The 119,156-nt window shown below is 39.4% G+C and overlaps 1 protein-coding gene across 7 annotated transcripts; it reads left to right on the forward strand.

The window, feature by feature from the left end:
* Positions 1-8,878: 8,878 nt before the first annotated feature.
* SFMBT1 (Scm like with four mbt domains 1) lies at positions 8,879-116,740 on the forward strand. Of its 7 annotated transcripts, XM_081160305.1 has the most exons (22): positions 9,477-9,628; positions 65,412-65,569; positions 71,722-71,768; positions 74,279-74,373; positions 82,158-82,398; positions 84,708-84,796; positions 87,912-88,158; positions 88,829-88,923; positions 89,883-89,984; positions 91,614-91,764; positions 93,787-93,869; positions 97,915-98,041; positions 101,758-101,871; positions 104,098-104,140; positions 105,649-105,713; positions 107,839-107,978; positions 108,792-108,901; positions 109,440-109,615; positions 113,412-113,590; positions 113,772-114,017; positions 114,900-115,028; positions 115,872-116,740. In XM_081160305.1, the coding sequence occupies exons 5-22, from the start codon at positions 82,194-82,196 to the stop codon at positions 116,010-116,012; spliced, it is 2,442 nt and encodes an 813-aa protein (XP_081016431.1). In that variant the 5' UTR covers positions 9,477-9,628; positions 65,412-65,569; positions 71,722-71,768; positions 74,279-74,373; positions 82,158-82,193; the 3' UTR covers positions 116,013-116,740. The 7 variants fall into 7 exon arrangements, with proteins under 7 accessions (XP_081016429.1, XP_081016426.1, XP_081016428.1 ...); XM_081160303.1 differs by lacking the exons at positions 9,477-9,628; positions 71,722-71,768 and adding an exon at positions 8,879-8,967; XM_081160300.1 differs by lacking the exon at positions 71,722-71,768 and having other exon boundaries at positions 9,372-9,628; positions 65,412-65,581.
* The last annotated feature ends 2,416 nt before the right edge of the window (positions 116,741-119,156 follow it).

Below are 119,156 nucleotides of genomic sequence, written 5' to 3' on the forward strand. Positions count from 1 at the left end.
CATCAAGCAAACCTTAAATGTCCTTGTCAACATCTTATAGAGTCCCACCAATGTCCTAACAGCTATTGTATGTAAGCTACTCCTTAATAAAAAAGGAAAAATGCAGCCCGGGGAGAGGCAGGGGGCGGGGCGGGGGCATGGGACAGGCGGGGACTGTGGTCCCCCATCATGGCAAGCAGGCAGGGTGTGGAAAGAGGACTCTGAGCACCAGAGGGATGCAGGCTGCGCTTGTGGGGGAAACTGGGAGGGTCTGTGGCCATACATCCTTTGGGCTTGCCTTTCCAACTCCCTTCCTAAGGAAGGCCTGATGGTCAGTCCCCTTCATGAGCCTCCCACCCCTGGCCCTCCAGGAGGGCCATGATGGCCTCGGAGAATGTTCTGTGCCTGAGCTGGCGCCGCTCCCTACTCCTCCTGGCTCCCGAGCTGCAAGCAGCTAGAGACGGGAGCCCTTTGCCCACCTTGGTGTCCCGGTTCCAGACGCTAGTCCCTCAGCCCAAACCAACCTCAGCGCCAACCCAGCTTAGAACCCCAGCCTCGGAATTGGCCTCTCTGGGGTGAAGCCTCAGTGGCTGCTTCTTTCCTTTTTTTTCTTTTTGTTAATTCTTACCCAAGGATATCTTTTTCCATTGGTTTCTAGAGAGAGTGGAAGGGACGGTGGGAAGGGAGAGAGGGCGGGGGGGGGGAGAAGGGAGAGAGAGAAACACCAATGTGAGAGAGACACATCTGTTGGTTGCCTGCAGCACTCGCCCCAACCAGGGCCTGGGGATTGAATCTGCACCCCAGGCTCTTGACTGGGAATCAAACCTGTGATCCTTCAGTGCTCGGGCCAACGCCCTAACCACTGGGCTGCCAGCCAGGGCAGTGACTGCTTCTTTTCAGTGCGGTGTTCAGAGCAGGTGGCTAGAGGCCACAGGAAATGGGGGCTAAATGCCCCATTGAAGGCATACACATTAAATAAAAGTGTGTGTGTGTATCCATATATTTACATATACAATTGTGTGTGTATGTATATTTATGTATATATATACTTTTTAATGCTTATGACTGTTGGTGGGGCATTTATTATATGCACCCATGTATATTAATTACATTTTATTATACACTATATTTTCATTTATATATTACAAATTTCATAGTACATGTACATTTAATATTTCACTTATATATCACATATTTCACATTGCATTTAATTCTATATTATATTTTCATATATCATATGTTATATTATTTATTATGTGTATCATGTTTAATATTTAAAATATTATGTATGCTATTAAGAGGAATGAAAACACATGTTCACAGAAAGACTTACACATGAATTCTCATTGCAGCGTTATTCATAATAGCCTCACAGTGGAAACAACAACGCAAATGCCCATCAGCAAGGAAATGGATACACAACTGTGATACATCGTGTGATGAAATACTAGTGAGTAAGGAAAAGAAGAGAGCTACTGCCACAACATGGGGGGTCTCAAAATCATGCTGTATGAGAAAAGACAGGCAAAAAAGAGAGCCTACTGTAGAATTCCATTTATATAAAATTCTAGAAAATGCCAACTAACTTGTAGTGACAAAGAGCAGGTCAGTGGCTCGCGGGGGGGGGGGGCATAAGGAGGGATGGATTGCCAAGAGACATGAGGAACTTCTGGTGGTGATGAAAATACTTGTTCTCTTTAATGTAGTGATGGTTTCGAGGTATATTTATATGTCAAAGCTAATCAAATTGTATAGTTTAAACATATGTAATTTACTGTATCTCATTTATAGTTCAGTAATGTAAAGAAGAAGCCTTTTCAATATCTCTTTAACAGAATTATTTTATTTATTTTTAAAAATATATCTTTATTGATTTCAGAGAGAGGAAGGGAGAGGGAGAGAGAGAGAGAGAGAAACATCAACGATGAGAGAGTCATTGATCGGCTGCCTCCTGCAGGCCCCCGACTGGGGATCGAGCCCGCAACCCGGGCATGTGCCCTGACCCGGAATCGAACCTCGATCTCCTGGATCCTAGGTCGATGCTCAACTGCTGAGCCACGCCGGCCAGGCAACAATATTATTAATACTTTTAATATTGTAATTTACTTTAACATCATTTAACAATAATCATTTTATATAATATTTTGTGAGGGGCAAAATGATCATACTCCTTTAATAAATAAAATAAAATTTATTTTAAAATAGTCTATCTCATCTTTGCTTCTTCCTTTTAAAATTTCTATATTTTGTGTATGTTTTATAATGCATACAATTTTTTACTAGAATAGTATATATATGTGTATAAAATAATATAACTTAGACATAAATAAACATACTGGAGGACATATGCTCAGAACTTCACTGATACGGGTACAATATTTTGAAGACCAGTGGAATAGAGAGCTGCTGAATCTCCATTTCTTGGGCATTCTGTATGATCAAAATAATATTATTTAACCTGAAATAAAGAAGAGGTTGAACATTAAAGAAAAAAAAGGAATAATCTTCAGATACATGTAACAATGTGGATGAATTTCAAAAACAGACACAACAGAGTATTACTCTATGACTAATTTTTTAAAATCAGACAAAATTAATCTACAGAGATAAAAGTCAGATTAGTGGTTGCCTGTGGGTGAGGAAGTCGCTGGGAGAGGGTGGGAAGAACTTTCTGGGCTGATGGAACACTTTGTATCTTTTTTATATTTTGTTTTATTTTGTTAATCTCATATTTCTTTCCATTGCTTTTCAGAGAGAGTGGAAGGGAGGGGAGGAGGGAAGGAAGGAGAGAGAGAGAAACATGGATGAGTCTCTACACATCGACCAGAGTGAACGCAAAACCCATATGTGCCCTTGACTGGGAATAGAATCCACGACCCTTCGGTGCATGGGCCAACGCTCTAACCACTGAACACACCGGCCAGGCCAACGCTTTGTATCTTGATTGTGGTGGTGGTTACCCCTGTCAGCACTCAGAGAACTGTACAGTTATAAAATAGGTGCATTTTATTGAATGCAAATTACACCTTAAAAAAAACAGATCATTGTAAAAAACCTCACTGTGCTAGTCAAGCCAAGCACCATGTGGCTGCATTTGACCATGGGCTACCAGTTTGTGTCCTCACATCAGTCACTGTAGACTTCGTTGTTCTCATATGATGTTTTAATTGAGATACTATTTGCATACCATAAAATTCACCCTTTTAGAAAGTGTACAATTCTGTGGTTTTTAGTACATCACGATGTTGTGCAATCATCACCACATCTAATTTTAGAACATTTCACCACCCCAGAGAGAACCCCCAGCCCTGTTTCCCCTGCACTGCTGAGTTCCATATCCTTGGTCACCTGCTTGGTGCCTGTGAGCTCTTGCTGGGAGAGAAGGTGAAGGTACAAAAAGATTTAAGAAAAGTGCATGGCCCAATAATATAAAATTGAGAATGTTGTGCCCATTAATTTATTTTTTTCCTCCATGAATGGGGAAAAGAGTGCTGTGGAGGTAGAGAGAGCTTCCTGGGAATGAATGGGGCATGGCCCTGGGCTGGTGGCACTTGAGAGTGGAAAATGGGTCAGAGGGGGCCTTGCCTTTCCCAAGGTAAGTGGCTGGGGGAAAACAAGCTAAGTGACTCGAGTAGATCCACAAGGAAGTGGAGGGATCTCGGAAGGCCCCCTGGAGTAGGTGGCTTTGGGACTAGGCCAATTACTTCTCATAATTTTGTTGTGCTTTACAGTTTGCAAAGAGTGTTTCTAAACATTACGTCCTTGGATTTTCAAAACTTGGCAGATAGGTAGCTTCACCTCCATTTTACAGAGATGAGGAAACTGAGGCTCAGAGAGGGAAAGGGTCCTATAAAGGTGTCACAAAGAAGCCATGATTGGCCCAGCCAGTGTGGGTAAGTGGTTGAGTATCGACCTATGAACCAGGAGGTCATGGTTTGATTCCTGGTCAAGGCACATGCCTGGGCTTCGGGCTCGATCCCCAGTGTGGGAGGGGGGGCATGCAGGAGACAGTCCATCAATGACGCTCTCTCATCATCAATGTTTCTGTCTCTCTCTCCCTCTCCCATCCTCTCTAATCTGGACTTGACCCTCAGCTGTCTGCCACTTCGCCCAGTGCTTTTTTCCTTACTACATGGCACAAGAGAGAGAGGATGCCTGGTGGGAGATTTGCAGGAGCCAAGACATGGCGGTGGAGCAGGGCAGGTGTTTGGGAGACATATGGCAGCGGCCTGTGCCATCAGGGCAGCCCAGTGGACCAGCCTCAGTGGAGAGTGGCATTGGGTGAGCGGTGACTCTTTGGTGGTGATCACTTGGATAATCAGCCACGGGGAGTTATTGTGTAACTTGCCTCACTTGGACTGATTGAGGGGAGCTGGGACACTCAACTCAGTGGTAGGGAGGGACATTGATTGACGACAGGGCCTGGAAGTCTGCAGAACTTAAGATCTTCTTGTTTTGAAAACAGCCCCGTGCCCTGGCTGAGGGCTCTACCGGTCCCCAAGGGTCCAGGCCTGACCCTCATGTTCTCCTTCAGAACAAGGCCCTGAGCTTACTCCCACCTGCAGAGAGCAGACCTGCTTGCAAATAGCAGACAAGGCTTCAGGGGAGAGGGGGTTCATATGGGATGGTCAAGCACTGACCCCTTCCTCAGTGAGGAGAGGGGTCCTAACCCCAGGGAGACAGTAGGAAGTGGAGACAGAGATGAGAATGGGCAGGGTGGCCCATGGGTATGCCAACTTCTGGTCCTGGATGCTGCCAGCTGACCTCTCAGGGAAAGGACCGGCTTCATGGTAAATGAGACGGGCACATCACTGCCCTCAGGGGGACTGATGTCTGTCTGTGGGGTTAGATGAGGTGACAAAAGACAAATAAATTATAAATACAATTGTGAAAGAAAAAACTAGGCGAGGGAGATGGGGAGGGAACTTTCTCTGAGGAGACCACATTGTTAAACAGATGCTGAAACAATGAGAAGGTACCCACTATATGAAGGTGGGTGCAGAAGGTGGGATGGAGAGTGTGCTAGGCAGTGGGAACAGTGCGTGCAAGGGCCCTGAGGTGGGATGGGCCTTGGTGTACTTATGGGATGGGAAGGAGAGAGGTACAGTTGAACCACAGTAAACAAGGCAGGTGAGTGGTAATAGGTGAGTTTGGAGGGTGAGCAGAGCCAGGCTCACAGGCCAGGGTAAGTTCTCCAGATTTATTCAAAATGCAACAGGGAGCCATGGCAGGCTTTCAAGCAGGGGTGTCCCATGACCAGAAGTCAGTTTTGTCCATGCTCCTCTGGGGGCTGCCTCTTCTGTGAATCACTCCCACCTCAAATTTGCAAGTAGCAGAGTGGCCAAGGAGCTGGCATACCTGGTTTGTGGCCCAGCTCTGTCTCTCACTGAGGGTGACCTGGAAGCACTGTTTGTTCTTTGTCCACAGGAAATGCCGTAACTTAACCTGAGGGATGTTGCAAGCGCTAAAGGAGATTTCACACTTGTGCACACACACCCACCCACACCGAGCCCAGCACGAGGCAGACTCTCAAAGGGTAGTTTCCCACTGTTCCCTGTGGTTCTCTGCTCTTCCTCTCCCTCAAGGGTCACAAAGGTGAGCAGTGGAGAGAGGCTGGAGTCAACAAGAGAACTGGCTTCTGTCTGGATTTTAAAATATTTGAAACCCTGGCTGGGTGGCCCAGTTGGTTGGAGCACAGTCCTATACACCAAAAGGTTGTGGGTTCGATTCCCAGGCAGAATATGTACAGGAGGTAACCAATTGATGTTCCTCACATCGATGTCTCTCTCTCTCCTCCTTTCTCTCTCTCTTAAAAATCAATTAAAACATATCCTCAGGTGAGGATTAAAATAAATAAATAAAAATGTTCATAATAGCACAATTTATAATAGCTAAGATCTGGAAACAGTCCAAGTGCCCATCAGTAGATGAGTGGATAAAAAAGATGTACATTTACACCATGGAATACTATGCAGCTGTAAAAAAGGATCTCTTACCCTTTGGGACAGCATGGAGGGACCTAGAGAGTATTATGCTAAGTGAAATAAGCCAGTCAGAGAAAGATAAGTACCACATGATCTCACTTATATGTGGAATATAATGAACAAAATAAAGTGACGAACAAAATAGATCCAGAGATATTGAAGCATGCCACAGACTGACCTATTTCTGGGTGATAGGTCACCCCAGCAACTGGTGATGCTGGGGTGGGGGAAGAGATTAACCAGAAAACTAATATGCATATATGCGTAACCCATGGACAGACAATAGTGTGGTGAAGGCCTGGGGGGGGGGGCAGAAGCAAGGTGGAGGTGGTCAATGGGAGAAAAAAGGGGACATCTGTAATACTTTCAACAATAAAGATATATTTTAAAAAATATATCTTTGGGTTAGGATATGAATAAATAAATAAATAAATAAATAAATAAATAAAATATTTGAATAAATTGAAAGATAGCACATGTCCTGGTTGGGAAAATGAGATATTATAGAAGATTTGATCTGTTTAAATCAATTCATACATTTAATGCAACTTCATGTAAAATTTCAATTTTTTTGGAACTAAAAATATCAGTAAAAACATCTGACACTTACTGAGCACTTACTATGTACTAGGTATTGAGCTTGTGAGGCAGGTGTTATTCCCATTTAAAATGTTTTCATTGGCTTTAGAGAAAGAGGAAGGGAGAGGGAGAGAGAGAGAGAAATATTGATGAGAGAACCAGCGATTGCTGCCTCTTTCAGGCCCCCTCCTGGGGATGGAGCCCACATGCCAGGGCATGCACCCTGACCGGGAATTGAACCGGTGACTTCGGTGCAAGGAAAGACACTCAACCAACTGAGCCACACCAGCCAGGGCCTTATTTCTATTTTTATAGACTAAGATCCTAAGGCCTAGAGAGGAGATAAGTAACCTGTGCCATGTCACAGGGCCGTTAAGTGTTGAACATGGATGGTCCCATCCCCAAACCCAGCACTCTTAACCTCTGATTGCCAAGAACGTGTACACACTCATAAACCGGTGTGAATTTCAAGTGATATGCTAAATAAAAGAAGACTGACTCCATGAGGGGGAATCTGGACATGTTTGTGCCTATTTTAAAGCACCAATATTTAGATCCATATGGTATCTACTCAAACTGAGGTTTATGAAAGGAAATGGAGACTTCACAAACAGATCGAGCAACATCAAAAGCCTATCATAAAAGCAGATTTTACTAAACGAAGGATAAGGGAAGAATTATTTAATAAATGATGACTGACTGCATAAGCAATAAAAACTGGTGATGCTGGGGGTGAGTTAAACCCATATTTTACTTCACACAGCAAAATAAACTTGGGACGGATAATCATCAAAGAATTAAATGTAAAATGAAATTGTAGAAAACTAGCAGAAAATAAACTGTTAGATGGGTGGAAGAAAGCTCACTTTGTCGGTATTGAATCAACAACAAAAAAATCACAAAGGACTAGAATTACAGATTGAACACTAACACAGAACAAAAATGAACAACAGGCTGGGCAATATTTGCATCATCGATGATACAAGAATAATAACTGTAATATAAAAAATTTTTCGTCAAAGTTAAAAGAGGTTCAAGTCTCCAACAGATGAATGAATATGAACAGGTCATTCACAGAAAGGGGAATACAGATAGTAAATTCATGGAAGAACATTCATTTTTAAGGTCATCTAAGAAATGCTAAAGTAACTACCAATAGACACTACTAAATTATAAGGAAAACGAGATGGTACCCAATGTTTACAAATGGATATTAAGCTCCTTACACTTGCTCTTGGGAGGCAGCAGAATGAGTGGGGCAGCTCTTCGGTAAAGTCCTTTGGCACTGAGAAGCAAGACCACTCTCCCGCTTCTTAGCCTTTCCCCTGGATAGTTGGCTGCCAGGAATTTATCCCAAGTGCAGAATTAAAGCATGTATTAGGCAACAATTGTAAAGAACCCAAAAATACCTTATTAGGAGACTGACTGAATGGATGAGCATACCTGCACACCTTAGAAATTAATCATATGAACAAAAGAAAAATGTTAGTGAGAACAGCAAACACGAATGAGACTGTGTGGTTGCAACAATGTAAACACGTGTATTTGGATGGGAGGTTTTATAAGTAAAAAGTTGCATAAGTAGTAGTATTACAGATACTTTATTCTTTTTACAATTTTCTTTCTCTCTGTCATATTATCTTTTCAGTGGTGGTAAAGTAAAATAAAAAATCTGGACTTAGAGCAAGTTTGTAAACTGGGGTAATATTTCCCAGCGCGGGGGTGAGGTCAGTGGGAAGTGGCTTGAGCTAGCGTCTGGCACCCAAGACGTCCTTCTTGAGGTGGGCGTCTCCTCTTTCCCGAAAGGCAAAAGCCTTCAGCACCCTTTCCGAGACTTCTCTTCCCCCGCTCCTGGGTCCCCATGGCGCGGGTGCTCCCTTCTGGAGGGAACTTTCCAGAGCAGGTGGGGATCGGTATGTCCGACAGGCACACTTGCTGTCGCTGGGTAAGGGGCGAGCTTGGGGGACAACCGCCCGTGGGCACCTCCGGTTTCGGGCCAGTCTGAGCTTCTGTCCCGACCCTGGGTCCTCGGCTCTCCTGCCCAATTTCAGCAGCCGTGCCCCTGGCCGAGGCCCCGAACGGCAGGAAAACTCGCATTTACAGGGCGCCTCCTGCGGAAGCCTGGAGACATCGGGTGCGCCGCGGACCCGAGTCTGACTTCGCAGATCAGGGCACTTGGGTGCCCTTTCAAGTCTCAAAGGACGCGCCAGAGCCCAGACGTGGGCTAAGCGGGCGGCCGCAGCCCTCTCCAGCGGCGACACGTGCCCATCTGGGATCGGGCCACCGCTCAGAACGTTCCTTTGCTAATGCCATCTTGCCGGAGGCGGTCACGTGTGGACGACGGCAGTGAGCTTCGCCCCGGCCCAGACGCCAGGACGGACCCGGGGACGCCAGTGGGTTTTCAGGGCTCCGTCCACAGCCCGAGGTGAGGCGCGGGGGACCTTCCATAGTGGGTTGGAGCATGGATATGGTGGGCGCTGGATCCCTGGGGGCGCGTCTCCCCGTCGGGGCCGGTTCGCGCAGGGCCGCAGCGCTGTCGGGGACCGGAGGCGCCGCTGCGAGCCCTGCGCCACGGCCTTGGGGGTGTCCGCGGCAAGTTGTGGGCTGGTGACACGAGGGGCGGGGTTGGCGGACGGCGCTGGACCCCCAGCACCACAGTCCGTGGACTCCTCGCATCCCGCGCGGCCCCAGCTGGGCGAAACCACTCGCGGGCGGATTCGGGAAGGCCGGGCTGGGGGGCGCCACGCGCGCGGCGCGAGGGGCGCGGGCTGCCGGGAGGAGCGCGGATGGGGGGGGGGGGCGCGGGCGCATGCGCCCTGCACCCGTGCCATATTGGAATGAGTCGGAGCGCGGAGCGCCGCCGCCGCCTCCGCCGGAGCGCGGGTGGAGGGGGGCGGGGAGAGCTGCCGGCCGCCCCGCTCCGCCGAGCCCAGCAGGAAGGAGGGCGCGAGCGGGCGAGCGCGGGCGTTGTGAGCGGAAAAAGCACCCGGGCTGGGGAACGAGAAGAAGGAAAGAAAGAAAGAAAACGAGCGCGAGAGGGGTAAAAGCGAGCGATTGAGGAGCGCGCGCGCGAAAACTCCCGGCAGGTAAAAAAGCGGGGCTGCCGGCTGGGCCTTCCCGCGCGGCGGCCTGAAGGGGCGGCGGCGGCGCTGGGGCGGGGGACCGCACGGAGCTCCGCTCGACGCGGCCGCGCAACTTTGCCAACGAAACCGCCCGCAGGCGGAGGCCGGCGGGCGCGCGGGCTGAGGCGCCAACGGGCGGCGGCGGCACGTTGGGGGCGGGGGCGGTCGGGGGGAGCGCGGCGATCGCGCGCGGCCTCGCGCGCCCCCGCGGCCCTGCGCGCCGACCGGCCGGGCCGCCGGAGCGCGCCTGGGCGCCTCGCCGCGGCGGGGAGCGGCGGCGGCGGTTGGCAGCTCCGCGCGGGCAGTTAGGCGCGCGGCGGCCCCCGGGGTGTGAAAGGAAAGTGTCCGGGCGGCGGCACCGGCGGGCGCCCAAGTTCCCGGCGCGCTGGGCCCGGCGCGCGCCCCTCCCCGCGCGTCCCGCTCTCCCGCCCGCCGAGCCCCCGCGGACCCGCCCCCCGGGCTCGCTCCGGGGCCGGGGCGCGAACCCGCAGCCGAGGCCGGGGGCGCGCCGGTCCGAACTTCGGAGGGCCGAGGCGGCGGCGGCGCGGCTGCGGAGCGCCCGGAGGCCGTCGCAACCGGTTGCTTCGGGCGGGCGTGGTGGAGCGAACCGGGCCTTCCCCGGCCGCGCGGGAGCGGGCAGTGGGCTCGCCGGGGCCCGGGCGCCGACCTGCCACTCGGGGCTCCGTGACCGTTTCGATTTCTGTTCTTGAAGTCTCGTTTTGGAGACTGAAAAGGAGGCTGTGGAGAGGCGAGCGGTGTCCCGAGAAGCAAGGCCTGCTGTGTGGGGAGCAGGAACGCCTTCTGAGAACAGAAATAAATTCCCGCGGAAAGGATGTAGGTTATGTTAAGTTTTTCGCAAGATGTCAGCTGTCCGCTGGGGTGTAAAACTAAACGGTAAAGCACAGGTCGCCTACCGGTCTTGTAAGGTGCTAGGAGTGGGGTAGGGCACTCCCGTCCGAGTCAGGGCTTTTATTTAGTGGGGGTTATTCCCGGGGGGGGGGGGGGCGGGCACCTAAAGCAGTGCTGGTGAACGGCCCCAAGCCATGTTTCGTGAGCCCTACTTACCAGTGATGTAGTTTGAGAACCAAGTAACCATCGGAGAGATTTGAAAGGAAATAAGGTGCATTTTGTCAGTCCCTGCATTGCCTTGAACTGCATTTTTAAGGTGTCATACTTTGCATCGGAAGTAAAATGCCTGAAAATGTACTTGTTCCATTTGCCAACCGTCTTCAGAGGAGGAAGACGAGTGCGTCTCCGTGTGTGTACTTTGGGGCCCTTTGGCCCCGTGTTTTGAGGGATATGTTAAATCCTCCAGGCCACAGGTAGATTCAGTTCAGATTTGTTTACAGCGTCCGAGAAGTAACGGCGTGCTGGAAACGGGAGTGGCCCGAAGTCAGGAAACAGTTCTGTTGCTGTCGTTGTCATGGAGTGGCTGCCTTATCTTGGGTAGTCTCCTACCCTTTATAGATACGGTTTTCCTTATTTGCAGAATTAGAGGATGAATAGGTCATATTTTTGTGTGCTTTCAGTTGTAAAACTCAGCTACTTTTTAAAATGAAAGATTAAAAAAAAAATCAGTCTATATTTTGAAAGGTTCTACATAAAAGTGTTCACACACAGTATGCATCTTTATTAAAATACATTTGGGAAAAAAATCTTTGTAGCTATATCTAGGATGATTTTATGTCACTATTTGAACAATTTCAATGTATTATTATTATTTTTTAATCTCCACCCAAGGATATTTTTTCCATTGCTTTTTCAGAGAGAGTGGAAGGGGAGGAGAGACAGAGAGAGAGAGAGAGAGAGAGGGGAAGGAAGGAAGAAACATCAGTGTGAGAGAGACACATGGGTTGGTTGCCTCGGGAACTGGCCCCAAATGGCTGAGGATCCAGCCTGCAACCGAGGTCCCTGCCTTGGCTGGAATCAAACCTGTGCTCCTTCAGTCTGAGGGTGACGCTCTAACCACTGAGCCAGACAAGCTGGGGCTATTTCAGTGTATTTTTAAAATTATTTAAATTTTTTTATTGAGGCCTAATTTACAATAAGATCGTTAAGAGTACAGTTCACTGACTTTTTACATATGATGACCATACTCAAATCAAGGTAGAAAACATTTTCAGCCTCCCAAAGGGCTCCCTTTACATTTCCTCCCATTCATTAAACCCTTCCGGCCTCCCCAAGGCAACCACCACTGACTTCTATCACCACTGATGAGTTTTGCTTCAAAACAGGACCCTTTTGAGAGTGAAAGGGGGTGATATTAATAATTAAGCTGAAGGACAACATGTAAACCTGGAGTTAGGGTAATTTTGCCATGAATCTCAATGCTTTTATAACACTCCTATCGGTTTTTACTATCTAGAATGTCTAAAAATTCTGCCCTTGGAGACTTTTTACTTAGAAGGTCACTTTTTAGCTGAAGCAATACTTTGCATGTTTGGATCTGTGGTTCTTGGGAGTCCTTATGGTCACAGGCCCGGTATTAATCTATTACTTCCCATTTTTGGAATACAAATATATTTGTAGAAAGTAGGTTTGAATCATGAACTTTCTCAGCAAGTCAGAGTTTAAGGTGTCAGTAGATGAATCAGTTCCTTAAAGCCAGGAATTTGCTGAGAAAATTGAATGAAAATTGATTTTTTAAAAGTTTAGTGAATTATATTAACAACCTTTTAAGTGACAGCAATTAACTTGATTTATATATGCAGGATATTTGCCTGGTTTATCAAATTATTAAAACTAGAAAACAAAAACAAAAGGTAACTAAAAATTATGTCAGGTGTGAATTTTTTTTTAATTTCTCCATGATAAAGATACCATTTTTTTAGACTTGTAGGAAGTTGGTTTTTACATTCTCCGTTGAAGCAAGTGCTTCAACAATCTGTTTATCCTTCCCAAATGCCGTTTAGTACATTCTTGTGCCTTTTCTTGTTTCTGCTGCTAAAGGAGAGGAGTTAGAGGTTAAAAGTGTGTTTTTTACTGTGAGGACACCTGTGTAATAGAAAGTCGGGAACGGTGTAAGGCCTTTGGTAGGGATGAATGGGGCATAGGCCACAAAGGTCAAAGAGTCTCTTGTGAAATAAGTGTTTTCCTGCAACTAAGCAAGCCAGTTGGCTAAAAACTAAGCTGGATTTGGTCACTCTGCCCCAAGATTCATAGCTTCATTAGCCAGGAGAGTATTTGATTATTGAGTTATTGATGCACCTTTTTTGTGTGTGGCTCTTTTTAGATTTCTTATCTTTTGCATTGTCAGGTATTTAATTTGAAACTTATTAAAATTTTAAGAATGCAACTACAAAGACATACAATGAGAAACAGGAAATACATGTAAAAGAATTTTCTCATAGGGAATATAGTCAATAATATTGTAATAACTAGGTACCAGGTGGGTACTGGAAAATATGGGGAGAACACATTGTCAAGTATATGATCATCTAACCACTATTCTGTACACCTGCAATTAATACAAAAGAATATTGAATGTAAACCCTAACTGAAAAATAAAATTTCAAGTTCTTTTTTAAAAAGAATTTCTCTTGATGTTTGTTTCCCTGTAAACTCTGATTTTTCTCTTTAAATAGACTTTGCCTAACCATAATCTTCTGGCTTCTGTAGGGTACTCTTGCTTTCACAGTGATAGCTAGACTGGGCTTAGCTGTAGGATGATAGTGTCGAAGCAGATATTGTTTGACTCAAAAGTCGATAGAGAAAGTGAACTGGCCACACCTCATTGGCTTTTTTTTTTTTTTTTTTTTGGTAATGTTTATTGATTTCAGAGAGAGGAAAGAAGAGGGAGAGAGAGAGTGCAACATCAGTGATGAGAGAGAGTCATTTATCGGCTGTCTCCTGCATGCCCCCTACTGGGATGCAGCCCAAACCCGGGCATGTGCCTTGACCTGAAATCGAACCGTGACCTCCTGGTTCATAGGTTGGCTCTCAACCACTGAGCCACAGCGGCCAGGCACTTCATTGGCTTTTTAATGATGACTTCATGTTATGTTCACATTAAAGAAATGAATACAATCCAAAAAAGCAGAAGACCATGATGTACGCAGGTAATTTGAATGCTAAATGTTTTTATGTTAAAAATTTTCTTATAATATCCTGAAACTTTACTCTCTGGAATTATTTGGCAGTTAGCCAATATTTCAGAATAAGTGAAAATAAAAGAACATTTAATGAGTAAATGGTACCTCTTTGTTATGGAAGGACATTTTTCTCTCAGTAAATAGCATTTGTTATCTAATTGTGATGTTTTGTAATTGAAAAAAAATATTTCTCATTATACACAGTTATTAAGTTGGATGAAAGTCTCTGGGGATTTTGGTTACCAGGGAGATTTGGACCATTAGACTTCGGGAGTGGGATTTTGATACGACTGACTGACTGCTGCTCTAAGTGGTACTAGCTTCATTGGAAAATGATTTAAAATAGAAAGGATGTGGTCAGGTTGTTGCAAGTTCATTTTTAAACTTTACAAAAGTGGGAGAGAGGATAAGAACAAAGACAAATTATTAATAGAAGAATCACGACTTCACTGCAGAAGGTTTAACAAGCTTGATTGTAAAACTCCGCGTGTAACTCAGGTGCCTGAAGATTTGCATGTTATTGCCGCCTGGTCTCTCTTATTCAAGGAGATGTTTATAACCTACTCACCTCTCTCTACCTTTAGATGACTACTCCAAGGACATCATTGAAAAACAAAAAATGTGGTCTATATATGTGCTAAGTGACGTTAAGTCCCTCTTGAACTTTGTGGTTTGATAGTTGAGTAACAGAACCAAGCCCTTCTCTGTGCGAGGAGAGGCTGTATGGTGCCATTTCTAACGCGGTGCACAGTGCTGCATGTAGATTCCTTTTGAAGTTTCTGCTTAATCTAGAGAAAGGCTAATGACTAGACCGATTTGAGGTGGATAGGGCAGTTGAGAGTAGCTGCTTGGTCTGGGAAAGTTCTGGTCTGAGGAGACATTTGGAGAGAGTCTCGGATGAGAGATGGAAGATGGTTTGTTGTCACTTGCAAGTGCAGGGCAGTCACGTATTTGGAATGACAACATGAGGTGGGATGAGAAATTTAGCAGTTACTGAAATATCTCAAAGAGTTTTTCCTCATGAGAATCAGTTTGAAGTATTAATCAATAGTCAACAATATTATGATAAGTTTACACAGTGACAGATGATGATTAGAATTAGTGGGGTGATTACATTGTAAGGTATAAAAATGTTGAATCACTATATTGTACACCTGAAACTAATATAACCAATATAAGATTGTGTACCAGCTACATTTAAATAATAATACATTTTTAAAAAGAAAAACAAAGTGTTAACAAGTACTTTGACTTCCAAATTATTATTATTATTTTTACCCTGAATATTTTCTTAAAAGTGTTTGAGATCGCTGTCATGTAATATATGCTGAGTGGTAAGGCCACTGGTTTTTCATTTCTTTTCACATTAATTTGCTACCTGGACTAGGATCCTTTCTTATCTCTGAGTTTTTGCTAGTGTCCTTTCTTATGGATCAATTTCTATAAAACATTAGCTTTCCACATTAAAAACAGTATATGGTAATTTGGAATCATAATGATATGAAACCATTTTGGCTCGTTTTTACTCATGTCATTATAAAATAACCTTGGAGTGATTAGATGATAATAACACAACACACTTAATGTAATACCTGTCTAGAACATAGTAAATAATGAAGTAACTTTTCATTACTTAAAAAAATTTTAATTTTTTTAGTTGTGGTAAAATATATATAACACAAAATTTACCATTATAAATTGTACAATTCAGTGGCATTAGTACATTCACAGTGTTATGCAATTATCACCACTATTTATTTGCAGAACGTTGTCACCTTCCCAAACTGAAATTTGTACCCATGGATGATAATTCCCCATTCCCTTCTGCCCCCAGCCCTTGGACACCACACTGTTCTACTTTTTGGACTACTGAATTTACTACTGACTACCTCGTGTAAGTGGAATCATACAGTATCTGTCCTTTTGTGAGTGGCTTATTTCATTTAGCATAATGACCTCCTTGCTGGTCATCCATATTGCAGCACGTTTGTCAGAATTTCTTTTTGAGAAAATACATTTTTAAAATGATTTCTACAGCTGGTAAAAGAAAGGTCACAGAACCCTGTGCACTAGTTCACCTCCCTTGGAAGAGCTCTCTAGGTATCCAGCAGAGCTGTGAGGACCAGGTACCCTTTCCTTAGATGTGGTTCCGGCACAGTTACTGGAATGAAAGGGAGAGATGGAAGCAGACTATGACAACATGTGGAAGACAGGAAAAGTGTAAAAGCAAAGGTTGCATCGTTCTAAGATTTCATCTGGATAGGGACAGAGAGCCTTGTGGTTTTAGCGCACCATCTTACTGTGTAGGCACTGATGGTCACAATGTTGGCCTGAGTCAAATCATTCTACCCAGAACAGTTAACCAAAAAAGTTTGTGTGTTCAGAGTTGTAAATAAGCCTTTAGCTATCTGAGAGGCAAGATTATTCAATGACTCATTCCCCAGCTGTTTTGGTTAGTAGAGGTTTTGCCGTATTTTACTCTCATTTCTATATCAATGGAAAACTAGTGAGTATTTAAAGAGGCTAAATAACCTACATAATAATAATAACATATAATGAATGCTTTATATTTTAGATTTATTACATTACTTTAACTCTGTATTTGTAAGATGTTCAGTCATGGAGAGAAAGCAGGTTGACAAAATTAAGAATTATGAGCTGAGTAGTTAATCACTTTCAGAATGGCTTACGGGGTGTAAGTTTTTTCTTTCATTATTGTTTTCATTCTTTATTTCTAATCCCTGTATTAGCATAGTAAACATGGGGTGAGTTTCCTGAATACTGTGTGTTAGCAGGGGAAGGGCAGACACCTTAGAGCGCCTCTTGATCACCCCCCATTCCTTCTTGACAAGGGTACTTTTGACTGTCTTGAAACCCTTGAAGAAGTGACAGTGTCATGAAGACTGATTTCGTGTGTGTGTGTGTGTGTGTGTGATAAATTAGTACTTAGTTCTTTTTACTATTATTATTAATCATTTTTAATCCTCACGCAAAAACAATGGAAAAACAATGTTTTTGCATTGTTTTTTAGAGAGAGCAGAAGGGGGAGAGAGAAACATTGATGTGAAAGAGAGTCATCAATTGGTTGCCTCCCAAACGTGCCCCAACAGGGGCTGGAGATTGAGCCTGCAACCGAGGTACATGGGATCCTTGGCAGGAATTGAACCTAGAATTGAACCCGGGACCCTTTAGTCCTCAGGCCAACCCTCTAACCACTGATCAAAACCAGCTAAGGCACTACTTAGTTCTTAAGAAAATCAGAGTGGTTAGTTGTTTCCCAGAGTTAGTAAGGCTTTTTTGAAAGTGTGTTTGTTAGGCAAGTTTTTGTCCCTGGGGTACTAGTGAGCACCTTTTTTACACCATTCTGTCCTGTGTATCATTATACTCCCGAATTGACAGTTAAATATTTTGTAAAACCTAGTTTGTATACCAGAGGCAATTTGTTAATTTGTAAAATATGAATTGGAATTTCTAAGTAAATTGTTAAAAGAGACATCCTTTCCTTTTTTAAAAAAGAAATTAATAGGTAGACATTCTTTCCAGTAATATGTTTTCCTTTTGGTTAGTTGTCATTTTTATTATTGAGCAAAATGGGCAGAAGTAGTTGGTCAAGGAGCTAAAGCTAGAAATTTGAAAAACTTTGGGTGTTTAGTTGTTATGGTCATTTATGATACCTGAATCTCTTGACCTCTTACTGTAATTAATGTTTATTATTTTTGTTTTGTTTCCCTATAAGTAACACTGTATACAAATTAGGAAATAAACTTAGATCTGTCCCTATGCTTAACTGCACCTGGTTTTTCTTAAGGGCACATAGTGGCTCCTGGGTGAACTGAGAGAAGCTTTAAAGGACTGTTGCCAGACCCCCATTGCCAGTAGTGGCTGTGACAAGGGAAACAGAGGGCTCGTGGGCTCTTCTGGCCTCCCGTTTTTGAGTGGGCCTCCCTTCTCTGCAGTGAGTGCTTGAGGAGGGCTCAGTGACTCCTATAGCCAGACCCAGGACCTTAAGGCACAACAGGGTTCTGAAGACATGCCCCCCCCCCCATTGACCTTTACCCTGACTTTGGCTTCCTAGTAACTATAGTTGAAAGGAGCTCTTTCCAGAATAGCTCTACCAGTGAAATCTTGGGTTCTGGTGCCGTATTCTTCTACAGCCTCCTGGAGGGGCTTCTCTACTCTCTGTCCCGTCTTTGACCTCCTTGTGACCTCCTTTTTCTCTCAGAGTTTCAGCCCCTTCACGCCTGGACCCATTGTCTCATCTTTCATTTGCTTCCTGGCCAATACTCTTTACTCCGGCCCCCTTGCGTTTCTGAGGCCTCTGCTCTGTAGAATACCACCCCCAGCCGGTCCAGCCTGTGCCCTCTCTGCTCCTGGGTACAGACTACCCCAGATTCAGGGTCTCCTCTTGAAGTGGCCTTCAGTGGCTCCACACGGTTCTGTCTTGAGGAAGACCCTTTCTTTTTGCTTTCTATGACCTTTTCAAACCCTCCCTTGTTTCTTTCTTTACATCTCTCTGTAAAGAAGTCTCATCCACGTTTAGACTTCACGTAGCTCTCCTACACCTTTCTGCTGAGCTTCAGATGCCTATGTTCCCTGCTGTCAGGACCTCTCCAATTTGGATGCCCCACTGGCCCAAACAGAATCCCTCATTCTACCCTAAAGTTTCTCTTCCTCCAGGAGGACTGTCTCCCTTAGTGTCTTTCTTTACATTCCTCCTCAGTGATGGTGTTTGTTTTGTCCCCTGGCAGCTTTCCTGTGGAACTTGGAATCTTAATCATGAGTTATCACCCTCTGACTTTAGAACGTGCAGTTCTGACTCTTTGGCTTTCAAATATTTTTAAAGCTATGGAACTCTTTGTTCAAATGAAATCTTTCTAGGAAGCCCCAAATAAATAAAACTAGAGTTCTCCTGGTAGAAGAGGAATGAAGGACCTGTTCTCCTAGGTAGGCCACCTTGGGTTGTAGCCTTCCCCTTGAGTTCTGTACATTGGATCTCCCTGGAGTTGCTGTCTGTGGTGCCCCATGGGCACTCTGCATATTTGAAAACTGGTGGCTATTCTGCACCCCACCCTTTTCCCATTGGTTTTCTTTGGAAATTTTTATTTTTAGTGTGACTGATAAACATAAAATCAGTGCCAGCGATGAATCTTGGCAAGAAAAAAAGAAAGCCACTTTGGAAAATGAAACTAGGTATTAAAAAGAGCCAGCTCTGCTGTGGCCGGGTGGTTCAGTTGGTTGGACTGTCCTCCCATACACCAAAAGGTGGTGAGTTTGGTTCCTCGTCAGGTCACATACCTGGGTTGCTGGTCCCAGTCTGGGCGTGTAAGGGGAGGCCAATGATATGTCTGTCTTTCTGTCTATCTGTCTCTCCCTTCTCTCAGACGAGAAGAAAAGAAAAAAAAGAGCCAGCTCTATTAAATGCTTCAGAAGTGCTCAAGGGTTTCTTTCAAAATTTATGTGTCTCTGCTGACTCCTCCTCTAATGCTGCATTTCTACAACATGGACATTCAATTACAGATGACAAAAGTTGTAAAATGTAATAAACTTCCTGTTAACTTGTATATAACACTAAAAGTGAAAATATTTTTGTTGTTGAAGAGAATCCTAAAAAAAGGGATGGAAATGGAATTATGAATTTTTAGAAACTTAAGTTACATTTGGGTTTTCTGACCCTGCATCCGGTGAGCTATAACATGAACATTCAAGATAAACTTAGTTTAGTTTTATTGTTTTTGTTTTTCTTATTTACCAGTATTGCAGGTTTGATCAACCCATAATATAACTAAAATGCTAGATATTTGCTGTGAAAAAAACAACACCTTGTTCGGTTGCCTTCAGTTGCCCCCATCTCTCCTCTTTAGTTTACGTAACACACTAGGACCACATAGGTTTTTCTAAACAAACTTGCTTTTATCACAAAAAAGCCTACTACCAGCAGGGTAAAGTCCAAACTTCTCAGGAAGATGCACAGGATGCTTGGAATGCTTCTCCACAGTCACCTGTCAAGCTCATCTCCCTCTCACACTTGCCCTCACTCCAGCCATGCCAAGACCACACTCTTCTGTAAATCCTAAGTGTCCTTCCATCAGTGCAGTGCTCCCAGAATGTCAATCTGGCATGTACCACTTTCATACTTTTTGCCATATTTGATTACAATATTTTAATATTTTTAAAATTAAAAAATATTAATTAAAAAATTTGACTTTTAAACCTAAACTTTATAAAGTATTATTACATTTTAAAAATAAGGATAATGAAATATAAGTAATAATAAATCTAATCAGTTTAGGCTATGATTTTTTTGACTTGGACCCCAAAGCAAAAGCAGCAAAAGCAAAAATAAACAAGTCAGACTCCATCAAATTAAACAGCTTCTGTATAGCAAAGGAAACAATCAAAAGAATGAAAAGGGTACCTGCTGGCCCTGGCCTCTGTGGCTTGGTTGGTTGGCGTCGTCCGGCACACCAAAAGGTGGTGGGTTTGATCACCAGTCTGTGGATGTTTCTCTCTCTCATCGATATTTCGTTTCTCTCTTTCTCCCTCTCCCTCCTTCCCCTCTCCCTTTCCCTCTCTTTCCCCCTCTCCCTCTCCCTCCCCTTTCCTCTCTCTAAAAAAAAAAAAAAAAAAAAAAAAGGCAACCTGCTAAATGAGAAAAAATATTTGCAAGTCATGTATCTGATAAGGGGCTAATATCCAAAATATAGTATTCTTACAACTCAGGAGCAAAAAAACAAATAATCTGATTTAAAAATGGGCAGAAGATCTGCATAGACATTTTCCAAAGAAGACATACAGATGGCCATAGGTACATGAAAAGATGCTCAAGATCACTAATCATCAGGGAAGTGCAAATCGACCCTGTTAGAATGACTATTATCAAAAAGACAAGAAATCAAGTACTGGCGAGGCTGTGGAGAAAAGGGAATCTTTGTGCAGTGTTGGTGGGAATGTAAATTGGTACAGCCACTATGGAAAACAGTATGGAGGTTCCTCAAAAAATTAAAAATGGAACTACCATATGATCCAACAATTCTACTTTTGAGTATTTATCTGAAGGAAATGGAAATACTAACTTGAAAAGATATCTGTACCCCCATGTTCATTGCAGCATTATTTTCAATAGCCAAAATATGGAAACAACCTAAGAGTTCACCCATGGATGGAAGGGTAAAGAAATTGTGGTATATATCTGCAATGGAATATTATTCAGCCATAGAAAAGAGTGAAATCTTGCCATTTGTGACAATCTGGATGGACCTTGAGGGCATTCTGCTAAGTGAAGTAAGTCAGATAGGGAAAGATAGGAGACTCTAAAATGAAAAAATAAGCTCATAGATACAAAGAATACATTTGTGAGTTGCCAGAGGTGGGGAAGGGGGTAGGGAGTAATAAATAAGTGATTTGTTTTCATTTTTAGTTTACATAAATAGAATTTTTAAATAATAAAAATAAAAATAATGAAATAAAACTAATACATTTAATCAGTTTATTAAAATACATTTCTTCTGTAAGGTTCTCAGCAAAGTCCTTTGTACTTAAAAATTTTTAAATATGTACCCGATAATAGGTGATATTAAAGAATTAATTTTCTTTAATTGTGATAATGACATTGTGATTATATAGGAGAATGCCCTTATTCTTGGGAGATGCAGGTTGAAGAGTTTTGAGGTGAGGTATGATGAGGTCTTCAACACTTTCAAATGGCTCATAAAGTATATTCAGGGGTGGGCAAAAGTAGGTTTATAGTTGTGAGTACACAAAACACAGTTTATGCTTGTATTATTCTTTGTTAATTACTGTATTATTTATTTGTATTACACTGTAAACCTCTTTTGCCCACTCTTGTATATATGTATGTGCATATATAGAAAGTTAAAGCAAATAAGGAAAATTTTAATAATTTTTGAATCTGGTGGAGAGTATTTGGAATATTTTCAGAATCTCTGTATTTGAAGTTTGTTTTGAAGTTTTAATATGTTTGAAGTTCTAACCCCAGCTCACAATGGGTAACACACATGCTCACACACACACAGCACACACGAATAGAGTCACAGACCAACTTGTTAAAGTGGCATTTAGATTATTGTATTTCAGTGTTGTAGGAAAATCAGATAATTGAGGTTTTTAATAAGCCTTATTTAAGCAATACCTGTGAAGTTGCAGTTGCAAGTTTTATATGTTAACTTTTTATGCCCCATTCCACCTTAATAATCTTACATACTTTATTTTTTAAAAATTTTGTATTGATTTTTAGAGAGAGGGGAAGGGAGAGGGAGGGAGGGAGGGAGAGAGAAACATTGATGTGAGAGCAAAACATCAGTCGACTGCCTCCTGTACACCTCTTCCCAGGGATTGAGCCCACAACCGCAACGGGCATGTGCCCTGAACTGGGAACCTTTTGATGCATGGGACAACGCTCAGCCAACTGAGCCACACTGGCCAAGGCTTACATAAATACTTTAAAATGGTCTTTTAAATACTTTAAAAGAGTCCCCTAAATTTTCTTGTGCCCCACCAGTGGTGAGGGTGTATGCCTAGGGGAATGCACTAAGGAAATCCCTGCCTGTACCGTAAGACTCAGGTATTCTGTGAAGTCTTGCTTCCGGGACTCCCCCAGGCTGGATTAACAATCCTTTGCCCTAGGCGCCTACAGCATTCTACATATTCCACTCTTATAAATATTACAGTTGTAATTATTTGTTCAGTGTTTCTCATCTCTGCCAGCTTGTGAGACCCTGTTTTATTCCTCATCACTATTTTGCACTTAACTTCGCGAGAATGGATAGTAGATAAATGAAGGCACAGAAGCAATACTGCAGCTCCACCATTTATAACACTGTTTCTACTTGAAAATGTATCGTGTTCTAAACCAGGAACTATTATACTTAATCAGATCCCTCTTGCTATTCTCAGGCTTAAAGCCTGCCATTGGCTTTCCATAGTAATTAAAATAAAATCCAAACTCCTTATGTGTCCTGTAATGCACTTTGTGATTTGTTCCAGGCCCACCTTCTCTGCCTGCTTCCCACAGTCTAGCCACTTGTTTTTTTCTGTCCTCGAAGTACACTGTTTGTTATACCTACTTCCTTTCATCAGAGAGGGTTCAGTTCAGTTCAATGATGAAGCCTTCCCTAGACATACTCACCTCCACTCCCCAGGCGCTTTATTTTCTCATTACTGTTTGGTTTTCTTCATGGCACTTATCACTATATGAAATTATCTTACTTTTAGTTCACTTTAATATTTTAACTTTTAAATTTTAATTTATTATAGAATGCTTCAAACCACACAGTAGAGAATCTTAAAACCTACTCTCAGGATATTTTTCCTAATTTTTCCTTGCGGGAAAACTAGACAGTGCACGAATGCATTGCTCCTTGTGTTTACTGCTGTAAACTCCATGAAGACAGGAACCAGATCTGTCTTTTCAGCAGGGCATCCCTGGTACTGAAGACAGTGCGTTGCAAATACATATATGTTAAATGGAGGTATGAGTAAACAGTCAACTTGTAAGTGATCTGAGAAATATCATTTTTCTAACTAGAAATTTTTGTACAGTGTTATAGTAGTTCTGAATGTTCAGAAAATATTTTTCTGAGAAATCAGTATTTTGTCACATTTTGCTGCATGGAGTGTGTATTTTGATTAATGTTTTAGGTTGGCAGAATTCCTTTCCTCAACTTCATTTTCTTTATCATATTAACTTATAACATCACTTTTTTAAGATAACTGCGTACCTTTACATCTTTGACAAATGCATTCCCATTAGTAAAAATCAAATTGAAGGGCGTAATCATTTGCTTTACTTTTCATGGTAGTAGTTACAAAGTGACAATCAGCAGTCTGGTTCTATGTGGGCTTGGGGTGAGGCAACTTCACTTCCTTTTTCCTGGTGTCACCGATGAGAGCCTGTTGTGCGTAGGTGCATGAGCCCCGGGTTGAACTTCAGAATCAAAACCAGTGGATCCACTGTTACTGAATCAGTGCTCTTACATGGTGGGAACACTGATGATGGCTGTACCTGGATGAGGTCTTGGGGTCCCTGAGACCAGGGGAGGCATCTGCAGAGGTGGAAGAGAGTTGGATAGTCTTAGGCTTTGCCTACTGTGGGCCAATCCTGCTTGGAAATGGGGAAGTTTTCTAAAATTTGAAGTTTGGGGGGAGAACCCTCTCTTTTTTTACTGAACTGATTTTTGGCTGGGGAGAGCTTAGGAAATTTTGACTCTTAAGTAATTCTTAAGTTCTTTGTTTAAAAACAAAAAAATATATAAAACTTTATTTAAAATACGAATAGTATATAATATTAACATAGGATATGTAATTGAACTTTAGTTGAGGGCTTAATATATTCAAATCTTTTAAACTTTGATTACAACAGAGCAAACATTTAAGGGATTTTTGCATCTTGGTTTGAGGAGCAGGTGTAACTTTTCTTTTAGCATTATGGCAAGAAATTGAAAATTACTGTTTTTGAAAAAAGGTAGGATGGACCTCTCCATATCCCACCTGTCCACCCACCCATGGTTTGCTGAATTCGAATTTTGCCACTAAGAATTTAGAGATAGTTAAGAAAGATGAGATTGCTTTTAGTAGGCATCACTTTTTCTTTTGTTGCTTTATTTTACTACAATCACAGACTTAAGTACTCCTTTAAAAATTTTTTTAAACAGGGATACATGTACACAGTAAAATATTTCTTAAATAATGAAAAAGAATGTACTCCTTTACTGAGACCTTCAGTCCCACAGTCCCATCTGTAGGCCATTGCTATTCCTAGTTTCTTTTGTATTTTTCCAGAAAAGTTGTATTTGTATAAAAACATATATTTCCCTATCTACTTTAAAAAATTAATTGGTAGTGCTCTTTTCATTTAAAATATCTTGGATGTATCCAAGTACAGATAGATCTTCCTCATTCTTTTCATGGTTGCCTAGTAGTCTATTATATATATATGTATAAAATATATGATGTATACCACAATTTATTCAGTCGGTTCCCTGTTTGTATACATTCTAGGTTATTTTCAGTTTTTTAATACTACAAATAGTATCAAGGACTGAATTTGCTTGGATTAAGACAAGCTTTCTAATACTTAAAGTGGTTTGTTTTTTGAGTTAGTGTATTTGTAAAGGTAGATAGTTCTACAACCACTCCCTGCCCCCCAAATGCAGAAGAGTAATGAATTGCATGCAGTAGAGAAGAGTGAGCTGAAGGTGAAGTAATGCAGAGGTTTTCCACCTGCCCTGTTATTCTTTCCCTGCCCCTGTTGCAGAAGGGGTAGTGAGGCAGACTTCCCAGCCAAGTCTTGGGAGACTGAAGCATCTGAGGATGTTTGTAGACTCCTGAGATGTGATCATGCTTCTAAAGCCCAAGGCCTGAGTGCATGCTGCTTGTTATACATTTATTTATTTTTAAGATTTTATTTATTTATTTATTTATTTTTTAAGAGAGAGAGAGGGGAAAGGAGAGGGAGAGAAAGAGAAACATCCATCGGCATGCCCCCTGCTGGGGATCCAGCCGCAACCTGGGCATGTGCCCTGCCCGGGATCGACTGCCCACTTCTCAGTGTGTGGGATGATGCTCAGCCAACTGAGCCACACTGGCCAGGGCTGCTTATTTAAATTTAGATTAATTTTTTTTTTTTTTGTATTTTGGTTTTGAGAAACTTGCAGCAGCATGGATTGACTAACAGATTATATTGATTTCTGGAAAATTTTCTGTATTTTTTTGTTCATTGGCAGAAATACAGCTAAATTTTAAAAAAATAGTTGATTTTTATCTGAGCTACTTGGTATGGAATTTTTAACACAATGCTGTGGTTTCAGTGAGTATTTCTGAAGACACTGAATTTGGAACTTTGAGGCATTGTGTAGTTGAACCCTAGCGTATTGTATATCTTGGTAGTTGAAGTTCTTAGTTATTACCCTTTATTGGAAGAACTTCAGAACACTTCTCAGAGCATATTTTCATACCTTCATCCGTTTCTCCTTTGTGTTCTGCCATTGCCTATAAAATGTTTTCCTCAAAAATATGTGACGATTTATGGTTGTATAATGTGCGTGTGTGTGTAGGTATATTCCTAACCCATGGCTGTTGCTTGCTCAAAGGGTATGCACACTGAGCCAGGGGCGGGTGGTCTGTAAGCACTAGTGCACTTTCCTGCAGGGGTTCTCAGCTCCTGAATGCTTGACTGAATGTTCCTGAGTCAGGTGTGTTTGCTCTGCTGTAGCCTTCTTTCTGCCCTTTATTTTGTGTTCTAGTGAGTAGTTTTGACCCCTGAAAGCTTGGACTTGTGACAAAGAAACAGTATCACATTGTATGTCAAAAAGTAAGTTTTATGGATCAGTAATGTGCCTTCAAGAAGTGATCTGAGAGCCTGGCCGGACGTGGCTCAGTGGTTGAGCATCGACCTAGTGATCCAGGAGATCAGGGTTTGATTCCCCATCAGGGCACATGCCTTGGTTGCCGGCTCGATCCCCAGTCTGGGGGTGTGCAAGAGGCAGCTGATCAATGACTTTCTCATCATTGATGTTTCTCTCTCTCCCTGAAATCAATAAAAATACATTAAAAAAAAAAAGTGATCTGAGAAAAAGAAGTACAGTAATCCCCCCTTATCTGTGGGTTTGCTTCCTGCTGTTTCAGTTACCTATGGTCACCCATGATCTGAAAATATTAAATGGAAAATTCCAGAAATAATGTATAAATTTTAAATTGTGCATTGTTCTGAGTGGTGGGATGAAATCTCACACCATCTCACTCTGTCCTGCCTGGGAAGTGATTCATCCCTTTGTCCAGGGTATCCATGCAGTGTAAGCTGCCCACCCAGTAGTCACTTAGTAGCTTTCTCTGTTTTCAGATAAACTGTCACGATATCACAGTGCTGATGTTCAGATAACCCTTATTTTGGCCCCCAAAGTAACCCTTAATAATGTTCAGGTAACCTTTAATAAAGGCTCCAGAGTGCAGGAGTGGTGATGTAGCAATTTGGATATACCGAAGAGAAGCTGTAAATGCTTCCTGTAAGCGAAGTTCTGTGAGTAGGGTTCGGTACTCTCCGCAGTTAAGGCATTCACTAGGGGTCTTGGAATGTATCCCTCATGTATAAAGGGGGGACTTCCGGATAGAAAACAGCAGTCAGTCAGGGTTATTCAAGATCTGGGTGTTGTTAAAGGCTTTGTAAATAACAGGACAACCTTATAAGTTGAACCATCCAATGTTTAAAGAAAAGTGGAAGAAACAATGGCTTGAAGGTCTGTTTTAACCGGAGGGTTTGAAGAAGGCTGAAGAGCAAGCAAACTGCCTAAGGATGACGCCTCATACATTTACACAGGGACTTTGCTTTCATGACCTCTCAGATTCCCCCCTCCATTCTTATTGAAAAAGGCACTCCTGGTCGGCTAGTATACCTGAGGGCCAGTCAGAAGTACTGGCCTCGGAGCAGATGGCAGGCACTGCATTTCCTTCTCCCTGAAAATCACAGCACCCCTCCCTATGCCTTAAAAAGTTGTATATTTTTTTCTCATTAGTGAATTGGAGGTACCAAGGTCTGATACCATAGAAATTCATTTAGCAAATGCTAAATAAGTGTGAAGTGAAGCACTGGTGCTAGGGGTTTAGTGAATGCAAAGTTTCTTAAGTTCCCTGCCCGGGATATGCTTATAGTACTGGGATAAGATATGCTACAGAATAGCTTGTTGAAAAGGTGCAAAGTGCCTACTATGGAAGATATTTTGACAGCAGTGTGGGAAGGGGCTAACATTTTTGTAGGGTATTGTATCGAGCAGTAATTTTTGTGGAATAATTTTTGTGGAAGTAAATGATCTGTGAATACGTATTCATGTATTATATTGTTAGTTGAAGACTTTCTAATAAGCTAAATATTTGTTTTTTTTTTAATATGTCTTTATTGATTTCAGAAAGAAGAAGGGAGTAGGGGAGAGAGATAGAAACATCAACGAAGAGAAAGTTGTCATTGATTGGCTGCCTCCTGCACGCCCCGGACTGGGGATCGAGCCTGCAACCTGGGCTTGTGCCCTGACCAGGAATCCAACCGTGATCTCCTGGATCCTAGGTCAATGCTCAACCGCTGAACCATGCCCAGCTGGGCTAAATATTTGTTTTTAATGGAGAAAGGCTCAGCATAAAATAAAGGTCCCTCAAAGTTTTCTTTTCAGATCCCTTTCCAAGCTTTTATATTTAATGGTGCTTCCTTCTAAAGCTACTTTGGTTAGGTTCCTGCCAACTCTTCCTCTTTGAGAGTGGTAGAGATAGCAGAGAACCAGCCACAGATATATGGGCTATTATATCTGAAACTGTAGGTAGGTCCACAGGGACCCTCCTGGAACTGGAGTGAGCAGCAGTCAGAACATGGGGGTGGAGGGGAAAGTGTTAACCTGTGGCTGAGCTTGCAGCCTGGCAAGAATTATAGTATATACTAAATGGGCCCCAACCTTTTACTTCATATTACCTGTTCAGCTCCACTATTTGCTCTTTAATTGCTAAGAGAAGTTATTATGCTGAGTGCTTATTATATGTGAGTCATTTGCTATTTTGATTTATGGTTCTGTGTTTTTGTGAATCTTCCCTTTCCGATACAGATTAACCTTAAACTTTTTTATTAATTTTTAAAATAAGCTACTTTGGTAGAATGGTAGGAAAGGAACCAGAAAATTGAGTTCACCTGGCTGTGTGGCTCAGTGGTTGAGCATCGACCCATGAACCAGGAGGTCACGGTTTGATTCCCAGCAGGACACATGCCTGGGTTGCAGGCTCGATCCCCAGTGGGGGGCGTGCAGGAGGCAGTCAACCAATGATTCTCTCTCATCATTGATGCTTCTCTCTCTTCCTCTCCCTTCCTCTCTCTGAAATCAATAAAAACATATTAAAAAAGAAAGAAGTTGAGTTCACATTAGCTTACTGGAGAATTTTGGTGGGGTAGTAGGGTTTAGAAGAAAAGAAGTGCCCTTTATTAAAGCTTATGACTTTCCTGTTTATACTTTTAAGTTGTTTGAGATGTAAATATTACCTTGGCAATTTGCTTTTTAATGTAGTGATGTATATAGTGTTAGTGGTCAGAAAGTTATTTCTCTTTTAAGTAATTTTAAAACTTTACACTTCCTCAAAAGTGATGAATTGCATTTGTGGGGGTAGAAATTTTTCTAAAGGACTGCACATGCATCACCTTTGCAACCATCCACTTGGGGGACAATCTTAGCCCTGCAGAGCGCAGCCCAGTACCTTGGATAAGCAGGGTTCCCAGGTGCTGGCAATAGTTGTTATAGAATTCCTGTACCAAAGTTGATGGTTTTTTCCCCCTTTGATTCTTACCCAGTTTCACTTTAATTTATGTACAATTCTTAACTATGGTATTTTCCAACCTTCTGTTGATCAGGGACCATCAACTGGGAGGGAGATGGGTAGAGCAAAGCCCAGCATTACCTCTGGGCTGTACATAAGGGCTCTTTTGAGAGGAAAACTTAAACTGTGTTTTAAGACTCTTGGTCTTATGAAGATTAGGAAGTAAAATTGTATTTTAGAAATACTTCCATCAACTGTTAAAACATTTTGATGCCTGTAGAAGGGATGAGCTTTATTTCTGGGCTTTATTACCTTGGTCCAAAAATGAGAGTGGGACTTCCAGATTCTTTCTAGTTCCACAATTCCTAATAACTTTATAGAAAATTTACATGTGATTTTCCTCTTAAAAATAGAGTTAATAAGGTAATACTATATCTCTAATTTGATTAATTAAATGAAAACTGAATTTATAGGTACATATTGTTTCTTTAATATTTTTACTAAAATATTAAAAAATTTATAACTGGCATTTTATACACTAGTTTTTCCCTGCATTGATTATTGCAGAATGTTAATTTACATTTATTACATTTTCTTTGGCTAAAGCCATTATATTCTCACTTGGTAGGAGTCCTTTAGAAATTTCTATTAATGTGAGTCCCAGGAAGATTCAGGGACCAGCCCCTGACTTTTTAAGGATCCTTTGGGAGTTCAAAATAAATATTCAGAATTTGCTCAGCATCCTCACTGTCACCACTTTGGTCCAAGCTATGATCCAGTCTCAGGTTATTGCAGTAGCCTCCTGATTCCCCTTCTGCTGCCCTGGCCCCCACCAGCCTCCCTTTGACACGGAGCGATCCTCTTAACAGGTAAGTTAGATGATGTCACTCCTCTACTCAGAATCTGCTGCTCTAGCTAAAGTCTTTATTGTATCCACAAGGCCTCCATGGCCTAGCCTCCCCAACTCTCAGACTTCCTCTTAATCTGCTCTGGCCACATAGGACTCCTGCTATTCTGAAATATGTCAAGGGGGCTTCCTCCTTAGCACCTTTGCACGTGCTATTCCCTCTGCCTGGAAGGCTCTTCCTGTAGATGTGTGCATGACTAGCTCCCTCACTTCCTTGGGGTCCTTTCCCAGAAATCACCTCAGTGACGTGTGTATCTAAAATTTCAACCCTCTTCCAACATTTCAAATCCCTGCCCCTGCTTCGTTTTTTTTCTCCTTAGCATTTATTACCTCACACTACATATTTCATTTATTCTGTGTATTGTCTCTCTTCTCCACTAGAACATAAGCTCTTCAAGGATGGGGCTTTTTGTCTGTGCTGTTTACTACTAAATCACTAGCACCTAGAACAGGGTCTGGCCTATAGCAGGTGCTCAGTAAAAAAAATTGCTGAGTGAATGGATGAATGAACTTTTTATAGCATGGCTCCCCATCCTGGTCTGTGAATTATAGAAATCCTGAATTTGGTGGGCTATCTACCAGTCATTGTCTAGTCAAGAAACCACTCCAGGTGCTTCAATCAAAAGGGGATATAATTTTAGGAATTGGATACAAAAGGAAAGGCTGGAGGAGCTAAGGGGGAAGGCCAGAGCCCTCAAGCCCCCATTTTCACCACAGAGGAGGTTGTACTCCTGCCAGTGCTGCTGCTAATGGGAGCACAACTGACAAGGGGGGTTTGGGGATGTAGATTTCAGGCCTGATGAGTTAGGGAGAGTGTAGAGAAGGGCAGGTGTGGGGCAAACTACCAACATACACTATCCAGCATGGGTGGTATTTATTCAGCTCATGTGTGGAGATAAACTTAGATGCAGGACAAACTGAAGGGAGTAGTTTGGGCTGTGATGCCAAATTAATAGCACAGAGTAAGATACTAGATTGCGAGTGAAACATTAGAAAGCTAAGAATTAGATCCCAGTTTAGCCTAGTCATATCCATGTGTTGAACAACAAAACTGAACTCGGCTCTAGAAATGGAACATGACAGGAAACATATCTTCACCGTGGCCATGATCTCTTTGTGTGATTAAGTGCTCATTTCCGTGACTTCAGTACATCTGTGTTTAGGCCCAGTTGTGTCCCACATTAGATCTTTGTCACCTAAAGGGTCATGCTGGCCTCCCCTAATCTGATTACAGAGTTATTACTCAGAGCCCGGCTTTCATTTGCAAGTCTGAGATGTGACAGGCTTGTGTTTGTGTCACCTCTAGGTGCTACTCCCTTCACCACTGAAATCACGCCTTGCTCCCATCCCCCAGGACATTGCCAGGATCCTGTTGCTCCTTTCCTCCCTTTCCTCCTCTCACCTTGTAAGCAAGGACACCAGCGTCTGAATATACTTTCTCCCTAACTATATTCATGTTCGGTGTTTGTCAATATTTATGATGGGAATCCAACACTGATAAGCTTATTCTTTTTTCTGTTAGGGATAGTAACATTTTTAATCTCTCAAGATGGAGAGGGAGAAAGTAGCGGAAATGGTAGGAATTGGTGGGACCTTTGTTCCCCTTGCTCTTTTCCTCACTTCCTTAGGTCCAGGGAAACTACCTCCTCTGCCCACACCTCCCCAAAAAAGAAAGACAAAATGAAATTCTATGCAATAATTACATCTACAGATTTAGATTCTACCATAATTAATTTTTTTACAAAATTCACATCCTTGTTTTCCCTCAAAACCTGAAATTCTAAGGGATTTGAATGATTAAAATTTTCTGAGTAATATATAATGTTTTTGATGAATTAAACAATTTATGTTCAAGTATCAGCTTATTTCTTCATCAGGTTTGGATTTTTGTATTGCTAATTATTTTTGTTTAAGGATGGTCTGTGCTACTTGTAAACATAAATAAATGGACCTTTCATGTGCGAGTTTGAATTCATCTCATCATGTTTATGGATTCACTTGTAGGTATATAATTCGTTTTCAAAAATTGTACCACCTGTCCAGCGTGGCTCAGCTGTTGAGCATTGACCTATGTATGATCCAGGAGATCTCTGTTCGATTCCCGGTCAGGGCACATGCCCGGGTTGCCGGCTCGATCCCCAGTCGGGGGTGTGCAAGAGGCAGCCAATCAGTGGCTCTCTCATTATTGATGTTTCTTTCTGTATGTCTCCCTCTCCCTGACTCTCTTTGAAATCAATAAAGATATATATATATTTTAAAAATTGTATGTAGCTGCAGTTCCTTAATTTCCTAATAGGATTAAAAATTATTTTCTTCGAAGCCAAACTAAAATAAACTATTACTTTTGTTTTGCGACAGACCACAGTATTTCAATAGCAAAAAAGTTAACAACTGCCAGAGCAGCTTAAGAGTCTTCTGTTCTTTGTGCCTCCTCATAATTGAGGGCTTAGTATTTGCCATAATATTTTATTTGATGCTATAGAGAAGGAATCCATGAGAGGAGGAACTGTATTGGGCACGGATGCTGACCTCTGGTATATTTGCATTTTGTCTTCTGTAAGTCCCTTTCTGAATTTGAAGTGCCACTTTAAAGAGAAATATCACCTCATCAAAATTCTAGGAGAAAAATAGTGTTTAAGCAAATAACGTTTATTTTCTCCTTCTACCTGTTTCCACTACTTTCCCCTTTTAAATGATTTATTCCTCCTAAAGTTGATCTGTTTTTGAGCTGTGGGTATTGGAGGCACATAGAAGGTGCTGGGCTGATTGCACTGGGGCTGGAAGGCTGTGACACAGAGCTGGTAGGAGGACAGCCCTGCTTTCCTGTGTCCCCAGGTGCTCCCAAGGAGCTGATGTCTTATGAAAGCACCTTTAGAAATTATCAGTTGATTTACATTAAATCTCCAAATAGCAACAGAGTATACTTGAGCCAGGAAAATATCTGTGACTCAGATATTTATTTGCTTTTAACTTCTTAGAGGCATTTACTTTTATTTATTTAACTTCTTATTATTGGAAATTTTAAACGTACTTAAATGAAGAGATACTAATATAATGTGTCCCCATATACCAGTCACCCTCCATTAATATTTTGCTATTTTAGAGGCATTTTCTAATGAATTTAGGCATGAAACACTTGCATTTTATATTTTCCTCCCCTAGGCATTATGTTTGAAGCAGATTTTTCTCCTAATTTACATTGACAAATTTAGGTTTGCACTAGGAACTCCTGAGACTAGTTATAGAGAAGCAATAACTAAATTTGATCTTTCAATGGAAAGGCAATGAGTGTAAAATGAACAGCTTGCTGCTAGAGCTATAGTTTATGAATAGGTTGTTATATATAGAATATTACTGTTAGGCTCAGCTTAGCCAGTGGGGAACCTTTACTTTTACTTACAGTATGGAAAGATCTATATTATGAAACTTTGGTGGAAACCTAGATATAGGTTGGAAATATTTTCTTTTCTCCCTCTCTTTTTTCTCCATTCTTCACTTGTGTTTCTTCTTTCTGCCATTCATTCTACAAGTATTTATTGACAGTGCACATACAACCTAAAGAAGATGGAAACTTATATTGTGGTAAAGTAGGGAGATAATAAAGCAGTAAGGAAATAAATAGACTTTCGTATTTGTGACAAGTATTTGGCAGCTAGCCTGAGTGATGTTAGAGAATCAGATGGGAGTGTGCTCAATAGGGTGAATAGAAAAAACCTTTATGTGCTGGTGATTTTAGGACTAAGATGTGAGGGTGAGAAGCAGCTGTGTTAAGAGCACTTTGAGGAAAGGAATAGCACTTGCAAAGGCCCTGCAGTAGAAGATAGTCTGTGGTAAATTAGGAACCTATAGAGGGAGTATGAATGGAAGGAAGATGGGATGGTAAGTAGGAACCAGATCTTGCAGGGCCTTGTAGATCCTGGTAAGAAATTTGGTGTTTATTATTTAGGAGGCTACTGAAAGCCTTTATGTAGGATTGTGACAGGGTGTGCTTTGCCTTTTTAAAAGATATCTGTCTGCTGTGTGGAGAATGAACTTCCAAGGTAAATGGGAGGCAGTTTGGAGGCTACTGAGATAGTCCTGGTGGATTGGATTAGGATGATGGCAGTGAAAACGGAGAGAAGTGATTTCAAGATACATGGTAACAGTGGACTCAATAGAGTTTGCTAATGGATGGGGCAAAGGTGAGGGAACCATCAGTGATGGTTTCTAAGTTTTTGGCTTGGTTGGTTACGCAGTGCTTGAGATGGGGAAGCCTGGGCAGAGTTGGGTTTGAAGCATATTGAGTCCGTTTTGGTTGCCTGTGCAACATTAAAATGGAGACTCCAACTGAGTATGTGTCTGGAGCTCAGGGAGTAAGCCTCATAAGATTCATGTATTTATAGCCACGCATCTACATGACATCACCTCGGAAGAGAATGTGAAATGTATATGGGGAAAAAAGCAGAGAATTTAGCACCCAATCTTAGGAATGCCAAGATGAAGAGTTCATGTTACTCTGGAGGAGCCAGCAAAGGAGACCGAGAAGGATTGGCTAGAGGGGAAGAACTAAAACCAGGAGAGTTAAGAATTTCTTAAACAAGGTACGAAAAGCACTATCTGAAAAGGAAAGGTTGATAAATATGACTGCATTAAAATTAAAACCATTATCAACAGACACCATAAAGAGAATGAAAAAATTAGCCACAGAGTAGGAGAATAAACTTTAATCACATGTAACTATCAGAATATATAAAGAGCTCTTTCAAATCAATAAGTAAAAAAGATAGTAGAAAAATGACTTGAGCAGGCACTTATCAAAAGAGGAAATCCAGTGGTCAATAAACATAAAAGGTGTTTAACCTCGCTTTAATTGGGGAAATTCAAATTAGAACACTGTTAGATACTGTTACACAGAGATTTGCAAAAATTTCAAAATCTTTCTGTAGGAAGTGAGTATGTGGAGCATGGGAGCTCTATTCATTGTGTGAGATGGTACAACCACTTTGGGAAAATTAGACATTGTTTTAAAAGTCGGATATATGCTCATTCTGACCTCAGCTAGATTGACAGGGCTGTGGCCTGAGACTGGCATTGCGATGAACAGGGCTGTGATTGTAAGGTTACTTGAGTTTAGAGTGGCCCTTGGTGCCTGATACTAAGCAAAGTGCTCCTACTTTGGAGTTAGGAGTATGAACTTAAAGTTCTAGTAATTTTTCTTCCTTTGTCCTTTAATTTATTAATGACTCTGTTCTGGATTTTAGAAAGCCAATATTTTTTTTAAAAAAATTCTTTTCTTTGATAGCTAAAAGGGTGCCAAAAACACAGCAGTTTAAATAAAAGAATAAAATATTATATTGTTTTTGATTAAATAAGTCTTCCCCACTCCATACTTGCCGTGTGAGGCGGAACATTGAAAAAACACACAATTGTAGTCTTAATTTTTTTCTTATTTTCAAAAGAGCTTTATTGAGATATGGTTTTCATATTATAAAATTCACCTACTTACAGTATACAATTCAGTGGTTTTTAGTATATTTACAGAGTTGTGCAGCCATCATCATCATCTTAATTTTAGCACATTTTCATTATTCCAAAAAGAAACTTTGCACCTATTAGCAGTTACTCCCCATTCTTCCTTCCCCTGCCTCCACTAATCCACTTTATGTCTCTGGTTCACCTATTCTGGCCATTTTGTGTAAATGAATATATATGGTCTTTTGTGATTTGCTGCTGCTTTTTTATTTTTATTTTTTGGTCAATCCTCACCCAAGGATATTGTTTTCCATTGATATTTTTAGAGAGTGTGGAAGGGAGGGAGGGGGGAGGGAAAGAGAGAGAAACTTTGATGTGGGAGAGACACATGGCTTGGTTGCCTCCCACACGTGCCCCAGCCAGGGCTGGGATGGAGCCCGCAACCAAGGCTGTGTGCTTGATGGAATAGAGTCCGAGACCCTTCTGTTTGTGGGCTGATGCTCTAACCACTGAGTCAAACCGGCTAGGGCTGCTTCTTCAACTCAGTATAAAGCTTTTGAGATTCGTCCATGTTGTAGCATGTATCAGTGTTTCATTTTTATTACTAGATAATATTCTACTGTGTGGATATATCACATTTTATTCATTATTTGATGGAAATTTTGTTTCATGTTTTGACTGTGATAAATAATGCTGTTACGGACATTCACGTACCAGTTTTTGTGTGTAATATTTTCATTTCTCTTAGTTGCACATACTTAGGAGTGGAACTTTGTATTTAACTTTTTGAAAAAACTGGAAAACTGCTTTCCAAAGTGGTTGCACCGTGCATTCCGAGCAGCAGTGTATGAGGCCTTTAGTTTGTCCACATTTTCTTTTTTTTATTTTTCAATAACAGTTGATGTTCAGTATCATTTTATATTAGCTTGAGATCAGTTTGCCCACATTTTGCTCCCTTTCTCTCTTATTATAGCCATTCTTGTGGCTTTAATTGAGGAAATAAAAATTAAAACACAGTGAGATTCCATTACACATTCATCGCATATACAGATATTTATAGGCAGTGAGTATGTGGCAGTCAATTATTTTTTATTTGAGTCAGATGATGTTGGCTTTTTAAATGACTTTTGTTGAGGTGAAGTTGCTTTATGCTTGGGGGGCATTCTACAGGTTCATGATTTCTCTCTCCTCTGTTGAAGTTTATGCTATTCACTCCATCAACACTCATTAGGGGCCTGTCCCTCCTGAAGAGTCCCATCCTGAGAGCCTAAGACACTCCTGTGTCATAGGGATTAGGACATTTGATTTTGTGATGTGAGAGTCAGGAGTTTTGTAAAAACGCTATAAAATTATGAGGTAGACGAGATGTGCTGTTGTTCCCCAGAGCTTTTTACAAAGGCATTCCTGTTACCAGTGACAGCTCTCAGATGCATTTCTTACTTATTGTTAGCAGATTAGGTGGTGATTTAAAAAGCTTTTTAAGAAACGGTCTGTCTTATTTCCTGAATTGAGGCTTTAGAATGTACAGTAAAATGTCTAAGAGAAAATAATAGAAGATGAGGAAATCCATTTTGGGAAAAGCTTACATGTAAAGATTTTGTTTGTGAATTGTAGCTTGGTAGGATGGAGAAATAATGTATATGAATTTGGCTGTCATTTACTAGTTGTATACCTTGGTAAGTTAAATAACTTCTTTAACCCTCATTTCCTGACCTTTATTTACAATGGGAGTATTTCAGAGGGTGGTGGAATGGATGAGGTTATCCTATTGCAGAATGCCTGGCATAACGAACAATTCAGGTGTCACTTCTCTTCTTCCCTGACGTCAACACATTAAAAAAATTCTTTTCATAAGTTAGCCATGTTCCTTCTTGAAGTAATTAAAGCTACTAATTAACTGATTATTATCTAAGAGTAACAAAATTGTGAGAGCATTTTGGGGAAAGAAAAAACAAGCGTAAACATAGTAATATGTTAGTTACAATCATTTTCTGGAATGTGACATAATTGATGCAATTTTAAATCATTCTTAATTCGTATGAGTTACTCTGTTTTTTATTAATTATAGGTTCTTCTATTACTTCAAGGCGTAAGTAATTAAAAATTCCTCACAGGAGCTTTTTAGGAGTCCTGATTATATGTATTCTAAAACAAAATGTACGTTTTTACAGTAGTAATTTGTAAGAATGTTTCTGATAAAAGCAGGGGAAATGACCATAGATTCAACATTTTGTTTTCCATCCTATTGAAAATCATTAATATGTCCTTACCTGAAAAAACTGCTTTTTAATATGTGGTAAGATGTCATCAGGCTGTGCTTTGTAACACATGAGGTTTGTATCCTGAATCAGTGACTTTAGTAAGTATAAGTATCTCTTATATTTCAAATGAACATAAAAATCCATAGGAATCTGTTGTTCAGAATTTCTTTCTTTCTTTCTTTTTTTTTTTTAGTGTTCACCCCAGAGCACTTTTTTCCGTTGCTTTTCAGAGTGGAAGGGAGAGAGGGGAAGAGAGAGGAACATCGGTGTGAGAGAAACATGTTGGTTGGTTGCCTCCTGAATGCTCGCCTGTTGGGGTGGGGATCATGATGCCTGCAGCCGATGCCCTTGACCGGAATTGAACCCGAGACCCTTCAGTCTGCAGGCTGACGCTCTAACCACTGAGCCAAACTGGCTATTGCAAGAATTCTTTTATTTGGTGGCATAGTTCTTGCTTTCTGTTCAGTATTAAGAAATTCAGAACCAGTAGTGGATAGAAAGGTGAATTTAGCAGGATGTTTGCCTCTAGTCAGCTTTGAACAACTCAGCTATATATACCACTAACAGTTGTACTCATGTCATACTCCACACATTCTAGGTTTATATATTGCTTATGGTTCCCTCTCTAGAAGAGTTTATTCTTCAGGTGAAGGATTGAAAAATGGCTACTTTTATTATTTTGAATACAGACTAATGCATAGGTTGTAACTTAGCAAGTTTTTTGACTGGGTTGGGTATCTCCATTTAAGACTCAGCACTGGAATCAGATGGAAAAAAATTTTTCATTTAACCAGTGAGTGTTTTTGCCAACATTATAATCAAATCCTATAGCACTACAATTGCTATAGCAAGTTTCTAGATAATTGTGATTGGTCTTTCAGATGTTTTACTTATAAAAACAAGGTTTAGGATTTGGGGAAGGTAGTATGAAATATTTGTAATTTTTTATAGCACAACAATCTTTGTATTTTTGTATTTCTCAAATCTTTTCCATTTGTTAATCTCTTTAGCACTCAGTTTTGAGAGATGCTAGCTTTTCAACTGTAAAGCAGGTGGAATATGCTTTAATCAGTGTATGTTAATTTGTCATATTTATAGCTGAACTCTATTTGTTGGTCATGGAATTGAGCCTGCAAAAACTAAAATGTGTCTGTCATTTTTCTTTAAGTCTAGCACCTTAAATAATGTGCATTATGGGCCTTAAGCTTTGAGGTTTATTGATCAGTATTTTCCTAATTACAAAAAAAGGGGGAGTTATAAGGACTGCAGGACATTGCTGCCCTCCTTTTTTTTAAATTTAAAAAAAATGTATCTTTATTGATTTCAGATAAGAGGAAAGGAGAGGGAGAGAGATAGAAACATCAGTGATGAGAGAGTCATTGATCGACTGCCTCCTGCACACCCCCGACTGGGGATCAAGCCGGCAACCTGGGCATGTGCCGTAACCGGAAATCGAACCCTGATCACCTGGATCCTAGGTAGCCGCTCAACTGCTGAGCCACGCCCAGCCCGCTGCTCTCTTTAGAGTGGCCTTTAACTCATACTCATTTGTTGCCCAGCTGCCTGAATATATACACTTATTTCTTCATTGCATTCACTCTGTCTCCTCATTCTCTTCTCAGCCACCATATCACAGCCTCTGCTTCTACCACACAGCTGGAGAGTCTCCCAGAAGTTGCCAGTGATCTTTGCGTTGGCAAATCCAGTGCCATTTCTCAGCCTTCATTCTCCTTCCTTTCATATTTGGCTTTGTTGATGGTACACTCTTTGTGAGGAAACTTGCTTGGTTTCCTACCTCTGGCTTTCCTCTCTATTTAATGTATACACAGTGTCTCTTGTAGTAGCTGACAAAAAGTGTTCATTCCTTTCCCCCTTTTTTCTTACTTCCTGTTCTGCATTCTCTTTTTTTTCTCCTTGGGTTTTTCTGATATGTAGCTACCTGCACTGTGCTGGTTGACTTGTAAATCTACATTTCAGCCTGTCTTATACTTTGTCGTCTGACAGCAGCCTGGTTTTCAGCTGCTTCCGGGACTTTCTCTTCACCTGAATGGCCCACTCTTAACCCCAGAATCCACAGAGGTAGCAGTGGAATGCATGAGTCTGACACGCCCCCAACCCCAAAACTCAGTTCTTCTTCACAATTATTTGGCCTTTACATGATGGAATTTGGAGTCATTTCTGATTTTTCTGTTACTTCCTACCTTGCAGTGTCTCTTAGGTTCAGTCTTTCCACACCATTCTGATGGCCGTGTCTCTGCCTTTCAACCAAGCCTTCGGGATAAGGGCTAGTCGAGCAACTTCCTGCTGGTCTGCCTCTAGTCCTAACTGTCCTTTACCTGTGTGTGTCAGCTGACAAACTTTAAGATGTAGTACTTCTCAAATCTTTTCTGTTGTGTAGCATATAACTTTTGTGTAATCTTGCCTTTTGTGTAGCATATAACTTCTGCATTCTATATACACTCTTTCGTGTGGCCTTGTTATCCTGCACACCAGCAGACTGATCTCTCCTGTCACCTTACATGCAAGCGTAGCCCCGCACACACGTGTGCATGTGCGCGCACACATACACACAGCTGATGTCTGCCTAGCTGCCTTTTGCATGCTGCTTGCCCTGCTTGGAATGTCTTTCACTCTTTCTGTTACCTTTCCAAAGTTCTGTCCATCCTTCAAGATGAAGTTCATGCTTTGCCTTTGGCGAAGCTCTTTGCAGCTATCTTGACCCACAGTTAATGCGCCCCTCTCTTCCTTGCATTTCAGAAATATCCCCAGTGGTTCTATCCCTACCCGGAAAACCCTTTAGGGCAAGACTGAGCTTTGCATCATGCTCAGCCATCACTAGGGTAGGGCCAGGAAAAAAGGAGGTTCTCAGTAGAGGAAACATTGTAAACATACAGGTTTCTAATAGCATTGGTGAATATTGACAGACAGTTCTAAAGATATAAAATAGATGTTTTTAAGGTTTGTGGCCTTTCCGTAGGGTGGTTTTCTCTTTTACGTGGTGGTGTTTTGTTGATATGATATGACAGTATTGTGGAATTTAATTCAGTGGGAGAGGCTTTGGGCGAATCACTTTATTTAAACATCTTGTTTTGTAAGTTAAGTTCTAAATATATACAGAGAGGCTCATTTGCCACTTTCTTAGTTAGCTACTGTAAAACAAATATGATGCTATAAATACAATGTCATTAGACATAACTATATTTTGGTTGTACAAATGTGGTCTTACTTTGAAACATGGCTCCACTTATCCCCTTGTTAATTTTTTCATCTACATCTTGTAAAGAAAATTTCTTGTATAAATTCCTTTCCCAAAAGCATCTCTGGAATATAAAGGGCTTACCAACTCTACAGAGGGTTAAATCAGGCCCCAGGAGCTGCTTCTCCTGGCTGGGCAGCAGTGTCCAGTCAGTGCCCAGTTGCTCCCTCCTCGTGTCTGTCTCCTTGTGCCCTCCCCTGGGCTTGGCCAGTAGGAGCTGCCTGTATTCCCTGCACTCCAGGGTGTAGGAGCGACTAAGCCAGACCCCTTTAGCCAGTGCTTGCTTGTTTGGTGAGAGTGAGAGAATCTCTCCACTTGAGTCCAGAGGTTTCTTTTGTTCTCCTCTTGTACTTGAAGACAGTCTACCTTGTTACTTTTGTCTCTTTTTCTACTAGTTTGAGGGAAGGGTAATGTTTTATCTTTGTAGCTGTTACCTAGGAGAGCACAGTATAGGAACCTAGTTCACTGTGTAAGTGACTTGTGTTTAAAAGCCAAACTTTTCTCCTCTGTGGTCTCTCAAATTCTCAGCAGGTTAACAGTGTTGTTCTTCAAAACTGGGGGTTCTTAAACCTTTTGGTATTCATATACCCCTTTGGTAAACTAGTGAAGCTAGTGGACCTGTTCTCAGATTAATGGCTTTAACTAAATAAAATACATAGTATTGCCCTGAGCAGGTGGCTCAGTTCATTGGTCCCATACACCAAGAGGCTGTGGGTTTGATTCCCGGTCAAGACACATACCTAGGTTGTGGGTTCAGTCTCCATTGGTTGCATATGGGAGGCAATCAATTGATGTTTCTCTCTCACATCGATGTTTCTCTATCTCCCCCTCTCTCTAAAAAATCAATAAAACATATCCTTGGGTGAGGATTACAAAAAAGAAAAGTACATAGGATTAAAAAGGAAATCAGTTATATATATATATATATATATATATATATATATATATATACCATCTGTAATGTGATATGAAAATATCTGTTCTGTGGTCACAAAGATATTGCTAATGTTGCTGTGATTTGTTGCCTACACTCATATTTGAAGGAAGTCTTAAATTTCAATTTGAGCTTAGTGAAAGCAAATGTAAAAACTCATTCAAATTCACAGACCCCCAAGTTCTCTTTGTGGCCTCTAGGACTCCAGGTCAAGGACCTTGCTTTAAACAGCAGAAATAAGAAAAACTGCTTAAGGTAGAAAGACATCTTGAGAAATTTATCTCATTTAGCACTGTTGCTGATTTTTATTTTTTTAAATTTTTATTAATTTTTTTAAACAAAGCTTTTTTTTTTTTTTTTTTTTTGGTATCTTTATTTCAGAGAGAGGAAAGGAGAGGGAGAGAGAGAGATAGAAACATCAATGACGAGAGAGTCATTGATCGGCTGCAGCCCGCAACCCGGGCATGTGCCCTGACTAGGAATCGAACCCTGATCACCTGGATCCTAGGTCGATGCTCAACCGCTGAGCCACGCCCGGCCGGGCCTGTTGCTGATTTTTAGTAAATGAGTTTGGGATAGGAGAGTGGACAAGATCATTGTTAATTGCTGAGGATGCTGATGGACAAAAACTTAGGGTTAAATGATTTCTGTTTTACACTGAAAACATTTTGGCAAGTGTGTGAGTAGTAGAATAATTTCTTGAGTGCACACCTTTCAAACGTGTGTGCTGTCTTTCTTACTCATGCTTAGAAATGATGGAGAGAACACTTAGTGGGAAAATTCATGAAATTTGGAGTCAGAGAGACTTGAATTCTGAGTAAGTTTCTTAATCTTGCTTGAGCCTTGATTCCCTTCCTTATAAAATAATAATACTTGCTTCAGAGAAAATGAAATGAGAGCATGTCCAAGTGCTTGGAGCTCCAGACCAAGCAGGTGTCTCTGTGATGGGAGAAGCTTCGCCTTGCCTTGCCTTGCCTAAGTCCAGGGTCTCATTTTCTTATCTGTAAAGCAAGGGTATCAGAGTAAAGGATCTTTAACATCCCTTTAACCTGAAAAGCGTTTGAGATTAAGAAACCTACTTCTTAGGCTTATTAAGTAGATGCAAGCTGTAAGTAGATTGCTTGGAAATGGGAGAGAACCAGCTTTGAGTGTTTATAATATGATGGGAATTCTCAAGCATGCCATCTTATTTCATCCTCAGAGCCACTCTGTAAAAAAGATGGTTTTTCCACTTTTATAGATAAGAATATTGAGATCCCCCAGAAGGACGAAAAATCCTCCAAGTTTATGTGATGAACTAGAGTTTGAAGTCTAGGTCACTACGTATAAAGCCGGTTTTTTTGTTTCACACTACTTCCCTAGTGATCAAATGCAAGACTCCTTTAGTACTCTTCCTACAAAGAGAATACTCTTGTTGGAAAGAATACATATGTATGTATTAAACACCTTGCTCACCTGCTGTTTCGAGTCAGAACTTGCTATGCGGCTGGCTACTTTGGTCAGCAAGGTGTTTAAAATTACTTAAATTAATGTAAGGGCCCGTGCACCCTTTTTACTTCTGTGATTATAACAATTAATGATGATGCTACTGCTTTGTTGTAACCTCTGAGAAGACTGATCTATTGCTATAATTTTATTTTATGGTTTACTTTTTAGTATGACAAAATTCAAACATACCCAGAAACAGAAAATCTTGTTACTTGGTTTCCACAATTATCACCATGTAGCTGGTTTGTTTTATCTATTGTCATCTTTGACACACATACAGTAGTTCTCCTCACCCCCACCTTCACAATTTTGTTTTCTGCAGTTTCAGTTACCCATGACCAACCACAGTCCAAAAATATTAAATGGAAAATTCCAGAAATAAACAGTTTGTAAGTTTTAAATTGCCTGCTTCATCCTGCCCAAGACATGAATCATTCCTTTGTTCAGTATATCCATGCTTGTTTGCTACCACCCGTCAGTCATTTAGTAGCAACCTCAGTTATCAGATCGACTGTTGCGGTATTGGTATCGTAGTGCTTTTGTGGTCCAGTTACCCTTATTTTACTTAATAATGGCCCCAGAATAGAAGATTAGTGATGTTGGCAATTTGGATATGCCAAAGAGGAGCTGTAAAGTGCTTTCGTAAATGAGAAGGTGAGTGCAGTACAGTAAAATATTTTGAGAGACAGACCACATTCACATAACTGTTATTACGGTATATTGTTATAATTGTTTAATTATTACTTATTGTTGTTACTCTCTTATTGTACCTAATTTATAAATTAAAGTTTATCATAGGTATGTATATATAGGGAAAAAAACAGTATATGTAGGGTTTGTTACCACCCACGATTTCAGGCATCCCCTGGGAGTCTTGGAACAGATCCCCTGTAGATCAAGGGGACAACTATATATTGCAGTCTCAGCCTTATCTTTTCATATCATAGTACTTTGTAATGAGTATATAGTAATTGCTTGCTTTTTTTTTTTTTTTACAGTTTTGATTTATATTGCTATTGTCTCTTATGCTGCTTTTTTGTTGTGAAATGCTTTCTGTTCTTGATCTTAAGTGTAAATCATAGGAGTTATAAAGTTGACATAAGTTCTCTTGACCTTTTACTGTTTTTCAACAATAGTTTTTTAATTGGTTTTAGAGAGAGAGGGAAAGGGAGGGGGGAGAGAGAGAAACATCGATGGGCTGCCTCCTGGATGCCCCCTACTGGGGACCAAGCCTGCAACCTGCGCATGTGCCCTGACCAGAATTGAACTAGTGACCAAACTGGCCAGGGCGTACTTTGTTTTTTCTTCTTCATTTTTTTTAATCTTAGTTGTTAACCTTGTTTTCAGAATTCTTCCCAAACGGGATTATTTTTTTTTTAATATATGTTTTTGGCTGTCAGTGCATCTGTTTTAAACACTAATCTAATGTCACAATAACTTTATAGTGTTTTGTAAGATGATGTACCTCCTAATAGGAGCTATATGTAGCAGACACTTAGAATGGTCAGGGCTAGTGAATGGATGGGGCCAGAGGTGGAAAAGATTTGTATACCAATTGATCAGCCTAGAATTAGCCCTTGAAGGTACAGAAACTTAGTGCGGGCACATAAAGATCATGTGTTTTATAAGTAACTGCCATGAATGTAGCAGGCATTTAAAGTGCAACAGAATAGCTAGTCTGTGCCGGATGTATAATAGGTCAGATTTTAAATTAATCTGTTTTAAAATAGGCTTTTATGTGTAATATATTAGATGTAATAACTATGCTACAAATAAAAAATATCACCCAAGAAACCTATAATTAAACATATGTCTATTAGCATATGGATCGAAGTGCAAAAACACAGGTTCTTAGGGGTTTTTAGTTGGAGTTTATAAATGTTAAGGCATTTGTTCAGAAAAAAGTTTTTTTTTTGGTCTCTTTACTCTCCATGTTTATGTGATACTTTTAAAATTCTTTATTCTTTTAAACTGGTGAAGCGTAAGATTTTCAGAGTTGGGTACTTTTCGATAATTATTTTAGTTTTTGGCACTCTTTTTTCCTTAATCCCCACCCTAGGATATGTTTATTGATTTTAGAAAGAGATGGAGAGAGAGGGAGAGAAAGAAACATTGGTGTGAGAGAAAAACATCAACTGGTTGCCTCCCTTACGTGCTCTCACTGGGGATCAAACCTGCAACCTTTTTGGTGCATGGAACTATGCTCCGAGCAACTGTGCCACCTAGCCAGGGCAGTTTTTTGCACTCTTTTCAATTAAAGGATGCTTATAAGACGTATTGAGAGTTGAGACTCCAAATTCTATCTGAATAGATGACAGAACTACCCCCAGCTTATTTCATTCAGCAGACATAAATTTAATGATTACTGCTGTCAGATACTGTCCAAATCATAGAGAAAGACTACTGCAGGGCCAGTCCCTGAGGTGCAGGTAGGCCAGAGTGCCCTTTCTGAAGGTTCCATGAAACGCTTTGCTAATCTTGTAGAGGAAGAATTTTATTCTGCTTGGGAATGTGTGTTTAGTTATTTTCCCCTTCATGTTACAGGGTGCGCTGGTCTACTTGTGATTTTCCTTAGTTTCTCCTTCTGAAAGCGGCTCTGCCTTTATGAAATGATTGGTAGATTTCCCTCCCCTCTCCCCCTCTCCCCTTCTCCCTCCCTCCCCCTCTCTATCTGAAACTGGAAATTTAAAAATCATAAACCAAATTGCAGCCAACTGAGATCACTTGAGAAATAGGCTCCTTTCCTTCTCTGGCCTTCGTCATTTCCATCTAGCTCTCCACTTCTTAAGTTATAACCTCAGTATGCTTACAAAATCTTGCCAGGAGACCCAGACTCAGACTAATCTTCACCCCAAATGAGATACACATATATAAATTGCTTAAGTGTGGCAGTAACTTATGAGTGCAGCCTCAAGGTCAGTCTTATGATTATTTTCGACCCTGGTAATACGTTTCCCAATAAGTGGATCCTTGCTGTTTTCCCCAGTTACAATGGTTAAGTTGGTGCTTTGAACTCCTGAACACCAATGGCCAGAGTCTGTCCTAGAAACTTAATTTCCCCAATATTTGTTCTAAGTCTTTATATATGCCACCAGCCTGTTTGTTTATTATATGGCATTATCTTGACCTGCATAGATTTTCCTTTCTTATGCAAACAAATCTCTGAGCTTTAGAGTTAGGTTCTTATTCCTTCTTTTCTTCCTTTCAAACATTTATTGAGTCTCTTTTTGGACCAGGATCTAGAGAGAGAAAATAACCAAGTCTCTGACTTTAAGAGTATCTGTGGGTATCAACATCAAAATTATTTTTTCTGGTTTTATGGAGATATAACTGACATATTACATTGTATTAGTCCAAGGTGTACAACAGACTGATTTGATATATATAAATTGCAAAATGATGACCACAGTAAGTTTAAGTAACACCTATCACCTCACGTAGTTACATATTTTTTCTTGTGATGAGAACTTTTAAGATTTGCTCTCTTGCCCTGGCCGGTGTGGCTCAGTTGGCTAAGTGATGTCCAGTGCACCGAGGGGTTGCTGGTTCGATTCCAATCAGGACACATGCCTGGGTTGGGGACTCGATCCCTGGTCAGGGTGCCTACTGGAGGCTGCCAGCCAGTGTTTCTCTCCCAACCCTCCCAAAAAATAAATTTTAAAAAATTAAAAAGATTTACTCTCTTAGCAACTTTCAAATATACAGTGTAGTATTAACTATAGTCACCATGCTGTACATTATATTCCAAGAACATATAACTGGAAGTTTCTAACTTTTTACCATCTTCATCTGTTTCCTCCAACCTCCACCCCATGCCTCTGGCAATCTGTTCTCTGTATCTGTGAGTTCAGTGTTTTTATAATCCACATATAAGTGGGATGATACAGTATTTGTCTTTCTCTGACTTACTTCACTTAGCATAATACCCTCAAGGTTCATCCGTATTGTTGCAAGCGGAAGGATTTCCTTTTTTATGGCTGAGTATTATTCCATTGAGTATGTGTGAGTATATTTTCTTTATTTTTTCACCCCTCAGTGGACACTTAGGTTGTTTTCATGTCTTGGCTATTGTAAGTAATGCTGAAATTAACTTGGGGGTGCAAGTATCTTTTCGAGGTAGTGATTTTGTTTTCTTCAGATAAATATTGGTTCAGAAGTGGAATTACTATATCATATGGTAGTTCTATTTTTAATTTTTTGAGGAACCTTTATACTGTTTTCCATAGTGGCAGCACCAATTTACATTCCCACCAACAGTGCAGAATGGTTCCCTTTTCTCCATATATACTTGTTATCTCTTGTCTTTTAGATAATAGTCATTCTAACAGTTGTAAGGTGTATCTCTTTGTGGTATTGATTTGCATTTCCCTGATGATTAGTGATGTTGAGCACCTTTTCATGTACCAATTGGCTATTTGTGTGTCTTCTTTGGGAAAATGTCTGTTTAGTTCTGTGATTGGTGAAATTTAAATAAACATTGGGAAAGGAACAGTTCTTTGTTCCATCAAGCCTGATTATCAAGATCTTAGTGTCAAAGTCTAATTAACTGAGCAAACTTAGCTTTGAAATATTTTGCCTGGTCACATAAGTAGTAGAATGTGTAAAGTTAAATCAAGTCATTTTAAGGTTTTAATTTGTTCTTCTGTTTTCTGCTGGAATTCAGATAAACTGAAATGTGTTTCAGAGGAAGACTGGCTTGGGGAGGGAGCACAGGGCCCATTTTGGGAAGAACTGTTAGCTCTCTCAGCTGTGCAAAGGGCTCTTGAGTGAGTGAAGGCACAGACTCGTTCTGAGTGGCAGCACCAGTGGGTAGCAGCCATCCTGACTTGGGGGTGGTTTAAGGATGGACTTTGGGGTGGAGCTGCTCAGAAGTAGGGTAGATTGTCCAAGAAGGTATTCATGGGAGTTTTCTGTCACTGTATCATTGATGGTGTTTGAATGCAGAGTGGACTACTGCCTGCCCAGGAATGGGTGGGGAACTTGCTAGAGAAGCACCATAGGTTCATGGAAAGATGTTATTTGTGGAAATGTTGGGGCCTGAGGATGGTGTATAACCAAAAAACTGCAAGAACCATTGGACTAGATGTGACCTGTTAAAGTTCCTTCTAACTTTTGGATTCATCAATCTCAGTTATTTAGTGAAACGAAAGATTTTTAAAAAACCATCCAGGCAGTTGGCTTAATATATGTCAGAGTAAAGGGCTAGCTATAGTTCCTGATAGCACTAAGCAAGTGTTTGTAAATGAGACAATGTTGTGAGTATAAAGTGTTTAAGTATTTGGGGGGGTGGGAATGAGCAAAAGGAAAAATGTTTATAGTTTGAACTTCATCACTCATCATTTGAGTAAAGGGGGAAATTATTTTATTCTTTTCATACTTTACCCCACTCCGTCAGTGTCTCTTCAAAATTACAGGGTTGACTGGGCAAGCCCCACTGTAGTAATGTTTATTTATTAGGTTTATTTATTTGTTTTTCAAAGTATGCTAATATCTAAATTCCCAACGCCAAAATTCCATGATGTAGAAGTTGTCATCGTAGGATTTGTTGAACTTGGAAACACTTTCCTTCCCTTCTTTCTTGATGAGACTTTTTTTCAGTAAGTTGGCTCTTTGATATCTAACTGGCAATCTGAGTGAATTTGACATTTTGTTAAAGATTCTATCAAGAGTAGTACTCTGGTTTTTGCATGGCTTATTGATTTTTTTTTTTTTTTTCTTAAAAGGCTGCTTTGAGAGGAATCTGAACTAAGCTTATGACTTTTTCATAGTTGGATTTGACATTAAGGCTCTTCAACCATTGGGTTGTGGTTTCCAAGTCAGCGAGCGCCGACTGAATGCCCCCGTCATCTGACCGTAGGCCATGAAATTACAAACTTGATGTGGCAAAGCTTGTGATAATTTTCAAATTATCGTTTTGGAGGAATTTAATGTGAACTTAAACAACTGAACCAAATTCTCTTTCATACTTTAATAGGGATAACACTGTATTTATAGTCTCAGATCCTGTGAGGAAATACTGAGGAAAAACCTGTTGATGCAGAGTGTGTGCTTTATCTTTAAGATGAAGTTTTTCCTGAGAGAGTGGCTGTGTTTTGACCAGCTAGCTCATTTATTTTCTGAACAGTTTAAATACAATTAAAATAACCTTGTTTTCTCTACCCCCGCACTCCCCCTTCCTAAAAAACAACTAGCCTTTCGAACGTAAGCTGGACATTTTCTCCCTCTGAGAGATTAATAACCAGTTATTTGGCTCAAGGCTGTTTTTTCTTAATTTGAAAATAACAAAGCTTTGAATTCTTGTTAACTTACTTTGATGACTTCATTTTTGTCCCAAGACCGAAAAGTTATATATTTTGTAAAATGATTTTTTAAATAAAACATCAGAATTAGTGTAATATAATATTATTAAGGATGGAAAATTATGTAGATAATTTTGTATTACATGCTAGAAAGTGGAATTGACTGGTAAGTGCTGATCTTAGAAAACTGGCAACCTTTGTAGTATTGTATTTAAGTTTACTTAAATAATTAATGGTAACAAAAAAACATTGTATTTAGGGAAAGAATAGAAAAGAGGAGAGGACATCGGGTTTCTTTTGTTTAAAAAGTGTAGAGATTTAACCAAAAAGTTATATATATATTTAAGATAGGCACTTATGGCTTTCAGAGGATGTTCACTGTAAAAATTAGTAAATGTGGGTATTGAAATCTACGAAAGCAAATAATAAGCTGCAACTAAGTTCAATACTGACCCCAAGAAAGGCTGCTACGCACCGGCTGAGCTCTAGAATAACAGGTTAAATGCCTTGTTCTGCCAATTATGGTTTTGGTTTTACATCTTGCATATGCATTTAATTAGATTTATAATTAGCATAATTTAGGCTTTTTTGCTCTTATTCCTATTTAACTTTTTGAGCTAAATTATTTACAGATTTAACATGTGTTGCAGCATGTTTCTAGTAATAACCAGAAGTTTATTCCTTTTCTGGAAGCTCTTACTTTAAAACCTCCTGAAGGGCTTTTGCTTTTTTAAATCTAAATAGTGTATACTTGTTCCATACACCATTGTTAATTGTTCAGCATGTTTCTTAGGTCGTGGATGTAACCTGATGGCCCAGTGTTTTGCAGCAGCTTGTCGACATCATGCTGTTTCCCCAAGGATGCCCCAAAGGGCAGCAACATTGTCTTGGAGCTGGCAGGAGTTCCTGAGGGGCTGGTTTTTATCTGAGCATGCTGTATAGGTGCATGTAGTGATTCTGAGGGATGGTAGCCTATCCAAAGGTCTTTGGCGTTTACAACTGATAATCTGCTTATTTTAGGGCCTTAAATTCTTTTAAAAATTGCATAGCACATGTGATTATAGCCTAGGAGTCTTTAAAGTCTGACATAAAGCTTTTAAAAATATCTGTGTGCTTAATATAACAAAACAAAGCAGGAGAACCCCAAAGCATCCAGCCTTAAAATCACCCCCTTTGTTGAAGCCTTTGAGGAGAAAGAGAGGAGGTTAAACTTTTGTGAACGATTGGATAAGAGGCAGCTCCCAGGGATCTGGGCACATTAATCGCTATGCTTGCCCTCCAGTCACTTCTCTCTGCCCCTGGGGTGAAGCAGAAGCCTCTCATTCCTCTGATGCAAAGGCTTTGTTTCTGTGCTTTCCTTCAGAATCTCAGATTTTTGATGATAGCTGTTTATCACACTGATTTCTTTTTAGCCTCTTGAATGTTCTCTAAATTCAGTGTCATTCCATTCCATTAAAGAATTAATAAACAATTTTTTTTAATTTTAAAAATTGTGTACTGTATCACTTGCTAGGAAGGGTTATAAAGATATTTGGTAAGAATCAAGAGTATTTCAGTTGCTTGTGGGCTGGGAATCATCTTTGAAACAGTAATTATTCTACTAAGAGATGTGTTAGAACAATAATTGCAAATATTCTTTGAGGGCTTACTGTGCTATAAACTTTTACATGCATTAATTGATTGAATAATCAAAGTAACTTTATGGGATAGGTACTGTTGTTAACATCTCTGTTTTACAGATGAGGACACTGAGTCATAAGTTGGTTTTATATACCTTGTCCAAGGCCGCACAGGAAGCAGGCTGTGCCCCTGGGACTCAAACCTAGCAGTCTGGCTCCTGAGGCCACATGCTTTCTTACCAGGACTGCCCAGTTACTTTTTTTTTTAAATCGTCACCTGAGAATATTTTTTCCATTGCTTTTTCAGAGAGAGTGGGAGGGAGGGAGGGAAGGAGGGAGGGAGAGAGAGAAAGAGAGAGAGAGAGAGAGAGGGAGGGGGAGGAGGGGAGAGAGAGAGAGAGAGAGAAAGAGAAACATGGATGTGAGAGAGATACATCAGTTGGTTGCCTCCCACGCATGCCCTGACCAGGGTGGGGGATCAAGCCTGCAACCGAGGTACATGCCCTTGGCTGGAATTGAACCCCACACCCTTCAGTCTGCAGTCCGACCCTCTAACCACTGAGCAAAACTGGCCAGGGCAACCACTTACATTTTTTATTTAAACTTTTGTACTTTTGAAAGTTGTAGTGTCGGTTCAATAGCCTCTAAAATTTATGACCCCTTCCTTAGTTGGGAAGATGTGGTTATGTGGGAACATGAGGGTTGAGACATATTTCTAATACTCTAATGAATATGATTTGTTAGGTACCTGCTGTTTTGTACGGTTCTATATTTTATGCAAATTATTATTTAATCTTTACAACAATCCTTTAGCATTTGTGTATTCCCTAGTTAACAGATAAGGAAACTGAGCTAGTAAGTAGTAGCCTGGGGAATTTAAACTGGTTCTCACTTTCATGGTCTGTTTAGTCGTCATCTCACTATTTGCTATTCCCCAGCAGTTAGTTTTGTTGTTTTTCACTATTTGGAGAAACATTTACCCAACTGATGAACACAGAAGCACAAAGTCAGAGACCTGAGTTGTGTTCTGGGCACCTCTGCTGGTTTCGCTGAGTGATCTTTTCAGGATATTTACTGTGCTGAACTTCGGGTAGAACAAATAAACTCCTTACTCAGATTCAGTTGATTATTTTATTCTCTTCAAGAGAAGTCTGCTTTTAATGAAATATAGTTGGCTTTTATGAGTGCCTTTACTTTATTGCAGCTTTATCAAGATATATTTCATACACCATAAAAGTCACCTACTTGAAGTATTCAGTTCGGTGGTTTTTACTGAGAGTTCTGCAGCTGTCACAACAATCTAGATAATCAACATCCCCCAAAAGGAACCTTGTAATACAGTAATAGTCACTCCCCATTACTCTCTACCCCCAGCCCTTGGCAGCTACACTGATATACCCTTCTTTCTCTATAATTTGCCTCTTCTGGACATCCACATCAATAGAAATGTACAATATGTGGCATTTTGTGTTTGACTTCTTTCACTTGGCATAAGTACTACATTTCTTTTTATAGCCTAATAATACTTCATTGTATTAGATCTATCACATTTTATTGACCCATTAAGCGGTTGGTGGACATGTGGGTTATTTCTACCTTTTGGCTATTAAGAAATAATGTTGCTATGAACATTCATGTACTAGTTTTTGTGTGGACATATGTTTGCATTTCTCTTGGGCCTGTACCAGGGAGTGGAATTGCTGGGTCATATGGTAACTCTGTGTTTAACGTTTTGAGGATCTGCCAGATTGTTTTCCAAAGTGATTGCACCATTTTACATTCCCAGCAACATTGCCTTTATGTTTTATCCCCCTAGAGGAGTAGGGTCACCGGGTAAATATCATAGTTCATGAAGAGCTGTAGGTGTGGGGCACTGACAAGGGGACTGGGGTCGTGGCAAGCAGCATGAGGCTGATGTCTCTCTTCATCTCCTGCTCTGACTCCTTTGTTTGCTTATGTGGCCTCTCCTACCCTGGCCACCATGTTATTCTTAGAACACAGCTCACATGCTCTCGCTGTAGGGCCTGTGTGCTTTTTCCCTCTGCCTTTTCCCCTCCTGCTTTTTCCTTCCATGTCTCTTTCACGTCTTTGTCTAAATGTTACCTGCTCGGTGAAGTCTCCCCACCAGCCCTGAATGACTTCCAGTCCATGCCGTCACCCGTGTCCGGCTCTGTCACCAGCACGTTTAGAGGAAGTGTGCTATACTTTCTATACTTTTTCTCTTTCCCACTAAAATGTAAGCTTCACGAGGGCAGAGGTTTGGGCCAGTTTTGTGTACTGATATCTCTCTCTAATATTTTGGTAGGCCCTGACACATAGTGGGTTTCTGTTAAATATGTGTTGAGAATGAATAAATAACTTTTCATGTCAATGAAAGTGTTTCTCTCTTCTTAAAATGAAAATTTAAATCATAGAAGTACACAAATATATATTAGCATCATAAAAAGTTTACCCAATGCAGATAAAATTTACTTTTCCTCGACTCTCCCTCTTTTGGAGGTAACCCCTGGTGGTGATTTGGATGTGTTCTTCGGGACTGTTTTAAAGGTATCCACATTTTGTGTATGTTTGAGTGGTTCTCTATACACACACATACACACATAAACTACTATTTATACACAAACCTTTCATCACCCCAATCTAAACTCTGTACCCATTAAACTATCTCATTCTTTTTAACTCTCATTTTATGGGTGTGCCCTAGTTATTGATTGATATTGAGGTTTTTAACTTTTCCCTAATACAGACATTGTTCAAGCGTGCATTAAGGGTCTTGGACTTTGTGCACATGGAGGTGTTTCTGTGTGTATGCCCTGGGAGTGAGAACAATTTAATCTCTTTGAAATCGTTATGCTACTTATTTCTTTATTTTCTTTGGGTATTTTTCTGAAATAGATATTGGAAGTGGAATTGCTGGGTTGTAGAGAATGCAAATAAAATTGTTTTTTTAAATATATCTTTATTGATTTCAGAGAGAGGAAAGGAGAGGGAGAAAGAGACAAACATCAATGATGAGAGAGTCATTGATCGAGAGCCCACAGTCTGGGCATGTGCCCTGACTGGGAATCAAACCCTATCGCCTGGAGCAATGCGCAACCGCTGAGCCACGTCCGTCCTGGCAAAATAAATATTTTTGATGAAATAAAGTTTCTCTCTAGAAGGATTGTATCCATTTGTGCTCTTCAACTGGTGATGGGAGTGTCAGTCTCTCCATACTTTCTACCAAATTGGGTGTTACTAATCTTTTATTTTTGCCAATATGATTGAAAAATAGCTCGTAGCTTGCTTTTAAAGTTGTTTTCGCCAGTCAGAAATTTAAATCTTTATGTGGTCAAATGTATCTGTTTTATGGCTTCCTTGCTTAAGGAAGTCTATGCTGCCCGGCCGGGCGTGGCTCAGCGGTTGAGCATCTACCTAGGATCCAGGAGATTGAGGTTCGATTCCCGGTCAGGGCACATGCCCGGGTTGCAGGTTCGATCCCCAATGACTCTCTCATATGTGTTTCTATCTCTCTCTCTCCCTCTGCTGCCCTCTCTTTGAAATCAATAAAGATATATATATATATAAAAATAGGAAGTCTATGCTACCCCAGTTACGTCTATAACAACTATATTCTCATGTTTTCTTTTAGTTTGTTTAGAGTCTTGTTTTTCATGTTTTACTCTTTTAATTCACCTGGAATTTTTTAATGTGGCATGAAGCAAGGATATAATTATTTTTCCTCTCAGAATGGATAGCCAGTTCTTACACACTGTTCATCTGTTCACAATTGATATGCGATTCCATTTTATCACAAACTATACTCATGCAAATGGATCTGCTTCTCAACCTTACTCACTTGCCTTTTCTTAGACCAATACCACACTATTTTCATATTTTAATAGAAAGAAGTAGTCTTATACCATCTTTTACAAAAATGTAGCTGGGTTGTACATTTTCTCTTTTAGATGCATTTTAAAATTAGCTCAACAAAGTGAATAAAATATCTTGTGGGATTTTGATTGGGAAGAAAAACATTTATCAATTTTTAATGTCCATTTAGTATTTACATTGTACACTTATGCCATAGTTTACTTAAAATTTCTCCTTGTTATTCCATAATAACCCTTATAAAATATTGCCTTATAATTTGGCTTTTAAAAAATTAAGATATAATTGACACATAACATTGTGTTGTTCCAAGGTGTACAATATAATGATTTGATTAATTTTTATATTGCAAAATGATTACCACAATAAGTTTATTTAGCATTTATCACCACACATAGTTAAAAATTTTTTTTCTTATGATGAGAACTTTTAAGATTTATTCTCCTAGCAACTTTGAAATATACAATACAATATTGTTAACTGTGGTCACCATGCGATGGGTTACACCCCAGGACTTGTACATTCTGACCCCTTCACCCATTTCATCCATCCCTCACTCCCTGCCTCTGGCAACCACCAATCTGTTCTCTGTATCTATGTGTTTGGGTTTTTTTTTAAGATTCTACGTATAAGTGAGATCACATGGCGTTTGTCTTACTCTTTCTGACTTCACTAAGCATAATGTCCTCAGGGTCCATCCATGTTGTCAAAAATGGCAGGATTTCCCTTTCTGTGGCTGCTTGATATGCGTGTGTGTGCGTGTGTGTGTGCACACTCTACATTTTCTTTATCCATCCACCCGTTGATGACACTTAAGTAGCTTCCATGTCTTGGCTATTGTAAATAATGCTACAGTGAACATGGGGGTGTAGGTATCTTTTTGAGTTAGTGTTTCCATTTTTTTGGTGTAAACACCTAGAAGTAGAATTGCTTACTCATACAGTAGTTCTATTTTTAGCTTTTTAAGGACCCTTCATGCTGATTCACATGGTGGGTGCACCAATTTACATTCCCACCAGCAGTGTGCAGCAATTCTGTTTCTTCCACATCCTCACCAGCATTTGTTATTTCTTTTCATTTTTACAAGAGCCATTCTAACACATGTGAGGGGATATCTCATTGTGGTTTTCATTTGCATTTCTCTGATGATTAGTGATGTTGAGCACCTTTTAAGAAAATTAGGGTGTTCTTGAATTCTGGGTTTCTTTTAAAGTTTTATTGGTTTTATAAATGTATTAGTACTGATTTGTTAAACTGAGTTAGGCATGTCCTGTGTTTGGTTTACACAATCATGAAAAAGTTAAGTTAGGATCAAGGGTCAGAATTAATTTAGATGATATGAGAGGCTAAGATTTGTCAATCCTGGTGTCTAAGATTGATTTTATCTGACTTATTTTTTATTTTTCTAGTTAGACATGTAGCAGTAGGCTAAAAACAGCAGTGACAATCAATAGATTACTACCACTAATAGGTAAGTTATTTGGTATTCTACAGATGGAAGCACAACATTTAATTAAGATAGTGTATCAAGCTCGCTGCTGTGGCTCAGTGGTTGAGCGACAGTCGTCCTGTGCACCAGGTGGTTGCTGGTTCCATTTCCAGTCAGGTTTCGGGCTCCATCCGATAGTGCAGGAGGCAGCTGATCGAAGTTTCTCTCTCATCGATGTTTCTGTCTCTCCTTCTCCCTTTTCTCTCTCTAATCAATAAAAAGTATATTAAAAAAAAAAAGAGGAGAGGAAACAAGATGGCGGCGTAGGTACCAGCTGCACCTGCCGTCTCCCACAACCACATCAAAATTACAACTAAAATACAGAACCACCAGTACTCAGAGCCTCCTGAAATCAGGCTGCACAGAAGCCCTACAACCAGGGAACTGAAGGAGCACCGAGACCGGTAGGAGGGGTGCAGATGCGGGTGGATCGGGGCTGAATCGGGGAGACCCGGGCCCACACCCGGTGCTGCAGGTTAAACCAGGAGGGACATCTTGGCAGCGGAGGTTTCCCGGAAGAGTGAGGGGTCCCAGCCCCACTTCAGGCCCCCAGCCCAGGGCTCCAGGGCAGGGAAGAGATGTCCCCACAACTTCGGGCTGTGACACCAGCAGGGACTATCGCTGAGGGTCGCGGAGGCTGCGGGAGCCCCAGGCTTTCCTTTTAAAGGGCCCCGCACGTACTCACTCAGACGCGTTCCCTCTGAGCCCAGCGCCAGGCAGCAGCCAGAAAGGAACCTGGGACACTTGGGGAGGAACTAACCTGCCTAAAATTGGGGCAAGAGGTTGAGGGGCAGCTTTCTCCCAGGCAGAAGCGCTGGCAGAGGCCATTGTTCCTTTGGCGAGTCCTCCCCACACAGCCGGCAGGCGGGCGCCATATTAGAATCACCAACACCTGACTCACACCTTTGGCCCCGCCCCATGATTCCCACAGCCCCCCCCCCCCCCCCCCCCCCCCCGCAAGCTCATCCAGGCCATTTCCAGGGCTTCTCTATGCAAGTGGCGCCTCTAGCCTCATTCTTGGGACTTTCCTAAAATCTCTCAAACAAGCAGCAGCGTGCCCCATATGGCTTGATAAGTGGCCCCAGGCCTGGCACTAGCGGCAGACTACATTGGTTCATAGCTTGACCTCTCCTGGACACCTCCAAGCCCAGCAAAAGTAGCAGCCTTCTGTGGACTGCTATGTAGCTCATGCTGGGTGGCCCTGGGCAGGGCACAGGCAGAGGCTGGCTTTGCATCTCCCAGGAGGCCCCAGAGACAGTGCACCTGGTGGTCAGACTAGACCATGCTGGATTACAACCCTACCACATCCACGAGTGACACACTTAAGGGATGCACTTGGTGAACACCAAAGCTGTACCAAAGTAAATCCTGCTCCATAGGGGTGTCTCCAGCACAGTGGCTCTTTGGTTGTAGTTGCAGCAGGTCCTCACAGCCGATTGGCCTGGGGGTCAATTCCTCCCAAAGACGCCAACAACAACCAAGGCTCAACTACAACAGGACAGTGCACACAGCCCACACAGGGGAGCACCTAGAAGGCCCAGCTCAGGTGACTGGGGAGGCTGAGCCACTGGACCCTGCAGGACACCTGCTACACAAAGCCACTCTACAAATTCCAGGAGACATAGCAGCTCTACCTAATACGTAGAAACAAATACCAGGAAGCAGCCAAAATGTGGAGGCAAAGAAACATGTCACAAAAGAAAGAACGGAAGAAATCTCTAGAAGAAAAACTAAATGAAATAGATCCAAGCAAGCTAACAGATACAGAGTTCAGAATTTTGTTTGTAAGGATGCCCAACCATATTAGTAAGAGTATGACAAAAATAACTGAGAAAATCGATGACATCATAAAGTACCAATTTGAAATGAAGGCTACACGAACTGAAATGAAGAATAATTTACAGGGAATCAGCAGTAGAGTAGAGGATGCTGAGAATCAAATCAGCAATTTGGAACATGAGGAAACAAAAAACACCCAACCAGAAGAGCAAAAAGAAAAAAGAATCCAGAAATATGAAGATTGTATAAGGAGCCTCTGGGACAACTTCAGGAGGCCCAACATTTGTATTATTGGGGTATGCCAGAAGGAGAAGAAAGAGAGCAAGAAATTGAAAACCTTTTTGAAAAAATAATTACAGAAAACTTCCTTTACCTGGGGAAAGAAATAGACTTACAAGTCCAGGAAGCACAGAGGGTCCCAAACAAGAGGAACCCAAAGAAGCCCACAGCAAGACACATCATAATTAAAATGCCAAAGGTTAAAGACAAAGAGAGAATCTTAAAAGCAGCAAGAGAAAAGCAGTTAGTTACCTACAAGGGAGCACCCATACGACTGTCAGCTGATTTCTCAACAGAAACTTTGCAGGCCAGAAGGGAGTGGCAAGAAATATTCAAAGTGATGAAAAACTTGGAACTGCAACCAAGATTGCTCTACCTGGCAAAGCTATCATTTAGAATTGAAGGTCAGATAAAGAGCTTCACAGATAAGAAAAAGCTAAAGGAGTTCATCACCACCAGACCAGCACTACAGGAAAAGTTGAAGGGTCTTCTTTAAGAGGAAGCTAATGAACAGAACAATCTGACGAACTAAATAGATCCAGAGACATTGATGCAGGCAACAGACGACCGTATTTCAGAAGAAAGAGGGAAGGTGGAGAAAGAGAAAGGTGGAGGGTTGGAAAAGATTAACCAAAGAAGTTATATGCATAACCCATGGACACAGTCAATAATGGGGTGAAGGCCTGGGAAGCGGGTGGGAGCGAGGTGGAGGGGGTCAATTGGGGGAGGGGAATGGGATACCTGTAGTACTTTCAATAAAGATAAGTTTAAAAAAAAAGATAGTCTGTCCATTAGAACATGTACAAGGTCAGGGAGTGATGATTTACTTGTAGAGAATGAAAAGTCAACAGAAATCTATACCTGTGGGGGAACAAAAAATACAGTGACTCTACCGCTAGCATTTCCTGTCAGGGTTAGGGTTACCTATGCAAGTCTGCCAAATATAGAGCATCTGATTTGCTGAATGTTTGCATTTACCAAATTTAACAGTACCCTTGAAATTATTATTGGACTTTCATCTGTTGAGTAGAGGGATAGAACTGTAAATTCAAAGATTTTAATGGGAATTCTCCCTTTGTCTGTTTGTTTGCTTATTTATTTTAATTGATTGGTTGCCCCAGTAAGGGATGAAACCTGCAACCTAGTTATGTGCCCTGACTGGGAATCGAACCCTCAATGTTTTGGTGTGTGGAACAACACTCCAATGAAGCCACCCAGCCGCCAGGGCAGGAATTTTCCTTTTAACTGCCAGGTAAATATTTATTGAATTAAAGTATTTTGTTGCAACCACCATCCATACTGGATACATACATCTTTAGAGCCACACTGACTTATTTGTTATTAAAAGTTATTTGTTAGACATGTCAAATCATTTGGCTGAGGAATCATCCTACAGAAGTCTCACTTGCATTATTGTAACTTTTCACATAATAAATATTCTTACTCATTGTTTCATTTTAACAAAGTTCATTAACATGAAGCCAAGTAGTATAGGCTTAGAGTGTGGATTGCATCTGTGGACTAAAATCAAGATGGAAGGGGAAAGCATCCTGTAGCTGTTTGTTGTTCAGATGGCTTTTAAATCTTTTAAAGGATTGTTAAAAGGTGTAATTATCTCATGGTGGTTTTATTTCACAAAAATGAAATAGTGAATTCAGTTTGATTTTATTCTGCCTTGGTTTTGTTGTGTGTGTGTGTGTGTGTGTGTGTGTGTGATCAAAGCTTGTTTTGTACACTTAGCTTTGCTTTTTAGTTTTATTTATATTTCTTAGAAGTGTTTCAAATTTAATATGGCTCATTATGGCTTCATGTCTTATTAGTACCCCCTATAAATGTCTAGCCACCTATTTAGTTGACTGAAATATTCTAAATAGGATGAGCAAGTTCCAGATCAGTTAGTTCATAAAAACTTATTTAAATAAATAACTCTTGATGTATTCTGGTCACCACAAGAATAATTAATTATACTGCCAAAATCAACAGTAAAATACAGACAATAAAACAATTTAACATGAATAGGAAATAAATGAAATAAAAGGAAATAAATGGAAAGTGAATTAAATATCCATATTCTAAGCTGGATATTTTATGGCTTTTTTCCCCTCATCACTACATAAGAAGACAGCAGACTAGCAATAAAGAGAGAGATCTAACAGATGTTCTACAGCAAAAGGCTTCATCAGTTTATTTCTCATGATCCTATTAACATGATGAGCTGATTGATTGTCCATTTGTTAAAATTAAAATTAAGTGATTTTGTAAGAATAAGCAAAAAAGAAAAAAGAAAACTCATGGACACGGACAACGGTGGTGTGTGATTGTGGGAGGGAAGGAGGTGGGGGAGGAAGAGGGTATGGGGGATAATAGTGATGGAAAGAATTAAGTTGAATTTTAAAAGAAGAATAAAGTTTTTTCTCTGCTTTAAAGAAAAAGAAAAATCACAGTGTTCACTTTTCAGCTACATAAGACTTGCATTTCTCTCAACTCATGTTTTTTAGGCTTTGAAGCTTAATTTGTTATTATGATTTTTGTACTACGTGGTTCTCTGCACAAAATATGCTGGCATATTTCAAGAGTTTATGAATATAAGCAGTGAATGACATCTTCAAAGCATAGTGAACCTACAGGTGTTTATTTAGCACTGGCTTTGTTACATCAAACCCATGGTGAAGTGTTAAGACTTTATACTGTATGTAGAGGTGATATACTAAGTGCCACAGGAACTTGAATAGTTAACATTAACTCCACGTTTACTGTGTAGCCAGCTCTGTGCTAAGTGCTCTTCAGTCCTGTGAGGTAGGGTAGGTACAGTACCGTTATCCCCCTTTCACAAGTGATGACATTGGCACAAATAAGTCATTTGTTAAAAGTCACAGCCAACCAAGTAAACAATGAACACAGGACTTTTAAAAGTTAATATAATGTCCTCCATTTGCTTTTTTCCACTCAGCAATCTAGCAACATTCCCCTGTGTTTTTATGGATCACCTAACTTCTAATGATTGTAGGTATTTCCTGGTGTAGGTGCATCATAGTGTATGTGGCCATCCCATTCCCATTCGGTGGACACAGGTTGTCTGCTTTCTCACTGTTACAGATGATGCTGTGCAAACATCACTGGTTATGAGCCTTCCACACGTGTTCTGTGTTCCTTTTGTTAATTCTCACTTGAGGATATTGTTTCCATTGCTTTTCAGGGAGAGTGGAAGGGAGGGAGAGAGAGCAAGAGAGAAACATCAGTGTGGGAGAGGCACATCGATTGGTTGCTCCCCACATGAGCCCCGACCGGGGCCAGGGATCGAGCCTACAACTGAGTGCATGCCCTTGGCCAGAATAGAACCCAGGACCCTTCAGCCCAGGGGCCGACACTCTAGCCACTGAGCCAAACCAGCTAGAGCTGTGTGACAGATTCTTGATAGTAGAATTATTGCTCAGAGTTTGTCTTTTAAATGTTTATAGGCTAAGTTATTATGCTTAAATTACTCTCCAAAGAGTGGTACCAATCTTTATATACCCCTGGTTCTCCCATTTAGCCACATTATTTTTCTTTTGCAAACATCAGATATTTTTAGCTTAAAAAATTTTTACCAGTCTGAAAGGTGAAAAAATAGTGTGTAATTAAAAATTTTTATTTTCCTTACTACCAATAAGATTGAACACATTTTTATAAATATTAATTCTGATTTTTAAAAATGTGGGTTAATTACATATTTTGCCCATTTTCTTTTCTTGTTGAATTACACAAGCTTGCCCTGGCTGGTGTGGCTCAGTTGGTTAGAGCATCGTCCTGTACACGGAAAGGTTTTGGGTTTAATTCCCGGTGAGAACGCATGCCGAGGCTGGGTGTTCGGTCCCTGGTCAGGGCCTGTTTGGGAAGGCAACCCATTGATATTTTCCTCTCTCACTCTCTCCTTTCCCTTCCTCCCTCCCTTTCTAAAAATCAGTGGGAAAACTGTCTTTGGGTGAGCATTAACAACAACAACAAAATGCTTAAAAAAAGGTCAGTGAGCATGTCCTCAGGTGAGGACTGAAAGAAAAAAAATTACATGAGCTTGTATATGGAAATTTGCCCATTTTATATATTGCTAATATTTTCTCATTTGTCATCTCATTTGTCTCATTTCTCATTTTGTCATCTCATTTGTCTTATTTACTTATTCATTTTTATTGAAGTATAATTGCCATATAACATTAGTTTCAGGTACAACATAATGATTCAGTATTTTACCAATGGTCACCTTAGTAAGTCTAGTTGACATCTGACACCATACATAGTTACAAAATTTTTTTCTTTTGATGAGAACTTTTAAAGTCTCTTATCTTTGAATTTATTTATGGTGTCTGTTGCCGTCTAGGCTTTTATGTTGTCTTTGCTGTTACTCCTTTGTGGTTTCAAACAGATTTGATAATTTACTTTCCCTGCTTAAAAAACCTTCAGTTACTTCCCATTGAGGGGCTGTATAATAGTGTTTGAGGGTGTGGAATGTAGATATTTTGCTGTTTGAAACCTAGTTCTTTTACTAGCTGTGGGACCCTGAGTAGGTCAGGTGCTGTTCTGGGCCTGTTTCCTCATGATGATGCTCACTTTGTGGAATTATTGGGAATATTAATGGGTTAACACGTTTGTTTAGGACAGTGCTGAGCACATTGTACATCCTGAGTAAATATTCTCTGCTGCTATTCCTTCTTTTCCTGTTCAGTTTTGTGCTATTTTCCCTGTTGGTTCCTGTGCTGCAGCCACAAGGGCCTTCCCCTGTCAGTGCCCCCCCACCGTAGAGCCTCGGTGTGTCTTGTTCCCCTGCTGGGAAGAGTCTTTTCCTTCTCTCCCTTTTGCCTGACTGCTGTTTCCCCTTTAGTCTCAGCTTAAATACCTCCCCCCCCGCCCCCCAGGAATGCTGTCAGTGACCTCTCAGTTTAGGTTAGGTCTACCATTATGATTTTTCTTAGCACCCACTGCTATTTCTTCATAGTACTTTAAATAATTATTTTAAATTGTTGGCGTAATTTGTCTGCCCCCTGTTGAAAACAAGCTTCATGAAAGCAGGAACCATGTCTCGCTTTACCTGTATCCTGTAGAATACTGAATGGTTGGTCATGAGCTGGTGTTTGCTAAATGTGGGGAGTTAATGAATTAGTAGGTGGAATGGTAAAATTTGAATGATTTGGGCTTAGAGTATAAAGATAAACTGAGAGAAGAGAACATATTTAGAGGGTTTAAATTTTACTACTAAGTTTCTATTTAGTTGTTCCTATCTGAAAGTGTGGGTTCAGTGCTTATGTTGTATGATATGATTGGGATAAGTAGCAGTTATCTCAAATGCGATATTCATAATTTTAATAGTTAAGACATTCTCTGTGCTCATTATGAAATACAATTTTAAAATCTGAAAAAGATCTCATACCCATTTTACAGATTAAAAATTGACATAATATGGTCTATATAAGATTGATAGTGATCTGTAGAGCTGGAACTAGAACCTGGATATCCCTGTTATCTACCTGAAGCTGTTGTGCTTTGGGTAGCTTATACTTTTTCAAGGAATATATTAAAATTTTTCTTAGTGCTTAAAGTTTTTTCATGAGAATTGATTACTGGGGGCTCTAATACAAATTTAAAATCTTTTTGAGGTATATAGAGTTCCTTGATCCTGTAGAATATCACACCCTGCAGCTGTGGCTGTTGAGACCTATCCCTCTCATAGTTTTCTGTATTGTTGTCCTTATGGTTGGTTAGTTTACATCATTCCTTCCGGTAGAAGCTCCTGGTCCCCCTTTTATTTCCTTTTTATAACCTATTAGGCATATGCAAAGGCAATATCTTAGATTGTTTTACATGTATATAAAGCAAGATTAAATAGATTCATCCATGCTACAACATGGATGAATTTCAGAAACACACTGAGTGAAAGAAGCCAGAAGCAAGAGACCACATATTGTGTGACTCCATTTATGTGAAATGTGCAGCAAAGTCAAAATCTCTAGAAACAGAAAGCAGATTAATGGTTGCCTGAGGCTAGGGAATGGAAGGGGGAGGAACTGCAAGTAAAAATGAAGTTTCTTCTCAGAGTAATGGAAGTATTCTAAAATTAGATTACAGTGATGGTTACAAAACTCTGCAGATTTACTAAAATCTATTGAATTATCCACTTAAAATGGTAAGTTTTGATAGGTGAATTATATTCCAATAAAACTTTTAAAAAAGAATAAATGGGTTCAGAGCTTATTTTGGAGGGGTTCTCTTTTATATGTAGACTAATATAGTTGATTCTTTTTGGTTCTGCATAATATTTTAGATAAATGGAATGGGAAACTAAAAAAGGTAATATACTGTATCGTGAATATTACTCATTAAGTAAGACATCATTAAAAGGTAACCTCCCTGCCCCCTGCCGCTCCCCAGAAATTCATTACAAATTAGAGTTTTTGTGGATAGGAATCATGGTGCTAAGTATTAGAATTTAAGTTTCAAGGGTAGTGATTCATATATATGTTAATTTCTTGTGATTTTTAGATATCAAGATCTCGATAGCATTCTCTCTTCACATACACACACACATACAGAGTCTTCAAAATTAGAAAAGGTATTGATTTTTCCCCTCTAATCTCATCTGTTCTGCCAGTATATTTTTGTTTTATCTGCCCTCACAACCCACTGGAGTCCCACATCTTATGAATGAGTAAACACACTTGAGCTTCAGGCTATTTATGTGTTCTTTTTTTATTTTTAGCACTTTCATTTATTTGGACCCTTGGATGCCCATTGATGGATGCTTGAGACCTGCAAGTAATCTTCAGATCATAGCAGAACTGTAAGGCCTGTCCTTTGTATGGGAAGGAGATAGTCCCTGTGCTGTGGAAATGAACGGGGAGCAGCAGCTTGATGCAGGTATTGGTTTTGGTGAGCAGAATTCATTCTTCAGAGTGCAGAATTATATTACCTTCCTGTGTTACATTGTCTGACTTCTCTAACACTAAAAAGGAAGCTCTTCAAAGGTACGAGTTGTCTTTCTCTGTACCTGGCAGAGAACCTGGTACTAGGGGGTACTCATAATGCTTCCTGGAAAAGTAAATAATTTTTATGAACGGACTTCTTTTTTGAAAAAACAAAATCTTAATTTTTATAATTGCTTTTGAATTCTTTTGAAATAATTACATATTCATAGGGAGTTGCAAAGATAGTCCTGCTAGGTACCATGTACCCATCACCAGTTTCTACCTTTAGTTACATCTCATATAAGTATAGTACAGTGTAAAAGCCAAGAAATTGACATTTGGAAAAAGTATTTAATTCTGTGTCATTTTACCACGTGTAGATTCCTGTAACCACCACCTCAGTTAAGATGCGGAACTACTCCATCACCACAAAGAGCTCCTCTGTTCTATCCCTTCATACTTACACTATCTTCTTTCCCCCAACCTTCCCTAACCCAGGCAACCATTAGTCTGTTCTCCATCTCTGTAATTTTGTCATTTCAGGAATGTTACATGCATAGAACCACATAGTATGTGACTTTTTGAGGTTGGCTTTTTTCACTAAAATAATGCCCTTGACCCCTGGCCTGTGTGGCTCAGTGGTTGGAGGATCTGTGTGTGCACCGAAGGGCCGTGGGTTCGATTCTTTGTCAAGGGCATGTACCTGGGTTGCAGGTTCCATCCCCAGCCCAGTTAGGACGCGTGAGGGAGGGAACCAATCGATGTGTCTCTCTCACATCGATGTTTCTCTGTTTCTCTCTCTCTTTCACTCCCTCCCTCCCTTCCACTCTCTCTAAAATTAATGGAAAAAATGTCCTTGGGTGAGAATTAACAACAAAATTAAAATAATGCCCTTGAGATCCATCGGGATTCTTGCAAATATCAATATTTTGTTCCCTTTTATTGCTGAGCAGTGTTCCATGGATAATACTACAGTTTGGTTAACTATTCATCTGTTGTTGTACATTCTGGTTGCTTCCAGCTTTTGGTTATTAAAAATAAAGCTGCTTGAGCAATAGTATACATAATATTTCATTTTTCTGGGGTAAATTTCTAGGAGCACAATTGTGGGATCATATGTTTAATAAAGAAACTGCCAAACTACTTTCCAGAGTGGTTATACCTTTTTACATTCTCACCAACAATGTATGAGAGAGCTAGGTTCTTCATACTTTCACTGTCATTTGGTATTTCGCTATTTTTTATTTAACTCATTCTGATAGGCATCTAGTATTGACAGCTTATCCTGATCCTTAATTTGCATTTTCCTAATGGCTAGTGATGTTGAATATGTGCTTATTTGACATCCCTGTATCTTCTTTAGTACAGTGTCTTCATGTCTTTGGGTCATTTATTTTGTTTTTCTGCTTTTTTGTTAATCCTTACTCGATATTTTTTCCATTTCTTTTTAGAGAGAACGAAAAGGAGGGAGGGAAGTGGAGCAGTGGAGAGAGAGAGAGAAAGGGAGGGAGGGAGGGAGAGAGCAACATCAATGTAAGAGAGACACATTGCTTGTCTCCTGCAGGAGCCCCAACCATGGCCGGGGATCAAACCCATAACCCAGGTCACGTGCTCTTGAGTGGAAATCTAACCCTAGACCCTTTGGCAGGGCTGTTTGTATGCTTTTTAATTAACAATGTTTTCTTTAACTATTTACGTTTTTAAAAAACAATTGAGGTATTTTTCTTTTTTGCGATATAATTCACATGCCATAAATAATTCACCGGTATAGAGTGTACAGTTCAGTGGCTTTTAGCATATTCACAAAGTTTTGTGACCATCACTACTATTTCTAAAACATTTTCATCACCCCAAAAAGAAACCATTAACAGTCATTTCTTGCTCCATTCAGCCTCTGGCAACCACCATTAATCTACTTTCTGTCTCTGTGGATTTACCTATTTCTGCTTCCTTTTGATTAATGTTTACATGGTCTTTTTCATTCTTGTACTTTCAACCTGCCTATATCATTATATTTGAAGTAAGTTTCTTGTAACAGCACATAATTTTTTTTAAAATTTCAGTCTTACACTTCATATGTTTAGACCTTCTACATTTAATGTAATTATTGATAAGTTAGGGCTCAAGTATGATATTTTTGTTCATTTGTTTTCTGTTTTTCCCCCCCTGCCTTTCTGTAGGTAACTTGAACATTGTTTTAGAATTTCATTTAGATTTGTCTGTAGTGTTTTTGAGTGTATGTCTTTGTATAGCTTTTTAGTGGCTGCTCTAGCTAGTACATTGTACGTACATAACTTGTCAGCCTGCTGGTATCGCCATTTTATTGGTTTGAGTGACGTGTAGAAACTTTACCTACTTTTATATGTCTTTACCTTATAATTGTCATAAATATTTGCTTTGCATATTTTGAGAACCATATCAGATATTAAAATTTTTGTTTCAACTTTCAAACATAATTTAGAAAACTCAAAAGACGAGAAGGAAAAAATATTTTAAAATATCTTTCCATTGTTTTTTACTCCTTCCTGATTTTCCAAGATTCAAGATTCCCTTCTGATGTTCCATTTCTGTTTGTAAAATTTCCTTTAGCCATTTTTTTTAGAGTAGGTCTACTGGTGATAAAGTTTCCCTTCATCAGGACAGTGTCTTGATTTCCCCATTTAAGACTGAAGGATATTTTTGCTGGATATAGAAAAAGTTCTTTTCTTTCATTTCTTGAAAAATGTTGTACCTTGTGGCCTCCATGGTCTCTGATGAGAAATCTGCTGTCATTGGGATCCCTTCTCCCCCACCTCGCTTAATAGAAGTATTGTTTCTCTTGATGCTTTCAAGATATTTTTATTGTCTTTAGTTTTTGGAAGTTTGACTTCAGTATATAGTTGCACAGATTTCCTTTGGTTTATCTTGTTGGGGATTTTCTTAGCTTCTTGCCAAATGTGGAAAATTTTCAGCCTTTATTTCTTCAAATACTTTTTCAGCTTTGTTCTCTTTCTCTTCTTCTGGGACTCCGATGTCTTTTGTTGTTCCAAACCTTCATGAGGCTCTTTTCATTTTTTTTCAGTGTTTTCTCCCTGCTGTTTATTAATTTTTTAAATTATATTTTAATTGACTTTATTGGGCTGACATTGGTTAATAAAATTATATAGGTTTCAAGTGTACAATTCTATAAAACATCATCTGTATATTGTATTGTGTGCTCACCACCCCAAGTCAAGTCTCCTTCCGTCACCATTTATCTCCCCTTTACCCTCTTCAACTTCCCCCACCCCCCTAGCCCTCTGGTAATCTCCACACTGTTGTCTGTGTCTGAGTTGTTTTTTTCTCTTTGCTTAAATCATTCACCTTTCTCACTTAGCCCCCAAAACCCTCCCCTCTGACATCTGCCAGTCTGTTCTCTGTATCCAAGAGTCTGTCTCCATTTTATTAGTTTATTTTGTTCATTAGAATCCACATATAAGTGAAATCATATGGTATTTGTCTTTCTCTGATTGGCTTATTTCAGTTAGCCTAAAACTCCCCAGGTCTATCCATACAGTTGCAAAAGGTAAGATTTCCTTCTTTTTTATGGGCGAGTAGTATTCCATTGTGTAAATATATGACAGCTTTTTTATACACTCACTTATTGATGGGCACTTGGGCTGCTTCCAAATCTTGGCTATGCAAATATTGCTGCAGTGAACATAGGAGTGCATATATTCTTTTTAATTAGTGTTTCGAGTTTCTTTGGATATATGCCCAGAGGTGGAATTGCTGGGTTATAAGGTTGGTTCCATTTTTAATTTTTTGAGGAAACTCCTTACTGCTTTCCACAGTGGCTGTACCAATCTGCATTCCCACCAACAGTGCACGAAGGGTCTCTTTTCTCCACATCCTCACCAACACTTGTTGTTTGTTGATTTGTTGATGATAGCCATTCTGATAGCTGTGAGGTGATATCTCATTTGCATTTGTGATTTTAATTTGCATTTCTCTGATGATCAGTGACGTAGAGCATTTTTTCATATGTCTGTTGTTTTCTCTGTTGTTTAAATTGGGTATTTTTTCTTGCTCTGTCTTTAATGTTAGTGTTTTTCCCCCTCTGTCCTCCCTGTACTGCTGTGGAGCTTACCCATGGATTTTTTTTGTGTGTACTATATTTTCAGTTCAAAACTTTCCATTTTGAGCTGAGGAGGGCTGAGGGATGGGAATAGCCCCAACCCAAAATGCTACAACCCTGCTGTTCTGTTCAAACTGTGGTTCAGTAGCTTATCTTGAATAGATGCTTTTCAGTTTGTTCTGTTCCTTCAGTTAACTTCAGAACTTTGAAATGGTTGATTTTCATTATTTAGCCAGTATTTTTGTTGTTCTTCTGGGAGAGTGGGTTTACTGAGGTACTCACTCTACCATTTATCAGGTTGATTTGTTTTCTTGCTTTAAATGTTATTAACTCATGATACATATGGAGAGAGGGAGAGGGAGAGGGAGAGGGGGAGAGAGAATCCATTGCTGTTATCATTCATGTGATGATCAAATTGCCCCATTCTACAGCAGTGAGAGTTCTTTCACATTGGTTCCTGCGTTCTTTTGATGTGATGTCATATATTTTTTTTATGTCTTAATTTATCTTTATTGTTGAAAATATTACAAATGTCCCCCTTTCCCCCCCCCATTGATCTCCTCCACCCTGCACCCCCTCCTCTCCAGGCCTTCTCCACACTATTGTCTGTTTCCATGGGCTATGCATATATGCATATATGTTCTTAGGTGAATCTCTCTCCACTCCCCACCCACCCTTGCCTTCCCTCTGAGATTTGTCAGACTGTTCCATGCTTCTGTGTCTCTGGATCTATTTTGTTCATTGGTTTATTTTGTTCATAAGATTCTACATATCAGTAAGATCATGTGATACTTGTCTTTCTCTGATTGGCTTATTTCACTTAGCACAATAGTCTCCGGGTCCCACCATGCTGTCTCAAAGGTATAAGGGATCCTTCTTTTTCACAGCTGCATAGTATTCCATGTGTAAATGTCTGAGAACATGCTTGATATGATTGTCATGTATCTTTGATAGTTCTAATCCTAGCTGTATGGCATTGTAAGGTTCCCAGGCACCTAAATATACAATCTGCCATTTCTCTAAGGAGCTTTTTTTTTTTAAAGTGGACATGGTATTTAGAGACCACAGTCTAGTGCTGGGGTGCTCATTGATACTAGGTTGTCATTTCTTCTAGGCGTTACTTATTCCCTAGCCATAGCTAGGAAATACACATTTTTTGAAGAGAAAAGACAATCAGATGGCTTCATCTGATAGGTATAATTTTAGTTTAAAATTACAGGGTTCTTATTTCTTTGATTTTTATGCTTGTGTCTCTTCTTTTGGAAGCATGTTGTTTCATAATGAAGATAATATCATTATTTATTTTAACCCTATAATACTGGTATGATTTTTTTCAAACCAACAATACCAACAGTCCAAATATCAATAAGGTAACAGTGCAGTTTAAGAATTTTTCTGATTTTTGTCTTTAAATATATTGCACTGGGGCTTGTGGTCAGAATATTGTATTTTAATATGACTTACAGGAATCCTGTTTTATTTTTATAGCTTTGCTACCAACAGTTAGGCATATTTGTTTCAGATCATTTTCAATTTTTATTATTTTTTAAAATTTAAATGTTTCTTAATCGTATAAAGTATCTACATAGTTATTAAATGAAAACTTTATAACATCATTCCCACTTTAAACCTGATACCATTCACCCTTTTTATTATTCTTCTTATACTAACTAGTTTTATTATTTATTTCTACTGTTCATTTAAAAATATAAACAAATATGTGTATGTACATATATATTTATTTTCATACCTCTATCATCTTATACAAAAGTAGAGATACAATAAAAACTGCTTTGCAGTTTACAGTTTCACTTAATATATACTGGAGATTATCCAGTATGTAGAAATTGTTCTCATTCCTTTTTGTAACTGTATAGTATTGGACGTATAAACCATAGATTGTTCAGACAGTTTCCTATTGATGGACATTGGGTTGTTTCCAGTCTTGGTATTACAAGTAGTGCTGCAATGAATAGCTTTGTATATATGTCTTTTTGTATTTTTGCCAGCATATCTTTGGAATAGATTCCTAGAAGTGGGATTGCTGGATCAAAAGGTAAATACATCTATCATTTTGCTAGTTTGCAAAGTTTTCTTTCACCAGGGTTGTATCATTATGCTTTACCTGCTTTAACTATAGCCTCACCATAGAGTATATTGTCAAACTTTGGAATTTTTTCCAATGTGGTATTTCAGTGTAGTTTTAATTTGCATTTCTCTTAGAAGTGAGTAGATTTGCATATGTTCCATATGTTTAAGGACCTTTGCATTTCTTTTTGATAAATTCTCTTTTCCTGTATTTTGTTCATTTTTCTATTCGATCATTAACCTTGTTTCTTCCCAGTTTTTTAGTAGTTTTTAATGTATGACAGGTTTTAGTTGCTTAGTTCATTATTTTTATTGTTATTTTTATTTTTAAATTAGCATGCTGTTTCACTGACTAGGGTTGTTGCTAAGGACCATGAATGGCCAGCTCTGCTATATCTTAGTAATGGAAATTGACTTTATACCGGCTCATACTTCTAGGATATTCCCAACGTAGTCCTTGTTTACTTGTTCTATTTCTAATGAAAAATTTCAAATACATAAAAATGAATGGGAAACAATATAAGAACACCCACATAGCTACCATCATTGTCTTATATTTGTTTCCATTTTTTTATTGTGGTAAAATATCCATTATACACAGTTTACCATTTTAACCATTTTTTAAAAAATTGTACTTGTTCAGTACATTCATATTGTTGTGCAACCATTACCATAGTCCATCCCCAGAACATTTTTCATTTTCTCAAACTGAAGCTCTACACTCATTAAGCAGTAACTCCCCCTTTCTCCTCTCCCCACAGTTTTGGAAACCACCATTATTCTTTCTGTCTCTATGAATTTGACTACTCCAGCTACTTCTTATAAGTGGAATCATACAGTATTTGTCTTTTTGCAGGTGGCTTATTTCACTTTGCATAATGTTCTCTAGGTTCATCCATGTTGTATTATGTGTCAGAATTTCTTTCCTTTTTAAAAGACTAAATAATACTCCATTGGATAAATGTATCACATTTTGTTTAATTTCTTCTTCTGTTGGTGGATACTTGGGTTGCTTCCACCTTTTGGTTATTGTGACTATTGCTGCTATGAACATTTGTGTACAATTATCTGTTTGAATCTCTGCTTTCACTTCTTTTGGGTATTATTCCCAGAAGTAGAATTGGTGGATCCTGTGGTAACTGTTTTTTTTTAAATCCTTACTTGGGGATATTTTCTCCATTGCTTTTTTCAGAGTGTGGAAGGGAGAGAGAGAAAAACACTGATATGAGAGAGACACATGGATTGGTTGCCCCCTGCATGCACCCTGACCAGAGCCGGGGATCAAACCTGCAAACCAGGTACATGCCCTTGACTGGGAATCAAACCAATGACCCTTCGGTGTTCAGGCCAACACTCTAACCACTTAGCCACACAAACCAGGGGTATTTTCTGCTTTTTTTTTTTTTATAATAGCCATACTGTGGGTATGAGGTGGTATCTTGTAGTTTTGATTTGGATTTCCCTAATTTCCCTAAATATGTTTTTGTGTGTTGTTTCCATTTTTAAAAAGAAATAAGAGACAACACAGTTTATGCCTCTTTAGTACTTCTCTTCTAATCCTATCTTCTCCTCTCCATCCCTAAAGGTAACACTGTTGAAATTGATGTATTTTCTTCCCATCCTTGTTTTTATACTTACTAATATGCGTGTATTTATAAACGTACTACAAAGTTTTGTTTTAAAGCCTAAATTGTATCTTCTTGTGTTTTTCATTCTGTTTCTGCCATTTTTACTTGGTGTTTTTTTCGAGATTTATCTATGTCAATATTACTTCATTGATTTTTAACTGCTATATAGTAGTACTCCATTGTACGATTGCCATAGTTTATCTTTTCTGCTGATTGCTCTTTCTGTTGCTATTGCAAACAGTGCTGTGGTGAGCATACCTTTATTTGCCTTGTTGTGTTTGCGTGAAGCACAGGCTCCCCTAGGGTGTACTCATTCAGCAGCTGTTTATTGCAAATGTGCTAGTGCCAGGCATTGTTTTGGGCAGCGGGGATACACCAGTGAACAAAACCCTGCTCTTAGGGGGCTTATGTGAATTGTAATGATTGGATTATGGAATGTTTGAATCTTTGCTCACTCAACGAAGATCTGTTGAGTCTGCTATGCCAGAGATATAGGAGTGACCAAAACAAAGTTCTTGTCTTCATAAAGCTTGTTATCTAATGGGGAAGGTAAGAAGATGTGGTATACAGTCAAATAGGAATGAATGCCTTGAAGCAGAGCCTGGGGTTTTCTACTGCGTTTACTGATGGAAGAAGGCCTTTTTGGAGAGGAGACAGCATGCCACACTTCTATGCTGTTGAGATTGATTGACAATCAGTGCACTAGGGGAACCTACCATAAAGCCAATTGGCTTGTTGTGAAGTAAATTGTAAGTTAGGTTTATTGCTAAGTTTATGTTTGTGTACCTTGAGTTTTCTTTAATTGGAGTTCACCTGTTTTTGTTTTGTTTTATTTTGTTTTTAATTCCAGATGCTGAATCTGGTGTAGAAGAAGTGGAATTAAGCTGGGAAGATTATCTAGAAGAGACAGGGGCCACAGCAGTTCCCTATGGATCTTTTAAACATGTGAGCAGTAACTGTATTGCTTTACTGTTTATGTCTGTTTCCTGACATACTAAACCATCATTAGAGAGGTTGGAGTTGTTGTAAGTTGGGGTGCTTGAAAGAACTTGAGTGCTTTTTCCTTTTTTCTCCCTCTGCTACTTACATTAAGAAAACTTGATTTACTCTTAAAATTATTTTTTGGTTTTGTGTATTTTCTGCCACTTAATACAGTCTTTTTGACTGGTCATGAATATTCCTATATTTTTGTCAGAAAACCTTTTTATAAGTTGAAGGTAATGGGGTTTTTTTTGCACTTTATGACATTTTATGACTATTGGTTTGCTCATTGAAAGTAATTTCAATAATACTATTTGCTTTCTCTCACATTGAGCAGAAACAGAGTAATATCATCCAGTGAGTCACATGAGTGGCCTGTACAGCATAATTTTATGCCTTAACTGCCCAGTTTAATGCTTCATCAATGGACAACATATTTACCTGTGTAATGCCTTTAGAATGTAAGAAAATACTCCAAATTTTATTAATAATTTATATTTAGACCTAGTGTTATTAACCTGGTCACCCTTTACTCCCTCTTAAAAGACACAAAATTATTGATTCTAAAACTGCTTATTTCATGTTTGTCTTAGTCTGCTCAGGAGGCTATAACAAAATAACACAGACTGGGTAGTTTAAACAACAGAAGTTTATTTCCTTCCAGTTCTGGAGATTAGAATTCTGAGATTAGGGTGCCAGCATCATCAGTTTCTGGTGAGGACTCTCTTCCTGCTTTGCAGATGTCCACCTTCTTGCTCTGTCCTCACATGGGGAAATATGAGAGAGCAGGCTCTCTGGTATCTCTTCTTATAAGGACACCAATCCTGTTGGATCAGGGCTTTACTCCTATGGCCTCACTTGATCTTTACTGCCTTCATAAAGTTTCTCTCTCAAAATATAGGTACATTGGGAGCTGGGATTTGAACATATATAATTTGGGGAAAGGCAATTCAGTCTATAGCAGTGTCCAACAGGACATAGTTCCTTTGTTCTAGGATTTGCAAAGATACTCAGTATTGTCTACGATTTTGTGAAGTGGGACTGTATTCTTTTAGGTGTCTTTATAAGCTAAAGAGTGCTGCTGTTTTCAGTTCTCATGTAAAAACTCAGCCATAGTAGTTGTCATATTTTTCTGCCATTTGAAGATGATATGCCTGGGTATAGGTATTTTTGGTTTTTATCCTGCTTGCTGTTCTCTGAGCTTCTTGGATCTGTGGTTTGGTATCTTATCATTGATTTTGGGACATCTCAGTGATTATTGCTTTAAATATTTCTTCTGTTCCTTTCTTCTCCTCCTAGTATTCCCATTATGTGTTACACTTGTAATTATACCATAGTTCTTTGATACTGTTTTATATTTTTCATTCCTTTCAATTTTGTTTCTGTTGACTTTTTTTCTAGCTTACTGATTCTTCCTTGGCTGAGCCCAGTTTCTTGATGAACCCAGCAAAACCAGTCTTAATTTCTTTTACAGTGTTTGTGGGTTCTAGCATTTCCTTTTGTTTTTTTCTTGCGTTTCTATTTTTCTGTTTACATTACCCATCTGTTCTTGCATGGTCTCCTTTTTTTCTATTTGAGATTTGCTTTTTTAGTGTAGTAATTTAGCTGTAAATTTCCCTTTTAGCACTGCTTTCACTACCTCTCATAAATTTTGATATGTTGTATTTTTGTTACTTGTCTCAAGGTATTTTCTAATTTCCCGTGTGATTTTTTTCTTGAACCATCAGTTCTCCCTTATCTGTAGTTTCAATGTCCAGTTTTAGTTACCTGCAGTCAACTGTAGTCCAAAAACATCAGTTTAAAAATTCCAGAAGCAAACAAGTTTTATTTGTTTTTATATTATTATTATTATTTTCCATAAGTTTTAACTTGCATGCTGTTCTGAGTAACATGATGAAGTTTTGTGCTGTCCTGAACCATTGCACTCCGCTCCGCCCTGGACATGAGTCATCACTTTGTCCAGCTGTGTACACTCCTGCCTTTCAGTCACTTAGCTGTCTTGGTTATCAATTGATTGTCAGTATCGCAGTGCTTGTGTTCAAGTAATCCTTATTTTACTTAATTATGCCACATTCTTTAATTTATTACAGTATATTGTTATAATTATTCTATTTTAGCATTGTTGTTAATCTCTTACTATGCCTAACTTAGAAATTAAACTTTATTATAGGTATGTATGTACAGAAAAAAGAACATAGATATACAGGGTTTGGCACTGCCTGTGGGTTCAGGCATCCACTGTAGGCCTTGGAATATATCCTTCGTGGATAATGGGGATGGCCCTGTATTGGTTGTTCAGAGTGTGTTTAATCTCCACATATTTGTGAATTTCCTAGTTTTCTGTCTGTTACTATATTTCAGTTTTATTCCATTGTGACCAGAAAAGATGATTTGATTTCAGTCTTTTAGTATTTGAGACTTGTCTTGTGGCCTAACATTCTGGCCTGTCCTAGAGGATGTTGCGTCTGAGAAGAATGTCTGTTCTGCTGTTGCTGAGTGAAGTGTCCTATTAATGTCTGTTAGCTCTCATTGGTGTAGTCTTGTTCAAATCCTCTGCTTCCTTTCTGTCTGGTGGTTCTGTCCATTATTGATTGTAGGGTACCAGTTTAGAGATCAGCATAACCTTGATATCAAACCTAACGTGAATATTTTAGGAAAGGAAAATTACAGAGCAGTGTCACTCATGAAGACTGATGCATAAACATCTGCATACAAAGTGATAGCACACTGAATGTAGCTGTATTTAAAAAGGATAATGCAAGTTGATTTTTCCAGGAATGCAAGAGGATTTAACATTTAAAAATCAACCAGCATAATAATAGTAGCAAAATAAAGGAGAAAAATCATATTATCATCTCAATATATAAAGAAAAATTATTGATAAAATTCCATACCCACCATAATAAAACTTCTAGCAAACCATAGAGGGTATTTTTTTTTTTAACTTTATAAAGATATCTACAAAAAAAAGCTATAGAAAAATTTTATTAATGGTAATATAGCTCATGCTTTCTTTCTAATATGGAATAAGACAAAGATACTGGTTAACACGACTTTTGTTTGATTTTTGTATAGAGGGTCTAGCCATTAAAATTAGGTTAAAAAAACACATAATAAAATGTATAAAGATTAGGAAGGAAGAAAAAATGTCATTTTTGCAGATAAAAATAATTTACAGACATACTAATTAATGAGTAATTTCAGCAAGATTATTAGCTACAAGGTAGCCTCAAAATTCTATTATATTTCTATATACCAGCAACAAACAAAAGTGAAAACTGAAAGATTTGATTTACAATAGATAAAAAAAGTCAAATGGCTAGGAATAAATGTAACAAATATTTGCAAATAAACTTAAAACTATTATTGATATAAATTAAAATGAAGGAATATGCCTTGTTCATGTAATGGAAGACTCACTATGTAAAGATGTCAGTTCTCTAAACAGATCTGCTGCTAACCCAAGATTTACTTCAACCCAAATCAAATACACTCACCCCCCGAAAAAAAATCAAGGTAGAAATTGACAAGCTTATTCTAAAGTTTATGTGAACTATAAAGGAGCAAGGATAGCCGGACAAAGCTAAAAAATAAGATGAGAAGACTTGCTGTACTAGATATCAAAGTTGATTAAGACAGTGAAATGCTACTCTAAGGAGAAACAAATCAGAAACATCTACATCTGTAGGGATGTTGTATAGGGATGATTTATAACAAAGGTGGCAATTTACAGTGGTGAAGAAAGGTAATAGGTCAATTGTATATGCATTTAGAAAGAAATAAAACCTGACCCCTACCAATATCATACACAGAGATTAATTCAAGGTGGACATTAGTCCTAAATATGAAAGTCTTCTAGAAAATAATATAGTATATCTTTATGACCTGTAGGAGTAGGGAAAATTTTGTTTTAAGATACAGAAAAAGCACTCTTTAAAGGAGAAACTTTTTAAAGGAGAAACATTGATAAATCAGTCTGTATTAAAATTATGAATTTCTATTCCTCAACATCGTCAAGAAAGTGAGAAAATATTTGTAATGTAAGTAACTGACAAAGAACTGATACCCAAAATATACATTCAATAAAAAATACTCAATAAAAAAATTAGACAAGAAACTTAGATATTTTCCAAAAGAAGAAATATAAACAGTTAATAAATATAAAAGTTCCCAACTTTATTAATTAGGAAATTAAAATTAAAATCATGAGGTATACTACACACCTTCCAAAATGGTTAAAAATGAAAAAGACAGAAAACACAAAAATGCTGGTTAGAATGTTAGAGCAAAAGGATTTTTGCTACTGGGAGAGTAAATTGGTACGACCACTTTGTAAAGCAGTTTGACTGTCTGTTATAGAAATCTATGTATGTATGCACCAAGAGACATACAAAACTATTCATATTGTCATGTTAGTATTCTTTTTTTTTGGTCAGTCCTCACCTGAGGATATTTTTTCCATTGAGTTTTACAGAGAGTGGAAGGAAGGGAGGAAGGGGGGAGGGGGAGAAAGAGAGAAACATTGATGTGAGAGAGACACATCCATTGGTTGCCTCCTGAATGTGCCCCAAGTGGGGCAGGGATTGAACCTGCAACCCAGGTATGTGCCCTTGACCAGGAATTGAACCCAAGATCCTTCTGTGCAACAGCCAATACTCTAACCTAGGAGTGGGAAACGTCCCACCCTGCCAACGCAATAGCAGGTGAGACTTGAAAATCAATAAGTCTAGGAGCTTTTTTCATAGCTAATTTTTATTATTATTATTTTTTAAAAGTTCTCACCAGAGGATATTTTTTCCCCAATTGTTTTTCAGAGAGAGAAGAAGGGAGAGAGGGGGAGAGAGAGAAAGAGAGGGAGAAGCATCAATGTGAGAGAGACACATCAATTGGTTGCCTTCTGCTTGTGCGTGCCGACTGGGGCCAGGGATTGAGCCTGCCATCAAGATATGTGCCCTTTGCCGAAATCGAACCCGGGACCCTTTAGTCCACAGGCCAACCCTCTAACCACTGATCCAAACTGGCTAGGGTGCATAGCTAATTTTTAAGTTGATAATTTTGTATGGCCTGCAAATGATGTTATTAACATCCAAATGGCCCTTGGCAGAAAAAAGGTTCCCCACCCCTGCTCTAATCACTGTAAGCATACCTGGTAGGGCCATGGCAGTATTCTTTATAGTCTTCCAAAACTGAGAACTACCCAAAATGCTTACTGTTTAGTAGCATTATAAAGGATAAATTGTGGCACATTTATTAAAATGGAATATTATACAGCAACGAAAAATAATAAAATACTGTTACATGGCCCAGCCGGCATGGCTCAGTGGCTGAGCATTGACCTATGATCCCGGAGATGGCTGTTTGATTCCTGGTCAGAGCACATTCCAGGTTGTGAGCTCAATCCCCAGTAGGGGGCGTGCAGGAGGCAGCTGATCAGTGACTTTCATCACTGATGTTTCTCTCTCTCTCTCTCCCTCCCCCTTCCTCTCTCTGAAATCAATAAAGACATATTTTAAAAATAAGTAAAATACTGTTACATGCAATAGCATTTATAAGTCTCATAAGCTATGCTGGGAAAGAGAAACTTCACACAGAAAAACATTCATACTGCATAATTCTAACAGAGTGTGAAAACACAGGCACTGTTAAACCATAGGATAGTGATTACCATTTAGGAGTAAAACAGTGGGAGGAATTTTTACACAGAATGTGGGACTTTCCCTCTTTGGCTCTCTTCTTTCCAAGATTCCTCCTCTTTTCCAGTGGTGGTGGTTACCACATTGTATTTAGTGGTCAGGGTCCATAGTCTCCTACAATGCTTGACAGTTCCTCATGCTTTATTGTCTTTCATGGCCTTGATACTTTTGAAGAGTATATTATTTATCAGTTTTTTTATAGTATATTCCTCGATTTGGGTTATATTTTCCCCATGAATGATTAGCTTGAGTTTATGCAGATTTGGCAAAAACGTCATAAAAATTATTTTGTGCTTTTCTTGTTTTATGATACCAAGGGTATATGCTACTGATGTTTTCACACTGTTGATGTTAACTTTGATCAATTAGTTAGGGTGGTTTCTGCCAGATTTCTTTATTGTAATGTTACTATTTTCCCATTGCATTTAATAAGAATCTTGCAAGGAGAACCATTGAGATTATGTACATTGTCATACTCGTCATAGTCATTTTAGCATTGACCCATGATTCTTACCTGCAATGTTTATTTCTGTGGTGCTTGTCTAAAGGTGATTTTCTGTTTCCATCATTTTCCCCTGTTTTTATGAATTGGCCTTCTACTCTAAGGAAGATCTGTCCCCTCTTCTGTTAATTATTTTTTATTTTAAAAAATATATCTTTATTGATTTCAGAGAGAGGAAGGGAGAGAGAGAGAGAGAGAGAGAGAGAAACATCAATGATGAGAGAGTCATCATTGATCGGCTGCCTCCTGCAAGCCCCTGACTGGGGATCGAGCCCGCAACCCGGGCATGTGCCCCGATGGGGAATCAAACCGCAATCTCCTGGATCCTAGGTCGATGCTCAGTTGCTGAGCCACGCCTGGCCGGGCTGTTAATTATTTCTAACAATACGAACTCATGGGTATCATTGTAAATCTATGGGTTATAATCCACTACTTTTGTTATTTTATTGCTCACATTGTCTCACATGTGACCATTTGGAGATACTTCTTGTTGACTCCCATACCCTTTCCAAATGTCCCCATCATTTTTGGAGCATTCCCATACTTTCTGGCATCACAAGATATTCCAGGCTCCTACTGTGTGTTCCTCAACCCAGAATTGGGATCAGTTATTTCTCTACTGAGCCCTTGTTCTTTTTTATTGGAGGATGCTATTTAGAAAACAACATTTGGAAACTAATTTCACTATTTCTACTGAGTATCATTCTAGTTTCTGTTAATTTACAGAAATACATGTATATTAACACATACGTACATACATACGTACACATGCATCTATACTTCTTTCTGTATCTCTCTTTCAATTTGTCTTTCTGTCTGTCGTCATAACCTCATTCTGATGCCTTGATTCCAGTTCAGCACAAGGTTCATCCTCTAATCCCCCTTCCTTGTTTTTACTTCTTTCTCTCCCAGTGGGAAACCTGTCTCTGATCATCTGTAACATGTTGATTTATTTAATCTTAGTATACACACGCAATACTAGAATTGCTAACCATACCTTTGTGACCCTATGACTTATCTCAATTAGGACACTTTTTGAGAGAGAAAAGGGGCATTATTAATTAATTTTCAAGGACAGCAGGTGTGAACATAGACCATTTCAGGGAAACTGGGAGCTATAGCTTCCTGCATATGGTACATATTATACTAATTTTTTATTATTATATCTTATTTTTGTCCATTCTCTTCTCTAGAGTCATAAATTTTCTCTAGAATGATCTGGAAATCACTCTTGAAAACTAATGTGTCAAAAGCTATTAAAATGGTAAACATTTAGTGATATATACACCTAATAGAAAACATTGTCTGTGATCATAATAGACTGCTGTATGAAAGTACTGAGTTCTGTTGAGATGGAACTGAACAGCATTGCTGTTCCTTGTTTTGTTTGGATCACTCCTGTAAGTTAGGATTGGAATTTCTCAGGTTTCCCTTGAGAAGATTTTATTGCATTTAGTGCTTCAGAATTGTATAAGTTTTTTAAAAAAAATGTCAGCCAAAGAAATACTCATTTGAGGTACTTGTCTAGCAGTTAATAATAATTCCCTGTTCAGGTGGACACACGTTTGCAAAATGGATTTGCTCCTGGGATGAAATTGGAGGTGATTGTGAAAAAAGATCCTGAAACCTACTGGGTTGCCACCATCATTACCACCTGTGAGCAGCTGCTGCTCCTCCGCTACGACGGCTATGGGGAGGACCGGAGAGCGGACTTCTGGTGTGACATCAGGAAGGCCGACCTCTACCCCATTGGGTGGTGTGAGCAGAATAAGAAGACGCTTGAAGCCCCGGAAGGTAATAAAATACTCTGGTTGTGACACAGCAGGATTTGCTGTAAGAAATCTTGTCCATAACCGTGAGGTTTTCAGTCTCCCCTGCACATAGGGTTTTCTGAATTTCTTGGGTTAGTGTCTTGAAGGAAAATATTTATAAGAAATAATGCACATTTTCTTATCTTTTACAGTTATTTTCTGTGCTCCCTAAAGCCTCGTGTTTGTGACACTCACAGGGAGCATCAGCTACTTACCGTTCTGTAGGACTGTGAGGCTCTGAGTTTGAGACTTGTACGTCTGGGTGTCTTTAGGTCCATTGGGCCAGATTGATTCTCTTTTTTGACTTTATTGTCCTCTCTCCTCTAACCCACAAGTGACCTGGTACCTGTGAAGTCTTCAGAAGGACGAAAGCTTTCTTCCAGAAAAGAACCATACTGGAGCTAGAATCCAAACTCGCAAGATAGAGAACAGTACAAAAGAAAGAAGGGCCATATAGAGGTGGAGGAGGGGAACAGAGAGCAGACTTAAGAAAATACTAGACCTTATATGTTTTTCTTTCAGCTTCTTATTTTGATATAATTTCAGATTTACAGAAAAGTTGCAAAAATAGCATAGAAAATTCTTGGAGACTTTGCCTAAATGTTGACATTTTGACAAATTTACTTTATCCTCCCTTCCTCCTTCCCTTCCGCCTCTTTCCCTCCCGCCTCTTTCCCTCTCTCAAACCACACGCACACACACGCACATGCATGCACACGTGTGCGCGCACACACACCCCTGCACCTGCACACACATGCAGTACCTGACTGTTTAGTCAGGGGCACTGACCTCTTTTCCCTTAGATTGTCAAATAAAAAGTAACAGCCAACACAACATTAGCCATCCAGTGTGAATGAATCAAAATTATACCTATTTTTGTTAGATCAGCAAAACATACATTTTGTGGTGTGCCACAGAATTTTAGTAATGAGTTTATGTGTGCCATGAGATGAAAAAAGTTATCTTAAGGTAATCAAACAGTTGAAGAGAATTTTTTCTTTATAAAAGTAGTATATTGCTTAGTAAACAAAGAAAGGGTCATAGAAAATTATCATGGGTAGCCCCCAATGAGTAAATGTATCTATGTAGTGACTCTTAAAAACCTCTGACATCACAAAAGGAGAGACAGACTGAATATACCTCTTGATGGGAAGATGCAACCCCACTTGTGGGGCACCCCCCCGCCCCACGAGTCAAACCTAAATTTGATTAAGCCTCTGGCTCTCAACACTGATTTATAGAAAATACAGAGGTCAGTAGAACAACTGGTTACCACCAGGAGGCAACCAGTAAAAGCAGATTCAAAAAAACTCTATATAGGATGGATAAAAGGCTGAGTCTCTAAAGAAATGTGCTTCAAGAAGAAGAGAGAGACTGGGGGCTTTGAGGGAGGAAAAGGAACATACAGATTAAGAGAGATTTAGGTGATAAACATCAACCTTTTGCAATATATGGATCTCATTTGGATCCTGATTGAGCAAATTGAAAAAAATCATTTATGAGACATTTGGGGAAACTTGAACATGGACTCTGTATTTGATATTAAGGAATTATTGCTAATTTTTTAAGGAGTATGGTTATGTACTCCTTATGAAAGAAAAAAGTTACTTTCAGAAATATATACTGAGATTATATTGGATGACATGTGATATCAGGAATTGGTTGGGTGGGGATGGAATGTGTGAGGTTATAGATCAGAGGTTGGCAGAGCATCTGAAAAGGACCAGATAGTAAATATTTCAGGCTTTACTAGCCATGTAGTTTCTGTAACAGTTGCCTACCTCTACCTTTGCAGCATGAAAGCAGCCACAGACAGCTGTGTTCCAGTAAAACTTTATTTACAAAATAAACAACAGGCAGAATTTAGCCCACTTCTTGTAGTTTGCCAGCTCCTTCAGATCTAGGTGGAAAGATTGACCATGAAGTGACAGTTTTTGGATCTAGGGTACAAGAGAATTCATTATACTATTTTCTCTATTTTTATATATATTTGAAAATTCCCATTATACAAAATAAACTAGATACCTTTTGGATAAATTATAGTAACGGAGTTGGGGTCTGTTCTCCATGTTTTGCATACAACTCTTATTAAACTTATTAATCAGGAGGTAGCTCTGTCTAGGAGGATTTTTATCTTAAGCTGTCAAAGAAGCAATTGTTGGACTCTTAGGTATTAAAATGACATATGCACCTCTAAACCATTTTCAGTGGTTTAATTTCTCTGTATTCTGTTTAGTTTCTCTGTGTTCCATGGCTATTATGAGTAATTACTCATTTTATTCCCTCATCTAGGCATCAGAGATAAAGTGTCTGATTGGGATGAGTTCCTGCGGCAGACTCTGACCGGAGCATGTAGTCCTCCTGTTCCGCTGCTAGAGGGCGTGAGTATTCCTGCTTGCAGGATCAGTGTGGAAAACCCTTCCAGACTTTAGTGATATTTATTTCCTCTGTAAGGAATCTTAAAATTGGTTGCTTGTTTACTGCCCCAAGGCAAATATACATTATTACTAAAGACATAGGCATGGGTATTGGGAGGTTTAAACTTACCCTCAGAGGTTACAAACTGGTGGCTTGCTCAGTGCCTAAAGAATTCTGAATTAGTTGCTAACATATAAAAACCTAGTTTTCCAGATTCTTTTATGCTCCTGGAAAATGTGTTTTGGGGCTCTCACTCTAACTGAGCAGGTGTTGATTCTACTTGAGGATGGGCATTTGTAACTCCTACACCAGGTGACTTGAGACTCCCCTTTTTTCCGCTCAGAAGACAGTAAATCTGTAGTACTTCTACCACCTACCTGCTTTCAGCAATCCTTTCTGGTGTAGGTTTTGAGCTTGTTAGTGATTATAGATTTCTTGTTTTTATGAAGTCAGTTTATTGGTTATGACATTTCTGAATTATATTTTGTTACTTTCTTTGTGGCATATGTGAAATGTGGTGTATGAAGGTTCCAGTTTCTCTACATCCTTGACAGCACTTGTTACTCTCTTTTTGGTTGTAGCTGTCCTAGTGAGTGTAAAGTAGTACCTCATTTTGATTTAGGGAAATCACTCATTTTCCTAGTGACTAATAATGTCAAGCATCTTTTTAACTGCTTATTTGCAATTTGTGTATCTCTTTTTTGAGAAATGTCTTTGCCTTTATTTATTTATTTATTTATTTATACTCCTCCCCCAAGGATACGTTTTTACTCTTTTGTTTTTTGGGGCAGGGGGAGAGAAACATCGATGTGAGAGAGACATCCATCTGTTGCCTCCCATATGTGGCCTAATCAGGGATTGAACCCCAACATGGGTATGTGCTCTGACTGGGAATCAAGCCTGCAGCCTTTTGCTGTACCGGACGACACTCCTACCAATGGAGTCACCCCGCCAGGACGCCTGCTTTTAAATTGGGTTAATATCTTTTGAGTATTGAGTTGTAAGAGTTTCTTATAAACTCTAGTTGCAAGTCCAGATCAGATAGATGATTTCAAAATATTATCTCCAATTCTGTGGGTTATCTTTTCACTTTCTTGATATCATTTGCAGCACAGAAATTTTTTTATTTTGATGTAGTCTAATTTATCTGTTTTTTCTTTTTTGGCTTGTGCTTTTGGTGTCATATCTAGGAAGGCTTTGCTTTAACCCAGGGTCATGAAGATTTCCTCTTATATTTTCCTCTAAGTTTTTTTACTTTTAGCTCTTCTATTTAATTCTATGATCTGTTTACATCCCCTCGTAAAACTCGGTGAACGTTCTCTTTCAAGCTAGTCATTATATTGTATACTCTGACTCATTTCATTATGTTTAGCCAGGACTTGGCAGAAACTAAACACTCAGTAAAATTTGAATGAATGGGTGAAATCATGTACCAGTGAATTACTAAATATCGTACTCTACATTGACTTTGATTATGCCATTCTAATCTTTAGCTGTGAATGTGTTCCTCCACTTGTTCCTATGCTCTTTTGCATAATAAGAATATGTGTCACAGTGCAAGTCTTGTTAGGAAAAATGTAAGTTTGAATATTAAGAAATGGTTATGTGATAATGGAATCAGCATTCCTTTTTATTCTGTATTGTAGCTTTTAATATATATCTAGAGAGTGAGTATTAAACTTTTCTATCAGTGTAATCAGAACACTGTGTTCATAAGAACATTGTGAAATGAGTAAAAAATCAGAAACAACTAAAATGCTATCACTAGATAAGTGGATAAATTACCTCCCATTTGTAATACAGAATAGCAATAAAACAATTTCAAAGATGAGGAAAATTTGTATATGCTATTATAAAAAGATAGCTATGATATATTAATTGACAAATACAAATTGAAAAGCAGTATACAGTGCTCCTATTTTTTAAAAAAGAGAGAGAGAATCAGACTTGGGTATTAGAAAACACAGTTTCAGAGAGTGTGTGCAAAAGTGATTATTGTGTGTTTTTCTTGAAGGTGGGATTGTGGGGTATTTTGACTTTTGTTTGATTTTTTTTCTTTGATCATATTTGCTTTTACAATTAGACTAATGATGGTACTTTAAAAGTCATTACTAGATGAAACTATGTAACAGCCTTAGAGGTCCAGACCTGTTAGGATAGTTTTGTTGCATTATAGGTAGATTTTTTTTACCCTCACCCAAGAGTATTGTTTCCATTGCTTTTCAGAGAGAGGGGAAGGGAGAGAGAGAGAAACATTGATGTGAGAGAGACATATTGATTGGTTGCCTCCCACACATGCCCTGACTGGGGCTGGGGATTAAGTCTACAACTGAGGTACGTGCGCTTGGCCAAAATCAAACCCAGGATCCTTCAGTCCACAGGCTGATGCTCTAACCACTGAGCCATACTGGCTAGGGCTAGGTAGAGTTTTATTTATTTATTTTTTATTTTATTTTTTTAAACATATCTTTATTGATTTCAGAGAGAGGAAAGGAGGGGGAGAGAGAGAGATAGAAACATCAATGATAAGAGAGTCATTGATCGGCTGCCTAGCCCATATCCCGGACATGTGCCCTGACCGGGAATCAAACCCCGATCTCCTGGATCCTAGGTCGATGCTCAACTGCTGAGCCACGCCCTGCCAGGCTAGGTAGATTTTTAAATATATATATATTTTTATTGATTTTAAAGAGAGGAAGGGAGAGGGAGAGAGAGAAACATCAATGATGAGAGAGTGTCATTGATCGGCTGCCTCCTGCACGCCCCCTGCTGGGGATCAAGCCTGAAGCCTGGGCATGTGCCCTGACCAGGAATCAAACCAGAATCTCCCGGATTATAGGTCGATGCTCAACTGCTGAGCCATGCCAGCTGGGCCCAGGTAGACTTTTTTTAAGACAAACATTTTTATATTACCTACAAATAATGCTATAGGTTCTTATATGATATTAGACAATTCATTGTCACTGACTTTGAATGGGTAAAAATATAAAGGCTTATTTGAGGTTATTTAAAACTTGACTTTTTGAAATACTATGTTAACATCTCTTATTTAATAATTTCTCTTTTTTTTACCTACAGCTCCGTAATGGGAGGAATCCTTTAGATCTCATTGCTCCAGGTTCCAGGCTAGAATGTCAAGCTTTCCAAGACTCTCTGAGCACTTGGATTGTTACTGTAGTAGAAAACATTGGTGGACGGCTGAAGCTATGTTATGAAGGACTTGAAAGTTCTGACAATTTCGAACATTGGTTGTATTACTTGGATCCATTTCTTCATCACGTTGGTTGGGCAGCTCAACAGGGATATGAACTTCAGCCCCCATTAGGTGAAGAGTAATATAACATTTTTCTTTTAACTATTACATTACTGTTATATTATGTTCTTATTAATATTTATGAGACTGAGAAAAGCATTATTCCGCATATTGCAAAAGCCTTTGTTATTTGGCATAATAGAGATATTTATTGCAAACAATGTATAAGGAGTTGTTAAACACGTATTTTTCTTTTATTTTTATTGCTTTTGTAATTTGCCACACATACTGATATACATACCTTATAGACTTCTGCTCTACCTCCTGACCTCTTACCAAAATTAAAGAAAAATTCCCTGGGTAGCATTCATATAGGTCTAGGAGTGGGACAGATCTTGGGTTCAAAGCAAATTATTGATTAAGAGATTATAACTGGAGTTACCGTTTAAATCAATTTGCATTTATTACTACATACTCCAATTTGAGTGTTGTGTTATGTTATTTTGTGGACTACAGCAGTCCTTACGATCTCACTGTAGGTGTTTCCCCGTATTTTACTGCCCAGGCTCCGAGCAGGGGAGACAAAGAGGTGCACGTTCTTTGAGTGAAGGTGGTATAAGTGAGCTTGAACCCTTCCCTTTTCCCAGTGGGAAGTGACTCGTTTACTTATGTGAATGCTTTCAGAATAGTTATTGTGTACATTCTGTCATTATTTAAAGTTACCTGTCTCATTTTACTAAAGCCATCAGACATCTGAAAAACGAAACTGAGTGGAAAGAGATCTTGGCCAAAGTGAAAGAGGAAGAGGAAGAGCCATTACCATCTTACTTATTTAAGGTAAAAACAAGTAGAGTAAAGCAGTTTGCATGAGGTGCAAAGTATAAAATAACCCCAAGAGTCAGTGAGAGTGCTGTGGAGTCTGGAGGAGGGAAGGGGTGTGAAGGCTGGAGTGATGCTCCTCCTTCTCTTCTTCTAAAAATGGTTTAGGTTTTCTCCCAAAGTCCCTCTTAAAGCATTTGGAGTCTTTTCTATTCATAAAACAAAACTTTAAAAATTTTTTTAAAAATTGTGGCTAACACAATATTATTTAGTTTCAGGTGTACAGCATAGTGGTTAGGCATTTATATAACTTACAGAGTGATTTCCCCCCCATAAGTCTAGTACCCATCTGACACCACACATAGTTATTACAATATTGTTGATGTTTCATATGCTGTATTCTACATCCCTGTTACTGTTTTATAACTGGCAATTTATATAGCTTAATCCCTTCAAAGTGAAGGGATTTTTTTTTTCTACTCTTACCTACATAGTTTTGACTCTTTATCAAATGAACTTGTTTTTCCACCCGGCTGGTGTGGTTCAGCGGTTGAGCATCTACCTATGATCCAGGAGATTGCAGTTCGATTCCTGGTCAGCGCACATGCCCGGGTTTCAGGCTCCATCCCCAGTAGGGGCGTGCAGGATGCAGACAATCAGTGACTGTCTCATTTTGATGTTTCTCTCTCTTCCTTCCTCTCTGTCTGAAATCAATAAAAATATATTAAAAATAAACAAACTTATTTTTCCTTCAGGCCGCCTTTGTGTTCAGAATGTAGAGATTTAGGAGTGCGTCCTGTGGTTTTATTCCTGAATAATTTTTTTCAGGGAAGAAAATTATAGGAGTAGGCTATTTACCAGAGGTTGGACATTTCCATTATTTTAATTAATTAAGAGTAGTATTCAGCTATATATGAGTAGAAAATTAATGTGAAAATACTATATTCTTATATTCCCTCTTGGTGTTTACATTTCAGGACAAACAAGTGATTGGTACGCATTCATTCTCTGTAAATATGAAATTGGAAGCTGTGGATCCCTGGTCTCCTTTTGGGATCTCTCCTGCTACAGTTGTTAAGGTAAAGTGGGGGGAACTTTCTTGGTAAGAATTCTCATCAGGATGACTGGTTTAGGAAATTGGTAGTATTTTGATTTCAGGCTCTACTAGTCCAACCCATTGTTTTTCCTAAGCTGTGGGGCTAGAATTACTTCTATACACATTTTGTATTTGTACTGTCCTGTGTTCTATGGCCCACTCCTTCTGAGGTTGGTTGCCCCAGCCAACCAAAGTGTGGGCACCAGAGTAGAGGGGCATGTTTTTTGGGGGGCAGGCCTAGCTATACTAGAGAAAGTTCAACTGGCAGGTGGGCCATGGTATCTGAAAAGTATGGAGGTGGGCAGTGTCGTCAGTGTCCAACCAGGTGCAGGGCCCACTGAGCTGAGGAGATGTGTGGGGAGCAGGTGATTCGTGTCACAGGATCTGCCAGTTGGATTGCTCCAGCCATGGATTCCAGGTCCAGACTTTAATCTTTTGAAAGACTGACAGAAGTAAGGCTCTTGTTAGGAGTAACCACAAGAACTGGGCAGGTTGTCAAGGCCTAGTTACTCAGGTACTAGAACTGAGGCATAAAAGAGAGGATTTCAGTTTAGATACCCATTCACTGAAAGCAGAACCAAAAGTCAAGTACAACTAGAGGAATAGTTGCTTTGATGCTGGGTATCCAAACTATTAAGATTTAAAGTTTCCGTGCCTTGAAAGAAAATTATTTTTAGGTTAGGGAGAGATTCTGGTCCTGCAATGGGTCAGAAGGCCATAACTGTGGAGTCTGAGGGTTGTGGGGCAGTAAGGAGCCAAGGGGGTTTATAAAACCTCTTTGGCATTTGAAACTAGGCTGGGATGTGAAAATCTAACATACTGGTGTAGTTGACTCCTCAGTAAGCCTAAACTGAATTTTGTTTGGAACTGTAATACTTAGATTTTGAATCCAGGTTCTGCTTATTCCTGGCTGTGTAACGTGGGGCAAGTTATTTACCCTCTTTTTTCGGTTACTCCTCACCTGAGGGTATTTTTTCCATTGGCTTTTTGAGAGAGTGGGAGGGAACAGGGGTGGAGAGAAAGAAAGAGAAGGAGACATCAACTGGTTGCCCCTGCACGCTCCCGACCCGGGCTGGGGAACGACCCTGCAACCCAGGTATGTACCCTTGACCAGGAATCGAACTCGTGACCCTTCGGTCCCAGGAGCTGTGCTCGAACCACTGAGCCAAACCAGCCAGGGCTTAACCTCTTTTTACACTTAGTGTCTTTATCTGCAAAATGGGGTTGATAGCGGTACCTACCTCCTTTAGGTTGTTAGGAAGATTAAAACTGAATTAATCCATGAAAAGCATTTAATTAAACGGTGCCTGGCCCAGATAATGCTTCCTGAGTGTGTGGCACTGTTAGTAATACCACTGTGGCCGTGAGCTTTTTCAATCCTCACCCAAGAATACGTTTCACTGATTTTTAGAGAGAGAGGAAGAGAGAGAGAGAACATCAGTGTGAGAGAGAAGCATCAATCTCCTACCTCCTGCGTGCACCCCGACCAGGGATCAGCCCTGCAGCCTAGATTGTGCCCTGACCGGGCATCAAACATGAGACCTTTTTGGTGTAGGGACACACACACACCTGAAACCATTCATCTGTCTTATCAATTAAATTGTGTGTACAGGTTTTTGATGAGAAGTACTTTCTGGTGGAAATGGATGACTTGCGACCAGAACATCGTACAAGGAGATCCTTTGTGTGCCACGCTGACAGTCCTGGTATTTTCCCTGTGCAGTGGAGTCTGAAGAACGGCTTACATGTCACCCCCCCTCCTGGTATTCATTTGTTCTGTTCTGAATCGTTCACTGGGAGCTTCCCTTTGAAATGAGATTTATCGGACGGCATTACCCAGATTTCTTGTCTTTCTCTCTCTTCATGCCCCAGCCCATCCTTAATATTTGGGAGCCCAAGACAAGTATAAATGAAGCCCCAGATTCCATATATTTACATATTTGAAAGTTATAAATTAAGTTAAGCTACTAAATAAAGCATGTTCTGTCCTATTACCTTGATGAGTGCATCTTCATGACAACCTGGGGTTCCATGCAGGTTCCCTAGTTCCTTCTATCTTGTTTCTGTTGGGAGGTCACAGAGGGGTGGGAGCAGTATGTGCAGTGAATGTTGGGAGCTGACTTTTGAGAAGAGACGTTAGAGCCAGAGCTAGGAGGTAGATTATTGGTGATTTTTAGGTTTTTGGGCCTCTTCTTGGAGGGAGACTCTTCAGATTCCAGGGAAAGGTTTATGGTCAAGAGTAGGACATAGAGAGGCTGTAGATAGGAAAGTAGCAGGTCATTTTCTGGTGTTCGAAACTTTGTAAAATATAATATTTGACCCTTTAATCAAGGCTCATAAATATGACTTAGTTGAGCTTGAATGAAGTTTTTAATATTTTTTAACTTGGAGTATCTGGAAGTGTCAGACAGTTTTCTGATTTTTCTATCAGCAAACCAGATGGGTTGGCAATCTATATGTCATTTTTTAGTAGGCTCCTGGTAAAGCCCAGCTTTACTCTCTAAATGCTGACTGCTGGAACATGGGGTGGAAGTACTCTGTGTGTTAGCAGGTGTCATAAATTTGGAACCTTTGCCTTCCATTCAGCTTTCATTCATCCAGCAGACATTTATGAGATGTTTGCTGTGAACCAGGCATTGGGTTTGCCACTGGGGAGACAGAAGTGAGTACAACACATCTTCTCCAAGGAACAAATGAGGGTGAACAGTAACAGAGCCTCCAGTTCCTCCTTCATCAGTGGACAAAATGGGAGTGCCTGCTAGTGGTGATGTGGGGAAGGGCACATCCACAAGAGCAAATTCTTGTTTTGCAGGAATGCTCTGGACATCCCAAATTCTTTATTCTGTCTGCTGCCTTTATGTGAAAACGAAGACTCATGATTAAAGCTATTGGAGCTTTCAGCATTATTATAGACAACTCAACTGTCCTTGCAAATAGAAGGAAAGCAGTGGAATATTTAATTGAAAATGGCAGATAATTTACTGTGAGGAATTGAGGTGGAGTCAAAGGCAGAACATGATACCAATCTCAGTTGGGCAGAAGAGATGATTGCAGGGGCTGTTTGGCTGTAGGGATGGCAGTCTTGAGTAGCCTGCTATGTGCCTATGAGATGTTAAGCTCTGCAGCAGAGCAGCTCTGACACAGCAGGCCCGGTCCAGCTCCTTGTTCACAGATGCAGAGACTTCTACCAGGAACCTTGGCCGATTTAAGTGGGGAGTTAAGCTCAACTTTTTTTTTCTGAAATGAATTTATGATTCAGGTAATAAGAACATTGAAATTCTGTAGGGCATGAATCTGAGAACCAGTGTCAAGAGTATCATATCTGTAGGAGCTAAGATATGTTTAAGGAAATAGCTTTATGAAAGAAAAAAGTCCTCATTGATTAAATAGTAGTGTTGTCTCGCTTCCTTTAGAGACTTCGTCATAATAGAATTGATAATAAGATTAGACTTATTGGTACAAATCAAATCCAGTTATAACTGTCCTAAATTTTTTGGTAAATTGCCAGTAACTAATCATAGAAAATACTGCTCAAAATAAAGACCTAGTTTGAAACATAAAAGTTTTAAAATTTATCCAAAGAATTATATTGTCATGTAGTTTGACCATATTTGCTTTATTTTATAAAATTAACAATGCTTTGGATTTATATAGTGTTTTTCCCCCTTGAAAATATCAGAGTTCCCAAATTAACAAAATTAGAAGTTGTGGGTGGACACTTGACAGAGCTGTAAAACTAGGTAGGCTTGTGTGGTGTGAATCATGGTTCTTTTGTCTCCACCTAGGTTACTCAGGCCAGGACTTTGATTGGGCCGACTACCTCAAACAGTGTGGTGCTGAAGCTGCTCCCCAGAGGTGCTTCCCTGAGGTGAGAAGCCCTGACCCCACGTGGCCACTGCTTTAGGACCACTACCTGTCCTTTTTATGATTATTACTCTTAAGTCAGTCCTCTCACTCAACCCAAATAAGCATCTTGTCGATTGTAATAAAATGGTCCAAGGAAAAATCCATTCACTGCAGAAGTTAATTTGTTAATTAGTACTTAAAGTTTATCAGTTTTATTTTTTATTAACTGAAATATTAAATAAAAATTTAGTTTATAATGATTTTTGATGGTTCAATAATATGGAAAACATTAAGTGGAGAAAAATTTCTAAACTTATTTAAAAATACTTTCAAAATAATAATAATAATAATTTATCAAAATAAAACCATGCACACAGTTTACAAAGCCAAACAGTAATAAAAAGCTTAGACTATAAAACAACAGTTCTCTGTCCTGTCCCTTTCCACAGCCTCCCTTCCCACAAGTAGTCACTTGCTATTCTTACTATTATTGTAATAGTTATATTTCTCATTTCAAAATAATGTGCTGCTGTTTTTTGAATCATTAATTTTAAACATGTCTGTTGGTTCTATATTATGGCAAATAAGCATTTAGCTATTTTACATTGCCTTTCTCCTCTGTCTTACCCCCACCTCTTCTTTCCATTAGAGTTATATTACAATTTTTGGTTAAATCTGAATTAAGTATTTACATTATCATGTACAGTCAGATATTATTCACAGCTGAACACTGCAGTGTTTTATAATTGTTTCCTTTTAAAATTTGTCCTTGTTTTTCGTAGCTTAATTTTCTTTTATTGCTAGTTTTTAAAGAACTTTTTAAAAAATATGTTTTTATTGATTTCAGAGAGAGGAAGGGAGAGGGGGAGAGAGATAGAAACGTCAGTAATGAGTCATTGATCAGCTGCCTCCTGCACGCCCCCTACTGGGGATCAAGCCTGCAATCTGGGCATGTGCCCTGACCAGGAATTGACCCATGACCTCCTGGTTCATAGGCTGACGCTCAACCACTGAGCCACACAGGCTGGGCTTTATTGCTAGTTTTCCCCACACCTTCCAGTAGCCTTTCATAACTATTTACACAAAGGCAATCACATTAGAAAATCTGTCATTCCCCCACTTTATGAAACAGTTTATTTGAAAGGTGGGAGAGACATTAATAATATATGTAGAAGTTCCCTTATCTGACTCTGTCAGGCATATAATTAGTGGGTTAATTGAAAGTCAGATAAATCAGGGAATCATCTTTTTGATGAAACAATCTATTTTAATTTAAGATGTATAAATATGCATTCATTTGTTAATCTTTTCCCTTGAGTATAGATTGTCATCAAGTGTTCCCTTGAGTCTTTTCTTGCATAAACTATACCTAACATAAACCCTGTGATTTTTTTAGTAGAATGACAGCTTTGATACTTTGAAACAATATGAATGTAAAATTATGCAGCCAACCACTTCTGCAGGTATCTGAAGTTCCACCATTAGCTCATGTTGTTTTGGCTCCATCCACCTGGTAAATGAACCCTGAGTGATTTGATTGTGTGGGACACAAGCACCAGTATCCCTGTGCCTGGGTCATAGTCTCATGTTTGGCGCCAAATACGCATGCAGCTGCCTTGCAGCATTTCCCGGAAGTCTCTTTGGTTCAGCTAGACCTGTGTATTTTCTTTCTAGTTAAAGGGTTTTGTTGTTGTTGTTTTAGTGTAGCGGGGTTAAAATACAATATGTTCTCTAGCCGTGTTTTCTTTGTCATATGTACATTGCCATTCTGATACCCTGATGTAGGAAATCTGACATTTCTAATATTTTTCTTTGAGACATCCCTCTTAGCAACCTCCATTCTCTCTTCCTAGATGGGTTGCTCTCTAGGCTTGCAGGGTAGTTTTAATCCTGGAAACTGCCCTTCAGTTCCACCCAATGAATTGAGACTCTCCTTTCTGTGTGGCCTCCTTTCTTTTTGGTTTACTCTCCTGTTTCGATGGAGCCTGTTTCTCAGTAGCTTCCTGAAATGTTATGCAAGGGAGGTAAATTTTTATAGGCTTTGCATGTTTCACAGTGTCTTCATTCTACTCATTTGATTGATTGGCTCATTGTGGAATTTTAGTTTCAGAAGTTACTTTACTTGAGAGTTTGAAAACATTACTCAGTTGTTTTCTACTTTCCAGTGTTGCTCTACCTTCCAGAGGAGTTGAAAGCCATTCCTATTCTTGACCTTCTGTAGATGACCTGCCTTTGCTTCCTCCTTGGAGGGTTATAGAATCGCTCTCACCACGTTTCACAGTGACAAGTTTGTTGTGGCTTGTCTTCATTCATATGCTGGGTTTTCACTGAGCACGTTGTCTCTGGACATTTGTGCCTCTCTCTGTGCTGGGAGGTTCTCTTGAATTTCTTCTTTAATTTCCTTCCATTTTTCTATTTTTCTAGAATTTTAAAATTTTGTATGTTGGGCTTCTGGATGAGACCTTTGCTTTGCTTTTTTTCCTCCTGTTTTCTGTTTCTTAGTCTCTTTGCTTTGCTTGCTGGAAGATTTCCTAAACTTTATCTTTCAACCCTTTTTTAAAAAAAAGTTCACTTAGAGAGAGAGAGGCCCTTCTTTTGAGTTTTTAATTTTTACTATCATGGTTCTGATATCCAGAACTATTTCTATTCTGAATATTTGGTTTTAATAGCATATAATTCTTGTTTTAAGGATGCGATAGTTCCTATCACTAAGAGGATGTCTGTATTTCTGCCTTTTGGGAAGTTTTCTTCTTGCTTCCCCCCCTCCCCCCCAAATTGCTTGCTTTGTGTGTTTTGGTCTCTAGCTTTCATATCTTTAGATGTCTGTTAATTCTTGGTTGTTTGCTTATACTTAAGAATGATGGACTAAAAGAAAAAACTGATTGGAAGCTCTGAGGATGGTGGTGGGGCTTGTCAACCTTGAACTTCCCTATAGGGTGGGATCTGGCTGGTCATTTGTTGGGGACCCCTAATCCATATTTTTATGTGTTTCTTCTTGGGCTTATCATGTTACCACAAGAAATCTCTCCTAGTCTCTTGCCAGGAAAGTAGAGGCAAGGGCTGGGTCTTTCACATTCCATATGCAAACCCCTGTTTTGGGCACTGCATGTTTGTCCTCAACAGTCCCTGTGTCCTCTTGCTCAGGGGTCTTGTGTATTACCCTCCCTCGAGGATTAAATTTCATCTTTGGTAGGGAAGGGGAAAGGACAGTTGCACTGAGCTGTGGAGTGGAGGAGCTGATGGCATGACCTAAATTTCAACAAGTCTTTTTATTTTACCTATTTCTTTTCCACCTCTAGTTGCCCCCTACCTGGTGCTGCCAGTTTGTAGCTTTCTTTGCTGTCCACTTAGATTTACCTTTCTTTAATCTGTTAAGTTAGTTCTAGACCCTGTTCTAAATTTTAGCTTATAGAATGTTGTTGTCGTCTCCGTTGCGGTTCATCTATCCCAGCAGGTTTATTTCTTTAAAAACACTGCTTTAGTTTTAGTGAATTGTCAGAAGGAAGAGAGAACAATCAGATAAAGAAGTTCATTTCTTTATCCTGACCCAGAAGCTGCAAATTTGAAAAAAACATATTTAAAATAATGCTTTCCCCTAATTCATAAGCATTATTCATCCTTGACTGCCTTTTATGATACACATAGCAGTAGGAACCAAACAGTTTATTGTATGATGGGCCCTTTATGGGAAGGTCAGTGAACCAACAGTGGTGAGGAGCCATTTGGTTCAGGGCACAGAACCTTAGGTACTTTATTTTATGGAAACCTCATACTGACCTGGTGAGGTATGTGTTCTCAATGTCATCTGACATATGAGGCAAAAAGAGGCTACTAGCTTGAGCAAGGTCACAAAGGTAGCAGTAGTGCAGGTGTATCTCACCTCAGAGACTGCCTGTAACACCGAGAGGAAAGACATTTTTCCTTTGCTTCATTAAGAAACAAACAAAGCAAAGTTAATTTATAGCCTTAAAGTATTACTCTAGGATTAAATATTACTTGGAAAGTTTTCTCAGAATAGCACGAATTAACACCTAGTATGTTTTGGATTGGATTCATTTATTTTCTAGTCAATTTCTGAGCATGAGTTTAAGGAGAACATGAAGCTTGAGGCGGTGAACCCCCTACTCCCTGAGGAAGTGTGCGTTGCCACCGTCACTGCAGTGCGAGGCTCCTACCTGTGGCTCCAGCTGGAGGGTAAGTGCCAGCACCCCCAGAAGCCTTCCTTCCTGTGGCTGCTCTTCTCTGTTCACCCCTATACGATGGTTTGTTAAACTTAGTAGATTAGCTAAAAACCCCTTGTTTAACCTGGCTGGTGTGGCTCAGCGGTTGAGCATTGACCTATGATCCGGGAGATTCTGGTTTGATTCCCAGTCAGGGAACATGCCTGGGCTGCAGGCTTGATCCCAGGCCGATCAATGACTCATCATTGATGTTTCTATCTCTCCCTCTCTGTTCCTTTCTCTCTGAAATCAATAAAATCTATTTAAGCGGGGGGTGTCTTGTTCAGAGACTTGTATTTTATAATGCAAGATTCTAAAGTAAGAATTTCTTTTCTTGTTCTTGGCTTTCAAAGTTTAGGAAATGAATGTAAATGAAAAGCCTTTACCACAGAGTCCCCTGTTTTCTTAAAGGGGAAAGTATAAGTCGCATAGCATATATTTTGATCTGCCCAAAATATATGGGCATGCGCATTAATGACTAGCTTATTCAAGAGATAATATTTTGGTTGTCCCCATCCATTAGAACCAAAATATATGTAAAATAAAAAAGATATACAGTGGTACCTCGGTTTTCTAATGTAGTCGGTTCCAGAAGACCATTTGAGTTCTGAAACGTTTAAAAACCAAGGCACAGTTTCCCATAGAAAGTAATGCAAAATGGATTAATCATCCCAGACCTTTAAAATCAACCCCTAAAACAGCAATTTAACATGAATTTTACTGTCTAATGATACCACAGATCCATAAAATGATACACAATGAAAGCAATAAACACAATGTACTGTACTGTAAAAGCAATAATAAATAAACACAATGTAAAAACAGTACTGTAGGTGATAAAAATGAAAATGTAATTTTTCTTACCTGCAATGATGATAGTCATGGTTTGGATGGAGGGGTCCCCTTCAGTAATCACAATAGTGACTATTGTTGAGGTATTCTGTGGCCCTCTTCCATAATCACTGTAGGTGACTCCTCTCCTGCCATTCCTTCCCTTGGTTTTTTTACACCACTGGCACCTGGTTCAGACTCACTGGATCTTTTCCTCACTAAAAGTTTTTCAATTGACATTTGCTTTTTCCGATGTTTTAAAATTTGTCTAAGGTGAGACACAGCATTATCATTGCAAGTATTAGTGGCGTGACTTACAGCAGCTTTATCAGGGTGATATTTTTCAACAAATATTTGCACTTCAACCCATTTTGCACACATTTCTTTGATCAGTGCATTAGAAACACTTTCTCTTCCCTCCTCCTGCTCCGAAGACAGTTAGTTCCTCAGTTGCCACCTGTTGCTGCTCCTTCAGAACGTTTGGAAGTTCTTCTGTGACAAGTTCAGTCCTGTGGTCCTCCAGTGACCCCTCCCCATCATCACTACTCACTTCCAAGCCCGTGGACTTTCCCAGAGACATGGTATCAACAATAGGAGCATCCCCTTCAACACTCTCGGATACGTGTTCAGGGACAGCTGGCCACAGTTTTTTCCGTGCTGACTTCATTGTTCTGTGAGACACATCCCTCCATGCTTTGTCTGTGAGCTGTAAGCAATGTAGGATATTGAAATGATTCTCCCAGAACTCTCTGAGGGTTAGCTGTGTGTCCGAGGTCACCTCAAAGAACCTTTGGAACAGTGCTTTGGTGTAAAGCTTCTTAAAATTAGATATGACCTGCTGGTCCATGGGCTGGATGAGTGGAGTTGTGTTGCGGGGCAAGAATTTTACATCGATAAAACTGAACTCTCCCATCAACTCGTTCTCCCAGCCTGGAGGGTGAGCTGGAGCATTATCCATAACAAGCAGGCACTTCATTGGAAGATTTTTGTCTTGGAGGCATTTTTTTTTACACTTGGCCCATACACTTCATGATACTACTCAATAAAAAATTGCCTGGTTACCCAAGCTTTGCTGTTTGCCCTCCATATCACATGCAATTTGCTTTTTATGACATTGTTTTTCTTAAATACCCTGAGGTTCTCAGAATGGTAGACTAGCAAAGGCTTCAACTTAAAATCCCCACTCGCATTCCCACGAAATAAAAGGGTCAGCCTGTCTTTCATGGGTTTGTGTCCTGGCAGTGATTTCTCCTCTTTTGTTATGTAGGTCCTCTTTGGCATTTTCTTCCAGAAGAGGCCTGTCTCATCACAGTTGAAAACTTGTTGGGGAAGGAGACTCTCTGCCTCTTACATAATCTTTAAATTCCAAAACAAGTTGGTCGGTGTTGTCTTTCTTGGCACTGGCAGCTTCACCGTGTCTCACCATACTGCGTATGCCACTTCTCTTAAACTTTTCAAACCACCCTCTACTTGCCTTGAAAATATCACTCTCAGCACTTGTTCCAAGGGTGTTTTTGATGAGGTCAGCATGCAAATGTAAAGCTTTTTCACAAATCATGCTCTCAGAAATGCTTTCGCCAGCCAACCGTTTTTCATTTATCCATATGAAAAGCAATTTTTCCACTTCTTCAGTCATCTGTGTTCTTTGTCTTGTGTTTTAACACCTCTTGCAACATTGGCTCCTTTAATGGCTTCTTCGTTTTTTAAGGTGGTACAAATTGTAGATTTGGCCATACCAAACTGTGTTGCCAAATCACATACACGGACACCACTTTCATGTTTGGAAATAATTTCCTTCTTCACTTCCATTGTTGTTCTGTTAATGATTCTCTTAGCTTTGTAGCTTTTATCCATTTCTCACAGCAAAGGGTGATTGGCAGAGGGCTCTTGAGATGACATGAACACAGATTGATTGCATACAGTCACAAAAACAAATTGGTTGCAAGCGTGCTCCTGAGATGAGCACAGGTTGATTGCACACAGTCACCAAATAAGCCCAAATATCACCTCTGTGTTGTGCGGGTGCTCAGGGTTCAACAGCCAGCAGCTAGGCCTCAGGATCTTGCCCTCAGCAGAAGCCGTGTGGCATGTTTGACTTCCAAGGCATGTTCGAAACTGAAGCATTTCCTTCTGGGTTTACAGCTTTTGTAAACCGAAATGTTCGTTAATGGAGGTGTCCGAGAACTGAGGTACCACTGTATTATGCTAAAAGTAATAATCATTAGTTGGACATGTTTGTGGACAGAAGCACAGGGTGAGTACTCAGCGCTGTAGTTACTGTATGTGGCCTAGATTCCATTTTTACTTGGCTGCCAAATAGACCTAGTACCTTCTGTTTTCAGTTTGTAGAATTGGCATTTGATACAGATATCAAGGAGAGTATTGAATATAGACTTTATTTTTTAACCCTGCTGAGCAACTTGCCTATATCACTTCCTAATTTGAATTCACTGATCTACCTTCTGGCTTGTTCCCAAGTGCCACAACTGATATTCTCATTGAGTAGAACTGTCCCTTTTGTCTTTGTTTTCCAGTTATTTCATGGAGTTGACTGATATTTGTCAACCATCTGAATGATACTGCTGGTAGTTTCAGTTGCTTATTTGCTGTTCCCTAACGAAGGGTCACCCTGTATATTCACTCCCCCTATTTTGGTCTTTATACAGCTGTGCATGAGAAACAATTAACTTTTTTTCTCTTAATGTTTGTCACACATGAAAAAGTATGACTTCTGTGTAAAAAGAACTTGTTTAAGAGACTTCGTGTCTGTATTATTGCAGCAGTAGAACATTGATTGTCTAGAAAGTAGTTTATGAAGAAGGGTATTTAATGGTTCAAAAATTTTTAAAATCTAAACAGGTTCTAAGAAGCCTATACCTGAATACATCGTGAGTGTGGAATCCATGGATATATTCCCGTTGGGCTGGTGTGAAACCAATGGCCATCCCCTCAGCACTCCTCGTCGAGCTCGAGGTACTTGTCTTTTTCTAGGTCGGAGGGTTGGTGGTTAAATAATCTGTTGTGTGGCTGCTACCAATTAGGATGAATCTGGACATTTCAGAGAAAAACAAAATGATGTTCTGGTTATCTGTTCCTGCATAGGGAATTATTTATTGCAACAAACATTTATTGTCTTACAGTTTCTGTGGGTCAGGAATCTGGGCACACCTTAGCTGGGTCCCCTGGGTTCGTCTCTCACAAGGCTGCCATCAAGGTGTCAGCCAGGGCTCTAGAAATCTCAAGGCCCAACTGGGGGAGGGTTTTCCCCATGTCTACCCAGAGGATTGTTGACAAGGATACATTTCCTAGTGGACTGTTGGACTGAGGGCCTCAGTTCCTTGCTGGCTGTTGGTTGGAGGCTCCCCTCAATTTCTTGCCACATGGGCCTCTATAGGGGAGCTCACAGTGTGGCAGTTGGCCTCCATCAGCCAAGTGAGAGAACAAGAGAGGTTGAGCAAGATGGAAGCCAGACTATTTCTGTAACCTGATATTAAAAGTAATTCACCCCCACCCTTAAAACAGCTTTATTGAGATATCATTTATATAACATAACATAAATTTTGTTCTTTTAAAGTACAGCAGGTCCTCAAATAACGTGTTTTGTTCAACGTCATTTGTTATAACGTTGATGAGGTGCCATAGGAACTTAACTTTTGTTAATTAGCCTATGGTAAAATTGGTTTTGTAATATGTCATTTCGCTTCAAGTGGCAGAACCTATTGAAGGTGTTAAGTGAGGACTTACTGTATACAATTCAGTGGTTTTTAGTATAGTCACAGTTATGCCACTGTCACCACAATCTGAGAACATTTAATCATCTCAAAAGAAAACCACACTCTTTAGCAGTCCTGCCCTGCAGCCTTAGGCTGCTACTAATCTAATTTCCATCTCTATAGATTTGCCTGCTCTGAACAGTTCCTATAAATAGAATCATACACTATGTGGTCTTTTGTGACTGGCTTCTTTTACTTGGCATATGTTTTCAGAGTTTATTCATGTTTTAGTATATATCAGTACTTCGTTTGTTTATATTTCTGAATAACATTCCTTTGTTACAGCTCTACCAAATTTTGTTTATCCATGCACCAGCTGATAGACATTTGTATTGTTTTCATTCCTTAGCTATTATGAATAATGCCACTGATGAACATTTGTGTACAGATTTTTATGTGGACTCAGGTTTTCATTTTATTTGAGTGTATCACCCTGTTTAACACTGCCAGACTGGTTTCCAAAGCAGCTGCACCATTTACATCCCCACCAGCAATGTGTGAGGGTTCCTTTCTTTCCATATTCTCCCCAACATTTATTTTCTGGGGTTTTTTGTTTGGTTTTTATAATAGCCATCCTGGTGGGTGTGGGGTGGTATCTTAACTGTGGTCTCCACTTGCATTTCCTTAATGACTAGTTATATGGAGCATCTTTTTGTGTGCTTGTTAGCCATTAGTATATCTTCTTTGGAGAAATGTTTGTTCAATTCATTTGCCCATTTTTAATTGTTTGCTGTTGTTGAGTTGTAGGATTTTGTTATGTATTCTAGGTATCCCTTATCAGATACATGATTTTGCAGATATTTTCTCCCATTCTGTGGGTTGCCTTTACCTTTCTTGATAGTGTCCTTTGATGTATAAAACTTTTTCATTTTGATATAGTGCAATTTGTTTTTTCTTTTGTTGCCTGTGCTTCTGTTGTCATAACCAAGAAATCATTGCCAAATCTAGTGTCATGGATATTTCCCCCTATGTTTACTTCTAAGAGTTTTAAAGTTTTACCTCTAAAGTTTAGGTCTTGATCCATTTTGAGTGACTTTTTGTATGTGGTGTAAGGTAAAAGTCCAACTTCATTATGGATACTCAGTTTTCCTAGCACCATTTGTTGAAAAGACTACTTTCCCTACTGCATCTGTTGGCATCCTTGTGAAAATCAGTTTTTCTTTTGAATATCTATCCCTGCTTAGAAAATATTCATGAGAGTTGATTGACACCGGGAGCCTTAAAAATATTATTTTTGATCTTTGTTGAAAGACCTAGAAAATGTGCTTCAGTCTAGATATATAAAATACATATATATATATGTATATATATGTATATATATATATATCACCAGGTTTCAAATATGCTAATGTTATATTAATACATATATAGCTTCTCTGTCTTTTAATTTTTCTTGACAATACACGTTATTGTTTTCTTATTACAGTACACAAACAGAGGAAAATTGCAGTGGTTCAGCCTGAAAAACAGTAAGTAATATGATAGTAGGTTTGAACAGTTGATATTTGAAAGTTAGAATATCTAAGAAAAAAATAAGAGTGTATCTCCTCACATGTTATTTTCTCAGGTGGAAGCATAATCCTTTAATTCCGCTTTTGGTAGTTTATGTACTTCTCTTTACAGTTTATACATTTCCTAAATGACATTATATACAGAAGGGTAAAATCCACTCTCAAGATGTCCCCCAAATTGAGTTTTCTTTGGCTTTTAGAGCTGGAAGGCATTTGAATATGAGAGAAAATAGAGTCTCAATGCTGAGATTTGTTAAGGAAGAGCAAAAATTGTAAATTAGGATATTGTCACAGTGAAAAAATGCTTGAGCTAGAAGACAAGTCTAAACTAAGAGGCACATGAAAGGAGTCCCTTTGTGTCCTATCAAGAGAACCTTTGTAGCACATCTTCCTTCACAGCTTTTGAGAAGCAGCTAATTAGTGTTGCCTTAAAAATACAAGGGTTCCTGTGTATATGTGTGTGTTTTTAAACATTGGGTTTTCAGTTTTGTATTAATTTGCTTAGGCTGCCATAACAAAATGCCACAGATCGGGTCGCTTAAACAACAGATTGATTTCTCTCAGTTCTGCAGTCTGGGGAGTCTGAGATCAAGGTGCCAGCCTGATTTGGTTCCTGGTCAGGGCTCTTTTCCTAGCTGGCAAACTGCTATCTTCTCACTGTGTCCTCACATGGGAAGAATGGAGAGGGATCTTTCTTCCTCTTCTTGTAAGGCCACCAATCCTATTAGATTAAAGCCTGACCCTTATTTACCTCCTAAAAGCCCTATTTCCAAATATAGTCATATTGAGGATTAGAATTTCAACATGTATTTTAAAGGGACACAATTTTGGTTATTGCAGATTCTAATTTATATCTGCTTTTTGTGGCTATGTGAGTAATTAAACTGACAGTAGTAGTAGGAAGGCCACAGAATTCCATTCCAGGTAGTGACATGAGACAGCAGTGACAAAATCTGGCCTTGGCTTTTTCCTTGATTTAGTTGTCAAGACTGATCCAAAGTTTTAGTTAGGAAGTATTTTAAAAAGATAAATTAGCCTTTTTCAGTGATTGCTGCAAATACAGTAATTCTCTTTTTTAATAATATGTCTCTAATTTTTAAACTGATGGGAAAAGATAGACCCTATATTAAAAATGTTTCTGTTCTTTGACGATTAAAAGAAACGAATAGTTTACTTGTGTTTTTAGAATCACTGAAGGAATTCTGTAATTGTCGCTCACATGAATGAAAGGAGGTTTGTTTGAACATGCAGTATCACATGTCTATAGACTGCTGGTTCCTTAGGCTGTGTACACAGTTTTAAAAACAGTTGCCATTTTTAAAAAAGTAAGATCAAGGAAGCACCTTCTGTTATAGATTTTGCAATCTGCCAACTTTGCTTTATTCTTAGATTTGAAGGAAACTAACCCGCATACTTTCCTGACTTTAAGGATTATCTTACTATTTTGTTGTGTTTTCTTGACTCAGGATACCGTCCTCGCGGACTGTCCATGACGGCCTGAAGAGTCAGGAGCTGAACTCCACAGACTCAGGTAGAAGTGCATGCAGTCTTGGGGAAAAGAGGACCTTTAGTTTATTTTAATGGACTATATCTAAAAATAAACAACACACTTGATTAATACAATACACTTCATAGAGAGGTCTCTTAATTGTGATTTTAAAGAGTTATAATTGTCTAAGATATACTTATTAATAATGATCTTTAGGCCAACATCTCTGTCCTTTTATAATAATTGTAGTTTTTCTTTACTGATCACTTATTGGGTGCCAAGGGCTCCGGAGGTCAGTATTATTATCCCTGAGTTTAGATAAAGTAACTAAGGCTTTCTGGGCAGTGCTCTTTCTTCAGTGGGGTGGTTGAGAGGTGACTGTTTATTCTCTTTTAAACTCTTATTATGATATACACAGTTTGTATATATATATTTCACAATTTAAAAAACAAAGCACTGGAAAAACAGACTATCCCAGAGACAATGCCTGATAAATGAGACAAGGCTCTTTTCTGGGAGGCCAAATCTTTTGTCCAGCAGTCTTTCCCTGGAACTACTCTTGACTACCCCTTTGCTGGTTGTATTACACTTAATATCTTGGCTGTGTGTCTTCTAGCACAGGTTAGGTATCTGGATGGTATTTAGTAAATGCCTAGAAAAGTAAAGAAACCAAAGCTTAGAGAGATCATACAGTTTATGAGTAGAAGGATCAGGAATGGAATTCAAATCTTTCTCAAGTTCAAGACCTGCATTTTTTGTCTCTTCTACCCATTGCCTTTTCATTATATCATTTATACATAGAGGATCAGGGCTGCGTAACTCCTTATTTTTGATGTATTACTGGCCATTCTAATGGCTACGGAAACTACAAAACTAAGGCATTAATATCTCCCACATGACCACAGTCACGTTTGGGTTTTGTGAGAGGTCAGGTTACCTTGGAAAACAAGTCTGAGACTGATATTTACGCACGGGAGTTTTATTGGGGATTGCTTTTGGGAACGGCTCCTTGGAGGAGTAAAAGAAGCAGGACCAGGCAGAGGGAAAAGTTGAGCTGCAATTCAGAAGTTTTTTCCAGTCCCACAGGGAGCCTTGGCACTGATATGACCACTCAGAGTCGTCCCTAATTGAGGCAGTTGCTGGAAATAGACTGCTGCTCCCTCTCCACCTCACAAAGGGTGGGTCTTGGGGAGGGTGGGTCTCTCCTAGAGAGGGCAGTCCTAGGCTGAGTGAGGGTAATTTCAGGATAGCCTTACAATTGAGAGCTATAAACTGCCAACATTCCCAGCAGCAGGAAGCATAAGTGCTTTATCCTGAAAAGGGGTATCTGGGTGGTGGAGTTCAAATGGAGAAGTAGGTGCCAACATGTGACCCCTGTGCTAAGACTGCATTTTTAGGGTGACCCTTATGTACTTCAGGGTCCTGCCAACAGTGGGCAGTGTACACATATCTTCTTTCCTCAATGTTGGCTAACAGTATCCATCAGAAGAGCTTCTCTCTGCTTGATATGAAAATGATGTTCTAGTATCTTTGAATTTTTTACATTCAGTAGCTGAATTGCCAACAACTATGAGGGGATTTTTAAAATACTATATTGAAGTACAGTATTCATACATAAAGATAGTTGAATGAGGGAGTCGCTAGGTCCAGTTATACCCCACAGTACTTGAAGAATTAGAGATGTGTTCACAGTGTACTTTCAGCCCTCTGAGAAATCCCAGAAATGGGAGGACACCCACATCATAGTAGTTTAGTGGTTTTAAGGGGACAAACTGTGGTTCTGGATAGTATTCACCATCACTCCCTAGAAATATTCCAGAGTTGATTATTGAATAGTTGGTTGTCAGGAATCATCATGGGTTCTGCAAGTAAATCTTCCGCTTCCTTTATTGATAGAAGCATAAGGCTCTGGAACAATGTCACATTAACCCAGGAGTTAATCTGCACGTAATTCAGAATGTTGTCTGATTTCAGCAGTGATAAGCTCTGTAATAGAGTTGTTGTAAGTATTTCAAGGTCACACTCATATAACATGTTAAGTTTCAAAATATGTAATTTCTAACTTTATATAATGGTGGAGGTGCTTGTTTTTCCTGCAGTAACCCAACTTTGGAAATAGGGGTTGTAAAATGACTATTCTAAATATTTGTTTCTTTTCATTTCCCAGTTATGATTAATGGAAAATACTGCTGTCCAAAGATATACTTCAACCACCGTTGCTTCTCAGGGCCATATCTTAACAAAGGAAGAATAGCTGAGCTGCCTCAATGTGTAGGACCTGGGAACTGTGTTCTGGTCCTCAGAGAGGTAAGGTTCTGGCCTAGAGTAAAAGAACTTGGAAATTTTACAGCAGTTCCTTAAACTTATTCATACAAGGATCTATCTTCATGTCACAAATGTGACAACTCTAGGTTTTATCATAAGTGATTAACTTTTCCGTGTTGGACGGTGAACTTGGCATGAAATTATTTTTGCTCCCAGGGAACATTCACGTAAGCAGTTCTTCACGTAGCAGGCTCACCTCTGTCAGTGTAGAAAGGTCTTCGGTCAGAGATGACATGGGAACTGTACAAGAGTCAATGTGAGAATAGTCAGTCTGTGACTGAGAGACTGGCATTAATCAGGACCATGATAAAGCTACGCACCTGCTGGACTTGCAGAGCTTCCCAGCCAGGGTGCTGCAGTGCAGGTAACACGTTAGGAGTTCTGAACTGTTCACCTAGGGTGGCAAGGTGCAGGGTCTGGGGAAGCTGGAACTTCTGGGCCAGGCTGCTCCCCCCACATGAAGGCTCAGCCGTCTACAAAGTGTCCCGAACTAATACAGTTTTCTGAGTTGACCATTACTGGGAATGGATTGGGAAGCATATGCTAGAGTAATTTTAAATTCATGGTTCTATTTCTTTCCATCCATAACGTTTTGAATATTTAAGAGGGTCTGGTTACTTTCTTATTCACAACTTTGATCAACTGTCATATCTTCAGTATAATTATTTTGTTAACATTTGTTAACTAATATGACTAGAATTAATCTCACAAATGACATGATGAGGGATGGCAAGGTTCTAATGGTCTGCTTTTCTCTTTCCCAACCCATATTTCTGCTTTAAAAATGGAGCACAGGTCCTCACTTTACTTATCAATGCAGCTTATAAGCCCAGCCGTGTGCTTCGGGAGCTGCAGCTAGACAAAGACTCTGTGTGGCATGGATGTGGGGAAGTCCTCAAAGCCAAGTGAGTAGGCTCCTCCACCCTTTATGAATATTCATCCTTAGCAGGTCACAGAATTAGATTTAAGAGGCATAGAATTATTTTTTCAAATTACTGTGAGAGTTCACAAACATTTACTCTTATTTTCTGTCTTGCGCTTGTCATGGACATGTGACAGTTGTCAGGTTTTATTGGGCCACAGACCATACTCTGAGGATCACCGCCTGAGGGTAAAGAAAGACTTAGTGAGAGTCACTTTTCTTTTAGTAGTTAGTGTAGAAGTTACTATTTGAAAACCTTAAACTTAGGGACAGAAAGCAGGAGCCTTATTTTGCTAATTTAAGTAACTCAGCTTTTAGTTGTCATAGCTTAGTAGATTATAAATTTGATTTAAGTACAAAATACATAAACTCCATATTATTTTCAGAGTCCTCAAAATATAGAAAACATAGAATATTCTAATAAGCAAAAATATTCTAACAAGCAAATATTAATATACTTGACCTTTCTCTGGATAATCACTACCCCAGTAAACTTGGTGTCTGATGTCTTCCAATGGCAGGTACAAAGGAAAGAGTTATCGGGCTACTGTTGAGATAGTGAAAACTGCAGATCGGGTGACTGAATTCTGCCGGCAAACCTGTATCAAGCTGGAGTGCTGTCCCAATCTGTTCGGTCCACGGATGGTTTTGGATAAGTGTTCTGAGAACTGCTCTGTACTTACAAAGACAAAATATAGTGAGTCATGTTTTTCAGATTTGTTAACTATAGCAGCTGACCATACCTTATATCCTGGAAAGTTTTTATTTTGCAGATAATCATACATAGCAGAGGTATACAAACTTATTCTGTGAAGGGCCAGATAATAAATATATTAGGCTATGGGTCATATGATCTCTGTTGCATTTTTGGGGGTTTGTTTTATTTTCACATTTAAAAAACACACACTTAACCATTTTTAGCTTGAGAGCTATACCAAACAGGCCAGATTTTGCCAACTTTTATATATAGCATGTATATGAATTAGTTACTGCATGTAGTAGGATATGTAAATCATTCATACAATCTGCAGGTCTTCATTAGGACTGCTTTGTGCTGCCTGTTCTAGCACTGGGATACAAAAGTAAAGAGAAGCGTTTTCTGTCCTCATTGAGTTTACTTTATTTTTTTAATCCTCACCCGAGGATATTTTTTCCATTGCTTTTCAGAGAGCGTGGAAGGAGGAGGGAGAGAGACATTGATGTGAGAGAGACACATCGATTGGTTGCCTCCCGCATGTGCCCCGACCGGGGCCAGGGATTGAGCCCCCAACCAAGGTACGTGCCCTTGGCTGGAATCGGACCTGGGACCCTTCAGTCCACAAGCCGATGCTCTAACCGCTGAGCCAAACCAGCCAGGGCAGAGTTTACATTTTAATGTGGAAGACGGATAAAAAACAAATGAACAAATATAGGGAGGTAACTACTGTGGATAAGAATGAAGCAAGATGAGCGAAATAGGAGGCTGAGGAAGGAGCCTTCCTGACAGGAAAGGAAACAACCTGAAGGAAGCCAGGGAGCCAGCTGCACAGACTTGGGGTGAGAATGTTCTGGGTAGGGGCAGCAAGAGTTCAGGCTGAGGCCCGAGCATGCTTAGTGTCTGTGAGGAGCAGCAAAGAAGCCACAGTGTTCGAGAGACGTAAATAGTAGGAGGGAGGTAGTTGCGTACCTCACTCTGAATTGTTGTAATGACCCCTGTTTCTTTTCATTGTTTATCATCTCTCTTGTGAAACTGCAACAAAAAAGCAAGTGATGCAGGATGAAATTTCCAGTTTGGAACTTTTTCAAGGCACTGTTATCCAACCACAAAATTCAGTTCCTGCCTTTCCTTAAATCATACAAGCCCTTGATATCACCTGGGAGAAGTAATACAGAGCAGGATTTTACCTTGTTAAATTTGAAGATTGCCTTTAGAGATCTCTAATTCTGTGCCTCTTAAACTTTATCATGCATGCAAATTACCTGAGGATCTTGTTAAATGGAGGTTCTGATTCATCAGGTTTGTGGGTATCTAGGACCCAACATCTGCATTTCTAATAAACTCCCAGGTGCTACTGCTGCTGCTCTAAGGTCCACATTTAGCATGATGAATTTTCTAATCGGTATTTGAATGACAAACCATATATGAGTAACCTTCTAATTTCTATTTGTATTTATTGGGTTGTAAATTTCTTAAGGGCAGAGATTGTCTTAGCTTATTTTGTCAGATTCAGCACTTAGTTTAACAAATTGCCCAAAAAAATGCAGTTATTAGTAGGTAAGTGAAATATGCTATTCATGTAAGTGAGTATGTAACTATACCACTTTGAGCCTTTGGAAGATATATGAATTTTATAATGCTTTTTGTCTGAATTTATTTTCACAGTGATATAGTTGAAATTAGCCTAGATGTTAGGAGCCTTTATAATTTTCCCCAGTCAGTTTAGTGATGTTAAATGGATTTATATCCTTTAGAATTCTTTTTTTGTTGTTGCAAAAATTACATTACATATTGATACTACTTTAATATATAACAGAGCTAAAATATATGTTTCAATTTTAGAATTATCTATATTCTAAGATTTATATGAGAATGCAAAGGATCTAGAATAGCCAAAACAATCCTGAAAAAAGAAGAATAAAGTTGGAGGACTTTGTGTGACTTCAAGTTTTACCATAAAACTATAGTAATGAAGAGTGGGGTGTTGATGAAAAAATGGTCAGGTAGAATGATGGGAGCAAATAGAGGGTCCAGAAATGGAGCCAGACATATACGGTTAAATGATTTTCAACAAAGATGACAAATTTAATGGGGAAAGAAAAGTCAGCAAATGGAACTGGTACAATTAGATATCCAAATTGCAAAAACAGAAGCAAAACTCCTTGGCTCCTACCTCACTAAATATGAAAAGTAACTTGTTATGTCATAGACTTAGTATAAAAGCTAAAACTGTAAAGCTTCTGGAAGAAAACAGGGAGGATATCCTCAGATCTTGGGGTAGGCAAGGATTTCTTAGAGAAGAGCATAATACACTGACATAAAGGGGAAAATTAGTAAGTTAGACATCATCAAAATTAAACACTTTTGTTCATGATACCATTTGTAAAAAGGAAAAGACAAGCTGCAGTCTTAGAGAAAATATTCTTTATATATATATATATATCTCTAACAGAGAGCTCTTCAGAATATATTAAAAACTGCCACGATTCAATATGAAGAGGAGTTTTGCGATTAGAGAAAGGTGGTAGCTGTACAATATTGAGAATACACAGAATACCACTGAGTTGTACGTGGTGGGGCAAAAGTAGGTTTACGATTGTGAGTATGCAAAGCAGTTTATTCTTATTTATTAGTCATTGTACTATTTCCCATACGAACAACTGTAAACCTACTTTTGCCCGTTTGTTTTTAAATGGTTAATTGTGTGTTATGTGACTGTTACCTCACTTTTTTTAAAAAAGAGAAACAAAATGTTCTGGAATTAGATAATGGTGATGGTTGCATAGCATAGGGAATGTGCCCAAACCACTGAGTATGTGCACTTTAAAATAATGAATTTTATGCTATGTGAATTATATTTCAATAAAAATGAAAGAAACAAAAAATGAATAAAAGACCTGGATGGACATATCACAGAAAAGCATATGCAGATGGCCAATAATACATGAAAACATATTCCGTATCATTAGTCATCAGGGAAATGCAAATTTAAACTATAATGAGAAATTACTGCATATCCACCAGATTGGCTAAAATGAGAAAGACTGACAATCCCATATGCTGACAAAGGTGTAGAGCATCTATATCTCTCATACGTTGCTGATGAGAGTATAAAATTATACAATCCTTTTAGAAAACTGTTTGGCAGTTTCTTCAGAAGTTAATCATACATCTGTCATATGATCCAGCAATTCCATTCCTAGGTATTTATCCAAGGAAAATAAAAACATGCCCACTAAAAGCTGTGTACAGAATGGTCATTACAACTTAGTAATAACCAAAACCTGGAGATAGCCCAAGTACTCACCAACAGGAGAATAAACTGGTATATTCATACAATGGATTGCTATTCACCAGTAGGAAGCATCAACTACTCATACACATGACAGCAAAGATGAACCTTAAAAACATTCTATGCTGAATGAAAGAAGCCTTGCACAAAAAAGTACCTACTGAGTGGTTCCAGAGATGAGACAAGCTAGCTAACCTACAGTGATGAAAATCAGGATAATGGTTGCCTCTGGTGAGGGGGACTGACTAGAAAGGGACCCTGGGAACTTTTTAGGTTGATGTTCTGTGTTTTGATGGGGGAAGGATTATTCAGGTTTAGGGATTTGTTAGTACTAATCAAACTGTACATTTAAGAGCTGTACAGTTAAGATTATTACACTCTATGAAATTTAAACTTGAGCCAAATACAGTGTACCTGTTTCATGCTGTGCTAATAGAATCTCTTGTGATTTGAGGTGCACAAACATAATGAACTACTTCATTTTTCTTCGTCATTCACATTTAGCACATTATTATGGAAAGAAGAAAACTAAAAGAATTGGGAGGCCGCCCGGTGGGCACAGTAACTTAGCGTGTGCCCTGAAAAAGGCCAGTAAGCGGAGAAAGAGGCGGAAAAATGTTTTTGTTCATAAGAAGAAACGCTCCTCTGCATCTGTTGATAACACCCCGGCGGGCTCTCCTCAGGTATGAGATCTGATATACCTGTAACATCTAAAAGCCAAGAGGTCACTGCTTTACAACAGAGACACAGAAAGAATACCTGCAGGTCTTTCTAATTCAGATCTCTGGCCAGTAGAAGATGGTGGTGTGGCCCCAGAGCTAGTTTGTCCTGAATTTCAATGAGCCTTCTCCCCTTTTCCTGTAGGGAAGTGGGGGTGAGGATGAGGATGACCCAGATGAAGGAGATGATGACTCTCTAAGCGAGGGCAGTACTTCCGAGCAGCAGGACGAGCTACAGGAAGAATCAGAAATGTCAGAGAAAAAGTCATGTTCCTCTTCTCCCACCCAAAGTGAGATATCCACATCACTGCCTCCAGACAGACAAAGGAGAAAAAGAGAGCTTCGCACGTTTTCATTTTCTGATGATGAGAATAAGCCGCCTTCGCCAAAGGTGCCCGTTTTTAAAGTACACTGTCTTCTTTCTCTTTCTCCCTCGAATTTCTTTCTAGAATATAATTGTCAACAGTGTTGGCATTCTACTCATTTCAATACAGGCTTCAGTTGAACTTCCTGGGTCTCTCTAAATGATTCTAAATTCAGTGAGTTACTTGTGTTTCAAGGATTATTTGGAGATTATTTGTCAGGAGGAATGACTCAGTGGCTGCTTCTCTTAAGTAAAAAGATGTTTTATTGCTAGCTTATTTGTAGCCTGTCATTTAGTTTAGGGAAAACTTCCTTTTTAATGTTTTTCATAATATGTATGGCTTTTATAGAAATATAACAGTTTTATAGAAATATCCTTTTGATTTCGGTTAAGCCATCTTGTTTAGTATATTTAACATATACATATTAGATAACATATATACTATATAATTAAAGAATTGCAGTTAAGTTAGTGTTTTAAAACTGGGTTGCTTTTTCAGTATGTTCTGTGAACAGAAGCCATAAACTCTTTCTCCTGATAATTTAGCTGATCCTTCTTCTCTCATTGTAAATATCATCCCATTCACTTTAGCACCTACCAGAGAGAGAGTTGAAATAGACCGAGGAGCAAATGGGAGACTTAAAGACTGTTTTTCTCTGTTAAACTGTCCAAATGATTTCTGCTGAAACTTTGAGATAAAATTTTTCCCCATTGACATTTCTTGTTATAAAAGACTGACATTTCCTGAGTACCTAGTGTATATGGGCCTTTGCTGACTTTGCTGGGGGAAAAATCATGTTGTAAAACCACTTTAATTCCTGCCTTGCGGGATAATGAATTTAAGTAGAGACTTTTTTAGAATATAATAGCTCTTACACCACTTCGTTTGATTTTGTTGTGGGAACGAAGGAAATAAGGATTGAAGTTGCTGAAAGGCTTCACCTCGACAGTAACCCCCTGAAGTGGAGTGTGGCAGATGTGGTGCGGTTCATCAGATCAACCGACTGTGCACCATTAGCAAGAATATTCCTAGACCAGGTAGGTAACCACCAGCACCTTTCCTTTTTGGTAATGTGTTTCTTTAGCAAAGAACTATGGGTGGTATAATAGCAATTTATTTACAAGTATTAGGAAAAATATTTCTGTGCAAAAGAAAAAGTTATTTTAGCCCCTGTTTTAGGAGCACAAATATGTCAAAAAGTTGTTCATCTGACTTCCCCCGTAGTTGAGGCAGATTATCATTGTGTTCCCAGTTTTCCTAAGAATTTGTTTCCATTCCTCAATTAAATGGCTTAAAATTAAGTCTGCCATGCTTATTGTCCCCGTTTTCCAAAATAACAATAACATGTGTAATATATTAGGCTCTGAATTGTGATCAATTTTAAGGCAAGTTTTCTGAAACAATTATCTGTGGCCTTAAATAAATATTGAAATAAATTCGTTTTGATAACTGGGGATATTCAAGACTGAACATCTTTGAAGTACTTATCAGGCTTTTATAAATGTTACAGAATAGGGAAACATTGAAGTTTATAGTTAATATCTTCTTTCAGATTTAGAAAAGAGTCCTTTAAAATGTTTCTTTTGGCACATTTAATTGCCAGTTACTAGGCTAGTTTACTGAATTTCTGCAGAGCAGAAACTGTAGAGCAGATTCTTATCTTTGGTAAAACTTTGTTATTAATTCTGAAGATTCATTGGTATGGAGGACTATGAGAGGCATCTGAAAGGAAATGTGTGGTACTCATTCAAAGGGGAAAAGTAATGAAAGGAAAGCACAGGGACTCTGATTTTGACTAAGCCAAAGTGAATGGGGGCTGTCATGATCGAGTTGCAGTTCATGTGCACATCAGAGATAATTTATATTTTGTGCTTTAACAGGAAATTGATGGGCAGGCCCTGCTGCTCCTTACCCTTCCCACCGTTCAAGAGTGCATGGACTTAAAATTAGGCCCTGCCATCAAACTTTGCCATCACATAGAGAGGATCAAGTTTGCTTTTTATGAGCAATTTGCCAACTGAGAAGGACAACCAAAGTGAGCTGTATCTTTGAAGCACAAATGCAGCAACTCCTTCGCCTGCTCTATGAGTAGAGCTGAAATAGTCTGGGGCTTTCGGCCCTGCGGGTCTTGGCTTGCTCTCTTTGCACTTTCAGGGAAGGAGGACCCACAGTGAGGAAGCAAAAACTGCACTGAAGTGGCTCTCCTGCCAGTGGAAATCTGAGCATCTCTCCTTCAGCAGATTGCAGATTTTAGAAAATAAAGGTTGTGAAGAAAAGACTCATATAAGAAGAATAAGCATTTCCAGTGGTGTGGCTTAAACGAAGACTAATTTAGGCTGCTGGAAAGCACCCTTTTGTTTGTTTTCTTTTTGTTCTGTCCCCTCCCATTGTAGATTGAACTTTGTTCTCTGCTTTCTCTTTCTTGGAAAGAGAGGACCTAGCTTTAAGTCAGCACTGATTTGGGACTGCGCCTAAGGCAAACCAGTGCATCCTTGTCATTGTGTTTTTGAGCTTTTTTAAATTAAAACAGTTTCTTTTGGGGATGTTTATGTGGCTCTAGGGTTTTGAATGTGCAGTCACACTTTGATCCAGTTGAAAATCTGTTCTTAGGAGTTCCTTTGTTTACTACCTCTGTTGATAATTGAGCTTGCAGCCATGTGTGAGATTTTTTTGTATGGTGCCACTTAAAGCTACATGAACACTAAAACTATGGCAGAAGTTGGAGGGGAAAAATATTGTGTGCTTTCTCAAAAACATTGTGTGAGCACTTACGCCAGTTCCCTAACTGACCTGATCTAAGAACTCCACTGTCATTGTTTTCCATCTTGACCCAGCTTGGGCTACCTGTTTTAAGAAGTATCTCTAATGTTGGTATTTCAGTTTAATTCCTCTCTCCCCATTAGTTTTCAGATGGACTTCAGTGGCTTTTATTGTATGTTTACTTTTCTTCACAGTTATTTGTCTGTTTAATCTCTAAAGTCCTTACTTTGGGTGAAAATCAGTAGGTATTCCTTGGACCCACCATCAAGTCCATTTCCCCTTGTTTCTCCATGTCTCTAGGCAGATAGTGTAAAAGCACAACAGAGAAAACAGGTTTTGGGGAGTTATGCAGAGCATGGAGTTTTTGTAACTGTTTCCTCAGTGGCTAAAGATTGAAAGGTTGTTAAGGGTTCTGGAAACCTGTTTGCCTAGTCAGGTTTACAATTTTGTTCGGTTAAATCTTTAAATTGAATGTAATTTACAGTCTGAGGATTCCCACTCAATAACTCAGTTTTCTTTTAGGTGTTTCTTTTGACCCAGCTCAAGTTGACATGAAACTACAGGTGATTTTTACTTATGATTGCACTGCCAGCTATTATAGAATAATAGCATTAGCTGTATTATTCTAGCCATGAGAAAAGAGGAAAGACACATACACAGATTGCTTCCTTTAAATGGTTTACTTTGCTGAGTGTATTTTTTTTAATTATCCTAGTCACCTGCAAATTTATAATATAATTATTCCTCTTCAAGATTTGAAAATGTTTTAGAACTACAAACTGGGTAAATCCTAAACAGCTATACGTATATAAGGTAATATTATTACAAATGTGAACTGATTGTGATGTTCCCTTACCTCCCACCTGTGTTTATGGACATTGGCAAACATTCTATAATTTGGATCCTCTCTTCTTTGGATAATTTATGAACCACCTTAATTCAAGCCCTCCAACCACACCTTAATTCAAGCCCTCCAACCAAACCATATATTAAAACATCAACATTTTGTTTCGGCTACTACCAGATATACCTGGAGTAAAAATTAATATGCTCGGCCTTACTCAGAGACCCAGTTTTTAAGAACTTGATTAATTCTGTGCCCACAGAAGAGAAGCATATATAAGGTGCTTGGGAACAACTGGCATTAAGCAGATAGACTTTGGAGGAGAGATGTAGCTTGCTTAATAAAGTTTCCTGAGAGCTTATCAGTCAAGGCACCAAGGCAAAGAAGTTTACTTGAAGATCAGTGAAACAAAAAAAATGGAATTATGTTTTATTTAGAAAAATGAGATGTGTTTTCTATAAGAGAGAATTTCCACATGTGACAATGAATACAGGGTGGGGCAAAAGTAGGTTTACAGTTGTTTGTATGGAAAATAATACAATAACAATAATACAAGAGTAAACTTTCACGTACCCACAACTGTAAACCTACTTTTGCCCTACCCTGTAGGTTACACTGCCTCTCTTTTGACTTCTCCAGAAACCATAGAATTAGGAACACCTCCCTTCACAAGTAAAGGTTGAAAACTGAAAGGTGAAACAAGAAGTAAGATTTCCCTTAATATTTCTTGCATTGTCATACTGAAATATAGTTTATCAGGCATTCAAGAATAGTGATATACCCCCAGCCTCCAGAGGATACTTGTTTGGGAAGTTGGTACAGGGCATTTAAAAAAAAATACACTGTTTAGACTCTGTTTGCCTCATGGGGCTGGGCGGGGCGGCACTGACAGTCAGATTCCTATGACTTTGAACCACGTTTTAAGCCTAACACTAGTTCACCACGTTGGGGTGAATGTTTGTATGTTGCACATAGGTGCTGAACTTTACTTTTTAAAGGTACCAACCTCAAATTTAAGAGAGGTGCGTTGTGAGGTACTATGTTTGTCTGAATCTCACCTTTAGCTGGCCCCACAGCCTGCCCAAGGTCAGTAAGTTTTCCATGATTCCCTTTTGCTCCTAAACTGACAAGCTTGGAGACTGGTGAATGAACTATATCATCCCCCTGGACCTTGAAGTCGGCTGACCAATATTAGCTTATTACTGCTCTGTGAATGTGTTAGGGAAACCTTTTACAGCACATGAAGATTTGTGGTGTCATTTCGACTGTATTTTGTCAGCTCTGGGAACTATGCTGTTTTCCTTTGTAAACTACCTTCGTCCTTCCCAGCTGAAGAGAGTTGAAGGGGCTATTGCAGGGAGTGCATTCAGGGCTTTCACCCTATCTGGCTTTCTTTGGCCATGCAAGTGGCTCCCAGCATCTACATTATAGATACATAGATACTTACCAACTTATGGAAAAGGTGGGCTCCTTGATAAATATTTATTGACTTGTGATAGAGTCAAACATAGAAAAGCAGTTCAGAACTTGGCCTTTATATGCCTCTTCTCCTGAAAGTAAA

This window comes from Miniopterus schreibersii (assembly GCF_964146895.1).
Source record: "Miniopterus schreibersii genome assembly, chromosome: 15".
NCBI classification, from domain to species: domain Eukaryota; kingdom Metazoa; phylum Chordata; class Mammalia; order Chiroptera; family Miniopteridae; genus Miniopterus; species Miniopterus schreibersii.

Excerpts from the sequence above, each read along its gene's own strand:
- SFMBT1 (XM_081160300.1), top strand. The coding sequence starts at position 65,542 with ATGAACGGGGAGCAGCAGCTTGATGCAGGTATTGGTTTTG. Across the intron at positions 108,902-109,439 it reads GGGGAAGTCCTCAAAGCCAA|GTACAAAGGAAAGAGTTATC; the intron begins GTGAGTAGGCTC and ends TTCCAATGGCAG. Across the intron at positions 109,616-113,411 it reads ACTTACAAAGACAAAATATA|CACATTATTATGGAAAGAAG; the intron begins GTGAGTCATGTT and ends ATTCACATTTAG.